Raw genomic sequence first — 144,179 nt, 5'->3', positions numbered from 1 at the left:
TATACCTTTATTTGCACTTTATGTTTTGGGGTTCCAAGCAACCATTAGGGTTTAATCTCTCCAGACCTCTGATGTGGTCTTTCCATCTGGCCACAAAGCCACTGACACTCCCTGGTGTATCAACAAACACACCCTGAAAGTGTGTTAGATACCAATACAAGTTGTTGGCTTGATAGGTATACACATTCTTAATGATCATCTTTCTTAGCTCAGTACATATCCCTATATTGGGGTTGATTTGTGTGTTTACCAGATAACATGGTATATTTGCTAAGTGTTCTGGTGGACCCCCTGACCACGTAGTTTCATGGACTTAAAATGTCAGTGACCCAGTACTGCCCATGCTAACAACATATTTTCCTTGGTGAGTAAGAACACCAGGACCTGACCTCTGCCCTGGATCCTTCTCAATCAAGCCTGTCTGTCATATAGTCTTATCTGTTTGTCCTTACTGACTTGTCCTGAAGATGTTGGCACACCAGACTCTACTCAAATTACATCCACTCTTGGGTAACCTAAGAGAACTGAGCATTGTTCTTCCTCTTTTCTTCTTGGTTCTCCCAAGTATATCCATAGCGCTCCTGGGATCAAGGACATTTAAATGTTCCAACAGGGGAAACCCCAGTGAAGGCTTGAGGTGTTCAGTGGACTGCAAACAGTGTGCAAGGAAGAAGGATCTCCCACTATTTGGTGGCTTCATCGACTAACTTCTGAAGGTAGATGTGTGTATGGGATAACCAGGATAAGACGCGCTGTGGCTTAGACGGTTGTTTGAGCAATTCATTAATTTGAGACTGTTGCAATTGTTATGAAACGTTAGCTTATCCCAACCTAAAGTCAACAATTTAAAGTATTGCCTTTAAAAACTGCACTGCACTTTGACAGTGCAGGTCGGTAGTTGGAAGAGAGATAAAAAGTGGGGTTGCGATACAGGTATGACAATTCAACAGCAGAAGCCTTTAAGGAAGATATTGAAACACACTTCAAATAGGATTTGCTGTCAATGTTTCCAGTGAATGGCTACATATGTTAATGTTGTTAATATTAAAGGATATTTGTACCTGGCACTATCACCACCGGAGTGGTCCCCTGGCGGTTCTGAAAAAGGGAGAGGGGGGATGATTTAGTGGGAATAAGCTGGAAAAGTGCAAGAGACCAGTGATGTGCTGTTGGCAGCCTCAGCCCAGTGGGTCAGTTGGCTGGGCTTGGGGTGTTTTACAGTTGGTAGTCATTGTGTGCTGTTGTGCAAATCTATGTGTGATTTGTTTTGTTGTTGCAGTCTAGTGAGGTTTGTGCGGATTGCTGTGTTTTAGGTTTGTGGTTGTGTTTGGTTAGAGTTTGAGAGGTGTAGGCAGAGGCATGAAATTGTTAGTGGATTGATTAGTTGGTATTGCTGTCCTTGCAATTGTGTCTAGGTGTGATGCTTGCTGTCATTCACTGTTCCATCTGAGTGTGGCACTTGCTAATCTTCAACATTCTGTTTAGATGTGAGGCAGGCCAGTGATCACGATTCTATCAAAGTGTGGCACTTGTCATCATCCACAGTTTCATCTAAGCGTGGCGCACGCTAACATTCACAATCCTATCTAGATGTGACAGAGGCTAGAGTTAAGAATTCCATCCAAGTGTGGCGCATGCTAACATTCACAATCCTGTCTAGGTGCGATGCCAGCTAAAATGAATAGTAAATGTGTACAGATTTTGCAGTGATCTGTTCTGTTGACTTGCAACAAAATTAATTTAGTAAGGCGAAACAGCACTGTTTTAAAGTTCTAAGCTATATATAAAGTGGTTGAAAATCTGCTGTTTATTATAATGGTAGTACACTGTTATCTGACCCCTCTCTAATGTGTTTTATTTGGCAAGTAAGCATTTATATCTAAAGCACAAAAACCAGTGGTTTTGCTGCAACAGATGTCCAAAAAAAACATAAGCTGCTGGCGAGGTCAAGATTTCCGTACTCCACGTTTAGAGCATCTGGCTTCTTCAATGGTATTTTGCAAAGTCTTAAAAAGAGGCCATGCACTAGCAGGGAGTGCATGATAGACAGCAGGCCTGGAATTCCCTTTTCCCAGGTGTGGGTGGGGACAAGGAGAAAGGTCATTGTCTTTTTTTCCATGTACATATTCAGTCCAAAGTCCAAACGCCCATGTTGTTTTCCACAGTGGGATCCAGTAGAAATGATTCCCAGGCTGCTACTGTATAGATTGTGGCCCGTGCCCATCGACTTCTAACCTCGTCTCCCTGCTATCTACCCTTCAGTCTTGTATGGAGCAGGATAATGGGTGGCACCGTAAGGTCGGGTGAAGCCCCCTGATCTCGCTTGCCAATTTCCAGGGAATAGATGAGATAAATTTGCAATCTAACTGCAACATTTTTACTCTGAGTCCTGTACCATGTGCGAAAAACCAGGGGGTGTTTCACAACCTAGTCCACTGGGATCCTGTACTCAGGTGGCCAGGGAAAGGCCATCACTGTTGGATCCCGACCTGGGGTTGGACAAGAGAGAGAGAGGCTCACCTGGGTTAGTGGTCCTCTGGGAGGGAAGGGGAAGCACCCAATGGTGAGACATGCTATCCCCTATTTCCACAACCCGTTTAACCCCTATCCCTGCTTATTTTATGGGAAACTACAGCTCCCATAATTCCTCCCCACTTTGTCATGATAAAAGGACTGCACTGAGAAAGATGACCAATGAGGTTAGAAGGATTACCTCCTCCAACTTGCATTGGCCCTGTCCCTGTAATGAGGCCATGCAGAGTCAGGCACGTAGCTCTAACAATGTACACCTGCCATTTATTAACACTCCCTGTGAAGATAAAAGGTGGCACGCACAGGCACACTTTGAGCGAGGCAGGGAACGAGAAGGAACAGCTCTTCTGAGGCTGATGTGAACCAGGCTGTGGAAGACAAGCAGGCTGATCGACAGTTGAGAGGATCAAGAGAAAGTGAGGCAAGATTTCCATGCTGTCGGGAGGCCGATTAAATTCGAAGAGCATAGCCAAGTGAGCGTGGGAAAGAATGCTTGAAGTTGCCAGAAAGCAGCCCGTTACCCTCCTGAGTGAACGGCAGAGTTGGGGAGGAGAAGAAGAGGCGCTGGTAACGGCCTTGACCTGCAGGAAAACGTTATTGAGGGACACAAAAGTCTGGTTGATGTTAAAGGGGTAGTGACTGTAATCTGAAATTTGAAAGCTGCACGTGTGCTGATAAAACGCAAATCTTGAAAGACAAGGATACAAAGTAGCAAAGTGGTCCTGCTAGATGAAATCGCACATTCAAAAGTCTCTGTGAAATGTTAGGAATTTTTTAAAGATATTACAAGCGGAGATCAAAGGAAACTGTGATAAAGAAAGAAAGTTGAATAAGATGAAAGGGAAATTTGTGATCTGTGAAATATGCCAAGAGGGCAAAAGTAACATATAAGAACTTTCAAAAAAGGCCAAGAAGGCAAGTGAAAGAGAAAAAGAACTACAAGTACCAAGAGGCAATTGCTGTTGAACATGAACTTTGAAAAAGAATAAAGAGAATACGAGCTACAAATACCAAGAGGTGTTGGTATTACACATGAACTTTTGAAAAGGCCAAGAGGGCAGACTAAAGTGGGTGAGAATCATAAAGAACAAGACGTATTGATGCTACAAGATGTCATTGATTGTGAATTGAAGGATTGTTCAAAGAGAGGTCGATGTGGTCATGCAGAAGTCTATGTAAATTCCTTGCAGTCTCTAAAATCTTTGACACTGAAAAGATATATGAGATAAAACGTGGGGAAGGGAACCCTCAAGAAGGAGAGACAGGCTTGAGCTCGGCAGAGGGAAGCTTGTGCAGAACTGTGAGAAACTGAAAATGTTTGAAATGAGCATTGATTGAAAGGCAGGCCAAGCCTAAGGAAGTGATTAACTACCAGAAGTTGAAAGGCTAAAATTCAACTGTTGAATTGTACCAGTAAGCCATAGTGTGCAAGATTGACTGAACTGTGCTATCCACCCATCCTTTGTTTTTTGAGAGACTCTCTAGACCCTGTGTGGTTGAACCTGGGGAATGGAATTGGTGCTGAAGCCATTCTGACATTACCTTTTGAGACACTATTTTTATTTTGTATTCCCTTAACACATTTTATTATTCAAAGGAGTGCAAGATTAGGTTTTCTTAGCACAAGCCTTTTTATTTTGACCAGACTGACATGGACGGATTTGTTATTGTTTAATGGTCGTGATTACTCCCATTTTAATGTTAGGGCTAATTAGGAATTCTACCATCCCAATTAAAAGTGTAAATAAAGGTTTTTGAAACTTGTATCTATTGTGTCTGTATCTAATGCTCAGTCCCTCCCATGTCATCACCTTGATTGTTTCTAGCCTCTTCCTCCACCTTTCTGCGTGTTAATAAGGCGATTCTGCTTTGCTGCCTTCCCCTGCATTGCCATCCTTCATGGCTGAGTACTGGCCACCTTTAAAGTATGAGGACCTTGTTCCTGATGTTTCTAGATATTTAACTGGACCGCCTCCCTCCGGCTTTCCCTCCAACCACCTGCATACCCCATTCAGATGACAGGACAGACCCAGTGTGGTGCCAGTTGTGACTGCCATCGCCTATCCCTACACAAGGTAGTTATTTTGGCTACGGTGCTATCTTGAATGTATTCACAGTAAGTTACTCATGGTGAATTTGCTGTCCTGCCACATGTCATATCGCTAAAGCGGAAAGTACTGGGCCTAAAATAAAATGGAAGTTGTGCAAAAGGGAATTGCTATGCTGCCTGCATCACTCACCTTTTGCCATATCCTACTTTGCCCTAGCTATATCTGGCTTCATCCTGTTGACATTAAACTTTTGCCCTCTCTCAAAAACTCTAGCCCAGGCTGTTTGTTCTCTAGCTTCCCCCGACCCACCCCCATCAGACTAGCCATTTCTACCTGGCATCCCGGCATGTTCCCAAAGTCAAGATAATACCCAGAAGGGTATAGTATGAGAAATCAAGTAAAGGCCGAAGCCAACAGAGTTCAAGGACCTGCATGTTCTGAGGAAGCATTGGCAAGAGCCAGGAGAAGCCAAGAAAGCGGACTTAGTCCGTGACCTGTAATGGGTGGACCGGGTGATCCAACAACTGTGCCTAGACCGAGTGGCTCCTGCATGGAAGTAGTATTTATGAAAAGCAGCCAAGAAAGGGGTATCGGTTGCGTAACCTGTAATGGGTGGACTGTGTGGTATGACAACTGCGCCTAGACCGAGGACCCTGTATGGAGATGCCACTGAAAGTATCCATGAAGAAGTTTGTTTTGACATAACCTTTTATGTGACTTTGAAATGAAGATATTGAACTGCCTATGTGAACTACTGAAAAGAACCAATAGCAAAAGAGCTAGGAAGAGTCCCTTAGGAATTGTATTGTTTTGAGAAAGATGAAAGATTTGTACTCTTGGGCAAGACCCCAGTATTTGAACTTGAGGAAGGGGAAACTGATTACAAGCCAAGATCTGGAAGAAACTCTGAACTTTATTTTTGAACACTACTCATTTTGATGTTGGCGTCCGCACACATGTGTATACATTTAGTTGTCAGGGCAAGATACAGAAAGGCTTTTGATTTGGACTTTCTGACACAAACTATCCTTCGTTTTTGTTAGGTAGGGAAATCGCACCTTAGCATAGGGCAAGTTAGGCCTTACTCCATCCTGATTTTTAAGTTATTAAAGCCTTTGGTGAACCAAACTTGAACCACTTGTATGTGTCTACTTTTGATGCCTTCACACAAGCCAGACAATTCCTTGAGATGCTGTATAGATTTCAGAAAGGCGAATGATGTGTCCTAATTGATAGCTATCCTATGCCCAGAATAGTTGATTTTATTGATGAATTAGGTGATAGCAAGTACATGTCTACTATTGATTTAACTAAAGGCTTCTGGCAAGTACCTGTTAATATAACTGATAAACCCAAGGCTGCTTTTTCTACTCCTCTTGGATTATTTCAATTTAAGGTATTGCGTTTTGGATTTCATGGGGCCCCTGCCACTTTCCAGAGATTAAAGGGTCAAGTTCTAAGACTGTTGCCATCTTATTGTGGGGCTCATATTGATAAAATCATTATATACAGCAAAGCATGGCCTAAACATATGTTCCATTTATCCCAAGTCATCAGAGCCTTGAGGAAAGCTGGATTAACATCCAACCCAAATACATGCCGCTTAGCAAGATCAGTGATCAAACACTTGGGGTTCTTTGTAGGGAATGGACTAATGTAACCACAATAAGATAAGGTGGAGGTGGTAATGAAAACTGCCTCTCCCACCCCCCGCCCCCTAGAGCAAAGAAAGAGGTACAAGCTTTTTCGGGGCCTGTTGGCAATTATAGAAGGTTTATTCCAAATGTTTCCTCCATCTCTGATCCACTTACTGACAAACTTAAGAATGTTGTCCCCAGAAATGACAGTGGCAACCAGAAGATCAAAATGGTTTTGATAAGTTGAAACATATATGATGTAGTGAACCTGTTTTGAAAGTGGCAGATTTTAATCAACCCTTTATTTTGCAAAACAATGCTTCTCATATTGGATTTGGAGCAATTTTATCTCAGCTCCATGATGGTGTACAACATCCAGTCCTCCATATAAGCGAGAAGTCATTTGATCGGGAGAAGAACTATGCCACTCTAGAGTTGGAAGGCCTTGCAATTAAGTGGGAAATAAAATACTTGAAATAATATTTAACAGGAAGAAAGTTCAGGCTAATTACCGATCATGCCCCTCTTAAATGGTTAAGCTTGAGAAAAGATACCAACAGTAGAGTCATGCGCTGGTTTTAAGATTTAAAGCCGTATTGCATCTCAATGGAACATTGGAAAGGTAAACAACAAGGGAATGTTTATTTCCTTTCACGATTTCCCTTAGAGGCTGACAAAACCAGTGACATTAGGGGAAGGTTATATGTGATGAATCAGTGATGATTCCTCCCAGAAACCTGGTCAGGACCCCCCTCATGTGGCCAGTAAAAGGCAGGCGCTTCCTGATCCAGACCCTGGGGGTGGTCTACTGTTGGAGGATCACTTGGGGGTGGGGGGAAGACCAGGAATACTGGGAATCCCCACTGTTTAATGTTCCCCATAATTCCACACTTTTGATGGCTGTTTGCCAAACTACAGAAGTTGAAATAACTAACTTTGCTGAAGGGGACTTCATTTCCCATAATCCCATGAGTATTGGGACAAGGAAGAGGGCTGAAGAGGCATGCAGTTGCAGCGATCAGGCAATTAAGCCTAACAGCTATTGCAGCAGTCAGGCAATTCAGCCTAACAGCCCACACCTGAAGGAACCTGAGAGGCATAAAAGACCCCCCAGGTTCAGGCAATTGCAAGGTGAGGAGGGAGCTGGAACTGTGACTGGAATGCAAGCCGTAGCAGAAAGGAGGCATGAAGCTGGCAAACCAAGCAAAGGTCGGAGAACAAAAGGACCGCCGGAATGTGGAAACAGCAGATTTCACCTCCATGTTCTGAGAGGGTCCTGTTCCCCCAAACTCTGAAGCGCAGAGGCTGCACAATGGAAGGTGTGCAGGAAAGCTGTCTTTCCCCATGTGAGCCTGGTTGCTCTGGTGAGGAGCAATTACCAAGCCGTAGGTCTCAGGAGCGAGAGGAGCTCCAGTTCCCCGTTCACTCGCATATAAGTAAACTGAGTGGACATTGATTATTGAACTTGAATTACTTGAATAATGGGAAGTGTAGCTGAAGGACTGGTCGTGTGTCACCAATTAAGAAAGGTGAACATTCCGAAGATCATTACCAAATACCTAATCTTATTAAACCCATTGTTGAAACCTCTAACTTGTGAATATAACACCAAGAGGTGGTCTTGTGTGCCCAATTGTGATTTCTGAAGGCAGACTGCATTCTATTCTATACTCTAACAAGGCATACCTTTCATGAATAAGAAGTTAAAGTGTATATATTACTGAAGCAGGGAGCAAGCATTGTCCAAGCCAAGAGCCTCCCCATGTTAACATCAATACCAGCCTTTCTTGAAGATGAAGAGACATCTGTCTGTACTGTCAAGTTAATAACAGTTAATTGACCTAAGCTACAAGTGTGCAAGCATTACCTGAAGCTAAGAGAGTGGCACCAAGGTTTCCCAGTAATTACTTGGGCTGATAGCTGGCAGAAAGGTACAGGTAATGCTGGGGAAGGCAAACAGACTGCTTGTAAAGACTATTTTGAAGTAGACACAACCTGTAGTGCCAAAGACTGTGGAAGACAGAGAGAAGTGAGTCTTAAAGGCAAACCCAGGTTGTTATTGTGGTAGACAGACAAAATAGTCAAAGAGGCTGCCCCTTTTGAAAGGAGGTATACAGAGGAAGCTTGCCTTGCCTACCATAGTGTGTTGAAGTACTTTAAAGTATATCTTGTTGAAGCCTGTCTAGAAGTCCAAATTACTGAAGCTGTGGTAGTAGTCCAAAGTACTGAAGTATTGGTGGTATATCTAGTTGTCAGTGGATGCAACATTGCAGTAGTCTAAACAAGGTGGAGTACTGTGAGACAAAGGTTACTGTTCTCGTGGTAAATCAAATAGAAGTGCGGTTGTTGAAGTGGAAGCAGAAGCAGCATTGAGATATCATCCTGACAAATATACCATTGTGAATGCTAAAAACTGTAACTAAAGAATTCCTAACTGTTGAACAAGAATGATATATTACTAACAATGTGGATATTGCATTTTCTTTTGAACTGTGGCAAATCTTCTTGAAGTGGTGACAAAGAATTGTGTCCAGGATTACGATTGATGCAATTTTTCTGGAAGTGGGAAGTGGATCTTTCACACAGGAGAAGAGATGTGTTGTCATTGGAACTTTGGTTAATTAACCTTTACTCTGACTTTTCAAGAAATGATTCAAGATATTTCTTTCCTTGGTTGAACATTTGCAGAAGTTACTTTGAATCCTGTGTAAGGGAAATTACCCAGGACATTAGAAGGTAATTTAGAAACTGTGAATGTTGTGCATGTCATGTGGTATTGCCATGTGTTTTCTTTGCGTATTTGTTGTGAGGGCCAGTTATCCTGTGTTAGTGTGTTCTCATAGCTTTAGTTAGGCAGGGAATTCCTCAGCACAGTAGGGGTATTGAGATATTTTGAAATTTTATTTTAAGAATAAAATGACATACTTTGAAAAAAAATCAAACAGTTGTTCCCCTCGGGATCCATTTTAAACACTGCCTACCATGCAGGCAGCATGTACAAATACAATCAAATGCTACCCAACTTTCTTGCATGTCGAACAGTGTTTATTTGTAAATTTGAACACTGCTTATCATTGTGAGCACTGTTTTTATGCAGGCAGCGTTTAATTGTAATTTTGAGCACTGCTTGCCATTGTTAGTATGGAAAGCAGTGCTCACAATTAAAAGTAAAAGCTGCCTGACGTGCGAGTATGCCTATGTGAGAAACCTGAAGGTGTCTTACCCGCTAGACCCTGGGGATCTGTCATCTAGATGGCTGGGACACAGCCATCGCTTTTTGATCTAGTTTCTGGCGGTGGACCAGTGTGGGAGGATCACCTGTGTGAAGGGACTTCGGGGAGTGGAAGTGGGACACCGGATAGCGAGACCCGGGATCCCCTTCCCTGTAACACCTTTACCCCATCCTCCCAAGTAGGGTACTTAGGAAATCAACCAACCGCCCCTTTTCCAACAAGAACACTCTCACAGATAGCCCACTATAAGAGAAAACTGACTAAAATCCAAGCTGTATACTTGACATGTCCCAATACAATGGTCAGGCAATTACTGACCATTACACACACCGGACTTCCATTACACCTCCCCACACAGATAAAAGATGGAGCACAAAAGCACACTCTGAGCAAGGCAAAGCACATGAAGAAGCAGCAGTTCCAAGATGGCAGTTTAATACAAGGCGAAAGGCGATAAAGCTGAAGGGGATCGCAAGGAGGGAAGTGCCCTTGACCTCTTCGATGAGGAACCGCTACTTTCAGAAACCTTTGAGAATAGAAAACGTAATACCAGGAAATAAGGCTGAAGAATCCTGCATTGTTTGTCGGAGGTACCCGAGGCCCTCCCGTGCTGATAGTCAAGGTGGGGAGAATCGCTTGCCGCCGTTGAACTGTCCTTGGCTCCTACAAAAAAGCAGCGCCAGCAAAGTCAGCACAGCCAGTGAGCTGGGGAGACTGATACCAGACCGGTCTGTGTTGAGGACAAGGATACAAGCTGCAACATTTTATAGTGAACGCTTAAGAGAACAGTATGAAGCATTTTTGATAATCAACGTGAGTAAACTTGAAGAACGAATGAGTGATTGAACTTTGAAATCAAGATGCAATACCTTAGACAGAGTGGTTCAGCACCATGTGGGTGCTCATTCTAAAGTCTCTGTAAGTTATCCAAATGAAAGGTGGCAAAAGCAAAAGAGTAACAAAGAATTGTGAATCAAAGTGGTCCCGCAACGGGCCAAGTAAAATCCTCTGCACAATCGAAAGTTTTCGATGCTAATAACGTAAAGAAATTTGATGACAATGAAGTTGGTCCGAGCCCGGCAGTGGGTGATCAGCTAGCAGCTTTTTGGTTAAAGCAAGTTTTTGTTAAAAGGTTAACTTGAAGTTGGTCCGAGCCCAACTGAGGGAGATCAGCTGAGAGCTTTTGGTTAAAGCAAGTTTTTGATAAAAAGATAACTTGAAATTGGCCCGAGTCCGGCAGAGGGAGACTAATTGAACAATGTGTTAAGAGGATCTGAGCCCGGATGAGGGGGATCCGGGGTAAACTGTGAATCAAACGAGAAATTGGATGTACTAATAATCTATGAACATTGTGTTAAGAGGATCTGAGCCCAGCTGAGGGGGTCCGAGGTGAATAGTGAATCACTTGAGAAATTAAGTACTTGTGAAATCTAAAAGAGGAAAATAACTTATTGTTTGTTTGTCACATCAGGCCTTCTGAAAGAAGAGACTTTGAAAGGCAAGATACCTGAGCACGGAGGGCCCTGATGCTAATGATTGAACTGTATCCTCGTGCTAGAAAAGCCAGAGACTGTGTTAAGCTCCAGTGCAACGCCTTGTCCCATGCTGAAAACTTGGGCAAGGGAGGCCAACTGACTGAACATCCTGACATGTCATTTTGTGAACACTTCTTTCTTTTTTGTAACACTGTTACCCACACTATTTGTACTTCGAGGTAAGGATTGGCAATAGGTTTATTAGCATATGCCCTTTTATTTTGACAAGACACCACTAGGACTGCGTTATTATTATTTGATGGTCGTAGCTTGCTCCCATCTGTAGATTTAGGATTAGATAGGGTTTATTAAACCCTTTTTGAAGTTCAATAAACACCCTTGAACTGTGGTCACTTGTGTCTGTCTTACTGTTGATACAATGCCTTCCATACATTTGGTGTCAGAAGTTGGATGTGACTCAATTGAAACAAATTGGGGAACCCTTAAATGCCAAAGGCTTACTTATAGAGCCTCAGACCCCTCTACTGCCACAAAAGAATCAATAGGCTTTGATATCTGTAGCAGCAGAGAAGCTACTATCCCTCCAGGGAAAAGAGGAATAATTCCCACAGACTTCGTTTTGATACCCTCTCCTGGTTGTTATGTGAGATTGGCCCCAAAATCTGGCCTCGTTGGAAGTTCGGTGTAGATGTTCTAGCAGGCATCATAGATCCTGACTTCCGGGGAGACATAAAACCATGGTGAAATCCCATTTGAAGTACATCGTGGAGACGAAGTTGCATAAGGAATTCTTGAAAGGGCTCTATTTCCTCATTTTAGAGACAGTGAATTGGAAGATACTGAGAGGGGTGCCTTAGGCTTTGGGGAAGCTGATGACCACCTACCACTTAAGTAAAAAGGGAAGAAGAACCTAGCATACTTCCCGACCTAGCCTTTGCCCAGCAAAATGATCCAACACTCGCTGAAGCTTTCTTACAAGCAATTCCTGAATGGGAGGGACTAGAGAAGGGAAATCCTCTTTTCTTCCTAAAACAGGATTATTGTACAGAAAGGAAACATCCACACAAGGTCTAAGTAAAACTCAGTTTGTAATCCCCGAAACCCATCGGAAGATCGTACTAGAGATTGCACATTCTCATTTGACAGGGGAACACTTAGGACAATCTATGACCCAAGTGCACATCATTGGGAAGTATTACTGGCCAGGTATCCATCCTGATATTAAAAACTTCATTCAGACGAGTGAAATATGTCAGAAAACCAGTACTCACATTCCCTTGCCTGCCCCTCTGAATGCTTTACCAATAATAAAAGTCCCTTTCTCAAGGATTGGATGAATATCATTGGACCATTGGAAACCTCTAGACTGGGTAACAAATATGTCCTCGTAATTGTTGATTATGCTACCAGATACCCCAAGGCATTCCATATGCAGAACAATACCACCCAGCAGATTTGAAAACACCTATTAACATATTTTTCCATGGTTGGTTTTCCTAAGGAAAACCTGACAGATCAAGGGTTCTATTTCATGAGCAAACACATGGGCAAAGTAAAGGAGCTGCTCCATATCGCCACCTTAAGAATTTCAGTGTGCCATCCCCAAACGGATGGACTTGTCAAAAGATTCAATAAAATCCTCAAAATGATTCCACGAAAACTGGTAGATCTGGACGGCAAGGACTAGGACAGCATTATCTGCTGGACACTATTTCCAGTCAGAAAAACTCCCCAGGCGTCCACTGGATTCTCTCCTTTTGAACTACTGTATAGTAGAGAACGTAGATATGTGCTGTAAATGCTCTGGGAGACCTGGGAAGAAAGAGAAGAGGCACCCATTCCCCTTTCACAAACAGCTAACAGATTGCGAGAGCATATGAAACTTGTTCGAAAATCTAGTCTATACTCATATGGAAATAGCCCAAACACAACAAAAGTCCACCTATGACAAAAAGGTACACCTAAGGTTATTTTCAATAGGACAAAAGGTATTAGTCCTCTTACCTACCTTGGAAAACAAACTTCTCAAAGTGGCATGGCCGTATGAAATATTGTAACAAACAGGAACTTGTACCTATAAGGTAGCCCAACCTGATAGGAACAAAAGACCCAGCTCTACTAAGTAAATCTCTTAAGAGTGGAAGTAAAATCCTTCCGCTACCAATACCATGATACAATTATGTTTGGTACCAGCAGAAATAGCTAATTTTGAATTAATTCCACAAGAGCAATCTACCCAACAACAAGAATGTTGAAAAGATGTAGTTACCACATTCCTGATGTATCCTCGGAGAAACCAGGAAGAGTGCAGGGCACCTATCACTATATTATATATATATATATATAGACTGCTGGAAGCCTGTAAACAGATAGTGGTTGAAGAAGTGATTAAAATGCTAAGGGTGAATATCATCAAACCCTCTTCAAGCCCATGGTCCTCCCCTATAGTATTGGTCACAAAGCCTGACCATTCCTGGAGGTTTTGCATAGACTTCCGCCAAGTTAATGCCATCTCCATCTTCGATGCTCATCCCATGCCACACATCGATGAATTGATTGATAAACTCTGAAGCACCACCTTTTTTTTTAATCAACCCTAGACTTAACCAAGGATACTGGCAGGTCTCAGTGCATGGACCTGATAAGGAAAAAACAGCTTTCTCAATGTCCCTCGGACTGTTCCAGTTGAAAGTCCTCCCTTTTGGCTTACACTGGGCCCCCGCCACTTTCCAATGACTTATAGACAGAATATTACAGCCCTATTCTGATTTCTGTGGAGCTTATGTAGATGATATAGTAATTTCTAGTAAACCATGGGAAGACCTTCTTTTCCATCGCTTTACTATTATGAGAGCCCTCAGAAAAGGCGGCTGAACTGCCCATCCATCCAAATGCAAGCTGGCTCAATGAGCCGTGAAATACCTTGGCATCTTTGTAGGAAATGGCAGCATCCAACCTCAACTTGAGAAAGTGACAGCCATCCTAGATACCCCTATGCCTAAAAGAGACCTCAGAGCATTCTTGGGGTTAATCGGGTATTACTGTAGATTTCTCCCTAACTTCTTGGACAAGACAGCTAGGCTGACAGACAAATTAAAGAACGGCGAACCCCAGAAAATTAATTGGACTGACAAGGACGATGTACGTTACAACAACCTAAAACAGACCCTTTTCCAGAACCCAATCCTAAAGTCCTTAGATTTCTCGAAGGCATTTGTGTTACAAGCAGACGCCTCCCTTACAGGGCTAGGAGCAGTCTTGCCACAAATTTGCAACGGATTGGAACATTCTATCTTATTTACTAGTCACAAACTCTTCTCACCTGAAAAGAATTGCTCTGTGCTGTAATTAGAGGCCCTTGCCATCAAGTGAGCCATCACCCACCTTAGATATTACCTTCTAGGAAGGAAGTTCACACTTATCACAAATCATTCTCCATTTGTTTGGATTAGTCAGCGGAAAGATTCTAACCCTCGAGTCATACAATGGTTCTTGAACCTGCAACCCTACTGTTTCACTGTGGAGCACCAAAAAGGCAAAGACCAAGGAAACATGGATTTCCTTTCTCGGTTGTCTTGTGGAACAGATACAGCTACATCGATTAGGGTAAGGGCATGTGAGAAACCTGAAGGTGTATCACCCGCTAGTACCCGGGGATCTGTCATCCAGGTGTCTGGGACATGGCTATCGCTTTTGGATCCAGTTCCTGGGGTGGACCAGTGCGGGATGATCACCTGGGTGAGGGGTCTTCTGGGAATGGAAGTGAGACACCGGATGGTGAGACGCGGTATCCCCTTCCCTGTAACACCTTTACCCCATTGTACCAAGTAGGATACTTAGGAAATCAACCCCCCCCCCTTTTTCCAGAACACTTTCTCACGGACAGCCCCCTATAAGAGAAACCGGACCAACACCCAAGCCGTATACCTGACATGTCCCAATACAATGGTCAGGCAGGGTCAGGCAATTACTGACTATTACACACACCTGACTTCCATTACACTTCCCCACATGGACAAAAGGCAGAACACGAGAGCACACTCTGAGCAAGACAAAGCACACGAGGAAGCAACAGTTCCAAGATAGCAGTTTAATACAAGGCAAAAGACGGTAAAGCTGAAGGGGATCGCAAGGAGGGAAGTGCCCTTGACCATTACTTTCAGAAACCTCGAGAATAGAAAATGTAACACCATGAAACAAGGCTGAAGAATCCTGCATCATGTGTCGGAGGTACCCGGGGCTCTCCCGCGCTGATAGTCAAGGAGGGGAGAATCGCTTGCCGCCGTGGTACTGTTCTTGGCTCTTAAAACGTAGCAGTGCCAGCAAAATCAGCACAGCCGGTGCATTGGGGAGACTGATACCAGAACAGTTTGTGTTGAGGCCAAGGTTGCAAACAGCAACATTGTATAGTGAATACTGAAGAGAACAGTATTAAGCAGTTTTCCTAATCAACGTGAGTAAAATTGTAGAACAGATGACTGATTGAACTTTAAAGCCAAGATACAATACCTTAGACAGAGTGGTCTGGCACCGCATGGGTGCTCATTCAAATGTCTCTGCAAGGTATCCAACCGAAAGGTGGCAAAAGCGAAAGAGTAACAAAGAATTGTGAATCGAAGTGATCCTGCAACAGGTCAAGTAAAATCATGTGCACGATCGAAAGTCTTCTATGTTAATAACGTAAAGAATGTTGATGACACTGAAGTTGGTCCAAGCCCGGCAGAGGGAGATCAGCGAAGAGCTTTTTGGTTAAAGCAAGTTTGTGATAAAAGATAACTTGAAATTTGTCTGAGCCCGGCAGAGGGAAATTAATTGAACAATATGTTAAGAGGATCTGAGCCCGGCTAAGGGGAATTTGGGGTGAACCGTGAATCATCCGAGAAATTGGATGTATGACTAATCTACGAACATTGTGTTAAGAGGATCTGAGCCTGGCTGAGGGGGATCCGAGGTGAATAGTGAATCACCTGAGAAATTGAGTACTTGTGAAATCTAAAAGAGCAAAAGAATGTATTGTTTGTTTGTTGCATCAGTCCCTCTGAAAGAAGAGACTTTGAAAGGCAAAGATACTTTGGCACGGGAGGCCCTGATGCTAATGATTGAACTGTACCATAGTGCTAGAGAAGCCAGAGACTGTGCTAAGCTCGAGTGTACTGCCTTGTCCCGTGCTGAAAACGTCAGGAAGGGAGGCCAACGGCCTGAACATCCTGACATATAATTTTGTGAACACTTCTTTCTTTTTTGTAACACTGTTACCCACACTATTTGTATTTAGAGGTAATGATTGTCAATAGGTTTATTAGTGTTGGCCCTTTTATTTTGACAAGACACCACTACGACTGAGTTATTATTATTTGAGGGTCGTAGCTTGCTCCCATCTGTAGATTTAGGATTGGATAGGTTTTTTTCAAACCCATATTGAAGTTCAATAAACACCCTTGAACTGTGGTCACTTGTGTCTGTCTTACTGTTGATACCATGCCTTCTTTACACCACACATCGTTTATTCACTTTGCACATTGGAGTGCAAATGATGATCATCTGACTGTGGGGAGTTGCCTACGTGTATGTAAACACATAATGGCTCCCCACTGCCAAATTACTAATTTGTTTAAAATCTGCTGCTACGTTTTTTATTATTTATATCTTTTTAAGTCCTATGGGCTGTACCTGGGTCATGGGAGCACTGTACAATCAAATCTGAGGTGGAGCAAAAATGCTTAAAAGCACTGCAAGGGATGAGACATTATTTGCCCAGATGTGGGATTCTTCATTCTGCATTTCCAGTTCACTATGTACAGGAACTCCCAAATAGACACCACCGGGGAACAGTAATTGCAATTGATTATTTATAACGTGCCTAATACCCAGAGGTTTCTAAGCGCAGAGCTGGGGATCAAACCTGTGTTGCTCTGCAACGTCTTGCTTCCAAGGGGAGCACGTTACCCCCGAGCTATCCTCCCTAGATAAAATAGTGCAACCCTTTTTTTACATTGCAGATCTAATCACAAAAGTTTCACAATTGTCAAAGGACTCAAGGGAAAGTATGCTGTTCAGGGATGGGACCCAGAGTAACAGTCCAAGATTGTGACAGGGTGGGGTATAGGCTGACCACCTATACGCACACCATTTATGACATCATCTGAACATATAGTATGCAGAAATTCAGATGTAGAGTGGGAATCTACACTGTCCACTAGACAAGATACATGTTTACCACTAGCAGGTCATTCTACATAGGGAGCAAATGGATCAAGCTGAGTTAGCGGTGCAATGATGTATGCTTTGGCAGTCCAATTGGGAATTAAAAGAAACAGGGAGAGGAGCAAGGAAAAGATTGGGCAAAGGAATGAGGACAATTTCGGGCTGTCTGCTGAGCTGGCCAGCCTGATTTCCAATGGCCAAACACCTTTCAGTAATTAAACTGGTGATTGTATGGTTGGGAGACAGAGTGTTGTCTATTGACGGCTCCCCCAGGATCGGTGCTGATAAACGTATCCCTACCCCTCGCATTCCTCATGCCCCTATCCATTTTCTGGGTGTGGGTACACCTTGCAGTGGTGGTTAGAGCTGGCTAGAGTCTCGCGATGGTCCAATTTGCTCTGAAGTTTTTTAATTCCTTCAGATGACTTCGTAGTTTTTGTGCATCTTTCAGTGTGCTAGTTTGGAATTCAGCACATGTTTGATAGCTTTGATATACCAATCAAGAAAATTGTCCCACTGTTTTAGATGGAATGTTGCACCACATGACTCCTCCCCGTTATTGGACCATTTTGTCTAGATTGTGTGTACCTCAGGGAATTGTTTTGTGGCATCACTTCTCCTAAATAAGGCTCCCAGTTTTATGATATTTATTTCCCATAATTTCTGTCTCTATTATCCATATTTATGTTTTGGCCATTTTTTCTGTAGTTATAAGCATTTATCATTTATTATATAAAAACATAATTTGCGACCAGTATTTTTCTGCATTTATTCAAATGAAAAAAAGGTGAATCAAACACACATTCGACCATACGGGACATAAATAGAACGGTTTCTTTTCACACCAATGTGAGCTCCATTTTTTATTTAAGAACAAATGATGATTCTTATGATTGCTGCTGACCTCAGATATATGTTCTCAGCAATTTAAAGACCTATAATGAAAATGTTCATACAACTTGTACACTCTCTGTGCGTGCAGCCTCTCTGCAATGTGATTGGCCTGCAATGTAGGCCAGGCAGCATAGTTCTACAGGTAGAAAGACCGGTATTTCTGTATTTTTCAATTTAAGAAAAATAAATACAGGCAGAAAACAGATTACCATCTGTATATATGTGTAAAAATCATTAAAAACGAAACACAGGGAGCTTTAATTATACTATAGTGCCATTGATTTAAACACTTTTATATGTTTTTGGGCGTGTAATTTATATGCATAACATATGCTGACTCCATTTAAGAGTGAGTTGCATTTGCTTTGAGTGACCATTTCTTATTCTCACAGGGTAAGACAAGGAATGAATTACACACGAATCTGTGACACTTCTCCACAGTGACCCCAGACTATTTTGCTGTAGAGGCTATTTGAACAAATGTAATTATTATGATTATTATTAAAATAATGTTAATTGGTTATTTACAATTTAAACATTTAACATTCCTACAATTGAGATCACATTTAAAAAAAAGAAGGGATTTTATCATGTCCTCAAATGATTGTCAGATGAGAATTGATCTTCTTTCCATAATTCATCCATTACTCGGTCCATCAATTAGTTAGTCCTTTTCTTTCAGCACATGTTCCACAAACTTCCTCGCTGCCAGAACCAGACTGACCATATCACCCATCAAATCCCTCTCCCACCATTCTTCTGCCATCAGTGAGAACGTTTGCTTAACATGTGGCCCCAAGAAACTCGTGCTTGCCTCCGTTAGGGCCTTGCACGACGACGTCATTAGGTGGAAGAGAGTTTCCACCTTGCTGGATCTCCACAGTATCTACAGTACGAATTCATCTTTGATATTTTTTTTCCTGGCAAGTTGTACAACCTTAGTTGCCAGGATATTCACCCGGCATCTGATCAAAAGATCTCTGTAATGGGGCGATGGAAATATTTGAAGGTAGCGTGGAGGTTGATTTAACCCTTTCCGCCCCAAGTTCAAGGCAGGCCTCAATTTATCATTGCTCCTTCCTTCGAGAGTTTCTATCCAATCATGTGCTTGTAGCTTTTATTTCACTTTACTTGGATTTGCTATGAGTAGATCCACATGAATATCGCAGCTTTCAAGGTAAGACTTACATTTGTTCTTGCAACGTGCCAGACTCTTATCCTGTACACTGTCAGTAGCCTTTAAGATGGAAAAAGGAACAGGGCTGCTCTCGACTAGGCATTTCCTGTACAGAGAGATTGTTTTCCGCAGTATAATTGATGTTAAAGATTGTAGCCACAGTTCATATCTGATGGCATATCCTGGCAGCGAGTTTGGCAGTCTCAAAGTTTTCCACCAAAAGATCCCCTCTAATACTCCCTACCTTTTCCAAGACAGATTTAGAAGAGCTTCTGCTCCATATGTTAAAATCTGAACCACCTTTTGTTTATAGAAGGTCAGGAGTGGGAGGGTTGAGAAACTTCCATATCTTCTGTGCAGAGCTTTCCCCATGTTTGTTAACTTTCCCAGTTTTTCTCTTAACATTTGATATTGGCCTTTTTCATTCAGGTTTCTGTTCATCATTACGCCCAGATATACTATAGTATTAACTGTTTCCATGTTGGGACAAACTCACAGGTAGGTTTGAGGGCTACTAGGAGTTCACTGACTCATGACTCATGGAAAGCACTACACCTTCCCCCAAAAGGAACGCAGGCCCAGCCAGACAGCAGGAGGACCTACAGCTGCGGCTACTAGATTAACTATTTTCCCATTCAGGTATATCCTATTCCGATCGTAGTGGGGTAAGCTTTCTGTTTCACCTGGCCTTGACTCCTCTGTCAAACTCTTTGGTTCCTCCTCCAACCCGTTCTTCGAGGTCTTTCAGGGTTTGTTAGCCACGGATTGCCCAGGTTATTGCTTTCATTAGGAGGTTCGGCTTGCTTCGAGACTTGGAATCCCGAGCTCATCGTCCTTACTGAAGAATGTATGTGAGCCAAGAGCTCTGAATCTCCAATACTCTTTTCTGGTGCTGACATTACACAGTTCAGGGCAGTTAATCGATTATTTATTGACGACAGACTTTTCCTCTTTTGCAAGGACATTTTCGCTGTCGGATCAGATAGGTCTTTTGGGAGCCGAGCCGCCAAATCAGAGTTCTTTAGCTCTATAGTGTGTCGCTAGCTCCAGCTCTTGAGACGACCCCCTTGGATCTTTCAGTTGCTTATCAGAGAGCGCATTTTCCACTTCTAGGGTGCTCTCAATGGTCACATTGTGTTTACGCTTCTTTGGGGTCCCGTTTGGGTCCATTATTCTATTCAGCCTCAGCTCCTCTGAGCTCACGTTTTCCTCCATTTGCTTGTGGAACGACTCCTTTGAGAACCAATTCCCCGGGGTTGCTTGCCTCTGTCGGGAGCAGGAGCTCTTTGGTCCCTTCGGCAACTCCTGTGTCCGACTTCCTTGTTTCCTGCATTCGCTTGTTTTCTGTCTTTTCACAGTTTATGAAATGCTCCGCGTTCGGGATGCTGCGCTCTCCTGGCCTCTCCTCTCGAGATATTTTTTAGCATATACCCCTTTTCCGTTTCCTTCAGATCACACGGCGGCAACTCCACCTCTTTCGTTTTCTCTCTTGCTGATTCACTGGAGTCCCAGCCGTCAGCTATGTTTCCATACAGTTGGAAATAACTGGACTCCTCACACTTAGATTTAATTTGAGGGGGGAAGAGGTGTGGTGGGGCCTTGCTGCCTTACCTGTTGCAGCGTTCTCGCTCCACGTGGGCTTTGTGTGTTTTCTGCCAACTCAGTCAGCTTTTGCAGAATTGCAATGCAGTTACTGCGATCTGTCCTGTGTTTAGGGCTACCACCCGCTAACACCAGCCAACACCACTTGCCACCACTTTCGCTCCGTTCCGCGGAGTAGGAGGACTTTATGTCCTAATTCACACAGATCCCCAGCGCAGTACAGGACACTGGGAAATCCAATTAAAGGTACAGAGTGCACACCAGCCAACACCACTTGCCACCACTTTCGATGTAATGTGTTTACTTAAACAAGTGCATTTCGAACATCTTTATAGCAAAACAAAAGAGGTGATGACTGGAAGGTTTTGAATTACTCTTAACCTCTGGCATTGCTCTGGGCAACCCTCCAGACCGTCGTCCTTCGCCTGCCAAGCCATTACAAAAGGGGAAAGACCATATGCAAATCAGACTTGGTGTCACCCCAAAAGCGGTAGTCCAGCACATACTGCTTGGTCTCATCCCTTTAGCACAAGAGCGCAAGTATCCCCAGACATGTTTCAGCATTGGTGTGCCTCATCAGCGAGGAGTAGCTTGGGTCTCTAGGCCCAGCAGGCATGGGACCCACATCTGGGCATACCCGTCCCACTCGGGGTGACAAAGCAAAACAAAAGAGGTGATGGCTGGAAGGTTTTTAATTAATCTTAACTTCTGGCATTGCTCTGTGCAACCCTCCAGACCATCGTCTTTGCCTGCCAAGCCATTACAAAAGGCGAAAGGCCATATGCAAATCAGGCTTGGTCCCACCCCAGAAGGGGTAGTCCAACCCAAACTGCTTGGTCACACCACTAAAGAACATATTGCCCGATGCAGAGGGAGGTTCTGTTTGTCCAGCCCTTGTTGATGGGTGATTCCATGTGTTAAAATCGCAGCAAAAATGGTTGTGGTTACAAAATATTGCAGCAAAAAGGCTGTGGATTTGCCAACAGAATCCATGTAAAGGATGCAGGGGACACCCCCGCAAACCCCCAGACCCATTATACCATTTATGGGGAGTGGGGGATACCCCCACAACCCCCGCTCCCCTTAAAAGGTATAATGGGGTACACCTTTACCGGGTCAAACCACAGCATTTCTGCCTCGATTTTTTTTACAGGCGACATTTTTGCAGCGTTTTTATCATTGCATACCGATGGGTCGGGCAACAAGGTATCCCTGCCTTCTTATCTGAGGGTCACTTTACTGCCCTTTGTGCATGCACATTCCATGGGAGATCATACCCAGCACATTAAGGAAAAGGTAAACTGATTCTTGCAAATGCTCTACCGCCATCCTTGGAAGCCTTTGCATCAACACTCACCTGCTCACCCCACCCCTGCCTTTAGCCAAACAAGCAACTCCCACACCTACCTTGAGCCAATCTATGATTTATTCTGCAAGACCCACCACATGGAAACCCTCTGGATCAATGAGTGCTCACTTCAGGATATGTGTTTACTGTAAATATTTATAAATGAATCAATATATGTATCTTTATGAAATAATTTCTGCAAATTAATATTTTTTTAAAGGTTTATTTCTGTTCATGGCGATAAACTGACCTGTAGGGAGGAGAAAAAAGGGCCATGTTACATGATATTATTAAACATTATTAAACACTTTGCTAAAACTGAATGCTGACGTACTTTAAGTATACCAAAGCCGGGGAAGCAGGGTTAAATGATACCACATGAGGGTCGCGAGATGTTTGAGCTACAACCACCATCAGCTCTCCCAATTGAATTTCCTAGGTAGCGCTGATGGAAGTGCTAGTCCAAATATTTGCCAAGGAATTGCAAACAATAATGGCATTAATTGTCTCCATGTGGCTCGGAGAGCAGGTGGGAAATAAAAAAAAGTCAAATGTTGGCATTATTTAACCTTATAATTATTTGTTTCAACATCAGAAAACATATCACATTATTTTTGATAGCACATAGCAGAAGGGGGGCAGCACATTGAACCTTACTAATGCAGCATTACCGAGCCTTGAAAGAGTGTGGATTTCTATATACGATTACCAGCATTAAACAAGTTTATAAGGCGGACCTGCACTTGCATGCAGTGCAATATCACTGCTGTAAGGTGGCTTTGGGATGGAGTGGGAACAACATCATGGACACAGTTATCAAGCTTTATATGGAAGCTGCCCAACATAATAAAAGTTTGTCCTAACAAATTGCTATACACTGCAACGCTACTCTAGGCGACACACTGTCTCAAACCTGCCTTGTATACTGGGTAGAGATCAGTCACCAACCGAAAAAGTGAAAATCTCAGCTTTGCTAAAAAAAAAAGAGACAAAGGTCAAGAGGGGATTATATCCTTGAAGGAGGCTACTGTTTATGGTCCCCGCACCGGGTTTCACTTCAGCTAAGTATTCAAATTATTTTGTCAAAACCAAAACAGCTTCATATGACCAGTAGCTAAAACATGGGCACTTTGATACATGTAGGGACTCTATCACTAATTCTCAAGGGAGTGCATGCACTGTAGCCCTTTGGCCACCAAGCCTTGAGGATAATTGCTGTTCCAATCATGCATACGCTTGGGCGTAATACTACATTGTGTATGACACCTTTAGAATATTAAGAAGTATAATGTGTTAAGTGGTCAGAGTTGCCCTGACTCAAACAATGGCCTACAAAGAATTCAGCGCACATTTTAACACACTGTGTGTTTATATTTTTTATTTTGAAGTTCTGTAATTATAAAGTGCAACTGTTTGCTGAGAGGGAAGGTAAAACAACATTGTCTGACTGTCAATGGGTTCCAAACCTGTGTACTTTAATCTATAGAGGTACTATGTCCACTTATCAGGTGCTGTTGCATGTGTTGTGGTATAGCCCCTCCACCGCCAAGCTGGTAGGCTGATTCCTGCCTATAGCGTATGTCATTTTCAACCAGAGATTGTCAACAGAATTAATATTTGTATTCCATTTGTCAAAAAATCTGAAAAGGGCAGGGAAACTGTAGCCTCTGGACCAGAGTATTACAATTGCATAGAACAACAGAAAAAGATTGTCCAGAGAAACAAATCAATTTGAAAAAATGTGTATCAAAATTTATTGAAAGTGATACCAACAATTTAAACAATGGTGAGTCAATCACAAATAATTAAACACTGATCACTTTAATACAGCAAAACAGCAGCAACCGTATGCCTAAAGTCGGCTAAAACATTGTCCCACATACTTGCCATTCATAGTGCACTCATTCAAACCCAACTCAACATACCGTGACATACATCCAAAAGCTTAAAAGACAAAAGAATCATGCTAAAAACCTGTGGGGAGAAGGAATTCATGACTGGTCCCCATCAAACAGACATCATTTTTATATTCATAATCAATAGAATTAATTGATAAATAATCTATTGATCTGTGATCTTTTGCACTTTTCCTTCCGATCCACCCTGACAATAGATTATTTTTTAATTAATTCTATTGATTATGAATATAAAAATTATGTCTGTTTGATGGGGACCAGTCATGAATTCCTTCTCCCCACAGGTTTTTAGCATAATTCTTTTGTCTTTTAAGCTTTTGGATGTATGTCACGGTATGTTGAGTTGGGTTTGAATGAGTGCACTATGAATGGCAAGTATGTGTGACAATGTTTTAGCCGTACGGTTCCATGTATTCCATTTGTCAACAGTGTGATGATCCTCTAGATGGTGTCACTTCTCCCCAGAGGGGGAGCCCTTTTCCATGAAGCTAGGGAGGTGTGGGCACTAACCAATAGTCCCCCTAGAGGTGGTAACATGTGGGATGACCTTCAAGGAGAGGGACACCCCTCCTGGAGATAAGGACGTGAGTTCTGGACACAGCCCCTTTAACTCCTGAACCCACAGGATAAAAATAACACCCAAACCATCTCTACCTATGATACAGTCTGAAACCATGTGTTATTGTAAACTGTCAAGACAATTTCGCTTTAATGAGTACAGGGACGAAGAAGATCCAGATCACGTTACAAATGTAAAGGCGGGGGCGCTCCAAACTCTGTTCCAAAAGCAGGAAAAAATGTATCCACAAGAAAAAGTGTGCACCACATGCTGTAAAGACAACAAAATATGTGTACATTGTGGCCCGGAAGAGGAACAAAATAGGCCAACTGGGTGGCAGAGTTGTGGGGGCAAAGGGGCAATTCCCCCCTCCCCTAGAACCCACTTGCTACCCTGTGCACCCCATGCCTTCTGCTGGGCTGTGGCTCACCCTGAGCTGCCATCATTTATTTAATATCAATGTGAGCTTTAGCCAGAAATCTGTGGGGGAGAGAGTGCTCAAAAGCAAACAATTGTTGATGTTGTTAACCAAATAAACGTGTATGTTTATTTCGCGCCGGCAATGAGTGGCTCTCAAGCTGACTGACTGTGTGTTGTACTGTCTACGAATCCAGAGATTGATCTCAGTCTGTCAGTCTCTGTCTCTAGACTCTCATCTTCAGCCTACCTGCCTGCCCGGCCCGGCAGCAGGGACTTCACTTATTAACTTACTTTTGCAGAAATAATTTGAAAGAAAACAAAGACAGTATAAACTTCACACAGTTCACAAACACACACACACACAGGAAGGAAAGGACCGCCGGGCATGCCCGGGCAGGGACGGCAAGTGGCAGCCCGTGCCCCTGCATCTTCTATTGAACGTTGAAGTTCATGTAATTGTTCGATTGCTCCACTGGGCCCGGTGGGCCGGGGTGGGGCTCACCACCACCTTGCCATGCCCGCCTGAGTCGAGGCAAGGGAGCGAGCCCGCCGGAAAGGCAGCCACCAGCCAGGCCCCATGGCCAACTTGGAAATGATCCTCTTCTGTTCTCACTTCCGTTCCGTTCGCAAAAGGGTCAGAATGAATGGATCGGATACCTGGATTAGATACTTGGCATTCAGGCGCTACCAGCAACCAAGCAAGGATGTTCGAATCAAATTAGTGGTGGGGGATGAGGTAGCTGAGCTGGTGCATTATGCACACAGGTGACAGCCAACTGCCAGTTCGACAGTGCCACATTGCTTGAATGCTGCACTGCATCGAGCCAGCCCCCTCATTGACACATTGCTTTGCTGCTCTGATGCAACGGATTGAAATCGCTGCGCATTGGCATTATGGTGCGAACTGTTGTGCGATCATAAAATGACACACTGATGCCATACCACTGTGTGCTGCTCAGCCGGCCATGCTCAGCTCATTTTGCATTGCTTTGCCTGCAGGCTCTGGCTCTGCTGTCCCGCTTAGTCTCGTGCAAAAGTCGCACTATGATGAGATAATTATAACACACTCTCTGTACTTTTCGTTTCCCCCAGGCAGGCAGGAGCCGGGCCAGAATATCCAATGCACTGGGCTGGCAGGCCGAGCACATTTGATATAAATGCTTGGGACCCTGGACCAACTGTCAACAGACTCAGAGCAGACTCAGAGTTCAGTTCAGTCAGAACAAAGTATTCCAGTGTCCAGGATGATGTCACATGTACGTACAGCATGTACTGAGAATGAGTGACTGAGGGTTGCCTTCCAGCTTGAGACAGCCTTGCCTGCCAGCCCAGTGCCTCTGCTCACCTCGCTCAGATCGAGCCTTGAGCCTTCCGCCTGCCCCAGCCCTGCTGCACTCGGTAGCCAGCCTGCCACAAGAGTGCTCAGTGCTGCTAGCTGCTGCACCCAGGTCCTCTGGTCAGCTCGGCTAGGTCCTTCTTCTTGCTGGACAGTGTGAGTTGTTGCCCTGCCCATGCCCACATTTGCGCTACACGTCCCGGGCCACCCTGACCTCGGTCCACACCACCAGACCCCAGCTTGCCTGCATCGGATAACAGACTGACCTAGAAGTAAATAAGGTAATCTATGTGTTAATTAACTTGTGTGTTGTGCACACTGCATGATGTATGCCACGTGTGTGGCCATGTGGCATGCTGCACACTTACAACTGAGCTGCCATAGTCAGTCAATGTGGTGGTGTGGCACCACCACCCCCACTGACTGAGTGCTCGGCTGTCTGGCTGCCTCCCCACTTTGCAGACACTGTGAGTGACAGTGAGTGCTGCACAGTTGTGCGTGTGCGTGTCAGTGTGTGGTGGCCAGTGGCCACCCATGGTGGCTGGTTGTAACAGAGCATTGAATGCTCCTTTAGGTGTCTCCTTTTTTTTCATAAGGCAATTGAATAATCTTGCCCAAAATCCATGTTGAGTTTCATTGTTGCTTGTAGCTCTTTGTGAGGGCTGTTCTGCCAAGACACTGCTCCAAGGTCCAAACCAGGTGTCCTCTCCAACTCCACCAAAACAACAAGGAGGAGAGGGGGAATTAAACTGTTTGACCAAACTGACCCCCTAATTTAGGTACACCTAAACATCATAAACTAAAGACTTGGTCAACAGTATATCGTCACAGGGTGAGGTGTCCAACCTCACTTACGGAGAACCTGGGTAGGAAGAAAAATGAATGTCCAGTACCTCTAAAAGGTTAGCAGCCACCAAAGGGGCAAAACAGCAAAAGGTAGACGTAGAGTGATGCACATTGAACAAATTATACACATATACATTTTATTTAAACATTGTGCAATAATTAAGAATCGCAATTAAAATGCCAAAGAGGCATAACCCATGTCCCACTTAATAAAAATCTTCGGCACAGTCCATAAGAAATTGCACAAAAGGAAAAAAAACAAACAAAAACACAATTACAACAACATATAGAGATCAGGAGTGTGCATAAACCATAACGAATTGCACGGTTTAAAAATGTACAAACAGTGAAACAAAAATATGTGTCTAAATCAACTACCTCTTATCAGTCCAACCTAAAATAAGTTGTCTAATATCAAAAAAATGAAAAAACTAAATTCACCACTTTGTGTCACACTCCTTCACTCCCATTCAACCCAACATGTTCCATTCCTCACTCAATCAAAACACACACAGTCAGGGGAAATTCATCAGAGGCATGTACTTAAAAACAATGTGTGCAAAGGTTGTCAATAAGATTGGCGATGGTATTGTAAACGCCAAAAGACCTAATAGATTAAGATCGGGGAGTGTAATACTCCCAAATGTGCTCAATCACGCCACGCACTAATATTGTCACATGGGGGTTAACTGCTCGGAAGCACCAACAAAACAGCTAATTCCTGCTAAAATGATCAACTTCAAATTTACTCCGGTGGAGGGTGGACATCAAAAACCTGTGAACAAACAAAGAGATAGAGAGACCTATAAGTAAAATCGCTATCTCGACAAAGGGGCATCCTAACATGGAAGAGTACATTTCTATTGCAAACATAATGGCAAAGGAAAGTCTAGGGATGAAACCCTGTTGCTCATCCTCTCTGGTTATCGAACACTTGTTCATCTAGCCTCTACCAGGAACGGAATGAACCCATTCGGGCGGGTCTCAACTGACCCATATCGGCCACAAGAAAAAACCAGAGACAACAACCAGTCTAGTTCTAACATCAAATTCTGCGTGCTTACCAAAACGAAGAGCTTCAATCTCGCACCCTGAAAAAATGCGGGTCACGACCCTATCGTAGCTGGTCCCTATCGGCAGGAACTCACAGTCAGTCCAGGTTCAGTCAGGGAGTCATTCTTCAATTAAGATGAAACAACCTGTAAATAATGCAAATTACGTAATGTTACTCGTGCAACCCCACAAGGGCTAACCTTCACTGCCTCTATCTCTGCTCTGACCATCTTGATTGGTCCTGTGGCGGAAATGAAACAAATGCTGTAGTTTCTTTGGTCACAAAACGGACATGAAATCACTGTATGCACTCTGAGGTACTACGACTTTAACCGTGCCCTTTGCCCCCAAACCGCCAATTCCTTTGGTAGTTTCCTATTTATACAGCATTTCAAGGAAACAAGAAGAGTGCTTTTCCTGGCTAATACACACTAAATAAGCATGCTTTTATGCAAAGATATTACCTTCAGTGCAGACACAGTATCCTTGCTAGAGCTGCACTTGCACACAAAAACATTGGGGGAGAGAATAAACTCCCCCTACCGAAAGCCCAACTAGTGTGCATGCTTTGTTTCTTTCTGCACTGTTAAAAGAAGACACACTGTGAAAAGAAGACAATGGAGGAGCAAACATGCACACCTTGAAGGAAAAGTTGGCACTCAAGTGTGAGCAGCACACATGAAAATACATAAGGTGGAATTCTCAGTCAATTGGTGTGTTCTATGTGACTGTGGCAGCGACCTTCATTTTTTTGAAAACATGTATCCTAATATAACTTGTTCTTATAGTGCTAGCGCACTGTGGGCTCCATTGACACACTGAACAGCACTTCTCCAAAACCAAGCTGTGCTTCAACAGAAACAGCAAAATGGTGGCGCTGGTTCCAGTGAGCACCATAGCCTCAAAACTGCATTGTGCAGCAACAAAAAGATGCCTGCACCATCTTGCAAGCACATATTGGGCAGGATGGAACAAGGGGGCACACTAAGGAAGCTTGCAGTGTGTTCTTACATATACAAAAATGAAAAAGTGTTGCCTTGCTGCAAGCCCAAAATTCCGCATTAAAAAGGAATCTTTTTCACCTTTAAAATAATGCTGCTGACACTATTTCCATCTGTTCTTCCTTAAACCACTGTGATTAATAAGGCCCCAACCATGCCCATTCACATTCCCATTGTGCTTCAGCAAAACCAAGCATGACCCCTGAATGACAGGCTCTGTTAAGCAAAATCTGAAAAAAAGGCCCAAGAAACTTCACTTTCTGCTGTGCACGGGAAACACTTTATTTTGTGCTACAAAGTGTCAAAGGAATGAACCCTGCAAAAGAAATCATAGCTCTGTGCACTTGTCAATTTCAATGTTTCTGTGCTTCAAACAAAACACTTGCCTACTGGAGAAACTAACTATGGCTGTAAAACAATGTGGGAATCTAGATAGAAAAAGCGGATTTGCAAGAAAAATGCAACTTTCAGTCACCACATGGGAAATGTACTTTTGCAAAATAAAGGAAAATATTTATATTAAGAGGGCATGTTGGATAAGAGCCTGCCCTTATCTAGCAAAGTGAAGGGGATTGTGCTGTGAAAATACAATGAAGAAAATGGTTCTATTTAGCAGATTTTCTTACAATTCAGAGCCAAAATAAATACAATTATTTCTAACTTCAGTGGCTGCTGGGGAAATGTCAGCTAAAAAAAAATAGGTTTCTGTTGAGAGGATGACAGAAACAAAAGGGCCTCTCGGTAGATACTAACACCTCTGTGATAATTACTAGGTTGGCCAGAATCTAGTCTGGGATGAACCCACTGACAATGGAATTTCCAGGACAAGGATATGTGAAAAGAAAGTCACACGTCTTTGTGATTTCTACAGGAGGTTTCAGAGGAGATCTCCATGATGGCCCTGCCCTTCAGGGGGTAGCTTGGAAACTATTCCCAAATATGGGGACAAAGGACTGACATTTGTTTCCAAAGACTATTTATTAATATAAATGTAAAGACTTTTATCTCTGCATCAGGACTTTGTAAAAATGTAAAAATGATGCAGTTTAAAAGTGATGGTATGGGCTTTCATTTAAGACATGGGACCACATGGGAATATAAATGGCAAAGAATCAGGGATTACAAGGAAAGTACCCATGATGCCATTGCAAATTTTCATATTTACATCCCTTATGATGATCCACACATATGTATAAAGTTATGGAATTTTAGGCCGAACATTTCACACTGAAAAGCATGAAAAACTGGTAAAGGGCGAAACAATGTCTCACAAACTGGAGGATTGGACTGCTATTTGCTGCATAAAATATGTAACCTGTTTATGTAATTTGTTTTGATGTTTCCACTGTATAGGTATGTCATGTAGGGCCAAACTGGATTTAAGTTAAAGTAATTGTGGGAGGTATTGGACAATGTAAAACTCACATCATAAATCTGACATCATTCTCTTGAAATCCAACCAGCTTAGAGTGAGGCGGGAACTAGCACCTCTGCTGAGAGGTGTGCCTAGCTAAACCTGCCCAGCCATATACTCTGATGATGTTACTATGCATTATAAATAAGATTCCCTGACAAGACTCCACACACACACTCTTCCTGAAGTTCCTGCGTTGTGTTCCTGATCTGCTCCATCCAGATTCCAGACCCCCCTACAAGGCCAAAGCATTGCTGACCTTACTCCAGAGCCCACTGCAAACCCCAAGCATTGCTGATCCTATTCCCCGCAAGGCCTCAATTCTGCAAACCCACTAATCTCCCTTTAAAAAGGGGAAAGCTGTGGTATTCTTTCGGGAAGCATCCTTAATCAAACTGGCTTGCTGCCCACTAACTGCTGCCCACTGACTTCATCCAGCAGTACCTGTGCCATCCAGTGACCAGAATTACCATCAGGTGACCAGAACAGCCCAGCTGTTTTCTTTTGCCAGGCATGCAGCCGTGGGGTGACCAGAACCTGTTGATGGTCCAAAAGTCCCAAAACTAAAAGTGGGCTGCGAGTATAATCCCTACCCCATAGAAACCCATAACCTATCTTGTCTTGCCTTTGTCCTTATCCCACTCTCTAAGCCATCCTATCCTTATCCTGATAACTTGTTAAAACTGTTAGAATTATCTGTGCACCCTGCCTATGACTTCCTAAAGTGATACCGCCATCTCTTTTCAATTTTGTCTTGTGTAATGCCAAGCCATTAGTCCTATTTTGAGTGATCGGACTGGTTTCCGCCAGGGTTGGGCGCTGGGGTGAGAGGGTTGAAATTGCGAATCACCCTTGGACCTTACTGTGTCCATCTTTGGTGGTCTAGTCTAGTTAGAGTAAAACTGTTATTGTCACAACTGATTTCCTTTCCTATTTCACGGCTTCATTTTACTCAAAGCGCACCTTTTTATATATTGCATAACTCATCCAGTTTCATAGCTAGAGACCTATTTTCAACTCTAGAGTGTCCCTGTGATATATATCTATCCTCCAACCCAACTGCACTCCAAATCAGAATATTTCACCTGTTTTTATTAAAAACCGTTTGAGTAAATTTACGCCGAAATAGATAGGAAATGCAACTTTTACACGTGTCATTTGGCTGCAACATGTTTTAAACTTTCCATTCATTTTCAAATGATATGCTCTTGGTAATCCAGTGCTTGTGATTGTTAGTGTCTATGCATTGTTGCTTTAGTGAGAAATTGTATTTACCTTAAAGTTTTAACTGCACATTAATTATTTATTTGTCCATTTCCGAGTGTCATTTCATAACATTGCAAGGGGTTTAAAGTAGTTTTCCACTCTTATTTGGTTAGGGAAGGTTGGATTCTGATTCTGTTTTCTGCCTTTTATTCCTGATTACCTGCTGTGTCTTTCTATCCATCCAGGATTCAATTATTTGTGGGTTGAGGGAATATTGCAGGGGGAAATCCTAACTTGGGTGCTATCTCTCCTAAATCAAAAAGTGCTCCTAGTCCCTGGTGTTTTGTATATGTTCCACTAGAAGGTTAAACAAAGTGTATTGCTTATATCCTCATTGTAATTATCACCCCAATGGTGATTGCTGCCCCATATTAAAAATGGTATGATTCCTTTTGAATCTTAAAATAAATAAATATTGCATTTTACCAACCAGCCTGGTTCATGGTCCATTGTGACCCAGGGTATTTGAAAGGGGAGTGTGATACGAGTTGTGTACCATCTTAAATTGAATCTGCATAAAATAAGGAGAAAAGCATCTCAGTTGTGCGCTACATACTAGTCCGAGACTAAAGTGTGTATCGCCTGATTGAAATCCTTAACAAATTTGGGGGCTCATTGCCGGGATTTGAGTTTGGTTACCACGCATGCAGTCTGGCACAGCAGACTAACCTGCAGGGTAGTGATACTTTGTGTGGTTGGAATACTGTGTTACAGTGTAGAAGCGCCTCCCAAAAACAAATACTCTAAGTACCATGGCTGTTTCTAAAAGTAAAATTAAAATAAACCCCAAAATAGACAGAAAAGCAACAGAATACAGGTTACCCTTACGTAAATAAATACATTAATAAAGAAAGAACCTATCCAAAATTACTGTAGTAGAAATCGATATGGCTAGGGAGCACCTTCTGCACAAGCTCTTTGTCAGAGGTGAGTGGCCAGAACAGGATGAAAAAGTCTGGCTACAAGAAATAACACAACAGGTCACCGCCATGAACCCATACAGGTGGCGGGACGGTGGCCTATTACACCAAGCTTTGAATGAGCTATGTATGACCCCAAAAATTAAAGAGGAGCAAATCAAAATTGTTAGAATCGCGGCCTACATGTATCTCCACATGGGAGTGATGAGAGAAATACATGAGGAAAACACAACTCTTGCGCAGAATCAAGTTGAACTATTAAATAAAATCCAGACTGATCTAAATTTAGCAGAACAGAAATTACAGAAGAGCCAAGAGTTGGAGGTACAATCTGGAAATTATGTCATAAAATTAAAAGAGGATTTGCTCTCCAACAGCAGAATAGTGCAGATCAAGAGACTCAATTAGAGGCATTGAAAGAGGAAAATAATTAATTAATTATGAGAGACCTCCACTCTCAAGCAGAATTCGATCAAAAGCGCCAGAAATCCAATGCCAAGAAACAAAGGGATGACCTGGTGGAACAGAGGGGCACCCTAAGTAAGGAGAAAGTCGCCCTAGTCCAGGAAATATGCAAGTTAAAAACAGAGTTACAGGGAAGTGAGTTAGCCCTCCAGAGACTAAATGAACTCAAAACAGAGTATGAGAATCTACTGGAGCACGTCAGATGGTAGAAGGTGCTCTAGAAGAGAGCACCCAAACCAAAGATGCAAAAACTCAGGAGGTGAGTCTCCTGCAACAGAAATTGTCTCATTATTCCCAAACCATACAGGAAGCGCAGAGAGACAATGAGGCCCTCTGTGAAAAGAATGATGGGCTCCACAAACAAGTGGCAGCGCAAGAGCGGGTCATAGGGGCCAGTAAAGCCTTGATAACGGAGCAAAAGGCTCAGATCTCTGCTTATCATCAAGAGGTAGGGGCTGAGAAGAAGAAACTAGCAAGGTTGGAGAAAGAGGGTATTAGATTTAATCCTAACTAGAGGGACCTTGAACAGGTAGAGAGGGACCGGGGAACCTCTGTTCATAGTATAAGGATCTCTGTACTTAGGGACTCAAACCCATTTACCACTTTGTGCACTGCAGACTTCATGGCTACCGGTTCACATGAGCCGGAAATGGGGCCATCAGAATTTAATAGGCCAAGCATGATGGAACTGACAGGTCAGCGCCCCCCAGAAATTGATGGACGGGCGTCCCTGTATAGATACCCAAACATTAAGGCTGATGTCTCTGACAAGGAAGTCTCCTATGAGGGTAGAGTCGTGGAATTAGGTCCACAGAAATACTACCTTCCAAGGGACCAGTTGGTTCAATTTGATGAAAAACTGAATGAAATGAGGCCCAAAAATAGCGTCCTGAAGACCTCTACGCAATTAGGGCAGTGGGGGGGATAGTCTGTCAACCCTGGGAGCAGGGAAGAGTCAGAAGACTACTCTCCTGAGCACCACAGGAGTAGAGAAACTAGGCCCCACCATTTTGCAAGCCCCTCGCAAGCTCACAGAATCAGGGAGTGCCTAGATGATCATGAGGGGACCTCAGGTAGTAGCGCCTCTGAGTCTGAGGGCAAGTGAACTCGGGTGACTAATCCAAAGAAGGCAAATAAACTCAAGAGAGTTATGACAAAAGACCCCATTAGGCAGATTAAGGCCACTAGGAGTTTCATAACCCCATACCATAAAAACGCCAAATATTTTTTCGGAACACTTGGAACTCTATGAGAAGATGATGGATACTTTTCACCTTAAAGACAACTATAACTGCATAGACTATGTTAAATGGACATTATCCCCTGAGTGCTCCAGCTTTAGTTTGCTGGACTAGAGGACCAGAACCATTCGAGATGGTTCACCTACAGGGCGGCCATCTTGAAACACTTCTCCGCCCACAGAAACCCCAAAGAGGCTTGCAAAGCAGCCTACAATCTGCAGTGCGGGGAAGATCAGGCCCCACGAGAATTGGTGCAGGAGCTCAAACTTGCCTTTGCACAAACCACTAGGAGGGTGCACACGGATAGCAGGGAGTTTATCACCACCTTCTTTCATGCACTCCCCAAGTATATCATGACCCAGCTGGTGAGGGATTTCCATGACAAAAGATCTCTGGACTTGGTCATAGAGCAGGCGACCCGCATTTATGAAGTCCAAAAACCTGCAGAAAATAAAAATCTGGCCAAAAACCCCAAACCAGCCAATACCCCTGCTGCAGCTAAGGTGGCGGAGGTGAAGGCTGCCCCCAGATGTAGAGATGGGGGGGACTAAAAATGTACCCACACAAAATCAGCAAAATCAGAGACCTAGAAGACCTTCAGGCCAATCACAAACAGGGGGCAGTCAGGGAGGTAATCCCACTAATGTGAACCCAAACTCCCGTGATTATATCAGTCCCTGATACAAGGGCAACCGCCCTATCTTGGGGTATGTATGGACTCCTCCAGCCCAAGGGGGGGGGTCCCGCCAGGTAAGTACTAACCCAGGAAACTTCCCCCAGGAGGGCAGTAATTCCCCAAATGCTGGGTTAAGTTTCTTTCCCCGGTATGCACAAAACCCCAACCTGCAGGACAACCCCCCTTTCTTTTTCCCGCTTTCAGGAAACCAGAGAACCCAATCCGGGAGAGGGGAGGCCAAGGGTGGAGGGTTACCAAAATTCACAATATCCAGGGTACTATGGGAGAAGGGATAGTTACCCTTCCCGTGATCCACCTAGATTGGAACAGAGACCCCCGGACCAGCTGGTACGGTTGTCCCAACTGGAGCACCAGGTCCAGAGCCTAACACAGGATCTGGGTCGCATTTTGAGGGCTCAACAGAACCCTCAGATAAACATGGCAGCTCAGAACCCCACAAACCAAGGGTCTGGTACCCCAGAACAATGATAGGGAGAGAACCCTGACAACTCACCGGTTCCAGAGGAGGAGGCACAGGGGAATAGGCGTGTAAAGCCCTAGAGGAAGCTTCCTTCCTCACTCATGAAAAGCCCCTGGACAGCCAGGAACCGGAACCAAAATCTCCTGCCCCCGCAAATTTGCAACCCAAGGAACAGAGGGTGTGTAGGAGCAATAAAGAACTCAAAAAGGCCCATTTTGTGGAGGAAGTTAGTGTCCTCCAATTTGAAGGGGAAGAATCCTCAGAGGATTCTGGGGAAAACATCTTCTCCTTCAGGGATGGGGAGACTGCTCCCAAAGAAAAATGGGTCCCAAGAGATCTAAATGAAGACTGGGTGGGTGTGGGGACTGATTCAGTATCGCCCATCCTTGATCCCCAGAATGAGCATCCAGGGAATCAAGCATTAAAAGAGGATTCCCAAACTTCCCGAATCAATTATGGTGACTGCCTCCAAAATAAAGGGGGAGGGGGCAGCCCAGAATCAGAAAAAGGGTAGCCCAAAACTCCCCAAATATCCGAATGTCAAATTTTTCTTTCAAATCCCCAAACTCCCACACAGAATTATGCCCAAACTACCCCTGTGTCGCAGTCAGAAATAAGGAAATTGACCACCCAGTTGGCCCAAAATGCACATTATCTTTTCCCACTTGAGGAGAAGGAGGGTAGATTGTATGCCCCGGTCCAAGTGCAAGGGCAATGTGCATTTGTAGCGCTGGTGGACACTGGATCTCAGGCCACTCTGCTGTCAAAAAGGGCCTTTGATCAGCTAAATTCAGGAAGGGGGAGAGATATCGGATCCCTCTCACCCCTATTCCTGGACAACTCCAAAGCTTCGACGGGAATGAAATTTCTGTTGAGGGGAGAGCAGATTTGGAAATAAAAATTGTGCGACACAAAGTGAAACACCCAGTCATAGTCGTGACTCCAGAGGGCACACCCTGTCTACTAGGGAATGACATCCTGCGCAGGCTGTCCCCCCCCTAATATACTATCTGAACAAGGTCCTCTGGACTCAGACTTACAGGCCAATAAAATTGAAACAGAGTGTCAACCATGTTAGTTTAAATGGCACATGCCACATGGTTGAACAAAAACCTGATCATATTGAGTTTCATTTCCAGAACAATCGAATACCTGATGTGACAGTAATTGCTGTAGGACAACAAACGGGTGATGGGAACTCCTCTCCATTCCTGAAAATCAACCTTCCTTCCAGTTTCAAGTGGCATTCCACACTGGAAGGAAATACTTTGAAATTGTATACCAATTCACAAGCTGAAAATTCCAATGCTATAGCTAGAAGTGATGAGAAAACAGCTCAAAGTTTAGCTGATATTCAGAAAATTAGAGAACAGTTATTCATCCCTATTCAGTTAAATGAGGGGAAGGAATCTGTTCTCGCCCAAGAGTGTGTGAACAATGGTAAGAGCTTCATCAGTGAAGCCACGTTCAGGCAGCTCCCAAAAGATCCAACCATTCCCACATTTAAATTAATCAACAAGTGGGAAATGGGCCTGGAAACTCCCAATTCCAAATATCTTCTGCCTAGCAGGTGTATGCTTAAAATGTCTATAGGTAACAAAAGCATAGAACACAATTGTTGGGTTGTGCAAGATGTCCCTGCTGCATTTTATTTAGGCAGTGACATTCTCAATCGTTTTGCCATTAATTTGGACCTGATATATTACAAAGCCTGGTCCCGACTAGGGGGAAATCCCATGGACTTTGATGATTCAGAAAAAGCATTTAGGTCAGCCTAATTGCTGCCGTATGCAGTTGAAGTTTAAATTGGAAAGGAGGTCACCATCCCAGGATGGACATGACTATTCCACTTGAATTAAAAATTAAAAGAGGACAGAAACTGCAAAATCCTGACGCATATGTACACCTCAATGCCCATCTCCAACAGCAGGGGTTGGGGTTGAACCCAACACCACTAGTCAATGTAGAACACAACACCATTCCAATATTGATGGATAACAGCGACCCTAGGAGTATCACTCTGGGCGCGGGCACCATTATTGGAATGGCGGTTGATGACTGACAATTTTCCATGGATCTAGGTAATTAACTGGTAGGACCAATCCCCAATAACTGCTTTGACAGTGATAGTGACAATGACTTACCACCAGACAGGATCTTTACCCGGCAAGGGGGGAATTTCCTGGTGTACTCTTCCTGCCCTTACAGTGAGGAAAAGGTGACCTGTGACATTAGGCCGGATGAGGTGATCTTCCAGATCCACAATGACAGCCTCTCCTACCTGAAACCCTCTATCCAGGTCAATAATCTAACCAGGGACCTCACCACCCTGCTGGAGGAGGCCGCTGAGATAGCAAAACCGGAAGTCTTTCCAGGCTTCGGGAAAATGGTTGAAGAGTGAGTCAACCTAGCTGATGCCTGTGAGACTCCGGAGCAAAAGCAAAAGTTGAAACAGGTGTTCTTAGATTTTCAAGATCTCTTTGCGGTGGACTCGTATGGCTGTGGTCACACCGAAATCCATACAACAACCATTCCCACAGACCCTGGAATGACTCCACTGTTTGTGAAGCAATACCACTTGCATCTCGCATCCATAGAGTCCCTGACGGAAATCATCAAAAACCTTGAGTCCCGTGGGATAATTCGTCCAGTCCACAGCACCTTTAATAATCCAGTACCGGGAATTTTAAAACCAATCGGCCAGTGGAGACTCTGTGCTGACCTGATGGAGCTGAATAAACTGATCCATATGTCCCGATGGCCTCTCCCATATCCATGGCCCAGATCCAGGGGTCAAAAGTATACACTGCCATTGACCTGACCAATGGGTACAGGACCGTGCCTGTCAGTAGGGAGAACCAATACAAGCTGGCCTTTACCTTCGGGGGGCAGCAGTACACGTGGACCCGGACTCGCTTCGGATACATCAACTCCGGCAACAAATTCAACATCTTCCTACACAAGGCCATGCCTGACTTGGGTGAAAGGGGTAACCTGGCCTATGTGGATGATGTCCTGATAAAAAGCTCAACTGTGGAGGAACACATAGTGGAAATCTGTTATGTTCTGACACAGCTGAGGGTTGCCGGAGCAAAACTATCCTTCCAAAAGGCGCAGTGGTACAGAACCCGCGTCAACTTCTTGGGACAGAAAATAACTCCTGAGCGTCTCTGTCCCCAGGAGAAGAAAGTGGAAGTACTCCTAAACCTACTGAAAGACCCCACAACTCTGCGTGAGCTAAGAAACCTCCTTGGACTGACTATTTACAGTAGGAAGTTCATTGAGGATTACGCAGAGATCACAAGATCCCTGATCCATCTGTTGAAAGGTGGGGTCAAGTGGGAGTGGGGTCCAGAACAAGCCGAGGCAGTAAATCAACTCAAAAGAAGCCTCTCACAAGCGCCTTGTCCAGCTTACCCTGTCAAAAACAACAAGTTCTTCTTGGAGACAGGGTTCTCGAATACATGCTTGACAGCAGTATTATATCAAAAGCATGGCACGGTCAATAAAGTCATCTCCTATGCAAGCAAGACTTTATCCTCTCTGAAAAATTCAACGATTGTGAGAAGGAACTCCTGGCAACGGTGTGGGCATTGAAAAATTACTGCCTGTTCATCTAGGGGGAAAACATCATAGTGGAGACTCCACACCAGCCTTTGCAATACCTCCAAAGTGACAGAATCTGGGCCGGAAATGTGAGTAATTCCAGAATTACTTCCTGGATTCTGTCAACGCAAGGCTTTCCTGTGGAGGTCAGATATGGCCAAAACAAGAAGAGTACCCTCGCCCAAAGTTCTGGCTGACTTGCATGATTTTGCCAGAGAAAACTGTCTCGAGGACGAAAGTCTTAAAAGCCAGGACAACATGGAGGCTTACCTGAATTCCCTGCACAAAGTCTATGAAGAGGACAAGTGCGAGGAAATGCCCACAATTTATGTGGACGGGTGCTCCTACCATGTTGATAACGGGGAAAAGGAACTGGTGACCGGCGTTGGAAATGCCTGGGTAAATGATGCCCCACAACCCTCTGCTGGATACAAAATCGGTCTCCGCAGTAGTCAGGTGGCGGAGTTGATGGCAGTTCATCAGGCCATCCTCGCCGCCGTCCAACACCAACTTCACAAACTGGTCATAATCACCGACTCAGATTATATTCGGAACGGGTTTGTGGAGCATCTGGTTAATTGGAAAACCAGAGGCATGCTATGTGCTAACAACAAACTGCTTAAACATGGCAAGCTAATCCAAAATATAGATGATCTGGTCACCTCTAGTGGTATGACCATCTATTGGAAGAAGATCAAGGGTCATTCCAGGATAGAGGGGCCAGACAAAACTGGAAATTACCTAGCTGATCAGCTGGCCAAAACCAGAGCCATCCAGGGGGATCTCCTTGAGATCAAGTCCCTGCTGGGGGAAATCCAGGTCACTGCTATCACTATGTCACAGACAAATGTTCACAATGGACTCTCAACTGCCCAGTGGAGTAAGGAGACCCCAGATGCTGATTTAATCATGGCAGAAAAAGGGGATCCGATTATTGGTCAATTTTATGAACACATTGAGGACCCTGAGAAATTTCTTCTGACGGATACCGATTACATTGGGAAAGAGGACCTCAGGGTGTTGATGAAATGTCCAACAATGTTCGAATCCAAGACGGTTTGTTGGTGAGGAGATCCATTTCTGGCTGTGACCAGTGGGTGGTCCCTACCTCATTCCGAAGCCTGATGCTAAGTCACACCCATGATGTGGCCACAGCCAGTCATCAGGGGTTTCACATTGCTTTAGAAATCCTGCGAGAGGTTGCATACTGGCCACACATGGGGCAGGACTTTGACCAATACTTGAAGGGGTGTCTTGTGTGTGCACAATTTCAGCCAACATCGCTCACACACCGAGCTCCCCTCCAGAAGAGGGGGATGACACTGCCTTAGAAAGTAGATTTCATCCGGCCCGTTATTGGCTCCTCTAAGGGTAACAAGTACATGTTAACTGTAACATGTTTGTTTACCAAATGGGTGGAATGTTTCCCGGCCCCAAATTGTAAGGCAGAAACAGCAGCTGCCCTGATGATCAACCACATCTTCTCGCATTTTGGCCTACCCCAAAGGTTTGAGTCAGACCGAGGTAGTCACTTCACCAGCAAAGTAATGACAAAGATGTGGGAGCTACTTAGGGTAAAAAGGAAACTACACATTGCATATTGCTGTCCTCTAGTGGTGGATTTAAGAGGTACAATAAAACCATTGTGAGCATTCTAAAAAAGTGTGTGGCAGACTCTGGGCCAAGTTGGGACATCCGATTATGGCTTGTCCTGATGGCCATAAGATCTACACCTTCTTCTGCAACTAAGATGTCTCTATTTGAGCTGATGACTGGATGAAGGATGGTGCTTCCTCAGCATCTGCTCTATAGAACATAAGTGCAGACACTGATAAACACCTCCACAACTCATGAGGATGTTGAGAATCTAAGAAAGCACCTTCAACATGCTTTTGCGTACGCCCAGCGGAATCTGGAAAGAACTCCAGAGGGTATGAAGATTCAATATGATCTAAAAACAACCAAAAAGGAATTCCAAGTAGGAGGCAGGGTCTTATTGTACAATTTCCAAAGGAACCAAACCAAAGAGCATAAATTGTTACCATCAAAGGAGAACTGACAGAAGAGAAATGGGTCCATATTAATCAGCTAACGAGTAGTCATCCTAGGCACACTTTGCAGAAAATTGAGGAGCCAAGAGAGAAACAAATAGAGGAGACATCTGAAGTACGAGAAGAAAAAAAAGAATAATCCGAAGGGAACGATGGATTTGTAAGTATAATTAGGTAACAGGGAGTATTTTTCTTCACTATCAATGGTCATTATTGAATGTATGCGTTACCCACTGCTGTCAACCCTATTGGAAGGCAGTTAGTGGGAAAATGAAGTAACCAGTTCTTATTTATTTAAAAGATTTGTGCTGGTTGCGCCCATTCAAAGACCAAGGAGGACCTCCCCGGGGACCGGGAAAGGAAAGATCCAAGAGACAGCTGTGGGTGTCGTTCCAGGCTCCAATGAGAGACCGCGAGAGGATCGGGACGTTCCGCTCTCTGATGGAAGAAGGACTCCTAACCGATTAAGCCCACCTTGCCCTACTCTCCCTCAACAAGGATCTCAGAAGAGTCTGGGGGGTGGGGGGGATTTTTGGGCTACATTGACCCACTGAACAGAGGTTCTCCAAAACAAAGCTGCGCTTCAACAGAAACAGCGGAATGGTTGCGCTGGTTCCAGTGAGCACCATGGCCTCAAAATGCGTGTGCAGCAACAAAAAGATGCCTGCACCTTCTTGCCATGCACATATTGGGCAGGATGGAACAAGGGGGCACACTAAGGAAGCTTGCCAGTGTGTTCTTACATATACAAATGGGATAAAGTGAAAAAGCAGCGTTGCCTTGCTGCAAGCCCAAAATCCCCATTAAAAAGGAAACTTTTTCACCTTTAAAATAATGCTGCTGACACTATTTCCATCTGTTCTTCCTTAAACCACTGTTATTAATAAGGCCCCGACCATGCCCATTAATATCCCCATTGTGCTTCAGCAAAACCAAGAATGACCCCTGAATGACAGGCTCTGTTAAGCCAAATCCAAAAAAAAGGGCCAAGAAACTTCACTTTCTGCCGTGCACGGGAAACGCTTTATTTTCTGCTACAAAGTGTCAAAGGAATGAACCCTGCAAAAGAAATGATTGCTCTATGCACATGTCAATTTCAGTGCTTCTGTGCTTCAAACAAAACTATTGCCTACAGGAGAAAGTAACTATGGCTGTAAACAATGTGGGAATCTAGATAGAAAAACTGGATTTGCAAGAAAAATGCAACTTTCAGTCACCAGATGGGAAATGTACTTTTGCAAAATAAAGGAAAATATCTTTTTGAAAAGGGCATGTTGGATAAAGTCCTGCTCTAATCTAGGAATGTGAAGGGGATTGTGATGTGAAAATACAATTAAGAAAATGGTTCTATTTAGCAGATTTTCTTACAATTCAGAGCCAACATAAATACAATTAATTCAAACTTCAGTGGCTGCTGGGGGGATGTCAGTTAAAAAAGTAGGTTTCTGCTGCGAGGATTACAGAAACAAAAGGGCCTCTCAGTAGATACTAACACCTCTGTGATAATTACCAGGTTGGACAGAATCTAGTCTAGGCTGAACCCTCTGACAATGGAATTTCCAGGACAAGGATATGTGAAAAGAAAGTCACACGTCTTTGTGATTTCTACAGGAGGCTTCAGAGGAGATCTCCATAACGGACCTGCCCTTCATGGGGGTAGCTTGGAAGCTATTCCCATATATGGGGGACAAAGGACTGCCATTTGTTTCCAAAGACTATTTATGAATAAAAATGTAAAGACTTTTATCTCTGCAGCAGGACCTTTTAAAAATGTAAAAATGTTGCAGTTTAAAAGTGATGTTATGGGCTTTTCATTTAAGACATGGTAGAATACAGTGACCCCTTGGGAATAGAAATGGCAAAGAATCAGGGATTAAAAAGAAAGTATCCATGATGCCATTGCAAATGTTCATATTTACATCCCTTATGATGATCCACACATATGTATAAAGTTATGGAATTTTAGGTCGAACATTTAAAACTGGTAGAAGGGCGAAACAATGTCTCACAAACTGGAGGATTGGACTGCTAAGTGCTGCATACAATATGTAACCTGTTTATGTAATTTGTGTAGATGTTTCCACTGTATAAGTGTGCCATGTAGGGCAAAACTGGATTTTAGTTGAAGTAATTGTGGGAGGTTTTGGACATTGTAAAACACACATAATAAATCTGACATAATTCTCTTCAAATCCAACCAGCTTAGAGTGAGGCGGGGAATAGCACCCCTGACCAATCCAGTAGTTTAGAGGCGTGCTTAGCTAAACCTGCCCAGCCATATACTTTGACGATGTCACTATGCACTATAAATAAGAGTCCCTGACAAGACTCCACACACACACTCTTCCTGAAGTTCCTGCGCTGTGTTCCTGATCTGATCCATCCAGATTTCAGACCCTACTACAAGGCCAAAGCATTGCTGACCCTACTCCAGAGCCCACTGCAAAACCCAAGCATTGCTGATCCTATTCCCTGCAAGGCCTCAATTCTGAAACCCCACTAATCTCCCATTAAAAAGGGGAAAGCTGTGGTATTCTTTTGGGAAGCATCCTGAATCAGACTGGCTTGCTGCCCACTGACTGCATCCAGCGGTACCTGTGCCATCCAGTAACCAGAATTACCATCCAGTGACCTTAATGGCCCAGCTGTTTTCTTTTACCAGGCGCACAGCCGTGGAGTGACCAGAACCTGTTGACGGTCCAAAAATCCCAAAACTATAAGTGGACTGTGAGTATAATCCCTACCCCATAGAAACCCATAACCTATCTTGTCTTGCCTTTGTCCTTATCCAACTCTCTAAGCCATCTTATCCTCATCCTGATAACTTGTTAAAACTGTTAGAATTATCTGTGCACCCTGCCCGTGAATTCCTAAAGTGCTAGCACCATCTCTTTTCAATTGTGTCTTGTGTAATCCTAAAACATTAGTCCTATTTCGAGTGATCGGACTGGTTTCCGCCAGGGTTGGGCGCTGGGGTGACAGGGTTGAAAACGCGAATCAAGTTTGGATATTACTGTGTCCATCTTTGGTGGTCTAGTCTGAATACTCTAGTTTAGAGTAAAACTGTTCTTGTCACAACTGATTTCCTTTCCTATTTCACGGCTTCATTTTACTCAAAGCGCACCTTTCTATATCTTGCATAACTCATCCAGTTTCATAGCTAGAGACCTATTTTTAACTCTAGATTGTCCCTGTGATATATATATATATCTCCCTGACCCAACCGCACTCCAAATCAGAGTATTTCACCCGTTTATATTAAAAACCGTTAGTTAATTTACATGGAAATAGAAAGGAAATGCAACTTTTACATGTGTCATTTGGCTGCAACATGTTTTATACTTTCCATTCATTTTCGAATTATATGCTCTTGGTAATCCATTGCTTGTGATTGTTAGTGTCTATGCGTTGTTGCTTTTGTGAGAAATTGTATTTACCTTAAAGTTTTAACCGCACATTAATTATTTATTTGTCCATTTCCGAGTGTCATTTCATAACATTGCAAGGGGTTTAAAATCTGTTTTCCACTCTTATTTGGTGAGGGAAGGTCAGATTTTGATTCTGTTTTCTTCCTTTTATTCCTGATTACCTGCTGTGTCTTTCTATCCATTCAGAATTCAATTATTTGTGGGTTGAGGGAACATTGCAGGGGGAAATCCTAACTTGGGTGTATCTGTCAGTGTATTGCTTACATCCTCATTGTAATTATCACCCCATTGGTGATTGCTACCCCATATTAAAAATTGTATGATTTCTTTTAAATGTTCAAATAAATAAATATTGCATTTTACCAACCAGCCTGGTTCATGGTCCATTGTGACCCGGAGTATTTGAAAAGGGGGTGTAATATGAGTTGTGTACCATCTCAAATTGAATCTGCACAAAATAAGGAGAAAAGCATCTCAGTTATGCGCTACATACTAGGCCGAGACCAAAGTGTGTATCGCATGATTGAAATCCTTAACAGCACACCGTCTATGGTATTTTTGGGGACTGCAAATAGCAGAATTTACCATTACCCATTTTAATGGAATTCAATGTAACAACCTCAGTTGAATGAAAGTCGACCCCACTGGAATATGAATCTGCAACCTACACAGGTTGAATGCAGTCTCAGCAACATATATGCAAAGAGCTATCAAACAGACTACCTCTCTGGCCACAGCCGGCTGCCACGCCTGGGCCAGGCCTGGCCTGCGCGTTTAGCATCATACAGTTACTTAGGACAGAGATAATTTGAAAGAATATTGTGCATCGCGTGTTAGAGGCTGTGGCAGATGCCTGTCCACTCAGCCGATTTTCAATCTCAGGCCTGCAGTTTTATCAGCGTAGATGTCATGCCTTTACGACCCTGGTCTTTGTGGTCTGCTTGAAAGTTCCATTCCTGTTTCGCTGGTGCCATTTTCCGACCTAACAGGGCGTCCGCATTTCCTCCTGGAAGCGAATGGTGAAGTCTAGTTGCTGAGGCTTCTTCTTAGCCCGCGAGTACTAATTCAGATGCCGCCGGGGCTCTATGTGTCGCAGGGCTTGGTGTCCAGGTACTGTGCTCAGCGCTTATGTTTTCCTATTTTCTCTCCTGTTCTGTTCCTCCTGCTGTTGCCGTTCCTATCACCTCCTTGCGGTTCGCTTCTTTTTGGCGAATCAGGTCCTCGTTCGAAGGATTGGCTCCTGCCTACTCACCTCACTTTTGGTCTGTGGTTCTTCCACTGCTAAGGAATCATCATTCACAGGTTTTTTCCGTTCAAGGTGTTTTTCCTGCATTCTTGGCAGTCTTCCAGGGGTCCACTTGCCTGAGCATGCTACCATCGGGCAGGGTGGCGTCTGGGGAGGCTTGCACATTTATACACGAGACTTGCACCAAACAAAAACCTCACAAAGACATGGACCGCAGCAAACCTGCAAGAAAGAAAACAGAGGTGAGCCATACCAAAGAAACTGTCATTCCTGTCAAACGGCCCTACATAGTACACTGTATCTCCCCCAGACTTTTCTTTGTGCATCACTCTGCAATGACTGCCCGCCCACCCGCTGCCTGTATCTGGTTCTGGCTGTGACGTGTGAGTCACATTGCGCGCATGCGTGAGCCTCGTTCGGGCTACGCGCATGCGCAGTTAAATAAAGTGCACCCGTGCCGGCAGTTACGGCCAGGACGCGAAACGGCCAACACCGTGTCCCGCGTGTTCCTGTGTGAATGTGCGCAGGAGTGCATGCAGGCCTGCCCGAGGCACGGGCGGCCACACAACATCGTGGCGACGAGGCGGGAAGCCAGCGGGGCGCAGAGTGAATGATTTCATTTTCACAACGCTGCACTGCGGTATGTTACGAACCCGGCGCGAACACTACGGAGGTGTTTTCACGCTTCGTAGACAGCAGTAGCGGCCTGAAAAGGTGCTTGTGCGCTGCTGTGTACCTGAAAAGCCTATCACAACCGAATGTTTGGAAACCCTGCAGTCTTCACCAAACAGGAGGACTGTACCTCAACTAGCCGCCACCACCCAGGGACTGCTGGTGCAACATTCAGGCAAATCGGAGGTTCAAGGACCGCGCAGTGTTTCAAGATACGTCCAATAGTCATCCAAGGCAGCCTCGAATCCACCACAAGGTGCCTGTGCGACCTGTGAACATGGCAGAGAGCGACGGCGAACAAGAGGCAGCGAGAGTGGTGGTAAGGAGGCAACAAGGGGCGTTACTTCCCATGCAAGAGTTCGATACGACGGGCCCCCCTTCCAAACTAGGCCCGAGGTGGCTGTTGTGGATCAAGAAATTAGACATGTACTTTACTGCCACGGGGGAAACCGATGACGACGCAAAGAGAGCCACCCTGTTGTACTCGGCGGGCATGGACGTATTACGCATCTAGTCCCTGAATCTACAGGTAACAACCTATGACGCCGTCAAAGCTGCTCTTGAGAACTACTTTATCCCGTTATCCAATGTGGACTACGAGAGATTCCTGTTCTGCGGCAAAAAGCAGCGGGAAGAGGAGTCACTTGACCAGTTTTGCGCTCGCCTGCGTCAAATGGCTACAACCTGTCGGTGGGACAATCAATGAGGAATCCATGGTTCGAAATCAGGTCCTCCAAGGCTGTGGCTCTGGCAAGTTACGCAGGCAGGTTTTGAGGGAGCCGGGTTGGACTCTACAACAAATCTTGGACAGCGGCAGGACGCATGAGCTGGCGGAGTCAAGGGCTGCCAAAATGGATGCCACAGTGCGCCCGGGTAAAGTGGAGGAGGCTTTTGCAATTGGCAAACAGGGGGCGTCAAAGGCTAAGTGGGTCCAGAGGCGCCAGGACACGGGGTCGGTGCAAGGGGCATCATCTGTGTGCGAGTACTGTGGATATAACCTTCCACACTCCGAAGAGTGTCCGGCCATGTCGAGAACATGGGGCAGATGCAACAGTCCTGGTCATTATGCACGGATGTGTCGTGCTCCTGCCCCGGTGACCGTGCAGAGGGGCCCTGCCAGGGTGTTCGCCGGAAGTGCAAGGAGACAGAGGAGCATTGCCGCACTAGAGCAGAAAATGCAGAGGCTCAACTTGGCAGAGGAAGAGGAAGAGGAGGTGTTCTTCATTTCAAGTTTGGCCACGGGGCGAGGAAGAAGAGGCAACCGAAGTGTGTTGTGGACATTCAAGGGGTGCCGACACAAATACTGGTAGACACGGGAGCCTCGGTGTGTGTACTGGCGTCCGACCACTACCAGGCCATACCGGGCCCACCGGCGCTGTACGTTTCAACGGCGAAAATATTAATGTTCGGAGGAGATACACCCCCATCAAGGGCGTCTTCGTGGCACCGGTGTCCAGAGGAGGCAAGACCATCAAAGCTTGTTTCTTTGTCACAGACGTGAGCCCTCACTCTCTACTCAGTTGTGCAGCTTCTGAGGCCCTCGACCTGGTGCATTTCGCATGGGAGGTTTATCAAGTCGACATAGAGCAGTTACTGGGCAAGTTCCCAGGCATTTTCGAAGACGTGGGGAAACTGAAGGCTCCTCCGGTACGGCTGCACATAGATGAAACCGTCAGGCCTACGGCGCTCAAGCATCGTAGAATCCCGTTCCACCTCAGGGAAAAGGTCGAAGAGGAGCTTCGGTCGCTGGTGCAGATGGACATCATTGAGAGGGTGGAAGGCCCTACGCCCTGGGTCTCACCCATTGTGGTAGCCCCCAAGCCGAAGCAGCCTGGAGCGGTGCGGATATGTGTAGATATGCGGCTCCCCAACGCCGCCATCAAGAGGGAGAGACACATCACACCCACTCTGGATGACATTATAGGCGAACTGCAAGGCGCAAGAGTATTCTCAAAGCTAGACTTGCGAGCGGGCTACCATCAGCTTGAACTCCACCCAGACTCCAGATTCATTACGACGTTCACGACGCATGAAGGCCTGTACCAGTTTAAGCGCCTGAGCTTCGGCATTTCCTCAGCTGCCGAAGTCTTCCAGAACACCATCAGGGGGGCGCTGGCGGGCCTAAAAGGTGTTTTGAAAATGAGTGATGACATTCTAGTGTTCGCAGAATCTGAATCGGAACACATGAAGAGGCTGGAGTGCACACTAAAGAGGTTGGATGATTTGGGACTCACCTTGCATCACGAAAAATGCAAATTTTTCAAGGACAGGATCGGGTTCTTCGGATTCATCTTCCATGCCAGCGGGGTGTCTCTCGGATCCGGCAAAGATTAAGGACTTTCGTGAGGCTGACGCGCCCCCATCCCCTACCGAGGTAAGGAGTTTCTTGGGGATGGTCAATTACTGTGGGCGCTTCATCAGAGGGTTGGCCTCCCTGTCGGAACCTCGCAGGGCGTTGACCCGGAATGATGCCGTGTGGACTTGGGAGAGGAAGGAGCAAGAGGCCTTTCAGCGCCTCAAGAATGCCCTGTCGGATGATGACACCATGGCATATTTCAACCCATCAGTTGAATCAGAAATGGTTGTAGATGCGAGTCCTGTGGGTGTTGGTGCAGTGCTACTACAGCCAGACAAAAGAGGGGAAATGAGACCCATCGCGTATGCGAGCAAGGCGCTCTGACACTGAAAGGCGCTACTCGCAAATTGAAAGAGAGGCTCTAGCCATTCTGTGGGGCTGTCGCCACTTTCAGCTATACATTCTGGGCAAGCCCGTGGTGGTCGTGACTGACCATAAGCCGTTACTGCCCATCCTGGCGGGAGTATCGTCTAAGCCACCTCCCAGAATCGAGCGGTGGATGCTGGCCCTGATGGAGTATGGGGTGAGGCTCGTGTACAGGCCAGGCACCAACAACCCGGCGGACTATCTGTCACGCCATCCCAACAAGGGGAGTGGGGACCTGAACGAGGAAGTGTCGGAATGCCAAGGACTACTCTGCCACGTCGTGGAAGGGGCATTGCCAGTGGCGCTATCGAGACTCACCATCGCAACTGAGTCATCCAAGGATGAGGTGTTCCACATCATCAAGGCGGCGGTGAGGAGTGGTGACTGGAAAGCTGTGCTAAGGGACAACTCCAGGCGGCAGCTAGAAGCCCAGAAGGACCTTCAGGCACTCTGGAAGGTGAGGGATGAGTTGTCCATTTCGGATGATGGGCTGCTACGGAGAGGATGACAGATTGTGATTCCGCAAGCCTTGAGGAATCGCGTCCTGGAGTTAGCACACATCGTGCACCAAGGGGTCGTCAAGACCAAGGCGAGGCTCCGTCCGAAGGTGTGGTTCCCCGACCTTGAGGGCATGGTAGAGCGCTTTGTGGGAAGGTGTCTGCCGTGTCAAACCGCGGCTCCCGGGGACAAGGCCCCACCAATTAGGTCGATGGAATGAAGCGAGAAGCCCTGGGGAACGGTACACGTGGATTTCGGATCGACTGGTCGGGGCATGTACTTTTTAGTGGCCGTGGACCAATGGTCGCGATAACCGGAGGTGGAGGTGTTGGAACACACCGCGACTGAATACACCACTAGGGCCCTGGACAAAATGTTTGCGACCCATGGGTTCCCGGAAATATTATGCTCGGACAATTGGCCCCCGTTCACAGGCAGTATTTTCGCCCAATACCTCAAAGACAGAGGCATTCACCACCGGAGGGTATCCCCTCTGTGGCCTCACGCCAATGGGGAGGCCGAAAGGTTAATGCGCACTTTGAACAAAGTGCTAAGAATTTCCGCTCATGGAGGGGAGGACCTTCCCAAGAAGCTAGTGGAATTCTTAAGAGATTACAGAACCACCCCACACCAGTCCACGGGGGTAGCCCCCGCTGAAGCGCTGTTCGGACGCTGACCCAGAGGCATGATACCGGAGATCGAGGGCCGCGGGCCAGGCGTCATTGACAACGAGAAGGTCAGAGAGGATCGCATGGCACGGAAACAGCGAGAAAGTGACAGAAGGGGTCTACAAGACAAAGAGGTACGCGTGGGAGATGCGGTGCTGGTCCGTAACCGCCACCCCGAGGGCAAGTTATCATTGCCCTACGAACCCCACCCGTGGAGAGTCACACATGTAAAAGGGACCATTGTGACGGCAGCCTGTGCCAGTGGCACAGTCACTCGCAACAAGTCCTTCTTTAAGCGAGTCGACACGTCAGCAGCTACGAGTGAGCCGAGCGAGAGAAGGGTTTCAGAGGAAACCCCGGAGGGTCGAATGGAGGACATCCCGAGGGAGCCTGGCCCAGCCGAGGATGGCCTCCATGGAGCCGCGCCAGAGATGTCCAGGTACCCAATGAGAAGGGGTCGCCGACCGTCCTCATACCTCAAGGACTATGTCCTGGACTCGGGAGACTGAGCCGGGGTGTGTGAAGTCGTTTCTTTGGGGGTAACAAAATGTGGGGGGGGTGTTCCAAGTTTGGACTGTTATTTCCACATATGTTGGGTTTGTGTTTTCGTTAAAGAAAAAAAGGGATGTGACGTGCGAGTCACGTTGCGCGCATGCGCGAGCCTCGTTCGGGCTACGCGCATGCGCAGTTAAATAAAGTGCGCCCGTGCCGGCAGTTACGGCCGGGACGCGAAACGGCCAACACCGTGTCCCGCGTGTTCCTGTGTGAATGTGCGCAGGAGTGCATGCAGGCCTACCCGAGGCACGGGCGGCCACATACCACAAGCCTATTTATTTCTTATGTTGATTAACCTCCATCCACGTCGGACGTGCCTGCATTTTCTGTGGTCACTGTGCCGTGCCAGGTCAGCTGGTGTCACACTGTCTGGTTTTATGCCTTTTCTTTTGGGGGTTTATTTTCTTGAAGCTCAACTCGAACTTCTAGCAACCGGGGGCACACTGACTGCACACTGACTGCACACAGTGTTTGAATTGAGTGTTTCACGTGGGGCCAATAAAATCGAACCCCACTTGCACTTTCTGGTTCGTCTCTCTGGTATTTCTACATGGTGGCTGGGGCTTGCGTGCTTGCCTTGTGCGCGCGGCACTGCATTCATGTATGGAAGTTCAGTGTTCCCAAATCCCAATCCCTCAGTCAGTCCGTCTGTCAGTGTACACAGACCGGCTTCTGTGTGACACTCACTCAGGACAGCATGGAGGGGGGGAAGGAGGGAGCAGGCAGATTGAACTGTCTGTGAGGCCTGAGGTGTGTCCAGTTTGCCGTCGTGGGTGAGGTGATGCATGTTTGTAGGGTCTACGTCGATGTTGTTCATGAAAGAGTGTACTTTTTAGCACAGTGTGTGATTATAGCATGCATGTACCAGTGATACTTCAAGTTCAATGTCGTGATGTTTTGTCTCTTTGCTTGAGTATTTTGTTGTACATGTGTTGGGTAGTAGTAGTAGTTATGGGTTGCCTCTTGCCTGCGATTATGTGAGGTGTCCCTGACTCGCTCATATGTGACTTTGCCTACTGCACAAATTGATGCACATGCATCACCTTATCATAAGGTTGCTGTGTGGCAACATATTTGCAACGCAAATGGCAATTCATTCCTTTGGTGAAAGACTGTTGGAGTAGTACTCAAGGGGGATGTTTTTTTTAATGAGAGGTGATGCAAATTGTGCAGTTTAAAGAATATTTATTCAGTAATACTGGTCAGAACTGCTAGCCGCATGGTGAAGTAACTTATCAAACTGGTCCACAAGTAGGTGTCCCACTTTCAACCCAAAAATTGGCCCACACTGGCAGTCGTGTACTGCGATCCAGCCTATTTATCTGGGAGGTCTTGAGGTAAGTAAGCATTTTGTAGGTCTTCAAATGTTAACTAAGTGAACAGGGCTGACGCCCTAAAAAAAGTAATTGGTATATGCATAGGCCCCATGGGAATATGGGGCAGAGCCTCGGGGTGTAGGTGCACCTGCCTCCTTGCCATGCTCAGCCAAATCACTGTGGTTGTGGCAGGGTGTCTTTATCCTCTCCTGCTTGGTTCAGGCTTCTTTAGTGACGTGTTATTAAATGCATCCAGCAACATTAGCCACTGCTGCTCATTTAAAAACTGGAAGGAACGTTATTAATGGACCACTGGCCTTTGTTTGGAGGGGTGGGCAACTGGGCACTGGCAGGACAAATCTGCTTTGCAGGTGCGGGAGTAGCAGGGGATGATGAGCTTCTCTCTCTCATAATACCTAGGGTCAATAGACATGTAAGCCCTAAAATCCAGCAGCGCCAACCACATGTGCTGGTTATCTAGCAGCACTGCGAGTGACGTGCTTTCAAAACATGAAGTTACTGGAGTCTGTTCAAAGCGTCCTGATTGAATCAGTTTAACTGTCCTGCATTAGGCATGGATGGCATAGGAAAGTTTAGGAAAGCAGTGAGTGTGTGGGCCCACCCCACAGCAAACGAGCATTGCCTAGAGCCTGTTGGCTTTTCTTATTTACCATGTGAATTGATCTGTACTAATGCATTAGCATGAAACATGAAAACATTGTCTGTCTGTGACAGATGTTCCATTTTCCCACCCCACAGGCAATGGCTCAATAATTAATTTAATATTCTGTTCAGCTGATCACTTTATTAGAGAGCGACTTGTTGTTGCAGCTCAACTTGAATCATTGGTAAGTTCGCTGTGTAAACTTAATTAAAACATGCACTAATCTCTGTTGCTTTCCTTCCCCTTCATCATCAGCTACTAAACCAAAAATGTCTAGTGTGTGAGAAAGGCATGGTATTACAAGTAGACACAGAGACAAGAGATATACGTTTTCAAAATCTTTATTGAATAGAAATGGTGTTGGAGACTGCTTAACTTGCCCTATCTCTATAATGGGAGTAGTCTCGACCATCAAATGAATGTCAAAGGTAGTCCAAAGTTTGTCAGTCAAATTAATAAAGCTGTCTGTGTCAAACCTATGCTTGCCCTCACTTTCTCTAATACAATAATGTGTATGGGAGTGGATCAAAGTCAAGGTGTAAGTCAAAGTAATATCAGGATGCCACTGGAGCTGTACCCTAGCTCCCTTCCCCTAGCTTGAGTTACTCAGAATTTCACAATGTTCCATAGACTTAAACAGATCACCAACAGGATCTCGAAAAAACAATGGTGCCGTCCCCCAGCTTCCTTCTTCAGGTTCCAGCCACTTGTGTCAATCACAGTTCCATATACTGGGACAGTTCGTATTCAAGTTTATCAAACAGGTCTCTATTCATCAAAGTCTTTTCTGGACTTCTAAATTTCACATTACATCACAGTTTTCAATTGGTTTCTTTCTCCATGAATGTCACAACAGAATTCACTTATCTTGATTTCACAGGAGATTTTCTTCCCCAACAGTTTAACAATGTTTCAACAGATCCTCATCTCAAGGTTTAAAGTTCCTTTCACAAAGTTCAAATCCTTTAGGTAAGAAGAGGCTTTCTTTCTCCACAGACTCAGTAGCCCTTCTTGTTAGCTTTCTTCTGGAAGTTTCAAGATCACACTCTTCAGTTCCTTTCACTTAGTTATCACTTGTTGAACAATGGGGTTCCCTTCCCCAACCTTTCAATCACTTTTAACAAATCTTCATATCAGAGACTTTAGACAAACACACAATATTCCTAAGCCGTGTGTGACCACCTGGCTTACATTTCACTTGAGTCATGCCCCTGGCGCTCTGGGTCGACTCCTGGCACTCTGTAGTTCCACTATGGGTCCCAGACCCCTGGATTCTCAGACGTGGGTCCCAGAACCACTTGTGCTTTTCATATGGGTCCCAGACCCTTAGGTTCACTTTCTTAGCTTTCACAAATATTAATCACAATTAATTTCCAGAGATAGACTCACTTGGGATTTTCAGCTCGCTTTTCCTTTCTTGTCCCGCTCCCCTTTTTAGGCTTTCTCTTCACTTCTATTTCAAACTTCACACAGCTCCCCTTCACTTTAGAAAGCTGCTTTACATTTTTACAAAGTCTTTTTCTTGTCCAAGGGCCACATGCACCCTCTTTAAACTATAGTTCTCATAATGCCTCTGTCCCTTAGGCTATGAAACTTTCCATTCAAGGCTTTTGCATGGCTTCCTTTCCATTCACTTGGAACGAAAGGCTTTCTCTACAGCTTTCTTTCACCCGTGCACTGGGTTTCACAAAACTCAATGGTTGCAGCGTTATCGTCTGCTGGTTTCCGCTGCTCTCAGCGTTGGGTTGGGGTGTTCCTCACTGCCCCCATGACATCTGGGTTTCGATTCACACGCCCAGGGGAAATGAGCACTCAAATGGGCACAGCCAGCAGGCTTCAGTCTGTCTTCTCCGGCTATTTGGAGACACAGCTCCCTAGCCAAGCTGCAGGTCCTCCCAGACACCAGGCCAGTGCTTCCTCCGGACTCTCCGGGCAGCTTCCTCTGCCCCCCCTACTTCTTGGCTCTCCAGGTCCTCTCTGCATCCCCACCTCGCTCAGAGTGTGCCTGTGTGTTCCACCTTTTATACTTATGGGAAAGTCAATTGGACTCAGGTGGGAGTAGTTACCTAGCCCTGCCTGACTATGCCTGACCTTATTAAAGGAACAAAATGTAGAATTCCCATAGGAATCCATTGCCCATGGATCCCTATGGGTAATCCTTCTGACTCTCAACATGTTCTTCTTCATCCCAGTCGTTTGGCAGATAAGTGGGGGAATGGAATTATGGGAGTTGTAGTGTCACACTAAAAGGGAAGGAAAGTTGGGTAGATTTACTGTCAGGAAACGGGGATACCATGTCTCACCTTTAGTCAATCCCTCCTCAATCCCCGAGGACCCTCCACCCAGGTAGTCCTCACTCGTTAGTTTGCCCTCAGGGTCGGGGTTAGGAGATTCCCAGAGAGTAAGGTGGGAAAAACCCTTAGGTTTTTCACAGGTGCCACAAGACAAAAACAGGTCAGCACAGAAACTTGCTGAAGCAGCAAAATCCTCTCAAGATTTTTGGTCTGCTTTCAAGATCCAGCCCAAAGGTTCCACTGACAAGCAGGAGCAAAGGTAGCAGGTTATTGCCCATTCAAGTAATGCCAATGTTTCTAACCGCTGAATGATGTTATTGTAGTTACAAGATTCTTTGAATACCTGCTTTCATAACTCAGCAGGAACACCCCCTCCACTTTGTCCCCTGTCACTCATGCTTTTGGTGATGAACATCTGTCCACTGCTTCTCCTCCTATCACAACAATAAATTCCACAGATCTCCCATCATGCACTGACATTCCAAAGTGTCCACAATGCTCTACTGAATCTACAGAGGGTCCTGATCACTCAACAGACACTGTTACCCAGTCCTAGCCTGAAGTTGCATTTGGTTGCACAACTGCCGACTGCACTGAAACTGTTGAAGTCCCACAAAACATGGATACTGAGTAATTTGGGGAATGCAGTGGGGAGGTACAAATGCAAGTCGCACTTCACATGCAGCAAGAATACCCAACAGATCCTTACCACTTTCAGGGCAGGGCAAAGTCTACACCTTTAGTTCAAGCACTTCTTGCAGCTGGTTCGTGTCAGCCTGTATTAAAAGATGGCTATGAAAAATGTCCATACGACTTCAATGATTGAAGATTTAGCCCAGATTGGTTAAAGAAAAAGGTTGTAGGTGGATTCTCTATAGTAAGGCAGTGATTAGTGTACTCTCGTAGAAGTAACTGTCTTTTTTGCTTTGCATGTTGCTATTTGCCGATAGAAAAAATTAGCACTTTTCAAAGGTTTGGTCTTATCCTATCTGTGGTTTTTCCAATTTTAAAAAAAGGAACAGAAAAGATTGTAATGCATGAACATTCCAAGATACACTGTGAAGCTGAAAAACAGCTACAAATAGCCAAATTTAGAATTAGCCAAGATAGAACTATTCTTTCTGAGCCAATAAAAGCTAAAAGGGAACAGATAGAGAAAAACCGTGGCATTCTCAGGCGACTTCTTGATGCTATGGTGCTGATTCATGGAATTACGCTCAGAAATCATGCAAGGGCTGAGCGCCAAAAAGGCCACTGCGCGATTAAGAAAATCTGCGCACAATGTGTATTCATGGAATTTTTTGCGCAAAGTGACCGTATTCGCAAGTCACGGCTGGAACGCCCCTGACACACCTAGACGCAAAGCAGGAAACTGCCAGATCAGTTATCTTTGCCCGCTCCCCTGGGTACGATTACACGCACTCTTCAAACAGTGCATGGGGTCCCCCGTAAGCAGGCATGTGACTAAGGGAGACAGCGCGTTGTCCCCGTAACTGCTAGCGGCACCCCGACCACATACATATGAAAAATCGTAACTAGCCAATAACTCGGGAAATGTGCGTGTGGACTCAAATGTAATGTTCCTGCACCCTGCTACACAGTTTACGCGTACCCCTATGTTGCATCGCAACCCTGATTGAGTACATGCACCCCCAAATCCAACATGCAATCCCACCTGCATGCTGGAAAATCCTACGCGCAAGTGCACTTACGACAGCCGAGACGTTGCGCGATCGATTACATGAGTAGTACCTGCAGGCTGTCCCTTGGAGTGCCCACTTGTTCGCAAGTTATTCCCCATTTCAGGTGTTCCACCCCCTTCCTATCCCTCTGCACAGGCCACGCCACCCTCTGCTCAGTCTCGCGCAAGGCTCTCGATGGCTCACAAAGATGTGCCAAGCCAGCGTGAAATCCACACAAGTCCAGGAAAAGTGCAGCGTATTCAATTCCATGTATCGACAAACAGAGTTACGTGCGCAGATTGGGTGCAAGTAGCCTATTTTTGGTGCAATAAATTCCATGAATCGGCCCCTATATTGTATCTTGCTAAGCAAGGGATGCCTCTCTGTGGGCACAGAGAAAAAGCAGGATTGGGAAGTACGTCCAATGAAGGACATTTTTTCTGGAGTTACTCAAGATGATGTCCAAGTATGACAATGTTTTAGCACAGCATATTGCTCATGGTAAGCAGAATGAAACCTACTTGGCACATGCCATTCAGAAGGATTTCATTAGTGCACTATTGAAAGAGACAACGCGCGTTATCCTTGAAGAAGTTAAAATGGCCAAATTCTATAGTGTGATTGTTGATTCTACAATAGATAGGAGCAGAGTTGATCCATTTTCTTTATCGCTTAGATATGTTACATCATCTAATCATATAGCTTAACATTTTGTAACATTTGCTGAACTTCATGGAGCAGGATCGAAAGACTTTTAAAAACTATTGACATCGACTTTAGAGTCCCTGGAACTTGATTTTTCCTTAAGCCGTGGGAAGGGGTAAGATCAGGGCTGGACTGGGAACTAAAAAAGGCCCTGGAAATAAGTACTGGGGACCAAATGAGGCCCTGGAAATAAAGTTCAAAGTGGCCCCATATGACACATTTTCAGCAAGCCCAGTGCTTTTCCTATGAGAAAATTTGAAAATACCACAGAAATTAGGCCCAGGGTGCAGAGGCCCACCGGGAAATCTCCAGAGTTCCCTATAGGCCAGTCCGCCCCTGGGTAAGATGGTGCAAGCACTATGTCCGGATGAATTGCTGGACTGCAAGCACTTGCGAAAGAAGTCTCTCTCAGAGCTATATATGTTCACTGTTGTACGCACAATTTAAACCTTGCACTGATTGATGCCGCACACTCATGTCTACAAGGAAAGTCATTTTTGGGACACTTGAGGCACTCTACACTTTCTTTACAAGCAGTCGGCCTCGCTTAAAGTTCTGCAGGAAGAGCAACAGGAGCATAACCTACAGGAAATAGCTAGTTGTAAAAGGGCAGTAGATTCTGTGAAACACAACGCAGCAACAATTAGCACAGCATTCTGCTGAATATCCACTGGATGCATCCCAAATGCAAATGGAAAAGCACTTTGGAATGCACATGGGTTCTGGAACACAATGAAACCATAGAGTTTAAATTTGTAATATGTTGTTGGCACAAAGTACTGCAAACTGTTCATACATTGTCAACATATTTGTAAATTAGTACAGTTACTGCAGAACACATGGTTGAGACATGCTGTAAGGAACCAGAGAAGCGTTCGTCAGATTATATATTTGATCGGTTTAAAGCAGATATTAGAAACATGGCTGAAGAGTGTGGGACAGCAACACACTTCCAAGAAAAAATGAAGAGGGCTAAGAAAAGCTTTCATGATGAAGAAACAGAGACAGGCATTCAAAGTAGAAACCTTCTATGTTCTTGTTGATACCTCTGTCGCTTAGATGACAGTGAGGTTTGAAGATTTTCGAAATACTGTGCATAAATTCTCATAACTGGATCCTAAACATTTTACTACCTCAGATAATTCTTATGTATTGAAAAAGTTAGCTACATTTTATGTAGGTGATGTCTCTGTGCCCAATGCTGTAGAAGAGTATTCTTTGTTTTGTGCACTGTATGAGGAGAAATATTCTCTGACAACAAGCAGTTTATAATAATCAATGTGCTACCTTTCTTGATAGCCAATGATATCCAGGGTGTTTGCCCAAACCATTCTAATTTGTACAAAATATTTCTCTCTTTGCCTGTAAGTAATGCCGCTGCAGAGCAAAATTTTAGCAGGCTGAAGTTGATCAAAAGTTAGTCAAAAATGGATGAAGATAACTCTTCTTCAAACTTCCCTCAGAACTTCTCCTTACTTCCTCCATCATTTCTGACTGCCTATCTTCCATCCAGTCCTGGTGTGCCTCCAATGATAGGTAAGAACAACTTGGAGTCGATGGGTGATCGCCTCCTGTCTATACCTTAGTCTTTGTAACACATTGTGGACAGAAGGGTAGTTATTAGAAAGTTATTCCTACAGCCAGGTCCCTAGCAATACTTGTTTGGCCCTATGTGTGACAAACCTTCTACAAAGTCAAACCAGACCTAGTGTGCGCTGGTGTGCCGCCTAGAAATGGGGTGTAGAGGTCCTGACCCTTTCCTATCCCACTACTTTCCTAAATTCTAAAAAGTAAGTGCGCACTTACTGGTGGTCAGTGTTGGTCTTTAATAGTACCACCTCCACATTGTGTGTCTTTTTGTGTCTTATCAACATTGATTCTGTGGCCAGTGAGGTCAAAGAATAGTTAAAAGTCTATTTTTCTATTCAACAAGCAGTTGGTTAGATATAAATAGCTATGATAGATTCTTTATACGAGCCCTTTTATCAATGTATGTAGGGTATCGGAGTATGAGTTATCAATCCAATACTACTTCATTAAAAGTCAGCCGATTTCAGCGGAACTGGTTAGTGGCCGCTTTCTTCAGGATGAATACTTGTTAATACTGTATTCTGCGTGCAATTTTTTAATTCCTTTCTTCAATTTCCAATTTATGGATGTTGAGAGGATGTCTTCAGGTGTCTGATGGGCTTGGTCCCTGAATCCTATGGGGTTAAAAGAGAGAAAAAGAAAGACAGATTGAGCTATCATCAGTCTTTGAGTGCTTTATAAGGTAAGTATCTACTATCCTTATGTGGAATTATTTACCCACATTGTGTGGGAAAAGTTGCTTCTTAACCTGTGTTTGTTTAAGACTCCCTATGTGTTCCTGTTACAAGAATGTCTCTGGGAGATCTGTTCTTAGACTCAGCCAAATTCCTGTGATGTTTTCCTTTCTGGATTCTGGGAATAAATGGGTGTAATTAGCTAGTGTCCCTTTTTGTGTTATATTGGGTCTTTTACACAATGATCGTACAACTCAGCCCAATATGGCCGAGGAGAATGAAAAGAAAGAAGGTCATCCTCTTTACCTGTCTTCTCTGTGTGATCTTGTTTTCGTTCACGGTAGAGGCACAGGATTTGTTCTTTTGTTTTGAATGTTCATCCTACAACAAACAGAGCCCCATTAGGATAGAGCTTGTGTTTCCTTATAGTTACCCACACTTCTGTTCTATACACGAGGCCCACTTTTTCATTGTATTGTTAATAAGGGTATTAAACCCTGCCTCAGAAGCTAAAGACCAAGTAGCAATACTAGGTCACACAGCCGCTCTCTTTGGGGCCCAATCTGGGTACGTAGTTATTCAAAGTTCAAAGCTCAAAGTGATATAAATAGGTATCCAAAATGTATAATGCTTAGTCAAAAAATAGATGAGTCTGTTTCATGGTTGAGTATCCAAAGTGATTATTTATCCAAAAGAAATTCAAAACAAGAACAAAAAATGTCACTAATGAATTCTTAGTGAGGGAGCAATTGCCACAATCCATAAATGATTCATACTGAAATATGCCAATGCATTTCGGAAATCATTTCCTTCTTCAGGGCAAGTCTAGTCATCAGAGTGGACATGTACAAACACATTAACATCATAATAAGCACATTTGTTGTAAAAAATAAAAAGAAAATGTAACATACCGATCAGAAGTATTTTCAATGGATGGTGAATAGAAAAGACCAAATAAGAATACCCTATAAGTGATATGAAATGTCAATCAATAGCAACAAAAGGCAATGTAGTTTGGTTTTACCTTATTGGTGTGGCAAATGGTGTAGAACAAAGCGTGTGTGCCCACAGAGATGGGCCAACAGCAATGTCGTAGATAGCAGAGGTAAATATAAAATGCAATTATGTTCGTAACAAATCTTTAAGCACGTCAAGCGTGCAGATCCTCCTGTGTGTGGCTTCACTGCAGTAACACAGGCTGCAGTGTTAAGCCGTTGCCGGGACAACGGTACTTTTGTAGCACACGTAGCAATTCGAATCTAGTAGTCAAAAAAAGAGAGGATCAAATCAGATACCTCATTCTTTACTGGCATACGAGTGAATGCAATAGGATAGGAGTGGTGTGTTGAGCATGAATCAAATACTTTAAGCACACGGAGAGTGCAAATCCTCATGCGTGTGGCTTCACTGCAGTAACTCAGACTGCCGCGTTAAGCCGTTGCTAAGGTACAGGTTCTTTTGTAGCACATGTGACAGCTTCGCATCTACGAGTGGTCACGAAATTAGTTATGTAGCAGGTCTAGCCTGCGGAGATGAAGACATAAAATATTTATGAGGTATGTCCTATGTATGTCCACAATTGTGATAACAAAAAATAGGAAAGAACAAAAGTAATGAAGGTAATGAAAATGGAAGAAATACTCCACGTTTGAAGCGCAAGTAAAGGCAGCAAAAAGGGGAAATTTCTAAACTCCATGAGAGCACAAATGCATATCATATGAGCAAGTACATAAATACAAATATAAACAAATATAAACAAGAACTGAAATCAACCTCATATGCTAAAGATGATCAAGGTCCAGCCTCGTAGCGGAAGGTGACACCCTTGGGTGGCACCTTGGGTTCCATGACTGCATCCGGGACATGCGGCAAGGATGATTTAGGTGACACAAAGCGAAGTTTCAAACTGGAAATAGTATGAATTCTCGAAACATGTAGTCAAATACACAATAGGAAGTACACTGGAGGCACAAACAGTAATGTATCTCAAATGTAACAGTGATAGTTAATTTCTTCATTCAAACCATTCGGAACCAGACTGCAGAGTTTGTCGATACAAAATGTCTCCCTGCGGTTAAGGCGCAGGCCCAAATCCTCATGGGGATTGTTCTTGGACAGAACTTCAAGGATCAAAAACTTGATTTGTGAGAGGTTAGGATTGTTCGAAGCCCAATGGTGGGCCACTGCTGAATTAGGGTTGGAGTTGCGGATGCAAGACCGGTGTTCGTTCCACCATGTCTTCGCCGCTCTGGTTCAGTGACCCACGTAGTATTTCCCACATGGGCATTTGATGCCGTATATGATGTTCGTACTGTCACATATACCAAATGTCTTAAGAAGAATCTTCTTACCTGTTCGTGGATGAAAAATAACATTGCCTTTGATAACTGAGTTGCAATTGATGCAGTGTAAACAGGGAAAGTACTGGTACGCTGTGTGATCAATTTCTTCAAGGGTGATCTTGTATGTACCAGTTCATCCCTGAGGTTCCTACTTCTTTGATAGGCGAAAACAGGTGGCTCATTGAATAGATTTTGTACTCTCGTATCATTTTTAAAAATGCTCCAATGTTTCTTGATGGTTTTCTTGATTTTATTATTCTGAATGGAGAATTTAGATACATTTACTGGTGACTTGAGATCCCTTGTTGGTTTCTTCGGAGCAGATAGTAGAGCTTTGCGTTCAAGGGAACTAACCCTTTCAACCGCAGAATCTAATTCTTCTTGGTGGTATCCTCGTCTCGAAAACTTCTCCTTCATGGCCAATTGTTGTGAGATACAGTCATCAGGATCACTAACGATTGTTTTCACTCGAAGGAGTTGGCTAAATGGAAGGTTCCTCAATAAGCTTGGCTGATGAAAACTAAGGCGGTGTAGCAAATTGTTTCGATCAGTTGGCTTCCGGAAGAGAGTAGTACTGTAACAATTGTCATTCCTTATTATCTGTACATCAAGAAAAGTGATCTTGTCACGTAATATCTACCTGGTAAATTGAACACGTTGGTCAATGTTATTGAGGTTATCGAAGAATGCATCAAATGCTGTCTCTGTGCCTGTCCAAACACCAAAAATATCATCTATATATTGAGTCCACAGATGAATATCTTTCTTCCATTCTTGTTTGCTCAAGATGTGATCCAGCTCGAATTTATACATGAAACAATTGGCGTACGTCGGCGCTATGGTGGCGCCCATTGAGGTACCTGAGATTTGTAAGAAAAACTGGTTTCCATATTGGAAATAAGAATTTTCAGCAACAAATTGCAGTAGAGCTAGTATGAATTCCTTTTGCGCTCAAACATCTGGTGATTGGAGTAACAGCCATTCCATGGCTTCAATTCCAAGATCATGTGGCATGGAAGTCTATAGACTCTTTACGTCTATAGTGAACATCAGCTGATTTTGTTGGAAAGTAGAAGAATTCAGTTTTTGTAGAAAGTGAGTTGTGTCTCGGGAATAAGTCGGAGTTTTTTGTATTAGTGGTTGCAGAAAGAAATCAATATAGATACCAAGTGGCTGATTAATGCTGTCCATCCCTGCGACTATTGGTCTACCAGGGGGTTTGGTGGGATCCTTGTGAATTTTTGGAAGGGTGTAGAAGTTTGGAATCCTGGGATGGTCATTGAGCAGGAACTTATGCGTATGCTCATTCATCCAATCCAATTCTAATGCCTTATCCAGCAAAAATTTTAAGTTGTGTTTAATGGAGATAGTTGGATCGTGGTCCAGTGTAGCATAAGTAGTTTGGTCTTGCAGTTGTCTCAAACATTCAGAGTCATAATCCGTGGTATTCAGGATGACCAGGGCACCTCCTTTATCTGCTGGGCGAATTGTTATTTTGGTATCACTGTATAAATCCCTGAAAAGTCTCATTTCATGGGGTTTAAGGTTCTTATGGGGTGGACTTCTGTAATTGATCCGTTCGAGATCCCGAGTGACCAATTTCTGGAAGATGTCAATCGAAGGTACAGTAATAGGTGGTACAAATCCACTCTTGGCCCTAAATTCTTGGAAATCAGGCTTATTGGTGGGTTTCTCGTAAGTTTCCAATTCCTCAAAGAATACTTTCAGTTTGAGCTTCCTTACGAATGTATACAATTCGATCTTACTGTTGAACAATGTTGTGCCGTAGGTAGGGAAAAAACTCAATCCTTTTTGCAGTGCATCTTCCTCCTGTTTGCTGTGTATTCCATCTGATATGTTCATGACTAAGTTTTCTTTAATTACAGACGTGTTTGAGGTTTGGCTCTTGGGTGCCCTCCTCCCCCTGCAGGTTCTTTTGGGCGTGCGCCTAAAAAAGCTGAGGTGAAGGGTGCTTGTGCTGAAGGGCTCACTGCCTGGTTAGAGTTGTCAATTGTTTGTTCAGTGGGTATAGCTGACTCCCTCGGTGCCTCTGAATCTGAGCTACAAGTGTTGTCAGATGGATGTTTGTCAGATGGATATTTAAAGAGCTTTCTTGGTGCTGCCGGGCCATATTTCTCCATCCACGTATATACTTCATCATTAATGTAATCATATGTGTCACGCTTAAATTTCTTAACTTTCTTTTGTTCAAGTTCAGTTTTGTATCCTTCCAATTTTGTGTTTATATCTAACAGAATTGAGTTGTATTCCTCTATACCCAATGAATCTACTAGTTCCCTTTCAATCTCCTGGATTTCTGTGCTCAAACTTACCAAATTTTTAGAAAGTTCCTGGATGGTGAGTAGGATCAGGTCTAGGGAGCATTTGTTTAAGATGGCATCCCATCTACGAACAAACTCCTTGCTCTCTTTACAAAGGGTTGGACGCAATTGTATACGAAGCCCCCTTGGGATTCGTTGGTTCTTGAAGTACCGTCCCAAAGTGATTGCATGTAGCTTCCTGTTTATTTCCTTTCGTAACAAATATTCTAATTGTCTGATCTGCTTCGCTGGGTCATTTGGTGTGGTACCATGTGCACCTATTGATGTTTCACTGATGAGTTCAAGGATTGCGGTTGCTTCCTCTGTGGAGAACCCTAGGGTTTCAGCGCATTTCGATGAAAGTCCTTCAATATCTTCAAACAACATATTAGTGTGATGAATCTTAAATGGACAAGTTTATCTAAGTAAATAGTTGTGTGCCTCCACTGCTTTGTGTCTCACAAAGGGAAAAGAAAAACAGCAAACGGAGAGATGAGTGGGCACCACAAAATTAAAAAATGACTCTAAACATTAAAGTCAGTATACAAAGAGGAAAAGTTGGATGTTCAAAGTAGTAGTTCTAAAGGAGCTGGTCTGGTTGTGATAAGTCTGGAGATACCCTGACTTAAAAAATACAACAGAAGCTAAAGACCAAGTAGCAATACTAGGTCACACAGCCGCTCTTTTTGGGGCCCAATCTGGGTATGTAGTTATTCAAAGTTCAAAGCTCAAAGTGATATAAATAGGTATCCAAAATGTATAATGCTTAGTCAAAGAATAGATGAGTCTGTTTCATGGTTGAGTATCCAAAGTGATTATTTATCCAAAAGAAATTCAAAACAAGAACAAAAAATGTCACTAATGAATTCTTAGTGAGGGAGCAATTGCCACAATCCATACATGATTCAGACTGAAATATGCCAATGCATTTCGGAAATCATTTCCTTCTTCAGGGCAAGTCTAGTCATCAGAGTGCACATGTACAAACACATTAACATCATAATAAGCACATTTGTTGTAAAAAAATAAAAAGAAAATGTAACATACCGATCAGAAGTATTTTCAATGGATGGTGAATAGAAAAGACAAAATAAGAATACCCTATAAGTGATATGAAATGTCAATCAATAGCAACAAAAGGCATTGTAGTTTGGTTTTACCTTATTGGTGTGGCAAATGGTGTAGAACAAAGCGTGTGTGCCCACAGAGATGGGCCAACAGCAATGTCGTAGATAGCAGAGGTAAATATAAAATCCAATTATGTTCGTAACAAATCTTTAAGCACGTCAAGCATGCAGATCCTCCTGTGTGTGGCTTCACTGCAGTAAGACAGACTGCCATGTTAAGCCGTTGCCGGGACAACGGTACTTTTGTAGCACACGTAGCAATTCGAATCTAGTAGTCAAAAAACGAGAGGATCAAATCAGATACCTCATTCTTTACTGGCATACGAGTGAATGCAATAGGATAGGAGTGGTGTGCTGAGCATGAATCAAATACCTTTAAGCACACGGAGAGTGTGAATCCTCCTGTGTGTGGCTTCACTGCAGTAACTCAGACTGCCGCGTTAAGCCGTTGCTAAGATACAGGTTCTTTTGTAGCACACGTGACTGCTTCGCATCTACGAGTGGTCACAAAATGAGTTATGGTGCAGGTCTAGCCTGCAGAGATGACGACATAAAATATTTATGAGGTATGTCCTATCTATGTCCACAATTGTGATAACAAAAAATAGGAAAGAACAAAAGTAATGAAAGTAATGAAAATGGAAGAAATACTCCATGTTTGAAGCGCAAGTAAAGGCAGCAAAAAGGGGAAATTTCTAAACTCCATGAGAGCACAAATGCATATCATATGAGCAAGCACATAAATACAAATATAAACATAAACATAAACAAATATAATTGCGTCCAACCCTTTGTAAAGAGAGAAAGGAGTTTGTTCGTAGATGGGAGGCTATCTTAAACAAATGCTCCCTAGACCTGATCCTACTCACCATCCAGGTAAAGAGAGCAAGGAGTTTGTTCGTAGATGGGAGGCTATCTTAAACAAATGCTCCCTAGACCTGATCCTACTCACCATCCAGGAACTTTCTAAAAATTTGGTAAGTTTGAGCACAGAAATCCAGGAGATCGAAAGGGAACGAGTAGATTCATTGGGTATAGAGGAATACGACTCAATTCTGTTAGATATAAACACAAAATTGGAAGGATACAAAACTGAACTTGAACAAAAGAAAGTTAAGAAATTTAAGCGTGACACATATGATTACATTAATGACGAAGTATATACGTGGATGGAGAAATATGGCCCGGTAGCAGCAAGAAAGCTCTTTAAATATCCATCTGACAAACATCCATCTGACAACACTTCTAGCTCAGATTCAGAGGCACCGAGGGAGTCGGCTACACCCACTGAACAAACAATTGACCACTCTAAGCAGGCAGTGAGCCCTTCAGCACAAGCACCCTCCACCTCAGCTTTTTTAGGCGCACGCCCAAAGAACCCGCAGGGGGAGGAGGGCACCCAAGAGCCAAACCTCAAACACATCTGCAATTAAAGAAAACTTAGTCATGAACATTTCAGACAGAATACTCAGCAAACAGGAGGAAGATACACTGCAAAAAGGATTGAGTTTTGTCCCTACCTACGGTACAACATTGTTCAACAGTAAGATTGAATTGTATACATTCGTAAGGAAGCTCAAACTGAAAGTATTCTTTGAGGAATTGGAAATTTACGAGAAACCCACCAATAAGCCTGATTTCCAAGAATTTAGGGTCAAGAGTGGATTTGTACCACCTATTAATGTACCTTCGATTGACATCTTCCAGAAATTGGTCACTCGGGATCTCGAATGGATCAATTACAGAAGTCCACCCCATAAGAACGTACACCCCATGAAATGAGACTTACCAGGATTTATACAGTGATACCAAAATAACAATTTAGCCCAGCGGATAAAGGAGGTGCCCTGGTCATCCTGAATACCATGGATTATGACTCTGAATGTTTGAGACAACTGCAAGACAAAACTACTTATGCTACACTGGACCACGATCCAACTATCTCCATTAAACACAACTTAAACATTTTGCTGGATAAGGCATTAGAATTGGATTGGATAAATGAACATACGCATAAGTTCCTGCTCAATGACCATCCAGGATTCCAAACTTCTACACCCTTCCAAAAATTCACAAGGATCCCACCAAACCCCCTGGTAGACCAATAGTCGCAGGGATGGACAGCATTAATCAGCCACTTGGTATCTATATTGATTTCTTTCTGCAACCACTAATACAAAAAACTCCCACTTATACCCGAGACACAACTCACTTTCTACAAAAACTGAATTCTTCCACTTTCCAACAAAATCAGCTGATGTTCACTATAGACGTAAAGAGTCTATACACTTCCATACCACATGATCTTGGAATTGAAGCCGTGGAATGGCTGTTACTCCAATCACCAGATGTTCGAGCACAAAAGGAATTCATACTAGCTCTACTGCAATTTATTGCTGAAAATTCTTATTTTCAATATGGAAACCAGTTTTTCTTACAAATCTCAGGTACCTCAATGGGCGCCACCATGGCGCCGACGTACGCCAATTGTTTCATGTATAAATTCGAGCTGGATCACATCTTGAGCAAACAAGAATGGAAGAAAGACATTCATCTGTGGACTCGATATATAGATGATATTTTTGGTGTTTGGACAGGCACAGAGACAGCATTTGATGCCTTCTTCGAGCACCTCAATAACATTGACCAACGTGTTCAATTTACCAGGGAGATATCACGAGACAAGATCACTTTTCTTGATGTACAGATAATAAGGAATGACAGTTGTTACAGTACTACTCTCTTCCGGAAGCCAACTGATCGAAACAATTTGCTATACCGCCTTAGTTTTCATCAGCCAAGCTTATTGAGGAACCTTCCATTTAGCCAACTCCTGCGAGTGAAAAAAATCGTTAGTGATCCTGATGACTGTATCTCACAACAATTGGCTATGAAGGAGAAGTTTTCGAAACGAGGATACCACCAAGAAGAATTAAATTCTGTGGTTGAAAGGGTTAGTTCCCTTGAACGCAAAGCTCTACTATCTGCTCCGAAGAAACCAACAAGGGAGCTCAAGTCACCAGTATATGTATCTAAATTCTCCATTCAGAGTAATAAAATCAAGAAAACCATCAAGAAACATTGGAACATTTTTAAAAATGATACGAGAGTACAAAATCTATTCAATGAGCCACCTGTTTTCACCTATCAAAGAAGTAGGAACCTCAGGGATAAACTGGTACATACAAGACCACCCTTGAAGAAATTGATCACACAGCGTACCGGTACTTTTCCCTGTTTACACTGCATCAATTGCAACTCAGTTGTCAAAGGCAATGTTATTGTTCATCCACGTACAGGTAAGAAGATTCTTCTGAAAACATTCGGTACATATGAAAGTACGAACATCATATACGGCATCAAATGCCCATGTGGGAAATACTACGTGGGTCAGTCAATCAGAGCGGCGAAGACACGGTGGAACGAACACCGGTTTTGCATCTGCAACTCCAACCCTAATTCAGCTGTGGCCCACCATTGGGCCTCGAACAATCATAACCTCTCACAAATCAAGTTTTTGATCCTTGAAGTTCTGTCCAAGAAAAATCCCCATTAGGATTTGGGCCTGCGCCTTAACCGCAGGGAGACATTTTGGATCGACGAACTCTGCAGTCTGGTTCCGAATGGTTTGAATCAAGAAATTAACTATCACTGTTGCATTTGAGATACATTACTGTTTGTGCCTCCAGTGTGCTTCCTATTGTGTATTTGACTACATGTTTCGAGAATTCGTACTATTTCCAGTTTGAAACTTCGCTTTGTGTCACCTAAATCATCCTTGCCGCATGTCCCGGATGCAGTCATGGAACCCAAGGTGCCACCCAAGGGTGTCACCTTCCGCTACGAGGCTGGACCTTGATCATCTTTAGCATATGAGGTTGATTTCAGTACTTGTTTATATTTGTTTATATTTGTATTTATGTACTTGCTCATATGATATGCATTTGTTCTTTCATGGAGTTTAGAAATTTCCCCTTTTTGCTGCCTTTACTTGTGCTTCAAACAAGGAGTATTTCTTCCATTTTCATTACTTTCATTACTTTTGTTCTTTCCTATTTTTTGTTATCACAATTGTGGACATAGATAGGACATACCTCATAAATATTTTATGTCTTCATTCCGCAGGCTAGACCTGCTACATAACTCATTTCGTGACCACTCGTAGATGCGAAGCGGTCACGTGTGCTACAAAAGAACCTGTATCTTAGCAACGGCTTAACGCGGCAGTCTGAGTTACTGCAGTGAAGCCACACGCAGGAGGATTTGCACTCTCTGTGTGCTTAAAGGTATTTGATTCATGCCCAACACACCACTCCTATCCTATTGCATTCACTTGTATACCAGTAAAGAATGAGGTATCTGATTTGATCCTCTCTTTTTTTTACTACTAGATTCTAATTGCTACGTGTGCTACAAAAGTACCGTTTTCCCGGCAACGGCTTAACACGGCAGTCTGTGATACTGCAGTGAAGCCACACACAGGAGTATCTGCACGCATGACGTGCTTAAAGATTTGTTACAAACATAATTGGATTTTTTATTTACCTCTGCTATCTACGACATTGCTGTTGGCCCATCTCTGTGGGCACACACGCTTTGTTCTACACCATTTGCCACACCAATAAGGTAAAACCAAACTACATTGCCTTTTGTTGCTATTGATTGACATTTCATATCACTTATAGGGTATTCTTATTTTGTCTTTTCTATTCACCATCCATTGAAAATACTTCTGATTGGTATGTTACATTTTCTTTGTATTTTTTACAAGAAATGTGCTTATTATGATGTTAATGTGTTTGTACATGTCCACTCTGATGACTAGACTTACCCTGAAGAAGGAAATGATTTCCGAAATGCATTGGCATATTTCAGTCTTAATCATGTATGGATTGTGGCAATTGCTCCCTCACTAAGAATTCATTAGTGACATTTTTTGTTCTTGTTTTGAATTTCTTTTGGATAAATAATCACTTTGGATAGTCAACCATGAAACAGACTCATCTATTCTTTGACTAAGCATTATACATTTTGGATACCTATTTATATCACTTTGAGCTTTGAACTTTGAATAACTACGTACCCAGATTGGGCCCCAAAGAGAGCGGCTGTGTGACCTAGTATTGCTACTTGGTCTTTAGCTTCTGTTGTATTTTTTAAGTCAGGGTGTGTCCAGACTTACTACAGCCAGCTCCTTTAGAACTACTACTTTGAACATCCAACTTTTCCTCTTTTTACACTGACTCTAATGTTTAGAGTAATTTTTGAATTTTGTGGTGCCCACTCATCTCTCCGTTTGCTATTAAACCCTGCCTCGCCTTTGTTAAGTTGCGGGTGCCCGTACTCCTGAGGCACTTGTGTGTCAAGCAGTACACTGACATATTCCTAGCGGCATGGTATTACTGCTTCTAATTTTCCTAAGACTAACTGAATGGAAAAAAGGTTCTTTGTCCGTGTGTAAGGCGGCCCGTTATTGCTGAGTCTAAATGCCCCTGAAACAAGTCCATTGATATATCTAAACCCATATGTTTCGTCACGCTTACCTAAAACGTTGTCTCTCTGACTTCGCCGCGTCTCGTATGGTGGTTGTTACTACGAGCGCCATCTTGGAGGACCCCTTGATTTTAAATGGGGCGATGTGGTCACATGATCGCATTTCCTACGTGGTCAGGGCTTTGGCAAGAATAATCTCAAATACGAGATTTTTGCTTCCTCACGGTTGTCTGGATACTCGCATGTATGTGTATCGTCAACAAAGTTAGCTGGATCAAATGTCCCCGCGTTAGTGATTTAGTAAAGACTACAAAAGGGTCCCCATAGTAGATGGGGTTTGCAGTCCTGTAGTTGTATCTGTACTTCGAATCTGAGCAGAAGATTTTTGCTTCCGGATGTGGTCATTCACATGGTGTTACAGTTTACTCCCAGGGGTTCTTGGGGGTTGTGGTCTTGATCGTGCATGTATTTTAATATGCCATATCCAAAGGTTAGGCTTCTGGACGGGATACACTTTCTTATGATGCTTCTCCAGTTAGCAGGCTACGTTGTGACTGGTTCCCTTGTTGGTCCTAGGGTCCAAAGAACGTTTATTTTTTATTTGATTGTTATTTTATAATCACAGGGGAAGAATAACAACTATTCCACGAATCTGTATGTGAATAGCCAACCCCCCTCAGATTGTCCTCAGGGCTCATATTTTTGCCGTTAGTGAGTTAGTCTGTGTTAGCCACATGTTGAACACCCCAGAGTTGGAGCATGAATGTTATTTCTCAATATTAGGATGGATGCCCTAGGGGTTCCTGCCCCGGTATATCTTCTATGGGAATGCCCATTTATTGAACAGCCAGTGATTGCCAGCAAATTTCCTCATTCAGGCCAATTATATGGCTCTGGAGTCTGAAAATCCATTGTTGTTCTCTCCTTAGTAGGAGTGCCGCTATGTTGCCACCTCTTTTGGGTATTTTGACCTTTTCCAGTATTGTCCAGGTGAGTTCATTTTCTGTGTGTTTCATTTCGATGTTGTGTTCTACAAGATGGGCCGTTCCTTTTTTGGTCCTGATGTTGGACCTGTGTTCTCCGATGCATTTTAATATGGCCCTCGTGGTCATTCCAATGTATTTTTTGTTGCTGGGGCACTGGATCAAGTAAACCACATTTGTGGTATTACAGTTCGTGAGGTTCCTCTGTTCCCAGGGGTATTTCCACCCTATGTCAATGGACAATGTTTGTTTGGTGAATTTACATACTGTGAAATTCCCGCAAGGTGTGTGCCCGAATGGCCTACTTCTGTTCCAGAGTGTTGCTGTATCTGTGGCGTGTGGGGACTCTTTGTATGTATGCACCAGACTGTCCCTTCAATTTTTCCTTCTTTTTATCGCAAAAAGGGGTTCTGGTAGATTGTTCTCTTCCACATTCAATATGTGCCAGGCTTTTTTTTTTTATTTTATTTTTTTTAAGCGGTTGGTGACTGCTGAATGGCTAAAGACTGCTGTAATTGTGTTGTCACCTCTGTCTTTTTTACCATGTTGTTTGAGGGTTATTTCTCTTGGTACATTCCTTGCCCTCTTTCTGGCTTGTTTAATTATTCTGTGGGGGTAGTTCCTGTCCTTCAGGTTGTTTGCAAGTCTTTCCGATTGTTTGTCATGCTCCATTCTAGTTGTGCAATTCCTTCTGCATCGGAGGAACTGTCTGAATGGTAGGTTTTCTTTCAGCGATCTTTGGTGGAAGCGGTGTAATCAAGGAGGGAATTTCTATCTGTCATTTTTTGAAAAACAATGGTCTCAAAGATATGTCCTGTCCTCATGATTCTTAGGTCTAGGAAGGTGGCTTCTGTTTTGCTCGCTTCATGTGCGAATTTGAGAAAGGGGTTTAGTCCATTTATCCATCCAATGAAGTTGTCCAATGTTGTGATACCTCCGTCAAACAACATCAGAATGTCGTTGATGTATCGACGCCAGCTCAATATGATCTTGGCAAAAGGATTGGTCCCTGGATATATATGTTTTTCCTCAAAGTCTGCAACATATAGGTTGGCTAGAGATGGTGCGAAGGTCACGCCCATGGCCATTCCGGTTATTTGTTCATAACAGCTTTCTTCGTTCAGAAAATAATTCTTCGTGAGTGCTATCTCTGCCAGTTGCATTATTAAAGAGATTGGCATGTCAAGAGATCTTGTTTGTAGTACCTTTTCAATTACTGTTAAGGTTTCTCTTTCAGGAATTTTAGAGTACAAGGACTCTATATCCATGGTCACAATAAAGATATCAGGGCTATCCAGGACTAGATTTTCCAAGTGTGCCAGGACTGCCGTGGTGCCTTTGGTGTACGAACGCATCTTACTGACTTGTTCTCTCAGAAAGAAGTCTGCAAATTGTGATAGTGCTTCTAATATGGATCCAATGCCCGACACTATGGGTCATCCAGGTGGTGGGGATACCCCTTTATTGATTTTGGGCAGAGCGTAGAAGGCGGGTCGCCTTGGATTTTGTGGGCTCAAGAAGGCTGCTTCTTTTGCACTTATATAACCTTCGGCTTCTGCTTCTTCTATGATAGGATTTATCATATTCCTAAGTTTTTCCGTGGGATCACTTCCTAGTTTTTGATATGTGGTGTGATCTTCGATGAGGGTATTCACCATCACATTGTAGTCCTGTTTATTCATGATGACAATGGCTCCCCCTTTGTCAGCAGGTTTTATGACCATTTCATCATTAGTGTGCAGTTCTTTCAGAGCTGTGTTTTCCATTCTGGTCATGTTGTGGAAGCAACCAGTCGCTTCTTCTGCTTCAATCTCCTCTAGTCTCTTTAGGATTATTTTTTCAAAAGTCTGAGATTCCACTGTCATTGCGTGTGGTGGCGGGTAATACGTGGATTTGCTATGCACTCCTGTGGCATCACGGGTTCCTTCCTAGATGCTCTTTGAGAAGTATTGTTTCAACCGTATTTTTCTCATCAATTGGGTTATTTCTATTCTGGTCTGAAAGGGATCATGTGGTGATGTAGGCACGAATGATAGACCTTTCTATAGTACTCTTAGATGTATTTGTGATGGAGTGAAGGCTGAAAGGTTAACTACCAGTGATTCTTTTCCAGTTTTCTCAGGGTACATTCTTATTCCTGTGGGACGTTCTGGTGGTACCATCCCCTCCCTCTGTTCCTGGTGACCCTGGGTGACTGCTCCTGCCACCACTTTCTGGATCTTCTTGGGGCCTGAAAACCCGAGTTTTTCCACCTCTATTTTGCTCTTGAGCCTCGAAACTAAGGTTTTTGTTGGTTCTGCCTGTGTCTTCGTCTGAGCTGCCACTGGAGAAATTCCTTATAAAGCACTCAAAGACTGTTGATAGCTCCATCTGCCTTTCTTTTCTCTCTTTTAACCCCATAGGATTCAGGGACCGAGCCCATCACACACCTGAAGACATCCTCTCAACATCCATAAATTGGAGATTGAAAAAAGGAATTAAAATATTGCATGCAGAATACAGTATTAACAAGTATTCGTCCTGAAGAAAGCGGCCACTAACCAGTTCCGCTGAAACCAATTGACTTTTACTGAAGCAGTATTGGATTGATAACCCATTCTCCGATACCTTACATACATTGATAAAAGGGCCCGTATAAGGAATCTATCATAGCTATTTATATCTAACCAACTCCTTGTTGAATAGAAAAATAGCCTTTTAACTATTCTTTGACCTCCCTGGCCACAGAATCAATGTTGATAAGACACACAACCTGGAGGCGGTACTATTAAAGACCAACACCGACCACCAGTAAGTGCGCACTTACTTTTTAGAATTTAGGAAAGTCGTGAGATAGGAAAGGGTCAGGACCTCTACACCCCATTTGTAGGCAGCACACCAGCGCACACTAGGGCTGGTTTGACTTTGTAGAAGGTTCCTCACACCTAGGGCCAAACAAGTATTGCTAGGGACCTAGCTGTAGGAATAACGTGCCTCCAATGATCTCTGCCTCAATGCCAGCAAGACTGAGATCCTTCCCATTGGCACTCTTGCCCCCTCATTCTTCCCCTCACTCTGGCCACTCTCTATGGGCTCTCCCCCTTCTCCTTCATCTGAAGCCAGAAATATCTGAGTCTATTTCTACCCCTCTCTTTCCTTCCTCCCTCACATTCAGGACTTTGTCAAGAAGGCCCACTTTCAACTCCACATCCTCAAAAGAATCCTTCATTTCCTCACCTTGCCCGAGAAGCTCAATGACTCTAGAGCCCTGGTTCTCTCTAGGCTAGACTACTGCAATAGCATCTTCCCTAATCTACTCTCTTCTTCTCTGCGACCCTTCCAGCTAATCCAGAACGGGCTGCAAGACTTATCCTTCGCCTGAAGCCCAGTAACTCCATCTCTACAGGCCTGAAATCTCTCCACTGGCTCCCGGTTGCTGCAAAGATCAAATTCAAATCCCTCTGCATCATCCATAAAACTGTCTGGGGCCTGGGATCTCGCTTTCTACAATTTTCTCTCACTAAATAGTCTCCCTCAAGATCCTTACGTTCCTCTGCCACCAATTCTCTGTGTGTCAAGCGCTTCGTTAAATAGCGAGCTGGTGGGCGATCTTTTTCCTTGGCTGGCTCCCTCCTATGCAACAACCTCGCCCTTCCTCTTCATATTGAGACGGATCTCCTCAAATTCCGGTAGCTCCTCAAGACCTTCCTCTTTGTTAGGCAAGAATTGATGTAGTAACCCTGTGGGAGACTACACAACCCTTGTCCTCTTGATATTAGGTAACCCACCTATTGGTATAGGTCTGTACTGCACAAGTTGGTAGTGTGACTGAGCAGACAGACTCATCTCAAGAGGGGTAAATGTGAGCTGTAAAGCTATAGCAATGACATCCACCAATACAAGTATCCAACACTCAAGGTTTCTAGTTAAAATAATGATTTATTTATTTAACTGTCTGTATTAAATAAGCATTCTTTCAAAATGGCATAATATGCAGCAATCACATAGACTTTAAAATACTTTCTCAGAATCAACACAAAGCAAGTAGATACTCTTTAGAGATGCTTCTACACACTTCCTACACCCTGAGGTGACTTCACGAACTATGACAGTAATGGCATTTATATATGACTTGTACACATTTTAAATTCCGAGGTTTGTAGAAAGGAAAGGTTAATTGGAGGAAAAAGGTTAAACAGGTTCTCAAAGCATGTGAACACTTTAAATCTTCTTGTTCAAAATCTAGTCTACACTCACATGGAAAAAGCTCAAGTCCATCAGAATTCCACCTATGACAAGAAGGTGAATTTAAGATCTTTTTCAGTAGGACAAAAAGGTATTAATCCTCTTACCTACCTATGAAATTAAACATGTCTCAAAAGTGGTATGGGCCATATGAGGTACTAGAGCAAACATGGACCTAGACCTATATAATAGCCTGACCTGATAGAAAGCAAAAGACCCACCTTTACAACGTAAATACCTTAAAGGAGTGGAAAGTAAATCCTTCCACTGCCATGCCACCGCTTCGATATTGTCTTGTCTGGTACCAGAGGAGATGGGCAATTCTGAGCTTATTCCCCAAGAACTATCTAGACAGAAGCAAGAAGATTTAAACAACCTGGTTATGGCCAGTTCAGGTACATTTCGTCCTACAATGAATGGCCTGCTAGAAAAAACTGGATCAATCGACTCCAGAGTACTGCTTCTGGACCATCATTTCTGCTAATTCCCCCATATAATTCAACTTATTTCATATTGAGGCTACCTGATAACCCTCACTGTGACCTTCGTAACATTATTCTCCTGCACTTGCGCAATGTCAATGTCACTTGGCCTAGTATGATCGTTGTCTCTGTCCTCCCTCTGTTCCCCCTTCTGTGCCTCGTTGTGCCTTGATACACTTGTGCATAGGCGCGTTACGAATGCCATATCATATCGTATCGTATCATATGTATTCTTTCTGCATCTGATGAGGCAACACTTTTTGTCTGAGATCAGGCATTCATTCATTTAGAAACGCTTCTCTTGCAATAAAGAGCTGTCACCTAGCTCTCGCCCTTCCCCACCTGCCCTTGAGCTCTCAGACTCTCTGCAGGGCAAGATGAAATTCAACCAAGTGTCCACAGTTAATAATTATGGCCTTCAATGCTACCATGGCAGGCCTAGAAAATGGCAAAGTTCTTGCAAAAAAATGCTTAGGCCCCTTACAAACACACGACACAATAATACAGTATTGTGTGTTACTACGCTGGTAGAAAATTAAAGCTATAGTGCAAATAACAAAAGCTTCAATTCACCAATTATCTGTATTATAAAACAAAATGTGCTACTATGTGCTAATGTTACCATGTGCCACCTTTCAGCTTTCAACCTAAAGATGTCAACGCTGCTGCTGTTCTCGTGACACGTGCCCCTCACATCACTGTCGTGGTTCTGATATGCGGTTAGAAGATCTTCCTGAACTGGAACTTCTGCTCACATGGTGGGAGGTGCCCCTGCATCTGGACACCCCCCTGAACACTATCAACTACGAAGAGTGGTCGACCAGCTGTTGTCAATAGAACTGATGTTACGCTGGGGCAGTCCCAGTTATTTAAACCAAACAGCAAAGAAGGACTTGCAGATGTTCAGAATTGAACAAGAGGATTAGAGGGTCCATAGAAGGAGACTGACGTGCAGGGTGTGCTTGGTCGGAACACACAAGCGGGTTGGTGATGTCAGAAGTAGCAGTGGTAGCAGCAGACAGCAGAAAGAACCTCTTGCAAGTTGGCAGGACATCTACAGTAGTAGTAGAAGTAGTAGAAGAAGAAGGTGAAAACCGTATGATGAGCGCGAAACCGAGGAAAGTTGAGACCGGACCAGTGCCCTACTAGCCCGGAAGAGAGAGTCCAGGCGATACGAAGGTGAACCTATCGAGAAAAGGTTAGATGAAGTGGAAAGGACTTTGTGTGAGATGCCCAGAGTTGACCAAGAGCCGGCATAATTGAAACCAAGAGAAATTGTGGTGGTGCCGTGGCCTGTAGTGTGTGGACCGTGTGGCCCGGGAGCAACACTGAAATCTCCAGCACTGGCCTATCGCAGAGGTGATTACTCGGTAAACATCCAGAAGTGTGAACAATACGCCTCTTTTATTGCCCCCTCCACCTCTGCTATTGACTCTCACTCCAACTCGGTTCTTGCTAACCTTCACCTCTCCATCTCAAACACCCTTGACATCCTTGCTCCTGCCATGAGGATCTGCATGAATCCTCCCTCCAAGTGCAACAATGGGTATGATTCTAACCTAGCCTCGCTGAAAAGCAAGTGCAGAGTTGCTGAACAGAAGTGGCTGGCCTCTCACACATCCTCTGACAAACTGGCCCGTCGCCTGCTTTAAGGGCATTACAGATTCTTCATCCGGTCCAAGAAGCAAGCCCACATCAAGGCTGCATCTCTGTGGCCACCAACAACATGGCTGAACTTTTTTAAATCCGCAAGGAACGTGCCAATCCTACTGCAGTCTCTACTTCTCCTCTTCCTTCCCAGGCCCTCTGCATGGCTTTGGTCTCCCACATCTCAACAACAACTCAGGACATCCTGTCCTCACTCTCCTTTACTCTCCTCCCTCCTCCACCTGCACCTATGCTGTCCTTGGCCACTCTCTCTCTATCCCTCCTACTCTCCAACTTCTCTCCCATTGCACTAGATGAGGTCACGAAGAGTGTTTGCTCTACGAAAGTCTCCTCCAAACATGTGCTTCCTTGTTCCTCTAGAACTATCAAGGACAGTATTACCACCCTCACTCCCTCTCTGGCTGAGTTCTGCAATCACTCTTTTGCCACTGGCTCCTTCCCATCATTGCTTAAGCACTCCCCTGTGCATCCCCTACAAAAAAAGTAATCTGCAGACCCTTCCTGCATGGCTATCTACTGCCCTATCTCCACTACCCCCTTCTTGGGAAAACTCTTGGAGCAGTTGGTCACCTCCCAACTAATCCACCACACTGAATCTGTTGGCTGTCTCCACGACCACCAGTCTGGCTTCAGAGCAGCCAGAGGCATGGAAACTGCTCTCCTGAACACTGGTGAAGACTCTCAAACCTCGACTCCAACTCTCGCTCTGTTCTCATCCTCCTTGATCTGTCCTCTGCCTTTGACAGTCAATCATGCCATCTTCCTTAACCAACTCCGTGATACTCAGGGCATTACAGACAGGGCACTGACTTGGCTGACTTCACGTTCCTTTCAAATCGGCCAGACCAAGTTCAAATGGGCCCCTTTCTCTCTGCTAACTCACTCTCTACTTACAACGTCGCTCAGGGCTCTATCCTCTCGCCATGGCTTTTCAACATTTACCTTGCCCCTCTTGCCCATCTGATTTCCACTTTCTCTCCTCACTTACAGTGTTACGTGAATGACACTCAGCTCTCATTTAAGCTTCCGTCTTCTACCTGCTCTCCCTCCTCTCTGATTTCCGATTGTCTGACTGCTATTCAGGCATGGTGTGCTACTAATGATCTTTGTCTTAATGCCAGCAAGACCGAGATCCTTCTCATTGGCAACCCCTGCCCCCTTCTCTCTGACCACCCTCCATGCACCCCCTTCCCTCCCTCTCTCGTGAGGCAAAAAATCTGGGGGTCATCTTCAACTCTTCTCTCTCCTTCTCTCCTCATATTGCTGACCTTGCCAAGAAGGCTCACTTTCAGCTTCATCTCTTTAGAGGCATTCTCCATTTCCTTACATTACCCCAGAATCTCAATGTCTCTAGAGCTCTAGTTCTCTCCAGGCTGGGCTACTATAACAGCCTTTTCCTCAATCTCCCTCTCTCCTCGTTTCGCCCTCTTCAACTAATCCAGAATAGGTCTGCAAAATTATCTTTGGCCTCAATCCCAGGAACTGCATCTCTCGAGCCCTAAAAGTACACCACTGGCTCCCAGTGATTGCAAGAATCAAATCAAGACCCTCTGTATCATCCATGTTAAAATGATGCTTGTGTAAAAAGTTATCTGGCAGTATGAAAATAGTTATCTGTGAAGTCCACTTATGATGTAATCAAGTTCTCAGTGGAATACTGCCAAAGGCAGTATGATGTAACATAGAATGTATATGTATGCAATGTAGAATGGTTAGGCTTGAAACGTGTTCTGTAACAGCTGATGTTGTCCCAGCCTGGAGGAAGGAAGTGCTGGGGGGCTGTATGTGTATGTGTTTTACTTACATTAAACACCCTTTTCACCTAACCTTTGGAGTGGTCATTCCTTCATTGGCGACAAGGATGGGATGTTAAAGGTGATCAGACCCCCGGCACACTGGAAGGACACATAGCCTTCACTACATTGGTAGAAGCTGCCCACGTGGGACAAAGAGAAGCCGCTCTGCCAGCTGGTGTCCATAGCAGAAAACGTGGGACTGAGAAAAGCTGTTTCCCCACCCGGCGTATGCAGCAATCAACGGGTGTTGATAGATTGCTTTCCGAGAGCGTTTTCTTTTGAAGGGTAACGCATTGTAGAAAACATTGCCAAGTCAACCCAGGAACATTGTGAGCGGCGCATGGACCCTGGTAGAAAGTGAGAGAAAACAAACTCACTGCAAGCAGCAGTGCATCCGAAGCAAGCACAGTGCCCAAACTCTTCGGAAGTGTGTAACGCTGCTAGAAAGTAAGAGAAAATAAACTTACTGTAAGCAGCGGAGTATCCGTTGCAAGATCAGTGCTCGAACACTTCCGGAGAGTATCCCTGCCTGCTGTGACAGACAGGTGGGGTCCACGCATGTGCATTATCATGCCTGACGTCTGCTGAGAGAAAACATGCACATATAATGGTAAAGCTACTGCACACATTTAAAGCTGCACAGGACATTAGAAAGTGTGCGATTCATTGATCAACCTTGTGAAGGGAGCAGAGGAGGCAAATTGGAAGCAAGAGGCTGCATTAGAAAGGCAATCTAAAAGAAAAAAGGGGGGGTTATCCCAACCCAGTCTAGTAAAGTATAACAGAGATTGGGATCAGAAATCTCTCCAAGGCCAAGGGACACAAGGGACAGTTCACCATTCTGAGCATCCACAAAGGGACATACATTTTCCAGGAACATGGCATTATAGGTCACCCAGGTCCATCACTATGCATGGCATTTCCAAGCCCTCTGAAGTTGAAAATGATGTTTCAATTATAGCTATGTCAAGAGAGAATTGCAGAAGTTGTTGGACATGGGTATGATTGAAAGAGCAGGGGTGTCGAATGGACGTCTCCATTGGTGATTGTGAAGAAACCATCTGGAAATGTGCACCTATGTGTTGACTTGAACAGTTGTGTACTTGTAGAATGACATCCATCGTCTAAAATGGGTGAGATGCTGTCCATGGTGCGTCAAGGAGTTTTTTCAAAACTTGATATGGCATCTGCCTATCATCAGGTAGAGCTTGAAAAGAACTGTAAAATACTTACGGCCTTTATTAGGCATGAAGGCGTTTTCCAATTTCAGAGAATGCCATTTGGCCTTGTATCTGCTTCCTCCATTTTCCAAAGGATAATGGATAAACTGTTCCACAATATCGAAGGTGTATTTTGTTTTCAAGATGACATTTTGGTGTCTGGGAATAGTTTAAGTGTACATGATGAAAGGTTGGACAAGGTGTTGGGAATTCTTGGAGCAAGAGGTATTACGTTAAGAGAGGAAAAGTGTGTTTTACAGGGTCAACAAGGTGGAGTATTTGGGCCATGAAATTTCATTCCAAGGGATAAGACCCGAAAGTGCCATGGTGAATGCAATCAAAGATGTGGTCAAACCAAAGTCAAAAGGGGAATTACGTTCCTTTTTAGGAATGTTGGTGTTTTATCAAAAATGTATAAAGAATTACTCCTAAAGAGTTATGGAAATGAGGAAGTTGCTTAGAAAGGGTGAAGAGTTTATCTGGAATGATAAGTTTAGGGAAGAATTTAAAAGGATTAAAGAAGAAATTGACATAGCTGCCCCATTAAAGAAATTTGATAGGAGGAAAAGAAGAATTATCACAGTGGATGCGGGTGAAGCAGGGCTAGGAGCTGTTTTTTCTCAGGTGAACCAAAAAGAAGAAGAGGAGATCACTGCGCATGCATCCAGGGCACTGAGAGGTGCAGAATTAAGATATTCCGTATTGGAAAAGGACGCTTTGGGTTGTTTCTGGGCAGTTGAGAAGTTTTCGAATTTCATGTGGGGAACTGATTTTGTAATCAAAACATATCACAGGCCTTTCAGGGCTATTTCTGAATGTAAAGGTTTAGATAAGATATCTAGAAGAGTTGCAGAATGGGTTACACGCCTCCAATGCCATAGATTTGAAATGTGTGTGGTAGCAGGAAAAAACAATATCTTAGCCAATTGATTGTCTAGATTGCCCCGAAGGGTGGAAGAAATCCAACGGAATGAGGATATGGAATTGGTTTATGATGGCATCATAGATAAGGAGGAGTGGGTGAGGGCTGTAGACAACAATGGTGTTTTATCTAAAGTCAAGTTGAACATTGAGAGTGGATGGCCCAAGAAATGTGAAATGGCTCAAGGGGAGAGGCCATTTTGGGAAGTTTGCAACAAACTAAGTTTGGAAAATGGAGTTGTGTTTCGGTGGGGACGAGCCGTTGTGCCCGATAGCTTTAGGTCTCGCATTATTGATATTGCTCTTAAAGGACATGTGGGTATTAGTAAAACCAAACCTGTTTTACAATGTGATTACTGGTGGCCGGGTTTTGACAGAGAGGTAGAAAGGAGGCTGCAGCATTGCACACAGTGCGTAACAAGTTGTAAAGGAATCATGGTGAAAGAGCAACCCATGATGATAAATGATGTCCTGTGGAAGGTGTGTGAAGAGGTGGCCATAGATCTTCTTCGACCAGTGTAAAGACTGGAGGGGGGGGGTCTGTACTTATGCTCTCTATATAGTAGAGGAGAGGCACAGAGGACCCTGCCAAGATTCTCTATTATGGAAGCAATGGACGAGCAATCAAGGCCTAGCTTCTCAGGAGGTGATGCAGGCTTGTTCTTAAGTACAGGGTAGTCCCCAAGCCCCCACAAAGGAATGTCCACACACTATATTCGTTAAAACACAGTCTTTATATAATTATGTTCAAGGTTATGTACACAATCACAATAACTCACTTTGTGCTCAGAAAATCCACAATGCCAAATATATACCATTCTAAGTGGTACCACAATTATTATCAGATTTCATTAAAGTGCATCAACTGTACTTTAGTTAACTGTCCCACAAATCACTTAATAAGGGTAACCAACAATAGACATAGGAGGAAAGCAGTTGGTTAGAACAATTGGCAGAATACTGGCCCCGTTATCTAGACACAGTTCTGTGTGGAGATCCCCCACCTGGGCAACCTGTAAAATAAAGATATAGCACAAGCCCAGTCCATATATTGTTCTATAAGTCTTATTTCCTTCTATAATGTTTCTACCACCCCAATGTACCTGGAATAGCAGAGTTCGACGTTGGGTCGTCGACGGATCCTTCTTGAGCGGCTCCCTTTAAAGCAGGAGCCACGGATCGTCGGCATCCCACAAGGAAAGTGAACTCGGCATCGAGGCAGCAGCTTCGGTCCCAGCGGTGCTCGTTGACAACGATTCGAAGACGTCCTGCAAGGAAGAGGTGTGCAGGGCACCTCCATGTCGATAGTTCAGGAACGCAAAGAGTTTGTGAAGAACTGTAGCTCAGCAAGGGCATCGAGTCGTCCTTCATCTCTACGGTCATTGGGTGGCGGGAAACCAGCCGGCGGATGCTCCTCTGCGCGTCAACGGCCTGGCCTTCTCCGGCGGGATAAGGCGGGCGGCTGTGCGGATGAGCGCGTTCATGAATCAAAAGTCTTAGGCAAAGGAGCGTTGCGGCTCCAGTCGTCAGTTGCGTGGCGTCAAGCGGTCCCCTCTTCTGGGCAACACGGCTTCAACGGGCCTCCAGCGGTTACAGCAAACTTGCAAACCCTGGTCGACGACGGTGGAAGGAATGCCCGGTGCTGATCTTCGTTCTCCTCGGCGGTCCCAGTCTACAGTCGGCAGCCTTTCGAGGGTGTGACTTCCAGGGCGCTTCGGCGAAGGTTAGCGGTGCTCGATGGTCCCTCAGATCACGGGAAGAGGGTGCCTAACCAGGTCCTCTCTTGGATCAGTCTCGATGGCTTTCGGCTTTCGGCGAAGGGAGACAGCAGTCAACCTTCTTCTTCAGGCTCGGCTTCGAGATTAAGCGTCAGTTTCAACTTCAGCTTCTGAACGATTTCTAGCAGTGAAAGGCCCCCAGATATACTAGTTGATCTCCCATTCATTCTGCTGGGTCACACTCAGGCAACCAATCACTCAGAAGGGCATTCAGCAGTCAGTCAGCCAATCAGGCATAAAGTGCATTCAGGCCATACTCCTCCCTCTCAGACACTCACAACAAGGAATGTGTATTGGGACAAGTACTCAGCCATTCAACACTACACACTGCATTCGTACCAGTTTCGGGCAGGGCTGTCTCAGTCATTGTGTCAAACACCAAAAAGCAGACATCCACAACAGGAAGCGCATATTGGTCACACACTCCATTCACCCATGTCCCACCCACAGGGTGTACCCACAACATACAGACATTGGAAGGCTCCAGCCAGTCTGGCTTGGACTTCACAACAACACTATATATGGAACGTCCACCCAACAGCCAGTCAGTCAGAAGGGACAGAGTCAGGGCTTCGCAGGACTTTGGGAAAACAAGGTAACAGGCAATAGAAGAGGCCACAAGGGCCATCTTATTTCCAATCGGGAACCAACTGATTCCAATGGCAGGGCCTGGGTATCCCAAAATGGAGGATACTCAGAGCACCTGTCAAATTCAGTATGGAGCAGCCACCAGCCCATACCCTGCTCTGTGGGCCACACACAGGTGCCCAAAAACATAGACTAGGGGCACAGGGTTGTACCCCCACCCGTGGGGGCCATAAGGGTATCCCATGCGTCCGTACACCAAACCAAAAGAGAGCTGCACCGCCAGGAGTCCCACATGAACTCCTGGGCAGAAAACAATACAGAACACAATTGAAAAAGGACTACAGGACAGGGACAGTGAGGCCCTGTCCCTCCAATGCATTTCCAGCATCACAGTCACCCCCCCCCAGACTGATGTTAGGGTGCCTAATCTCCCAGGAGATAGACACCCTCATCCAGACGGTCAACATACCTTCTGGAAAGGCCATCTGCATTATCGTGACTCTTCCCTGGTCTATGCTTTATGGTGAAGTCTAGCCCTCGCAGGCTAATGGACCACCTGAGCAGTTTCGGATTCTCACCCTTGATCTCCATAAGCCACTTCAGGGGATTATGATCTGTTTGGAGGTTGAAGGTAGACCCCGTAAGGTAGGGCCTAAAATGCCTAAGGCTCCAAACTATGCTAAACATTCCTTTTTAACAGTAGCCCACCTAAGTTCTCTACCCTTGAGTTGTCTACTGATGAATATGATAGGATGTTCCCTCCCTTTGTCATCTAACTGGGACAAGACAACTACAATTCTGGTGCCGCAGGCATCCATCTGGACGATAAAGGGTTTGCTGCAGTCAGGCGCACACAACACAGGTGCCCTACACAGACTTTATTTCAAGCCATTAAAGGCCCTCTAACAGTCTTCAATCAATTAACCTTCCTAGGTTGTTTGGGTGAAGTCAGAGCTGTCAGCGGTGCAGCTATGGTTCCATGAAATTGCGATAATACCCAGTGAGAGCCAAAAAGGCTCTCACCTGGGTTTGAGTAGTGGGAGTGTCCGAGTCATGTACATCCTGTACTTTACTGGTGAGGGGTTGGATTTGACCCCCTCCTACCTCATAACCAAGATACGTGACTTTCCCCTGAGCTATCTGGCACTTGGTGGCCTTAATAGTGAGGTTAGCCCTTTTCAAGGCCTGCAACACCTTATCCAGATGTGTCAAATGATCTTCCTAGACAGCAATGTCGTCTAAGTAGGCCACACAAAAGGCATTCTTCAACCTAAAAGGCATGACCCTAAACTGGTAGTGTCCCTCAGGTGTTGAGAACGCCGTCTTTTCCTTGGCATGGTCCGTCAGAGCTATTTGCCAATAGGCTGAGGTAAGGTCAAAAGGTGCTCACAAATTTGGCAGCACCGATGGTGTCCACAAGCTCATCAGCCCTGGGAAATGGGTGCGCGTCAGTTTTGGTGACGGCATTGACTCCTCGGTAGTCCACACAGAACCTCCAATCCTTGGTACCGGCCTGGGACCTTGCCTGGGGGACAAGGACCACTGGACTAGACCAGGGACTGGTTGAGGGTTCAATAACACCCAGATCCAACATCTTGGCGACCTCAGCCTGGATGTGGTTCTTAACAGTATCTGACATAAGGTAGCACCTGCTTTTGACAGGCACACTGTCACCTGTGTCAATCTCATGCCTACACCACGGTGTAAGGCCTGGTGTCAGTGAGAACAGAGAGGCGTACTGCCGGGTCAAAGTCCTACAGGCCTTCTGCTGCTCTGTCGTCAGATCGGGAGAGAGCTGTACTCCCTCCACTGAGCCATCCTGAGGGTTGCTATGCAGTAAATCAGGAAGGGGCTCACTCTCAACCTCTTCTTGCTCTGAAGCTAGCAAGAGACATGAGACTTCGGGCCGCCTGTGGAAAGGCTTGAGCCTATTAACATGGAATACCTGAGAGGCTCCCATGTCAACAAGATAATTGACCTCCACCATCTTGGAGATTATCCTGAAGATTCCAGTCCAATTATCTGCCAAAGCCCGAGACATGGTAGGCTCCATCACGCATACCTCCTGTCCTGGGGTCCAATCCACTTGCGATGCTTTAAGGTCATGCCAGTACTTGTTCAATTCCTGGCTGGCCTTGAGATTTGCTGTTGCCTGACCCATCATCTGTGTCATCCTCCGTCTGAGGCCTAACACATAGTCCCCCACTTGCTTGGCAGGACCTGGAGGGGTGGCTTCCAAACCTTCTCTGATTAAGCAAGGGGCCCCCTCACGGGATGTCCAAAGAGTAACTCAAAGGGGCTGAAACCAACACCCTCTTGAGGTACCTCTCTGTAAGCAAACAGCAGGCATGGCAGGAGAAGATCCCACTTCTTCCTTAGGGGCTCTTCCAAAGCGCCTAGCATGCCCTTGAGAGTTTTGTTAAATCTCTTAACCAGACCGTTGGTCTTGGGTGGTAAGAGGTGGAGAATTTATAGGTTACCCCGCACTCTTTCCACATGGTTTTCATGGAACTCGACATGAAGTTGGATCCTCTATCAGAGACAACCTCCTTAGGGAATCCAACACGGGTGAAAATGCCCAGGAGAGCCCTGGCAACCACCTTGGCAGTTACAGTCCGAAGGGGTATAGCCTCAGAGTACCTGGTGGCATGATCTACCAAGACCAGGAGGAACCGATGTCCACCTGACGAGGGAGGGTCAAGGGGACGACGATGTCGATGCCCACCCTCTCAAACGGTGTGCCCACCACTGGCAATGGTTGCAGTGGGGCAATGACACTGCCTCCAGTCCTGGCAGACAACTGACAAGTTGGGCAGGTCCTGCAGTGGGACTCCACTTCTACTCCCATTCGGGGCCAGTAGAAATGGGCAGAGAGCCTCTGCTTAGTCTTCTTGGTACCAAGATGACCAGCCAAGGGCACCTCGTGTGCCAACTGCAGCAGGAAGGGCCTGTAAACCTGGGGTACCACCAACCTCTTGAGGGCACCAGGTTCAGGCTTAGTGGGCTCACTAACAAGGAGCTCACCCTCCCAATAAATCCGGTATGTCCTAGGCACTTCTCCTTGTGCCTGGGACAGGGCCTGTTTCCTCAGACCCTCGAGAGAGTGGCACTCTCTCTGTCCCTTACAGAAGTCTGCCAGGGAGGGCCCCCCTTCAGCTAACAAGCATCGAAAGTCGGGATGATCCTCCGGGTTGAGAGCCTCTCCCACAGGAAAGTCTTCTGGCTCCTCTCCCACAGGAGTTGAGACAGGATTCACCACTGGACCCAGCCCGTCCGCAGCATGGATCTCAATGGGTGCTGTCGGAACAGCAGGAAGAGCAGGGGCTCCCTCCACAGAGGTGGCCTTCTTACTCTTCTGTTTCTTTCGTGCCTTGGGTTTCCCCATCAGCAAGGACACCGGGCACGCAGCTGGACCCTGTGTGACCCGTGATCGGGTGACCGCCACAGCAGCCATGGGTAGACCATCCTTCATCATCCCCGACTCGACCAAATCGTTTTCCAACAAAATGTTCACAGGCACGTTGCCCTGAACCAGGACCGGAAGCTTCGCTGTCTTGTCTCCAATCGTAATGTTGACTAAGGCTACAGGTGATAATTTGGGAGGCCCACCAGCTAACCTGGTGGTTCTCAGAGGAGCAGCTATATAGTCCTCTGGCTTGAGCAGGGTCCTGTCTACCACTGTCATGCTTGCCCCAGTGTCTCCCAAACCAGTAGAAGGCTGGCCATTCAAGAGGACAATTCTCAAAAGCCTACAAGTGTTCTGTGGGATAGTCGCCAGTACTTCTGCGTACTGGTCCCAGGCCACAAAGGACACTAAGGAAATCTCTACGGGAGCAACGAAGGTGATTCCAGTAGAGGAGGGGAGGACAGTGGCCTCCACCTCAGGTACAGAGTAGGGATAGGTCAGGCTGACAGCCTGGACTCCAAGTGCCTTACCCTTACACTTGGGGTCACCCCTTCGGTGGTCCAGAGCCCCACAATCCCAACATGTGCCGGGTTTGCGGGGTACAGTACTAGAACCACTGGGACCCTGCTTTGCAGCAGGCGGACCACTACTCTTACTCCCACCCACAACAGACCTATCCCCACTAGATTTTTGGGTCTTCGGAGAGGAAGGTTTTGGTTTACCCGACTGTGACTGCTTTTGGGACTCCTCAGCTTTCTGAGAGGCCCCCTTTTCTTTGTCCTTGTCCTTCCCACTGGAGTCCTTAGACCCACTTGGCAGCCAACCTAGCCAGCTTAAAGGGGTCCAAAATTGTTCTGGTCAGCAACATACTGACGCAGCTCCAGTGAACAGGCTTCCAAAAAATGCAAAAAAACAAGAGGTGGGACAATTCAACAAACGTTTTCACTTTGTAACCATCAATCCAGGGACGTTTTTGTGGGAGGGCAAAAGGGGCACTTGCCCAGGGCCCCCACCTTGGAGAGGGCCCCACAAGGCTAGTTGAGCTGAAGAAGTAAGATTCCATTTTTCACTAGTCTTAAATAGCACCCTTATGGATATGTTATGGGGTGCTGCTGAGGCTCTAAACCCATTGCCTTTCTGTTTTGGCAAGTGCATTCTGCCTTGATCAATTCACCATGTATTGCTTTCTGTGTTCACTGTGGTATACATGGTTTGTGTGTTCCTTATGGCACAACTCTGTAGCATTCTTTCCTTCCTGTGGGAATTATGTTGATCATGTTCAAATGCAGATTGATAAATTGCGTGCCACGATGGTTCAGAAGTTAGCTCAGTGCCTGAAGCACCCATTGCAGAGATATGTGTTCATAAGCAAAATTAGAATATAACATTCCAGCAAGACTGGCTGAGCCTTTTCTATATCTGAAGATTATAGACCAGCCTGCATATGCACTTGGTTTTGCAGAACAACATCTTCTATTATTAGCAATGTACCTGTACCAGATAGGGGGTGCTATAAAAATGAACATATCATCTGTATTTATGGTGAAGGTCTAGAAATTGGTTTGTTCAGATGGGGTGTTGTAAAACCATGGCAATCGCGTCCAACAATGGCATAAACTGTTAGTCCAAGAGGTGAATAAGTATCCAAATTCAAGACTATGGAACGACAGTGTTCATGTTTGTATCCTGGAGTTGCCAGCAGACGATACAGTGATCCTGGTCAAATCATCTAATATATCTTACATTACTGTGCTGTCTTCTGTGAAGTTTGCCTTCTTGCATGCTGCTAGTATTGTTTATCCCATTACTTGATCTTTCTTCTTATGTAGGCCATTTCGGTGGAAGGGGTAGTAGACAGAACAGAGTGGACCATATGTTGCAGGGCTCAGGCAAGCAGATTTTAAGGTCTGCTTGTTTGACACAAAAAAGGGTTTGCTTTTTGGTAAAAGTCAAAGGTTTATCTGCACGTTCATAAATGAAAATGTCACAAGCCATTGTTTTGGAAGTATTTAAAGCTTTAAATTGCAAAAGACAAACCTAGATTACATTTGTTAAATCACATCGATTGGTATGCTGGTTCTTATATACTTCCATTGATGATGGAGATAATGAAGCTAGAATCATTCCCATTTTGCATAACACCCTTCTATAATATTTTGTTTGAAAATGGTCAAGTTTGATAATGTGATTTGTGTACTTTCGAAGTCCGTTTTTTTTAAATAAACGGAGATTGTTTTAGTTCATGGTAAGAACTGGAAAAGAAAGTGTTCAAATGCAGAAATTGCAGAGTTGGCACAAATCCCAGCTTCACCCCTTCGCCCCTTAACCAATGTGTGATCCTGGGTATCTCCTTTAATCTTGTATTGCCTAACCTCTCAATTATTGAGTCTCGGGATGATAGCTCAGGGGCAAAGTGCTCGCCCTGGAAGAAAAACAACACGGAGCAACACAGGTTCCCCGGGTCCACGCTTAGAAACCTTTGGGAATGAAGCGTGTTATAAATATCCGATCATATCATTGCCAGTCCCTTAACCTATCTGAAATTGTCAGCCCTTCCGAGTGATTTCCTTCTCATGGTATGATCTTCATAAAAGCCTTATTCATGGTTTCACTGTGTTAATAGTGAACATATTTGCGTCGCACACCACAGGCATTTGTTCCTTTCATATCTAGTGGCAACACTATTTGAAAACCATATCCCACTTTAATCTCAGTCTGTCTGGATGAAGACACCTTCCTGGTAGCTTCTAATCTACTTTCTTTTTTTTTTTTGGTTTGTACTATTTTAACGTTTTGTGCAGATTTGTCGAATGGCTCCAAGGTTGTAAGCCATTTGTAGGGGCACAGACTCTGAAAGAAATAGCTGTTGTCCTGGCCACTCCAACCCCTAATTCTAACCCCATATCATCAGTGCCCACACCCACTACTTTCACTATCCATGCTACGATAAGTGTAGCGTTCTTCTTCCTTCAAATTGGTGGTCTCTATCCATGCATGAGCACTTTTGCATTCTGTGAGGCAGCTGATGTGAGTTCTCTATCTATTAAGGGTTACATTTAGCTTTTACATACCTTCTTGATGTTATTGATAAAAATCATCCTGTGTATACTAGAACAGTAATCCCTTTGTAGTCTGCTAATGTTGGCCTTCAAATGCGTTTTGTTTATCATCTGATTAGATTAGAGCAAGAATGAAGAGGGCAAAGGAACTTAAAGGGAGTAAATGTGCTTATTATGCTGCGAGACAGCATATCAACCTATTGGTTGGGAGCGCGACGAGTGGGGGGGCGGGGGCGCAACCAGTATTATTGATTCCTTTGGGCTGATGGAGGGGGGCCCCCAAAGATGCCCGTGCCCAGGGCCCCAAAAGTGCTTAAGATGGCCCTGCATCAATCCACCCCATCATATTCATGTGCGCAGTTGGTTAGGCGTTTTGCCAAACTTGGCAATTAAAGCAGACTTCATGCACTCATACTGACTCCTTTCTTCTACACTCAGTTTCAGAATAGTCATATCCAGTCTGAGGCACTCTGCTTAACAAATACGTAATCCAATCTCTCTTGTCAACATCATGAATTGCACAAGCCATTTCAAATGCTTCAATCCATTGGAGGATATCAGAACCCTCCGCATACACACTAACCAAATCTTTCATAAACTTGGTTGCTGGGGACCTGACACTCTCAACTGGTTTAGCTGAAGTCTCCACTCGAGCTTTCTCTAACTGGATTCGCTGACATTCAGTGTCCTTGTCTTTGAGTTCAAGATCCCTATTCTTGAGTTCCACTTGCTGTGCCAACTCCTCTTTCTTAAACTCAGCATCTATTTCCAACTTACGATATTCAAAGGCCAATTTCATCCTTAATAACTCAAGCTCCAGGGAAGTGCTGGGGTTTGAATAGAGGCAGCAGGAATGGCGGCATTCCCAGAAACAGATTCGGTGACAACTCCCAGGGTAGAGTCCTCATTGGTTGCAATCCCCCCTTCAAGAGCTTCACAATCAGTCTATTAGTCCACCAGGGCAGCTATCAGCTCAGCCCTAGACTTATCCACAAAGCCTAACTCCCTGGCTCTGGAGCACTCTGGAGAGCCTCTAAGCTCATCCTAGTCAATTTAGCATTCGCAATAGATTCCATTGCTTGTAATGCAGTTATCTTGTACACAACTAAACCTTAATTTAATAAAGTGCAGATATCCTACGTAAGTGGCACAGTTATACACTGATTCTTAAAACCATAAGCATCCCACTGCTGCCACCAGTGTAAAGACGCCAGAGGGGGGGTGTCTGTACTTCCACTCTCTATCTGGAAGAGGAGAGGCACAGAGGACCCCAACCAAGATTCTCTATTGTGGTAGCAATGGACGAGCAATCAAGGCCTAGCTTCCCAGGAGGTGATGCGGGCTGGTTCTTAAGTACAGTGTAGTTTCCACGCTCCCACAAAGGAATGTCCACACACTGTATCGGTCAAAACACAGTCTTTATATCATTAATATTCAAACGTGTATACAGTATCATGATAACTCACTTTGTGCTCATAAAATCAACAATAGTAAATATATACAGTTCTAAAGTGGTACCACAACGGTTATTAGATCTCATTAAAGTGCATCAACTATACGGTCAAAATGTCACACAGATCAATAAAGAGGAAACCAGCAGTAGAGAGAGGAAGGAAAGCAAGATGGTTGAACAATTGGCAGAATACTGGTCACTAGCGTTAAACACAGCTCTGTGTGGAGATCCCCCCACCTGGGCAAACCTGTAGGATAAAGATACAAGCCCAGTCCATATATTGTTCACACTAGACTTCCCAATAGTTCTGCAACCCCAAAGTACCTGTCGTTGTAGTGTTCCTCATCGGGGAATCAATGGCCCTTCTTGAGTGTCCTCCCTTTAAGGCAGAAGTCACGGGTCGTCGAATGTCTGATGGAGAACAGGTTGAGCTACGATGGTGAAGTGGCAGCTTTGTTCCTAGCTGTGCTCATTGACGGGGAAGGAAGAGGCGTGCGGGGCACCTCGATGTCGATAGTTCTGGACCGCAAAGAGTTTGAAGAACTGTGGCCCAGCAAGGGCGTTGAGTCATCGGCGTATCTGTGGTTTTTGGGTGGCAGGAAACCCACCGGCGGATGCTTCTCGGCGCATCGACGGTCAGGCCTTCTCCAGCAGGATACAGTGGTGACGATGCGGACGAGAGCGTCCTTGGATCAATGAAGTTCTTAGTTAAATGGGAGCACAGAGCCTCCAGTCGGCGACGGCGGTCATCGACAGTGGCGGGCAACAGTCCGGGCGCTTCTCCTTGTGATTCCACGGCCGTCCCCGTATCAGGTCGGCAGCCTGTTGAAGGTCTTTCTACCAGGGAGCTTTGGCAAAGATCTGCTGGTGCACGATGGTCCCTCATAGCTCTGGAAGAGGGCGCCTTACCAGGTCCTCTCTGGGTCAGTCCTTGGAGGCACCACAGCTTTCAGATTGTGAAGGAGAGCAACAGCAATTCTTCTCGTCCAGCAGGGTTTCAAGGTCAAGCTTCAGTTACTCCAGTTACTCCAGTTACTTGTCGTAGTGGACTTCAGCTTCTGAACACGATTCCTAGCAGTGAGAGGTCCCCAGATATACTGTTGATCTCCCATGCATTCGGCTGGATCACACTCAAGCATCCAATCACGACGAAGGGCATTCAGGCAGGCAGGCAGCCAATCCGGCACACAGTGCATTCAGTGCATTCACTTCTCTCCAGGCACTCGCAACAAGTTATGTGTATTGGGACAAGTAACCAGCCATTCAACACTCCATACTGCATTCATACCGGTTTTGGGCAGGGCTGTCTCAGTCATTGTGTCAACCACTAGATACTAGACACCCACAACACAGAATGCATATTCGTTAAACACTCCATTCACCCAGGTCCCACCCACAGGCGTACCCACAACATACCGTCTTTGAGAAGGCTCCACTCAGTCTGGTCAGCACTTCCCCACACTACCATATATGGAACTTACACCCAACAGCCAGTCAGGGGGAAGGGACAGAGTCATGGCTTCCCGGGACTTCAGGAAGATCAAGTTAACAGGGGATGGAAGGCAAGAGGCCATGGGGGCCATTTTGTCTCTATCAGGAATCTACCGATTCCAATGACAGGGCCTGGGCATCCCAAAATCGTGGACGCTCAGGGCACCAGTCAATTCAGCATGTAGCTGCCACCAGCCCGTACCCTGCTCTGTGGGTCACACACAGGTGCCCAAAAACATACACTAGGGGCACAGGGTTGCACCCCTACCCATGGGTGCCATAAGGGTATGCCCTGGGTCTGTTCACCAAACCAAGAGAGAGAGCTGCACTGTCAGGAGTCCCACATGAACTCCTGCGCGGAAAACACGACAGAACACACAATAAAAAGCTGTAAAGGACAAGGATACGGAGGCCCTGTCCCTCCGATGCATTTCCAGCATCACAGTACACCAAACCAAAAACAGGAAGAGCTGCACTGCAATAAGTCCCACATGGACTCCTGGGCAGAAAACAATAGAGAACACAAATGGAAAATGACTACAGGACAAGGACAGGGAGACACTGTCCCTCCAATGCATTTCCAGCACCACAACCAGTCGAGATGGGGTTCGGGCAAAGGCAGATTTGTGCTTGTTGCGGCGGACATGTTTTCCAGATGGTGTGAATGTAAGGTCATTAGAGAAATAAACTATGGAAGTATTGTCATATTTTTGCCGGAGATTTTTGCAAGGGAGGGTTTTCCTTGTTGCATGCTTACTGATAACACGTTACAATTCACGGGTGGACGTTTTAAAAGAATGTGCGAAGTTGTGGTGTGATCCATAAGAAATCAGCATTATACCATCCTGAAAGTAATGGATTAGTGGAAAGAATTAACAGATGCATACTGGAAGGGATCTGATTAGCTGGTGTATGTGGGTTGGATATAAAAACACCAGTTCAGGAAAGGTTGTGTGCATTGAGAATGGCTCCACATTCCATTACCAGTGTGTCACCATTTGAATTTATGAGGGGTCAGATAGGTTATTCAGAAGTAAGTCCGCCTTGGTTAGGGAGAGGAGGTGACTCAGATTGTGTGGTTGAAGAGATAAGGAAAAATGTACAAGGAAAGAAGGAAGAGGATGTCATGAGGGAGAATATGAGAAGAGGTAAAAAATAACTCAAAGTGGAATGTGGTGACTTTGTGAGGATCAGAAAAGCTGTGATAAAGAGGAAAGGTGATTTGTTATATTCCGATTCTGTGCGAGTAGTTGCGGTTATGAAAGGTGCTGTAAGAGTGAGTGTAGAACAAGTGTGAAATAAAATTGGAATTGCCACTGTGAGGACAGGTTGTGTATGATTAGTGAGGGAGATGTGTTATAATGATGCTTATGTGAATAGCTATCTGGCAGTATGTAAATAGTTATCTGTGCAGTCCAATTATGATGTAATCTAGTTCTCAGTGGAATACTTCCAAAGGTAGTATGATATAGCATAGAATGTATATGTATGCCATGTACAATGTTGAATCTTGAAACGTGTTCTGTAACAGTTGATGTTGTCCCAGCCTGGAGGAAGGAAGTGCTGGGGGTCTGTATGTGTTTTACTTAAATTAAACACCATTTTTACCTAACCTTTGGAGTGATCATTCCTTCCATCCACAAGGAGTTCTGGGCACTGGGACCACGCTACATCCAACCTTTTCTCTCTAAATACTGCCCTGCTAGAGTCCTTCGGTCCTCTAGATGTAACTCTCTGCAGGTCAGACGTTTCTCCAAGCAGAGAGTGGGGGTAGATTTCTTTCTTCAGCAGGAGCAACCCTCTGTAACGGCCCTCCTACCCCCTCAGACTTAAGCCAGATCTTCTTAAGTTCCAGAAGCTGCTCAAGACCTTCCTTTGCTCCTCCTCCTTTCCTCTCCCCCTTCGTTGCTAATGCCCCCTTGCTGATATGATTGTCTTCCTGGTCCCTTCTGAGTCATATAGGGGCCAGGTCTTCCCTTGACAAGTCTACCTCAGTACCCCCTCTACCAGCACTTGCCTTCAGGCACCTTTCCTTGATCAGACTACTGAGGGCGATTCACAACCAGACCTCGTACTACTTGACCCTTACCCCCTCCCCATTGCACTTGCCATCAGGCCCCACCCAGCGCTTGCCCTCCAGGCCCCCCTAACACTCACCCTGCCACTGGGGCCCCTTCACTCCTGCTTCCCCCTTCCCCTACTATCCCCCTGATCTGCCCTTCCTCCCCCTGCATTTCCTTGCTGCACTTGCACGATCCGAATGTCACAATGCATAGTAAGACAGTTTTATTGTTGTTTATCCTCCTCTGTTCTCCTTCCCCCTTAGTCCTGTGGCGCCTGGAAACACTTTATGCTGTATAGGAGCAATACAACTGTTCAATAAATTTAAAAATAAAATAAACCATCCTTCTTTGCGACTAGTAATTTATGCAAAAGAAAATGTACATTTGTACATGCAATCTCTTAAAATCAGATAGAAATAATATTAGAGCTCATTGTTCTGGCTTTGGCATATGGAGCTTTGTCGTAAAACAGTGGGCAAGGTCCTATGTGGGCATTGTTTCAGATTTTCTGCTAAGAGTATTTCACTGCTTATGTGTTATGTTAGCAGTATTTGAATGTTTTAGAGAGCAAAAGTGGCGTTTTCACTGCTTATCTGTCAAGTCTAACTGCTTATAGTATAGTAAGTGGATTATGAGTTTTGCATCATTCATATCTGCCTTTTCTAACTCCCAAATTATAAGGACCTCTATCAGGATAGCACAAAGCTTCATGTGAATTTTAGTGCCAAAGGACATTAGTCACAGTGGGTAATTATTAGTGCAATCTAGTGGCACAATATTTTCTATTGAAAATGCCAGTATATGCTCTAATGTATTATTTTATGGAAAAGAAAGTCGTTTCTGATGTAATAGCTGCACTCCCGAACAAGATGTCCTACTTGCATGATAAATGTGTTGCAAGAATATTCATGTTGTTTCAAAAGAACCATAGATCTGCCAGCACAAATAGCTCTGTCCATTTTATACTGTCCCTCTCTCCTAGCCACACCCTTAATTGCGAAGCACCTCAGGGTCACTACCTCCTATCCCACCTTCCAATTGTTGGATGCATGTCCAGTGTCAGGCCAACAAACATCAGCTTTGACTTCCAAAAGTACGCTGTTGGCATTCAGCTTGTAGAGTGATTAGGTGACCAGTAGAAAGAGGGCTGAGGTAGATCCCAATCACTCCTCCAGCAAACCCTGACTGACTGAAGGTGATCCGATGTTGGATAAACCATGACAAACGATCCCTCAATGGAAATACAAACAAAGCTCTCCTCCTTGGCATGCACAATCCACCCTACCTTACATTTCTGCAGCCTGAAGGGCTTGTTCCCCTCGAAAAGCCTTTTGTCAAATCTCTGTGCAATCTGGGTTTTCAGATGAGTCATAACCTATCAACATCCAACTATTCAATTGGGTGCATTGGTCAAAAGAATGCTTGCACTTCAATGTTTTTTGGAAGGATAGTCTTTTTCCATTTAATATTTATTCCAAGGATGTTTATTCGGCAACATTCCTATAGAGAGCAATATAACATGAAAAATCATTTTCTCTGGAGAGTTGAAAGTATATAAAAGCAGCAGTGCCTTCATTGACAATGTTGCAGTGTCCTAGACCGCTAGTATGGAAGGTGTGTTCTGCAAAGTGCTGGCCGCAAGAATGCCTTAGGTGTTTAACCATACGTAAGCAAATATTAACTATGACATCTGATAAACAGAGAGCACATGCGCAAGACCCTCATCACCAAATAATACACAATGCACCGCACATGCACTATATATTTAGAAAACAAAATCCGACAGGGACTTTCAGAAAAGGAAAATACAGCATTAAAATGTCCAGAGAAGAATGGGTTAACCTACAAATTATAAACGTTGCATTAAAAATTGAATAAAAAGGGCAACATTAAACTCTCTCAGATTAGTGCATGTGACTAAATGAGCATTAGAATTCATTTGTGATCAAACTTTAAAAGCTAAAGTACAACAAATCTAAAGATAAGGTAGAAGAAAAGGGATACATGCATATAAACAATTAAAAAATACATCAAAGTGTGTGAAAACAATATTTTACGCTGTCGGCATACTAAAAGGAAAGACACCTACTCAATATTTACAAATCCTTCCAGATGGTTGAAGTTTATGGTGCATGAAGTAACAACATACAAAAAGACGAAGACAAATATCTACCAGATGAATGATACAAACATAGTTATGAGTTGATATCTAATGGACTAAAGGCTTGCTTTATCACTAATAGGCAGACATATCACTTAAAAGTCATCGTCGTCAGTAGTTGCACATCAGATGTGCTTGCTGGGTTCACTAATAGTTTACAAGAGATTACATGTCATTAAATTCCTTCACGTTTAAGGTCAGACAGGAGATGTGTCCAACAACATAGAGATCCTATTGCCAGTCAGTTATCTCAGTTGAAATTGTCTTCAAATTATTGTAGGGGTGTAGAAGGAGACTGACACAAAGGTGGCATGGTTTGGGTTATAGATTTTTATTTCTTGGGCATAAAAACTCACTATCCCTATTTCTACAAAGGGTTTCCCTGGCTCGAACTAAAACTAAAGGACCTGTTAGACCATCCGTCAAATCAAAGTTCCACGGTAATGTGTCAAACCCTATTCTAACCCTCACACTATAAGTAAAGAATAAACAAACAAAAAGTTCTTCCTCTGGGAGAATGGCTCCCTTCTCCTGATTATTCTTCAACAGTGTCCAACAATTGTTCTTTCTCAATAGAAAATACCAGGGGGAATGACTCCCTTCCCCTAGCTCACGCGTTTCACCCAGTCTTTAATCCAAGGCCCAGGAGAATGACTCCCTTCTCCTGGGGTGCATGTTGTTAGTATCCAATAGGATCAGGGGGAATGGCTTGTTAGGTGGCTAAAGACAGGTGGGAGGGATGGCCAGATGAACCGCAAGCGGAACCAATACTTGCGCTAATGTACAACCTGAGCAACGGCTGACGCCCAGTCTCAAGGCTGTACAGCATGCTAATAGACGCACCCAACCCCAAAAGCACAACACTGAAAGAGCAATGGGAGACAGATCTGGGCACAGTAATGACGGAAAAGGAATGGGAAAGGATACTGGGTTACCCCAAAGCGGTATCGAGGAACCACTGCTTCAAACTGATACAACTAAATGTGCTATACCACACGTACATGACCCCGCACAGGGTAGCCACATTCAATAAGAGCGCTAGCTCAAGTTGCCCATGGTGTGGAGGCAAAGGAGCCGACATGATACACATGTTCTGGGGGTGTAGGCGCATGCAGGGATTTTGGGCACGTATAAAGCAGGCCTGCAGAGCGGCTGGCATAGTAAGGTTTCAATGGTCACCAAAAGAATGCCTGCTTGGAGCCTACCACAGGGTCAGAAAATACAAACATGTGCTTCGATTCATGGACCTGGCATGCGTCTTAGCCAAAATGATAATGATAATGATAATGATGTGTTATTTATATAGCGCCTTAATCCAAAGCGCTTTACAGAGCACATATTTACATACAATATCACCCAATCGAAATTGGTACTCATTTATCGACCTCGGAAGGATGAAAGGCTGAGTCGGCCTTGCCTGGATTCGAACCTGCGACCTGCAGATCACGCTGAGCTATCACCATGTCCTGGAAGAAAGTTGGGGGGCCACAATACGCAAAATGGCACGGGGAATTTGAGAGGTGGACAGAGGCAGAAACCAAGGTGTGGATGGAAGGGGCCAACAGATCGGAGCAGGATGGTAACAAAAAATGGACCGCATGGAAGGCACTGGTGTGGGACATGTTCCACCCGTCTGACGACAAGCCCCCCTGAGCGAGCTACGCACTGAGGCACGCGCCTACCCCATGTCTGTATAGTCACCCACCCGCACCCAACTAATACTGGCTGATGGTGACACCAGGAGAGGAGGGGTAAGAACTCTATCCCAGGCTCCAGGATCCTTAACCGGACGCGCTATGCAGCGCACCATAAGACCTACGTAGGAAACTGGTAGTTGTTTAAAAATTATTATTACATTTTGGCACAAATGTATGGCTTGAATTGAAAGTGGCACACTGAAATGCTTGGCTGTACCTAATCAAATGCAAATAAAACATTTTAAAATAAAAAATCCGGGTGAATGGCTCCCTTGCACTGGCTCACAGGTTTCACCCAGTCGTTCATCAAATGTCCAGGAGAATGACTCCTTTCTCCTGGGTTGCACTTTTGTAATTTCCAATAGGACCTGGGGAGATGACTCCTTTCCCATGGCTTCTCTTTAGGGCAAAAGACCCTTCTCTGATGGTCAGTGGTCTCGCCCTAAAAGGAGGAGGAAGATTGCCTCTTAAATGCACTTTGATGAACTTCACAGGGTCCCAGCCCCTTATATGCTTTATAACGGTTTCACTGAGCCGAGGAAGTCCATCTTGGATGCACTATGCAGTATTGATGGGGTCCCAGACCCTCCTTAGCCTCTCTCCAGGCCTGTGCGCAGAGTTCTCAGAAAGTCTTACACGGCCACAGACCCTCCTTGGCCCCTCCCTAGACATCGTGACTCTCACAGTGTGCACTGGCAACCGCCCCCCTTGACTCCATTTGTCCCAACCGGCCTGCTCGTAGCTCCCATTACCTTCTGGGACTCTGGCATACAGCAGTGGTTCTTCCTGGGACTGGAGTCAGCTGTCAGTGAGCTCTCCATGTTTGTTTGCTTCCTGCAGTTGCTGGTTTTTGGTTTGGCTTGATGCCGTATCAGCACAATTTGGGGACCGCAGGGTCCACCTCTGCCTGGAGCTTGTACCACTGCCTCACCTCAGGTTTGTCGGACCGACCAATGGCAGGTCCTGAAGAGCCACCTTCTGCTTCACACCAGTGGTTTCTACTCTTCCATCTTTGCCACTTCTCTACTCGCCACCTGACAGCGTCCTTCCCTACTGGTGCTCCAGGACTGGCTCGACAACGTGCTGAGTCCTTCTTTGGTTTTTAAACATTGTCAATGTCCATCCCTCGCGGATGGCTAGAAGGCTGTTCCCAGTTCCACGGATCCATCTTCATACCTCTGCGCATCCTCCTTGTGTCAGTACTTGAGAAAAAGGTATTCTTTGTGTTATTTATCATGTTCTTCTTTGCAGTACATTCAAAAGGATCTATCTTGAATGTATTAGTATAGCACATAGTTTTATGCACAATAATAGGTTGTGGAGTGGTGTGACCAGTGTGGTGATTTTGTTAATGGACACTGGGTTTGTCACTATAGGGAATGTACCCTAGGTGGTCATCCTTGTCCGCAGGAGGGGAGTTCCTCCTGATGCTGTCCTCTCGCATTATACCACCCCTAGGGTGACTATTGGGTAGCGGACTCACCTCCCTAACCTCATGAGAAGGGGCTCGCCCCTGGGGTGAAGTGACCTAGTGATTTGTCACATTATGCATTGCATTTATGATTTAAAGCAATAGACGAGAGAAATGAACCAAAAAAGTTTCCATTGGCTAAATACTTAAAAAAAAAATATATGGGCCTCATTAAAAGTTTACCGGTAATTGTGTAGTACTTAGCGCTACCACCACTCAATCATACATCTTTAGCACAGGTGAACGGTGGTGGTAACGCAGTGTGAGTCCCCAGTTTATAGGACTCCATGGGGAATTTGATGGATTTACTGCCAGTGGTAATTCCGCTACATTGAATCCACTGATTTGTGCCCTTAAACTGGAAGACTTACCTCCTACATTTTGCTGGAGGTACAATCCTTCACTTCCAGGTCAAAACCATGATTATGCTGTGCAGTAAAAGTGGCAACAATTCCCTTACTGCCTCAAAAAGGGAGAGCAATGTCATTACTGCCACCTTTTTACCATGCCACCCAACTTATAATAAGGCCCATATATGAATTCCTCTTCATAGAAAAAGTCATAAATGACTAATATAAGTAAGAATCATTTAGGAAATTAAGGTGTGCATTGAAACTAAATTCAATTCTCGGATGTTTACAACCGACCTTATGACAAGAATATGGCTTTATTGTGTACTATCATAGTTTGAGGGCATTCATTGACCATAAGCCGAACACTTACATTAGACAGTCATGTGTACTACTCCTAGGTTTGGGCAAGGAGCTTTGATAAATAAGCATGCGCATTAAGTCATTTAAAAATACGTATTCCTTTCACATCTTCATCTGCCCGCTTTTGGACAGCAACCTTTGGCCATGCTCACCTAATATGAAAACAGATGGGTTTTCAAAATAACTTTTCAGACTCGTATAAAAGGTTGACACATTCAAATCTATAACCTTATGGTTAGCACCTGCAGAACACTTATTTGGGTCCTTTCAAGTCACTTTTTGTCGCATCAAATGTGCACCCTATAGTTTTACAAAGGTAGCGGGCGCCCCTCTCTCGCAAGAACAGACATGATAACCTGTTCAGTGGTTATTAACCACTTGAGAGTTCGCAGCCACTGCTTTTACTCACTGTGCCTTTCACAGATGGGAAATATCCATTTGCATATCAGTCTTTGTCCTGCCCAGGGGCAGTCCAGCACCGAAATACAATGGCAATTCCAATCTGAACGAGAGTGCCACCAGCAACCCCATACACGTGTTTCACCCTTGTTGGGGATCATCAGTGAGGTGAAGCTGATGCCTCTCTAAGCACAGTGAGAGGGAGACCACGTCTGGTTGCCCCCAGGAGACCTAGGGTTACCAATCCCAGGTTCCTTAACAAATAGTTTTACAAAGGTAGCGGGCGCCCCTCTCTCGCAAGAACAGACATGATAACCTCTTCAGTGGTTATTAACCACTTGAGAGTTCGCAGCCAGTGCTTTTACTCACTGTGCCTTTCACAGATGGGAAATATTCATTTGCATATCAGTCTTTGTCCTGCCCAGGGGCAGTCCAGCACCGAAATACAATGGCAATTCCAATCTGAACGAGAGTACCACCAGCAACCCCATACACGTGTTTCACCCTTGTTGGGGATCATCAGTGAGGTGAAGCTGATGCCTCTCTAAGCACAGTGAGAGGGAGACCACGTCTGGTTGCCCCCAGGAGACCTAGGGTTACCAATCCCAGGTTCCTTAACAAATAGTTTTACAAAGGTAGCGGGCGCCCCTCTCTCGCAAGAACAGACATGATAACCTGTTCAGTGGTTATTAACCACTTGAGAGTTCGCAGCCACTGCTTTTACTCACTGTGCCTTTCACAGATGGGAAATATCCATTTGCATATCAGTCTTTGTCCTGCCCAGGGGCAGTCCAGCACCGAAATACAATGGCAATTCCAATCTGAACGAGAGTACCACCAGCAACCCCATACACCTGTTTCACCCTTGTTGGGGATCATCAGTGAGGTGAAGCTGATGCCTCTCTAAGCACAGTGAGAGGGAGACCACGTCTGGTTGCCCCCAGGAGACCTAGGGTTACCAATCCCAGGTTCCTTAACAAATAGTTTTACAAAGGTAGCGGGCGCCCCTCTCTCGCAAGAACAGACATGATAACCTGTTCAGTGGTTATTAACCACTTGAGAGTTCGCAGCCACTGCTTTTACTCACTGTGCCTTTCACAGATGGGCGGGACAAAGACTGATATGCAAATGGATATTTCCCATCTGTGAAGGTACAGTGAGCAAAAAGCAATGGCTGCGAACTCTCAATGTGGTTAATAACCACTGAACAGGTTATCATGCCTTGTTCTTTCGAGAGAGGGGCGCCTGCTACCTTTTTTGTATTGTTGAAAGGAACTTGGGGTTGGTCACCCTAGGTTACCTGGGGGCAACCAGACGTGGACTCCCTGCTCACTGTGCTTAGAGAGGCTCAGCTTCACCTCACTGATGATGCCCAACAAGGCTGAAACACGTGTATGGGGTTGCTGATGGTACTCTTGTTCAGAGAGGAATTGCCATAGCATTTCGGTGCTGGACTGCCCTTGTGGGCGGGACAAAGACTGATATGCAAATGGATATTTCCCATCTGTGAAGGTACAGTGAGCAAAAAGCAATGGCTGCGAACTCTCAATGTGGTTAATAACCACTGAACAGGTTATCATGCCTTGTTCTTTCGAGAGAGGGGCGCCTGCTACCTTTTTTGTATTGTTGAAAGGAACTTGGGGTTGGTCACCCTAGGTTACCTGGGGGCAACCAGACGTGGACTCCCTGCTCACTGTGCTTAGAGAGGCTCAGCTTCACCTCACTGATGATGCCCAACAAGGCTGAAACACGTGTATGGGGTTGCTGATGGTACTCTTGTTAAGAGAGGAATTGCCATAGCATTTCGGTGCTGGACTGCCCTTGTGGGCGGGACAAAGACTGATATGCAAATGGATATTTCCCATCTGTGAAGGTACAGTGAGCAAAAAGCAATGGCTGCGAACTCTCAATGTGGTTAATAACCACTGAACAGGTTATCATGCCTTGTTCTTTCGAGAGAGGGGCGCCTGCTACCTTTTTTGTATTGTTGAAAGGAACTTGGGGTTGGTCACCCTAGGTTACCTGGGGGCAACCAGACGTGGACTCCCTGCTCACTGTGCTTAGAGAGGCTCAGCTTCACCTCACTGATGATGCCCAACAAGGCTGAAACACGTGTATGGGGTTGCTGATGGTACTCTTGTTCAGAGAGGAATTGCCATAGCATTTTGGTGCTGGACTGCCCTTGTGGGCGGGACAAAGACTGATATGCAAATGGATATTTCCCATCTGTGAAAGTACAGTGAGCAAAAAGCAATGGCTGCGAACTCTCAATGTGTTTAATAACCACTGAACAGGTTATCATGCCTTGTTCTTTCGAGAGAGGGGCGCCTGCTACCTTTTTTGTATTGTTCAAATGTGCACCCTACATGTTAACGGGGGTCTTGGTCAGTATTCCAGTGGGCACACCCAAGAGAATCGGTTCTGGCCACTGCAAGCAGAAAGACACATGGGGTCATGTTCGATGGAGTGATGCATTAAATGGAGGCATAATGCTTTTACGCTTCCATGTAATGCTCTGCCCCATTTCCCAGCTCGTCTAAGGCGTAGGAGGGGAGCAAAGCAGAGTTTGCTCCCCCATTTTTCTTTCCTCCTCTGTTTGGACTTGCACCCGGTTTTACACCTGCATGAACTTTTCATGCAGGCGTAAAACCAAAGCATTCTTTTGGAATACTCCTCATATTTACACTTGGGAAATAGCAGACAGATTCCATAGGAACCATAGGAATCCATTATTGAATGCCACATGCAAAGTGCATGTTTCAGGCGATTTACTCTTCACATTTCCACTCTGATTTTTGCATGCAGGGGACCCACATCACCACAACATCACCTAAGTGCAATTGTTAGCGGTCCGCTGCATGCAATTTCCATTTTTATTTTTTTACAAAATGATCTCAGAGAGTCCATACTGCTTGGATGACCCTGAACCCCTGCCTCATCATCTGATACCAGTACATAAATAACGGATACTTCTAGCACCCCCTTGTGCTTTGTGCAGCCTATGTATGATTATCTGATTATGATGTCGCCACCAGCAGATTTCCCATGCAACATCAGCTTTTCACTGGAGCACAAAGTGCATTCTGATGGTGTACTTACCCGAGTGCCTATGGTAGGGATCAAGTCCTAAACATTAAAGTGGGGGGACTCATCAACAAACGAATGAGATGTGACAAAATTATCATATTAAGGTGAAATATGCACATTTCATTAAATTGGCTTTGCATTACCACCCACATTGCACAGGACGAATGCCATTTGCCTTTCATAAAATTAATGCCAACAAAACCAAGAGAGGATATTTTCTTCTAATAGTGTTTTTGAAAACGTTAAAAAGGTGTGTATGTTTTAAACTCCAACCAATAAAAAAAATTCCCAGGGACTTTCAGTACCGAAATGGGACATTTCACCTTTAGTTCTTTGTTATTCTTCATGAGGTTATATAGTGCAGTGGTGAAGTGTCCGGCCTACAATCCAGACGACTCGTTCTGATCCCCTGGGTCGGCTTCAATTCATGAATTCAAAGAGGACATTCAATGTTTCTAATTTTTGCTGGGGTGGGGGACTGAGTCCACCCTGTGAATAAAGTGGGGGGACTGCGTCCCCCTGAGTGTACCCTCGACTTGAGCCCTGTCCGAGGGAGATCACCAGAAACGCAGCACGCATACTGTAGTTTAAAAAGCAATATTCCTGTGAAGCGGGCTGACAAATGACATATTTCACACAAGGCACCATATGCATCCTTGGAAACATGATACTTCTTTATTTACTACGTTAAGAATATTATACAAGACAATATGTGCACTTATGATTGAATGATTGCAATATGCACGACAAAAGAATCATAAACTCATCACATCAATCAACGCAACGCAAGACACACAGAAATAATAATATTCATTTCAGCCTAAAAGGCCAGAGTTACTAAATGCATTATTGGCAAATGCAAAAGTAACGAGCCTGTTTCTCAGTTACGTGGGCTGTGCGTGGCTAAAGAAACGTTTCAGTGGGGGGCCATGGTGGCTAATTGAGTTTCAACAGCACATGGACCCTACATTATTGCACCAATGCAGTGGCATGGACTCTCTGGGTGTACAGTGCCCTGCCATGCTTTCTAACTGAATGTGTCCATCACATGGGGTAATATTACTCCAAACGAACTGGTCTATAACATGCTTACAGTAATCGGTCATTTAACTCACCTGATATCTGCAGACACGCAGCCCCTACTCTACAAAGACTCTTGGCTCTGTGCATGAGTATGCATCACTCTTTTATATATTATTGGGGTCCCTTCCCAACATGTATCACACCATGCAGTGCTTCTTCAGAACATGTAGGACTGTAACGAAACATACAGAAAAACAAAGTTCGCATGCTGTCATCATGTAGGTGTGTCTCAAAAAGTGAAGAATAGAGAAACTGCACATTTCACAAAACCTTTGTGCTGTCTTTTTTGCATTGTGATCTTAGAACATTGCACAGGATCACAAGTCGTAAGTGATTTAATTGCTTGTGTGGAAACATGGCAAATTATGTTTCATATTCCTCACTATTCCTAGGCCTCCCGAGTCATTGGGCGAACACTGAATCTTTCAAAGTCATAAATAGTGGCCTTTGGTAGTTATGTCCCAAAAATACATGGTTAGTTAATAATGTTATTATTGAGGTTGTGGAGAACAATTGCTATTTGGGGACGCTGTTCGCAAGTAGTTGTTCCTGGACTCTGCATTTTAAAATGGTGGAGAAGAGGTTACAGACATGTTTCAGGGGCCTAGTTAAGTTTTATTATAAGTTTGTTGGCCGTTGTTGACAAGTGCTCTCAGGTGATAGAAACTAAAGTCTTTTATGCAGCCCTGTACAGTTGTGAATTATGGCGACATATGAATTTTACTCCCCTTGACTGTGTTTGGAACACTGGATTGAGGAAATGATTGGGCCTCAGGCCTAGCTGCTCAAGGGGAGGTTCTCAGAATGGAAGTGGGGATACCAGGTGTTAGGATACTTGTAGAACAACGATTTTCGCAAAGTATTGATCAAGACCGCTGAACACCCCAACGTTAGGCATGCTATAGTGGAAAGGGAGTCCAACTTCCTGCAAGTAGTTTACCCATGGTACAAGAAATGCGCCGCCCGGTGTAAGTGCGGGGAGACCATTTTATGCAGTTAAGAATGGGTGCTCTAGATGAGCTAGATTTAAAAGAGGTCCACAGTACTTGAATTTGATTGGGCTATGACATGTCAGGTGTCTTGACCCACGTTTGAACTATTATGCTACAACATTTGGTGCTGTGGGCTTAGAAAATCCAAGATGGCTGAAAAGCCCACATTTGCCCCAGGATCCAGGAAAACTGCACAGTTTTGCGCACACCACAATGGTCGCCTGACCTGCCACCCACCAGTGCGAGCGTGATGGGCCAGAAGCGCCATGAGCGAAATCAGTGCAAAGGAATATGGTGCTGTTAAAAATCTGTTTTAATTGATGTCAAAAATTGCTAAAATCATGGCCACAAAATTACTCTGCTGCAGAATCTATAGCAATACACTGTTAGTAAATGCTTTCAAGTAAAATCCCTTTTCTTGAAATGTATTAATTCAAGGCATCTCCCAAAAATGGGTGCAGTACCGGCGCTCGACACTAACCGGCGCTAGCGGTCTAAACTCTGACAGCAGGCCTGTCTTTCAGGAGCTGACAAGGAACCTGAGTTAGCTGGAAACTTCAAAGCCTTGGTGGTTAATGAGAATTCTTAACACCTACTGTTCACAGGCCTGGCTGCATTCTGCTGCCCCCACCAAAAGGAGATCACACCTCTCTGATTGAATCAGGGGAGTGGACTGCAGGAAAACAGAACAATGAACTTTCCTTGGCTCAGGAAAATGCTAAATCAGGGGTCGTAAATGGCTTCCTCTTGGAAGGAAATGGGAGGGGAGCCACCTGAGCTGGAGGCGGGGACAGACAGAAATTCCCCCATGTCCTTTGGAACCTAAACCACACCCATCTGGGCCAGAGCATAATTTTAAAAAGATGGATAATTCATAGTACATAACTGTCAAAATTATGTAAATATCATAATTCCTTTGATTTTTCTGTGCACATTTTAAGAGGTCTTAGGACTCTAGGGTATGTTCTGGGGAGTAGTAGCGGAAAATAGGGTGTTACTCCGAATGTCTGTATGTTAAAAATCTGACGCTTCATCATCTGATGCCCATATTCCTTGCGCACATTTCTGTAAATTCTAGAAAAGTTTAGAGGTTGTGTTCTGGATGAAAAGGGCAGAATTCTGTCAGAAGTGGACACAACATCTTACAAAGACAGGGATCGGATGGTTTGGTGCTACAGAAAATATGTTAACTGGACATATAATATTAGAAAAATTGTACATAGATAAATATGCATTTGGATCAAAAATAGATTTGTGTGCAAAGTGACAAGGGGATGATCTTCTGACCCATAAACTTACCTCATCACGATGACACTCCATTTCCTTCCCCCAATCAAGGGAGAGAGGAGAACTTGGCCAATGATAAGTTGTGAGGGGCAGGCTTAGTTATGCCCACGCACACACCCATTTTCTAAAGACATAAAAGGAGTCATTGAGACCGAGGTAGGGACACTCACTTCCCACTTCAAACTGATTTCTTGTGAAGCACTTTGACGGACGACTCCAGATCCAGAACCAAGCTAGAACTTGAAGCAAAGAGGCCTAGTCCACTAGCTGAATCCTTCAGAGACCTCAGAATCCAGCAACCTAACCAAACTATTCAACAGCCGGGCGAGCTGTTTGATTCTGGCCTAGAACCCTGTGCCAGAAACACCCAGAAAGCAGAGCTGTATCTAGAACTGAGACCAGACCAGACCGCTGTGCAGTGCTGAGACCGGAACCGAAGATCCAGAACCCGGACCAGACTGCTGTGAGCAGAGCCGGTACCAGAGACCGTCCGTGGCGAGGGAACCACAGCCAACCTGACCAGATCTTGACGGCTTATTTCAAATTTATAGTGTGAGTACCCTGCCAGAACTGTGCATAGTCATCTATTAGTTTAAAATAAGCTTATCCCATCCAATTCAACCTGCCTAGAACTGCCTTAGAAATCGTGTGTTCATTCTGTGACTTTAAAGCTGTGAAAGTGTCATTTGCCATTCTGAATCATTATTTCATTTCTGAAAATCTACCTCCACAAAATCGTCCGTATCTTTTGAACCGCGTGTGCTAGGAACGAGATTTAACTTTCATTTGAAAGGTAGGATCCTCAGCTAATCAGTAATCGCGCTCGACACACTCGGGAAAAAGTGCCGCGAATTGCAACTAGCTAATTTCACCACTTGTAAAAAAATAGCTGCTTTTGCTTTGCATTGCTGAAATCCGTTTTCAACTTGATAATCCCTCATGAATCACTGATAGTGTTGACCTGAACCAATCTAAAGTAGCTTTCACCTACCCTGAGTCTCCTATAGGGAATTAAAATCATTTTTAGCATGTTTTCACTTCTTTGCAAATCACATTTAAAGTATTTTTGCCTGTGTTTTAAAATCATCCCTGTTGCTCTAAGCTTGCTAGGGGGGAACTGAATTGGTATTGCATTTGATTGTATTCCTGAAAATTGTGTGCTCTCCTTCCATCTCCTTATATTGCATAGGGGGGGGGGGTGAATTGTCAAAAGAAAAAGTGATCATATTATCTCTTGTGGAAACCATCTCAGTTATTTCTCTGCTGCATTATTTTCTATCATTGCATTTCCTTGAACCCATAAAAGCATTCTCAGCTACTTTATCCTCTCCATACCAACTCTTAAGTAAAATTAAAAAGGGTGTGCCAGTGTAATACTATCCATTGTTGATCACTGTCATATTCATAAGTGTGCTATCAAATATTAATTTATTTATAAAAGTGTGATATATATCTTGTTTAATTTTTCATTAAATCTTTTAATTTGCAAAACAAACCTACTTCTTGGCTCAGTGAGGTCAGGGGGATTCAAAGAGAGGGGCGTTATACAAGGGTTTATCATCCAGATCTAGGAACTTGTCATAAAAATCTATAATTAAGGGCTTCCCTTGGGCATCCCAGACTCGGCATTGACTTAGTTGGAGTGCTGAATTGAAGTCACTTAACAGAGATGCATCATGAAGTTTAAGTTCTCCGAAATATTTAGCTACTGCCCGTAGCTTAGTACCAGCTGGAAGCACAGTAAGTAAATTAAGATGTCCCGAACAGAGGCGAATCATCTTAATTGTGAGACTTAATACTTCACCTCTAAGGGGATGCATGTCCTGGCTGTTTAAAAATGGGAACTGTTCTTGCGGCACAGCGCTACAGAGGATCTACCTCATTTCATGCCGATTTGTGATTTGTTCATTAATCTGACAAGACGGTGGCTACTCACGCATGTATCTGAGGCTATGCTGTTATTTTATGTCGCATGGACAGTGGTTATATTGTAGATCTCTGTGAACAAGTGAAAGCTGCTTTTTTACGATTGGAGAGACCATTTCAACTCAATGATAGATAGGAATATTTCACAATTGTATTTTATTATCATGTTTTGTATTGATTGCTGTAAATAACACAAGCCAAATAAAGGAATTGATTCTGAGTCGTCACAGTCCTTACAAGTGGAGAATTCCCTGCCTCTGGACAGGCAATCCCTAGCACAGCTATACAAAATATACAATCCGTTAGGTCCCTGGGGCGCAGCTTGACCAATCTACTTCCTGTAAAATTCCCAGCCAGAGACTGAGTAGGGAGAAGTGGGTGGGACGAAAGGACTGGGATTACTCTGTCATGTTACTTGGCATTTATATAGCGCCTTATATATCATTGGTGTGACCTAAAAGCGCGGGTAGGTTGAACGCCCTCAGGAACCGCAGTTCAAGTCAGTAGAGAGAGAGAGAGTGTCGTATGGTGCGTGGGTGCACCGGATATGTGTGCAGCTGGTGTGATTGTTGCATGATAGCTGCTTCTTAGCGGTAGGTGTGGTGATGAGGAAATCAGTTGGATGTGTTCAGTCTGGAGGGTGGACACCCAGACTGGGTTCTGGCTGCGTTAGGCCTGAAGAGACGCCTAAGCTAGCTGGAATGTGCTCAGCTAGCTGTGTTTTATTAGGACGATGACGTGTTTGTGGGGTCATGTTAGTATGAGAACAGCTAGACCGAATTTATCATGGTATAGCTGTGTTCTAGTTGAATAATGGTGTAAAGAAGAGAGTAAGCGTAGTAGTGTGATATGGTGGTCATCAGTAAAGCGCCTGCGACCAGGTACGAGAGGAGGACAGGGGAGTGTACATAGCGGCATACGTATATAAAGCGACAGGATGGATAGGGGAAAACATGTGATACAGATAACATGAGGATACAGGTATATAGCATATATAAAACATTAACACAGCGACGCTATTAGGCACACTTTCTAAGTTCAATCTTTAACACAGTGATGCTATTAGGCACACTCGATGTTGTTGGGAACACTTTCTAAATTCAAATTGTAACACAATCTTGATGTAAGATTCAACACAGTGAGGCTTTTAGGGCACACTCAATGATACTTGGGCACACTATCTAGATGAGAAACCCACCACAGTGAAACAGTTTGGGCACACTCAATGATCTTGGGCGCACTTTCTAAATTCATATTGTAACACAATCTAGATGCAGGATTCGATACAGTGACGCTATGAGGGCACACTTTCTAAATTCAACTTTAACACAATGACGCTATTAGGCACACTCAATGATTATGGGCGCACTTTCCAAGCTCAAACATTAACACAGTGATGCCATTAGGCACACTCGATGTTGTTGTGAACACCTTCTAAATTAAAACTTTAACACAATGACGCTATTAGTCACACTTTCTAAGTTCAAACTATTGCACAGTGACGCTACTAGGCACACTCAACGATATTGGGCGCACTCTGTAAATTCAAGGACGACTTCTCCCCTTGAGTTGGTGGAACCAATGAACTCCAAAGTGAACTCATCTGGACATCCTCTCGGAGCTGGCTGTACTTCCTCGCTGCTGCAGGAACCGAAGTGCCAGGGAGAGGAAAACCAGATTGGAGTGCTTCACTCAAGACAAACCCGAACTGCCAGAAGATCCCCCAGAATCCCAGTAAGCAGGACTGACCATGCCTGAGCCACCTGAACAGAGTGCTGGACCCCAGATGCGACGAAAGTCCAGAGTGGTATCCGTGAGACCGCAGCGGTTCTATTGACGAGAAGAAGTGACGAGCTGAAACCACGAAGTGCCGCTGAATAGACGTTTGTCCTTTTCTGTTGCCGACCATCCCGCTGTGCTGCAGGAGTCCCCAGAAGTCCTCCCTCTTGACTGAGGCATAGGAACAAAAGGATCTGCAGAGGCACACAGGAACAGAAGCCAACTGGAACCATTTCTTCTAAACAAAGGTACTGTACAGTCTAAGAACTTAGCTCTTGTCGTTGTAGCCTTACTTGATCTCAGTTGAGATTTGTCTTGGTTGCTCTGTAGAGTTTCTTACATCTTCTTTACCTCACAAGCTTCCCAGCTTGTGGCCCTACATTGATTCTACTTTTTCTACAAAGACTTCTAAAACATTGTGCAAGACTTTTATTCACCTACAAGAGGTGCTTCAGCTCACCAAGACTTTTGCCCAATTGACATTGGCTGGCCTGGCTCCCTGAATAACTTCTTTCCTCTGACATTGTGTTTTACCTTTCCTTCCAGGAAGGAGTAAACATACTTTGCATTGGGGGTTTCAAAAGTACTTACCTGAATCAGAATAATGGTGTGATATCTTGTTCATCCTATAACCCTATTCTTAGATATCCTTTTCAGTATTGCTCTGACTTAGAGAAACTAAGTGTGTATTTTGGCGTGTATTTGTGTCTATTATATTGCCCCTTCTGAAGAAGGCTTATTCAAACGGACTGTTAAATAAATTAATAATTGTTTAATCAAGAAACCTTGAGTATAAGTGTTTATTTGGATACTTGTCACTTTGAATCTCTGTAACTCCTCTTGTGCTCACATTGACCCCTCTTGCGATAAGCCTGGCTGCTCAGCCACACTACCAACCTGTGTAGTTCAGACTTATACCAAAGGTTGGGTCCCTGTTGCCAGGAGGACGAGGTTGTTGTAGTGCACCCAAAGGGTACTGCTCCAAATTTAGCCTAACACGCCTCGACCACTGTCTTCCTCATGGGATCATCTTCTGCTAGAATGCCGCTTTCCATTGTCCTTGAACCACCCTAAGCTGCTTGACAAGGTTCTTCAGGAGCCACCTACAAAGTTCCTTTCTCTGCTAGCTGGTGGGTTCACTGTAAGGAAGGGGGTGGGGGGGCTGTAGTTTTTGGGCACTGGTGTCGGCCGTTTGGGTTCAAGCACATGAGGGATTGGATCGCTTGCAAAAGAGCTGTACTCACCAGGTGCATTCAACCCCTCCTAGCACCTACTTTACGGGAACAACATCCTTGAATACTTATGACTGGGCTCTGGGTTTGCAGGTTATACTTAACCTCTGGGGTCCCTGTGGTCTGCGGCCCAATATCTCTGCAGGTATTCTTCAACCGCACATTCCCATTTGTTTGCATTGGGCTTGCATCTCTTCCTGGGTCTGCTGGAACTCAAGCATGGCCATGGATCTCTTCAAGGGTGTCCCAGGTGGTTAGTTGACACACAAACTCTGCACCTGCGGGCTAAAAGTGGGACTAACCATTTATACATATGTGGGGGGGCTATTGCAACTTATTTGACAACTCCTCTGGAATGACTTTTACAGGTACTTACTTGGACACTGACATTTTGCCTCAGTACAGCCTCGGTCCGTGGGGAAAGAACTTACTTTGAAACAGAAGGAGTGGGTGCCCAAGAGCTGTGTCAAGGAGCAGGCATTGCCATTTGTAATTTAGTAGACTGACATGCCAGGTAACTCAGTCATGCCACTAGCCAAGATACTGATTCCCCCGCACCCTCTTGCTGGCCTCAGGAGGAGGCCTCACTGTTCTAGGATTGCCCTATGTGAATAGATCACTTGCTCTGGTGGGCACGGCGCGGCCATCGTCTTGGGATCCAGCCCCTGGGGGTGGACAAGTGTGGGAGTCCTCGGGGAGTGGGGGAGAGAAACCCAATGGTGAGACTCTTTTCAACACTGTTGCATCTTATTTTTTAGGATATTTTTTGGGATATTTTTTAGGACATTCCAATTTTCCAACTCCTCCTCACCCCCCTCTTTCCTGCACCAACACTGAGCCGAGGAAGAGGAGGTCTGAGCGAAGAAAGACTAACACTCAAAACATTACACTGGACAGAATTTTTTATATATGTTTACTTACTTGTGTAAATATTTCTCATTTATGAAGCCAATAAGCGGCTATATTCATGTTTTCTCCTCTAAATAAATTAATATATATTTTTTCTACCTATTTTCTGAATTTTGTATTATATGTGCTACCAACAATAGGCACAACTGAGGTTTATATGACTGGTGATCTAAGTACATATGTCAAACTGAATGATTTGTTTTAGTTTTAGCTATCAGTTGAGTATGCACTGACAGCTCCCTAAATCACTTTATAACTTAAGTCATACGGGAACATCTTTTGTTATATGTCCGTTAGTACAGTCAGGCAGTGTCAGGGAATTGACCACAATTGCATACACCCGATACCTATTCACCTTCCACACACAGATAAAAAGGTGGAGCACTGGGACACACTCTGACTAAGTTACGAGAAGTAGCATCATGGAGTGGAGAGACCATGGGAGACCCGGCAAACGATTGTTACCGCCAAAGACTCTTGATAGCTGCACAAGTCACCCTGACAAAAGAGAACCGTGAATCCAGCATTGTGTGCAAAATATACCAGCCAGCAGCCCTCCCAGGTGAGCGACCGAGTTGGGGAGGTGAAGCAGCAGCTGTGGTATCAACCTGGGCTCCTAGATCAAAGACGCGAGCACAGAAACCAGCAGAGTCCATGAGTTAAAGGAAATAACAAAAAAGGGGTTTGCCCCTGGTGATGTAGCTATGGTGGGGGTCTAGAATATACATACGTAAAGTAAGTTTGCTATCATTGATATCCAAATTGATTAACCATCTATAGTTAAAATACAGTCAGTAGAAAAACGAGAAGAGAGAAAAAGGGAATTAGAACTTATTACTTTTTTTGATTTATTCTATTTAACAAAAATACAAAAAGGTGCAAATAATTTGCAGTAAAATGATGGTGAGGACCTGAGAGATTTCAAGAGAATACAGTCAATGAATAAGTGGCAAAGAAGAATTAACAGAAAGTCAAGCACTCTTGAAATTCAAAAAATAGACATACCAATAATGAAAATGAAAATAAAATAAATGAAAAATATTTTTTTTAAATAAACAATGAATGAATAAACACAGTTTGAAAACAATTTTGTGAAAAGAACCTATGCAGGGGAAAACATCACAAGCTTTAACAAAAATAAAAAACAGTTTGTAGTATCGCTTGAGCACACATTTCATGAGTTAAAGGAAGCCATGAAAGGCCGATCTGTGTTGAAGATAACATTTACAAGCGCCAACAGTGCATCACGAGAATGACGGTTGCGGGTATACTGAGAAGACGAGAGTGAAAGTAAAATGTGATTAAGCCACCAACCTATAGCTGAACTGTGAATCAAACAAGTGAGACATGATATGAGATAACAGAGTGGTCCAGCATAGCCAAAGTGCCCAATCGAGGGTCTCTGTTTAAATGTGCATGGTGGTGCAAACGGAAAAGGGAAAAGCTGAGAAATCCATGGATGACAAATGTATCTGACATCAGTGGGAAAATGAATACCAAAAGTTAACTATAATCGAAGTGGTCATGCTGAGGTATTCGTAAAATCCCTTGCACAAGTCTACAATGAGAAAAGCAAACTGTGAGCAAGCCCGACAGAGGGAGACCTGTAGCGAACTGTGAGAAAGTGTGATCGGAAGTCCTAACCCAACAGAGAGAGACCTATGTGAACTATAAAGCCTACGGTTTGTGAACTATGACACCTGGAGGAGATTAATTTCTCTTTTGTTGAATGAACCCAGGGCATCCTGTGAATAAAACTTTGTGCAAACAAAAGACTTTCATGGAAGGCCCTGGTCCACGTGCTGAACTGCACCCTTGTGTCTAAAACCGAAGTGTGTTCTAAGATCTGAGTGTGCCACCTTATGCCATGCATAAAACGTGGGGAAGGGAGTTTTGCTCAGTTACCTTGACATTGTTTTGGGCACTGCTTTTTCCTTTACATATATATCTTTTACTATACACATTTATTGTGGTAGAGTAAGAATAAGGAAAGGCAATCTTTGTTTTTCTAAAGGCCATTTTGTTTTGACTGACAAATGACAACTGTTTTTTTTTTACTTTGATGGTTGACAGTACTCCCACCTTTAATTTTAGGGCAAGCAGGAGTTTTTCAAACCCCCCTTTAAAGTTACAATAAAGGTTTTTGAACTTGCAAACCTTGTGTCTGTGTCTACTTGCGATAACATGCCTCCCTTACGGGACGCATGGTCAGAATGACAAATCAGGGTCAGGAAAGGAGGCAGTTATGATTAGAAGAGTTGCAACAGGTGGAATGGGCAGAGAGCATATTTAGGGAGTGGCATAGACACGCAGATTTGCTCTTGCAATATCATATAGTAAACATGGATTACTGTAGCATTTTGAAACAGTGCAGTCTCCTTTAGATCTGGGTGTAAATGAGATACGATTTGGTGATCCAGACTGGTGAAAGCTTGAAAGAAGAAAAAAAGGGTGGTGGGACACAGCTCGTGGTTCTGCCATTGCCAGCGCAGATCCAGAACAGGGTTAGGTTGGCCTGGTCGAACTGCAGTCCACACTTACACAGACAGAAATATCCATGGTGGTGACAAGAGCTATTCAGGATGTAATTACATTCAGCACAATCAGGTCCTCGTTGGAGAAAGTCATCCAAGATGTACTGGGGAAAGAGGTACGACCAGGTGCCAACAAAACAGCAGATGTAAAATGTGGCCCATTTTGGAGAGGACATGTTTAAGTAACTATACATACACGCTTTAGTAAGACAGAGGGTGGTTGCAGCAATGAGTAGAAAGATTGCAGAGTTATGAACCACTGGTTCAAGGATTTGTTTTTACCTTCAAGTATACTCTACGAATTTACAGAAAAGCAAGATTGGTGTGGCTCGGCAATGCCTCCATGTCCTCCTTCAATGGAACTGTATATGGAAGCTTGTCTACTCCCAACCCCACACTGCTCATTTTGTCTGGCCAGCATTTAGTTTAAAAAGGTCTACTACGTCACATAATTACAGGAATTATGGTAATGTCTTGCTCGTTCATCTGGCAAGGCAGCATTCGAAAGGCATCCGTCTCGTAGACAATTGTTTTTTTTTTAAATCAATAAAACCATCTCAGTGACCATCAAACAATAACATTCCTAACATGAACTAGTATAAAAGGCCTGGGGCACCAAATCAATACAAGTCAAAGGTGTCCCGTGTTCTGAGAATCTAGAACTTTGACATTAACCAATACTGAAAGGTTGCAAATTGCTATTCAAAATGACATGTTTGAAAACCTTGTGCTTTCAAGTTCAAAAACCCTTTCCCAAATGACTTGCATGGTTAGACGGGGTTTCATATACAATTTGGTGAACAAGCAAAAATGTACCTTATACTCCATCCGATTGACAGCTTCTGAAGCCATAATAATTAAGACATGCATTGTTGTAGCTATGCGCCTTTAACTTACCATAGTGGTACAGGTTGGCCCCATGGTCAAGTAAGGCAGTTTCTGATCTTGTGCTGCCATAGTAGTCATTCTTTGAGCTGATAGTCTTATTCTTTGGTTCAGCCACGTTTGCCTTAAAACTCCTATCGCAACTCTGGAGGTCTAGGGTTATTAGAATTGTCATATATAACCGGCCATTACCTCCCATCCCCCCTGCTCATCACAGTCCTTACTGAATGTAAATATGCCAAGTAGAGCCATAGATTGGTCGTGGAGAATAATTTCCATCCAAACAGGATCCTGGAAATGGACTCTATAGATGCGAGACCATGAGGAAAAAGGAGGTAGGCTGAATATAATTCAACCAGAAGAAGTCTACGCCATGAACAAAAGAAATAAAGGAAAAACCAGACACATTCTAACAGGGCCGGCCGCCTGTATTTCAAAAAACTGAAAAAGGTATTAGATAGGGTAAGGTAGGGTGTTATGCCCCAGGGAGCTAAGGGATTGTGGAAACATTCTGGAAAATATGAATAGCTAGAGATTGAGTGGCTCTGAGACATGGAAGCCCTCGTTTGGTAAGGACTGTGGGGATGGGGGAGGGGTGGAATCAGGAGGTATTAGGTAGATGCTTCCTGTCAGCAGCTGATTTTTTGCAGTCTCTCGCCAACTAGTGAACGTCCCCTTTAACACTGCAGGCTACGCTTTGAGACACGCTGTTACATTCGACTAGAGACTCCGGCTTGGTTTTGCTGCAGTGTCGGATGACTAGCCCGAAGAAGCCGACATAAGTGTAATACAATGTTTGTAATGCCAGCAGAGTCTTGAGACCCCGTTTGGACTACTGCCTTGGGGGACGGGACACCTTCGGGAATCACGATTGACTCATCCTCCGTGCCACTATTCTGACATCATCATGTGATCTGGCGCGGATTCCAGCCTCGTTGTGCTTTTGTTGCAGAAGCCTCTGATACTCCGAACAGCAGCCTCCTCTTGCTATCTATAAGAGTGTATAGTTGTCTCCTGACGACGACATTGCTAAATGATGTAAATATGTCAAAACCGATCGAGAAATTGGGGATGAGGTTGTGTTGACATCTACTTGACCCACCCTAGGAGTAGATCACTTTCTCAACTATAGTGGTCATGTACATTGATTGCACCTTAAAAATCAGAATTGTTAGCCATGATTTTTAACAGGTTTTACCATATATGTATTGCTTTTTGGTATGTGTGTATGGATGTATGACGGCTGTTTGTGGACGAATGAGTAAATGATTTATTGTCATTTGGATGAATTGTATTGAATTGTATATTCTTAACTTTCCTCCAATGTAAGTAATATTTAAAGTGCGGATTAAATCACGATTAACTCGTATGTCCAAATAATGTATCAGGCACAATACATCCTTTTTGATACTTTGTTTATAAACCGAATCCTCTGGACTCTTTCTTCCGAGCTAATTACGCTTCAAAGTTCATCAGGCATTCGTTGTCTTTTTATTTTTGAAACCTTGTATATGTGAAAAACTAAAAATGCATGGCCAAATGTGTAACATACATGAAACTGCAGTGAAGTGGTGGTAGAAAACAGAAGTGGGGGGCCCGTCTCTATGGATGGCAAGGTCTCGTGTCTCAGTACCAGCCAATGCAAACAAAATATGTAACCGATGTCATGATAGTCTACCTGGCGAAGGAGACCCAAAGGAAGGATGAGGTGCCGCATAAAATGTGGTCTTACCTCCAAACAGTGGCACAACGAGAAGGGGCAGTGCCATATCTGGGATCAGATTTGCACATATGATATATTGAGGGTCAAATTAGTGTGGAAGGTATATAGAAGTGGCAATGTGTGCAGTTATTGGCATGTAATAGAGAACCATGTGTCACTTAATTGCAGCTGCATTCTTTTCATTTGGACGGCCAATCAGGAATGCCATCGACACAATTCCGCTAGCCTCCTTTTCGTGTACACAGATTGCACACATATCTGTAGACACACTGGCTTAAATAATCCTCCATCCATAAAGTCAGGGGAGGGAAGAATAGCATCAGGAAAGGTGGGGGATAAATACACGCACTGTTAACAGCAAATGTAGAATCCATCCAAAAGGAAGAAAAAGCAAGCGTGTCCCGCCACCTGGGGCTGACTATAGAAGCGATGCAGGCATGTTCTGACAAGGGACCGAACTCCAGCTGTGTCGCTGCTTTAGATGCACGAGACCTTATCATGTTTTTTACTCTGCAATAATCTTCAAGAGGAGTATTTCTTTTTTAGGTGGTTTCTGTACCCTAGGAATCAAGGTAGGGTGGGCGTTGGGGGGTGGGGGGGGCGGGGAGGGGGGGTCTGACTGCATCTAATAGTAATGCGGTGTCTATCTTTTGAAGTTTTCCACTCATTAACCTGTGCTTTGTCCAGCATTTTTAAGCAATTAGGTTGCGCAATCCATGGCCTTACTTTATTCCACAAAATAATTTATCACAGAAAAGAAAACTGTACAAAAAATACTAACAGAAATGAAAATACATACAAATCCAGGAATTCATATCATAAAAGCCTATCTAAAATAATTACCCTTTGGTGGATCCCTCTAGTGGCTACCACTATGCCCTATTGTATATAAAGGATAAGAAACTGGGTTTTATTCTTCCTGGCTTGCACACCCATGTAAAAAGTAATTTTAGAAGAACTTCTAACGAAACGCCCCCAACACGCCAAAATCAAAATGCTACAAAACGATTGGATCAAAACCATCGAAAAGAAAAACACATACAAACGAACTTTGCAGTGCAATAAGGACAACAGAAAACTACATGAACCACAACCATACATCTTATCATTCCCTGATCCAACTATCAGATCAACCTTCTTAAAAATCCGGCTGAACACCTTACCAACTAATGACTACTTGGCATCAACAAGACAGATCCCAAAAAACCAGAACCACTGTCGATTTTGCGAAATCATCACAGCACCAGAAACCATATTCCATCTGGTCATGGAATGTCCCTCTCTCGCCAACCAGCGCAAGCAGTTTGGGGCCTACTTTGACCTTGCCTCGCAGCAAATGACAACAGATGAAAGATGGGCTGCGATTCTCAGTGGACAAAATAACAAATACATATTCACAGCTGTCCTTTACCTTCACAGCATTCTCGAGATCAACGGAGGAAAAATGCTTTCCTAGCACCGCAGACTACACCTTTTTTTCTTCTTTTAACCACGTATTTCGCACAAATCACAATGATGAAAAAGTTTGAGACAAAACTAAAACATCAAAAAAAAAAAAAGTAATTACAAAGACTTACTCATGTCTTCCTGGGCTGACAGCTGAATTGACCAATCGAATATAACTTTCACGCCGCTCTGCTGGGGCAAACATGTTGTTTAACAGCCCGCCATACCGTCAGGAGATGTGCTCAGTGCGAGCACATCTGCCGTCGGAAAAAAAAGTTTTAAAAAATGCCCGCCATAAACATAGAAAAGGGACTCGAAAAATGTTTCAATAATGTCTGCCGTCATCCGAAAAGGGACCTAATCCCTTTCCTATTTTTATGGCAGTGGCCATTTTTGTTTACATTTTTTTTTTCTACCGCAGGGGGCAGTGAATGCAGAATCGTGCCTGGAAATGCAGATTCTGATTGGTCAGACCATCTCTGCGGGATGTGAATACATTTTACAGCTTCAGTATGGAATGGTTACTGGCAGTGCTAACCTGAAGGGCCGGAGAGCTCCTGTGACCCAGATGATGGTGACTGGCATGGACTTCCATGGGGAGGGCACAGCAGGAACCAGAAATCACCCACAATCAAGGGTGTTGGAACAAGAGTTTCTCCTTGTCCTTCCACTGGGAACAGGGAAATGAACTGACAAAAGGCTGGTCCATTCCCTGATCATGATGGCACTACCTCCCTCTTACACTTATTTGCATGGGGCAAGACAGCACATAAATAAGTTAGGCCTCAGGTAGTCCACTGGCAATGGGTGTAGGTCAGTTTTCTCCCCTCAGTCTCGTTCAATGTCCTATGTTTGTTTGTTTGTTTGTTTGTTTGTTTATTTATTTATAGCGCGCGCCAGACCGGGGGGTATCCGGGCGCGTGTTCAAGAATACCTTAAGCTTACATGTTACAGTTACACATTTCAGGAAGGTTACATGGTGCATTGACAGTAAATGATGACAATATACATGGTTACGTACACAGGTGATTGTACACAGGGGTGTGTACACAGTATACATTGACTGTCGAGGAGCAAGGTAGGTTAAGCGGGGGGATGAACGAGGTATGCGTTCAGCTGCAGATTAAAAGGTGGGTCAGATGTGAGTAGTCCTAGTCTAGTCAGTTATAGGTCGTTTTCTTTGAGCCATTTAATGCAGTTAAGTCTGAAGTGTGGATAAGATTGGTCAGACCTTAGGGATGATGGGAGGGAGTTCCATAGCTGGGCCGCTTTGACAGGGAAGCTGGTGCCTCCGGCTGTGCTCAACTTAAATGGGGCACAGCTAGTTGGTTGGTGTATGCTTCTCTGGTAGGTCTGTTAGAAGTTCTTCTTTTGAATCTTTCTGTTAGGTATTTGGGGCTAGGTCATTAATACTTTTGAAAGTCAATGATGCTGTTTTGAGTTTAATTTTGTCAGCTGTGGATAGCCAGTTAGATTGTCTTCTGACGTCTGAAATATGCTCTCTTCTTGGGATTCCTAGGGCGGCTCGAAGGGCGTTGTTCTGCAGGGTTTGGATTTTTTGCAGTGTGTGTTTATTGGACCCTATGTATAGTGCATTGCAATAGTCCAATTTGGATAATGCCAGGGCTCTTGATAGGGTGAGGCAGCTGGCGGTGGATAGATATGGTTTAGCTGCTCTAATCAGCTTACAGGTGTAAGCGGTGCTAGAGGCCATCGCATTCACCTGCTTTGTTAGAGAGAGGCAAGAGTCGAGGTAAAAACCTAGTGTTTTTACTTCTTTCGCTACTTTAATGGTGTTGCCCTCTATTAGAAGTCATTGTTCAGTCTTTTGATATTTTGTGTGTTCCCCAGTATGAGTTCCGTTTTGTCATCATTCAGGCATAGACCATGTCGGGCCATCCATGCCTGGATGATGAGGTATATTCTGTTCACCAAGGCCAAATCCTGTTCATAATCCCCCGAAAGTGGGATGAGAATGTGAGTGTCATCTGCATAGTTTGTGTAGGTGACACCCAGAAGGTCCAGATCATCAAACAGGGGCTTCGTGAAGATGTTATACATAGTCGGAGAGACACAGGATCCCTGGGGGACGCCACATGTGATAGGTACTGAGTCAGCCGCTGCGGAGGTGGAGAAAACTCTCATGGTTCTGCCGCTTAGGAATGACCTGATCCATGCAATGGCATGTGTGGAGAAGTGGGCCGCGGTTTCCAAGTGGGTACAGAGCACATCATGATCCACCAAGTCAAATGCCGCTGAGAGGTCCAGCAGGAGGAGTAGGGCAGTTTTTCCAAGATCTCTCAGCTCATCGACTTGGGTTTTGAGATCGATAAGCGCAGTTTCGGTACCATGTTGAGGCCTGAAGCCTGACTGTCTGGTACCTAATAGTTGGTGCATCTCCAGATATTTTTGCATCTGTAGGTAGGCCACTCTGTCTAGGATTTTTAGCAGAAATGGTACCGTAGTGATTGGCCTGTAGTTAGTCGGGATGGCGGGGTCCAGGGTTTGCTTTTTAAGGAGGGGGGGACCCATGATTGTTTAAGATTGTCTGGTATAGTGCCTGATGCAAAGGAAGCATTAATGAGTTTGGAGTTTGGAGATAAATGGGGATAGGTCTCTGGCCGCGTCTTTTATCAGTTGGGCTGGGCATATGTCGCCTCGACAGTTGGTTGGTTTGAGTGAGAGTATTATTTTTTCAATCTCTAGGGTGGTTACTTTGGTGAAGTTGAATTTGTGTTCTGGCTTGGCAGAGGTGGGTGGTTTACCACTTTGATTGGTTGAAGTGGGTATATTTTGTTTCTTTTTCTCAATTTTCGTTTGGAGTGTGGCAATTTTGTTGTTTAGAGCTTTTTGGATGTTAGAACACCACGTTTTATTTTTGTCGCAGTTGTCTGGAGCAGGGATAGGGTTTTCCAGTTCCTTTAGTATAAGAAATAGCTCTTTGGTTTCAGATTTAGCCTGTAGTATTCTGTTGTTAAAGTTTTCTTTTTTGGCCCTCCTTATTTAATTTTTGTAGATCTTAGAGGCACTGATGAGAGCTACTTTGTTATTCTCTGTTGGAGTTAGTCGCCAGGCGGATTCGCATTTGCGTTTTTCAATTCTTAGGGATTTGAGGTGAGGGGTGAACCAAGTGTTTAAGTGTGCTCTGGGCTTGCTTTTTCTCATTTTCAGCGGGACGATAGTGTCCAAGACTGTGGCCATGGTTGAGTTGAATTCGTTCACTAGGGCTGTTGGGTTTAGTGATTCAGATAAGGAATTTAGAGTTGGGAGGATAAGTGGTAGCAGTTTGTCTGCAGTTATGTTTTTTTTTATTTCTGGTTGGTAGGGGGGGCAATACAATTTCCTTGGGTTGGGTGGTGTTTTCATTTATGAGGAAGGTTATTAGTGCATGATCTGTCCAGATTTGTGGGCAGACATCGGTAATTGTTACATTACAATTGTGATTGGCTACCCAGTCGAGTGTTCGACCTTTGTCGTGGGTAGGTTGTCAGATTCTTTGGGTAAATCCCTGTTCTGTGATGACATTGGCGATGTTAGTCGCTTGCAAGTCTTTGTGGTCGTTGAAACCTAAGTTCATGTCTCCCAGGAGGATGGCTTGCGATGAGTTTTTTAGATTGTTTGAGAGGATCATAGAGATGTGTTCCTCAAAGGTTCCAATGGGACCTGGAGGCCTATAGATGAGGTGTATGTTGATAGATTGAGAGGGTGATGTTGAGAGTTTGGCAGTTAAGGATTCACAAGATTTGGTGATTGAGGGCATTTCTATTGTTATGGTGAGGTTGTTTTTAGCGATGATGGCTAGGCCGCCGCCTCAAGAGTTGGTTCTGTCCTCTCTGAGAATGTTGTAGTTAGGGGGCAAGGCGAGCATCAAAGCGGGTCCTGCTGCTTGGTGAAGCCAGGTTTCCGTTATGGCTAGAAGGTCATAATCGCCTATTTGGATGAGATCAGCAATTTCGGTGGCATGTGCTATTAATGATCTAGCATTAATGAGGGCACCCTTCAGCAGTATGTTTGGTTTGGGTGTCGCAGGGGTGACATGGCTTTTCTTTTTGGTGGGTCTGTTGCTTGATTTGCGGTGGTTGTTAATGGGACTGTTAGCGTGGGAATCTCTTTTGGTGGGGGAGGTATCTAGTTTGGGGGCATTGCGTTGGTGGTCTGTTGTATTGCTAGGTTTGGTGGCTAGTCTGGCTGGGGGTTCATAGATTTTGGGTAGTCTTGATCGTAGTTTTGCATTTCTACTTAAGGTATCGCATGGGATATTTGTTATGGGGTGGTGGGTGATAGGTATCTTTATCTTTATAGTTTGTGGGTTAGTGTCTGGGTTAGTGTCTGGGGTGCTGGTCGGTCGGGGCTCGTCATCAGAGTTTGATGTTGCAGAAGGCATAGACTGCAGTGGGTGGTTTGCTGTTGTCATTGTGGAGCAAAGGGTGACCAGGAGGATGAAGATGGGGATCATTCTATAGAGCATACAATGGCTGTCAGCACAGTGGCTAGGTATGGGCAGCACACTGGCTAGGTGTGGGCAACACGGTGGATACACAATGGCAGGGTAATGGCAACACAACGGCTGCACAATGGCTAGGGCAACACAATGGCTACACAATGGCTGGATTTGGGCATCACAATGGCTACGCATTGGCTAGGGCATCACAATGTACGCATGTTGGGTGACAATAGCAAGGTGGCACCTAGATTTGACAATCTTTTTCAAGACTAGAATGCATACGTGCTACAGCAGGGCACCTATATTTGACAATCCTATTCAGGACTAAAATGCATATGTGCTACAGCAGGGCACCTATATTTGACATCCTATGTGCTTTGGAAGACTCTTCCCAGATATTCTTCTCTTCCACTGACAGTTGATAATGACTTTCAGTGATATTTAGAAAGGTGTGGACAATCTTGAAGTTGCTCAACTCTTTTATTTAAGTTGGAAGGTTCTGCTGGAGCTCCATGTGACTTGTTTACAATTGCCTCCCAACAAATAGATCCAAGAAGTGTGGTAATCAGGGCAGCCTTTGTCCTATGGACCTGTGTGGGTTTCTGAAGGATAAATACAGGCTATAACTTTCACAAACATATTGCAGCTCATTTTTAATGAGCAGGTAACATAAATGAAAGGCGTAAAAACATGCCCAAGGCAACGCCTTTCATTCACATCACGGTTCATTTCCATGTTTTTGTATGGTGAGGAGTAAGGGTGGATCCTAACTTACGATTCAGCCGCTCTCTTTCTCGCCACCGTACAAATACACCAGCGTTTACGCCAGCATGTATTCTCATGCTGCTGTAAACGCAGAGGATTGCTATGGAGTCCTCTGGCTATTTACACCAGAAGAAAATCAGACAGACTCCATAGGAATTAATTGTAAATGCTGCCTGCCATAGCTACATGCAAAAGGGAAGTGTACAAGCATGTACGCTGCCTTTTCCACTCCACTTTACACCCGGTTGTACAAATGAGGAGCATTTAGCAGCGGGGAAAAAGTGCAAACGTAACAGATCCCCCTCCACAGAAACACAGAAGACTCAAAAATTAGCTCCATTGAGTCTGCAATCAATTAATGGAATTCCAAATGATGCAGAGACTCTTGCAGTTAACGTCTTTTATACTTAGTAAACCTGTTGTTTTTTTTTTATAATCCCCACTAAATGACTTCATATTTAAGGACCATAATCGTATAAATCGCGCAATTTGCACTAATTCTACTTTTTGCTCAAATGTAACCTTTTGACATCCCACACAGGATCCCAGACCGATGGCAACAAAATATATTTTGCCCACGGCTGAATATATTCGAGCGTGGGAGGGGATACCAGTGGAGGAGCGCACTTGTCGATTGTACTTATACATTTGGATGTTAGCCACCATCTATTAACTGCCTGCCCGGCCTTAAGGCCTTTGTACTGGAAGAGCTACAATGCATTTGTAAACTCTGATGTCTACCTCGAATCGGAGCAATTGTTGAGTTCCTTGATTGACTGCTGCAGCCTACCACATATGGAGGGAGGCAATGAGACAAACTGAGGAGAAATTAACCCTTGAGTAAGGGTGAGCTGTAAATGTGCATCTCATGCTAACCTAATTGTATTCCTTTTTTATCCAGTTTTATGTTGTGAATGTAATATTTTAAATGAAATGATGCTGTAATAAATGTGCTTACGGTTTGTATTGAAAACCAAAAGCACAATAAAGAATACAATTATTTTAAAACAAAACATAATTACTTACATTTGAAATTAGGACTTAAATATGTATGTATATGTCCATGTTCTAAATGGGATAATTTATTGGGAGGCATATAACTTGCTACAGGTAGACAAAGGGTTAAAGGTGATTGTAGTATTAAGCAGTAAACTGCCTACAAAGGTATCACTTCATTCCTCTGCTCGAAAAAGGGACATACCTTAGGCAATGGAGAAAACATGTACGTGAAAAAGCCTAATATGAGCATGTCCTTCAGCTCTAAACATCTGTGCCAGGAAACTGCACAGGGCCTCTGTAATGCGTCCTCTCTTTGCAACAGAAGAGGGGTCTGCAACCTTTGACTCTCCAGATGTTTCGGACAACAACTCCCATGATATCTGGCTATTGACTATACAGCTGGTCAGGGATGATGGGAGTTGTAGTCCAAAACATCTGGAGAGCCATCTGTTGCAGACCCTCCCCCACCATACACACACCTCCCTCGCCCCTCCCCTGCTATACATGCTGCACAGAAATTGGAATTACAGTCTGTGCTGGATGATGAATTCCTGAAAATTAGGTAATTTGAATGCTCTTTTGCATAGTACAAAGATATCAACAGAGAACATGTAATTGAATGTGTATAATCAATTACAACTGTCACTCATTGAAAATACGCGTTTATTAAATGTCTAGAGCATAGCCCGAAACATTATAAGTATTGTTGTGCACACTATGTGACATCATGTTGCTGATTTGCTTGTCATTGCTAATGCTTCTTCATTGCAGAGCCTAAATTATCCATCACCATTATAAACCCGAGAAACTATGGATGTGTACAGAGATTGCGCAAGGACAAATAAACACACTGTTCATTGTAGGGATGCAAGTGTCACTTCTCGCATTAAAAAAGTATGTCTCATCAAAATCAGAAGTCTTTAGTTTATATGTCTTAAGCGAGTTAATAGGAACACAAATTAGCCTCTGTTAGCTGGTAGCCAATTTGGTAGCCCATCTTGAAATGGATAGTACATTCGGCATAAGTGTTTGTCTGCAACGAAACAATACATTCATGCAGAAAGATATCATTGTGAAAGGGGACAGACCTGAACAAACCAGTTGGATAATCACCTGTTACTACTAACTCGTGTGGGGGTAATCAGCAAAAGTACTCATGCATGGTGCTTGTATCACAGATGTGCATGCACAGCAGAACCTGTGGCCACTTTGCAGGAAGTACTACACACGTTAAACATCCATTTTCAGATATGGCATTAAAGAGAAATAAAATACAAAACTCTATCAGTGACTCTGTTTATTCTATCGATGGGTTGGCAAAGAATTGTTCTTTTTCCTAATGTGTAGGAACAGTGTTAAAAAAAAAACCTACGCAGTAAAATGGGTTTCATAAGTTATGGGGAATACATGAAACCACAATTCATGCACAGCAGGTGTTTAACTCCTAATATGTTTGCAGGGGCATAATGTTGGCACCATAAAAGCATTCATTAGAACTTCATGGCCGCTCAAAACTTTGATTATAATAGACGTATACAGATGGCTAGAAAAAGAGAAGAGAAACGTATAATTGTTTAGAAAGGTGCATTCAAACCGAATACAAAAACCGCCATTTGCAGCTTACAATGTTTCACTATTATGCCTCCCTTTAAGAAAAACATTTCCGCTTTTGCTTTGCGGCCCATTTTTCATTATAGCGCATTCATTATTTTATCAAGACTAAAGTGTCTTTGAATGGTAAGCTGAGTTCTCTTTCCCACATCAAGGCTCGTGTAATGTAACCTACATCTACCTTAAAAAGGGTAATAAAGTACTGTTAATAGAGAGCTTACAAAATCAGTACACCATGAAAGTAACTTGTTTTAAGTGCAAGCGTTTCCAAAATGGGTTTCCGTAGCAGTTTTGCATTTTTCCAACAAGCTAATATGGAAATAAATTCATCCTAACCTTTGAGACCCATTCATTAATATGAATGTTTTGCAATTGTAAATTGATAGTAATCATTTCACCGCGCAAAATGAACAACGTCTCAGACAGTACATTGACAAGCTTTGATCATGACTGCAGAAACACCTGTAGGGAAAACATGCACTGTTCACCGAGTGTTTATTTTAAGAAGTGGATTGAAAAATGCGTGCAATATTTAATTAAGGTTTAATTAATGCACTCTTTGTTTATAGTCCTATATGACTATTACAGACAACGTTTTGAATGATATTCAGTGACTGCTTGTGGTGACACAAATTATAAATGATTGCAGGCTGACAGAAAAGACACAAGAAAAGAAATGCTGAAGACATTTGCTTTGTTTTGAATAACATCAGAATGTAAAATAACAGATATACAGGAAAATATCTGATTACTGCCGGGTTGGGCTACTCTGTACGAATACATTTTCATCACGAATAGAAGAAAATAATCAACAATCAAAAAACAGAAATGATGGTACATTACAGATGCAGAAAGAAAAAAAAGAAACTCATGATAATGTAGGCTTTTCTCCCTTGTTTTTTTTTAAATACTTACATATTTCTCCCCACTGTCCACAATTTTACAAGTAAAATCCGTGCAAATCACAAGGAAGAAAACCTTGACCTCCTCATTGTTACAAGCAACATTTATTTTTTCTTGAGTAGACTGTGAACTCTGTAGCCTGCAGCCTCCCGCCTATTCTCCTCCTGCTGCTCTGTCTGTGGTCTCAGCAGCTATGCTGTTCATGAATATGGAGATGCCTCATGCATAAACCGCAGCAAATTAGGGTGGCACTCCATGGAAAATGGTGTAACAAAAAACATATTCAGCTCATCTGGGAAAAGTAATGATATCATTCAGGCACAGTTTTAAAAGGAGATGAAGGTATGGGACGACAACTCCTAAATACTGGAAGGGGCACAATGCATAGTTAATGTGATGCGTGTTTATAATGCAGCATAGCAAACTCTTTGGGTTTCTGTTTTAGAACTAAGGGCATTGTCTTGGATCCTTATCAATTTTACACTGAAGGGCGAGACGCTGTGTGCCATGACAATTGCGTTCGCAAAAGAAAGAAATATCGGTAGCTGAATTTTTACAAAATGAAAAAACAAATGAAATCTACTGTTTTGGCAGATGAAATTGAGCCCCTTCATCATTTGAATTAGCCGGAGTTCTCATGCATGTCGTTAGGAGGTGCATATGACGACGCGTGACAGCAGTTAGTAACACTGCGGCTTGGATGCAGTAAACAGCCTGATGCAATAGAGGGCGTTGCTGTTGACAGTGAGATTTTTATAAAAAATCAAAAAAAGGTGTATGCATATTCCATTGCTCGGTAAATGAACCTGAACTGCTGTCAGGGTGTAGCAGGACCCTATGGCCAGTGCACCTATTATGTCACTGCTGCAGAAAGCAGCATGCTGATTGGCCACTCTCAACAGTACATAATGCCAGCTGGTATTGAAGGACCTGTCTGGGGAAAGCCTGTAGGTGTTCCATTGTCTGGTAAAGTTGATATGACTGCATGCTTTTTGTAGAGGATTAGGCAGCTGAGCTGCATACACTGCACAGAAGTGTCTCTCTCTCTCTTCATAGGGGACTATTTTCAAGCCCCATCTCCTCATCCCAGTCAAAAAGATTGCTTATCATGATCTGGTCTATTAACTATACATTCATTTGTTGGTCATAACTTGATTGGCGGGAGCAGTTCAGATGCTCATCTTGCGGTGAGAAACCATTTCTGGGGGTAGAGAACCCAAATGATGATCTTAAAACTCAAGGTAAACAAGGATTATTTCCTGTTTTTATCATCGATTGATGTCTCTTTGCAAATCATAAATTGCTGTGTTCAATGAAGACTGGTGTTTTGAAAAATGTGAAAAGATAATCATTGTGCGCCTAACTGCATCATTACTCTAATTAGAATGCGCGTCCGCGAATGAGCCACTTCTTTGCAAATTGATATTCTCTCTCTTTTCTTCTTTTCTAGACGAATCTAAGAGCGAAATCTGGGCTGGTTGCCAAAGGCTGGCATTTCACAGCAGCGACCGCCTTACAGCCAAGGGCTGTGGGAAGCAGGAGGGAGACTCTCCTAGGGTGCCAATGCTATGGAGACACAGCTGGGCTGAACATGATTCACTTCAGACGACAACAAGAGAGAGACAGAAAAGTGTCTGGCTCCACCACTGCCCCGGCATGCAGTAACCAAGAGAACCACCAGCCAATCCAGCCATGCTGAGGACCAGCGTTGCATCGCAGCCAATCGGTGACATCATTGGTGAGGAACTCATTAACATCATGTAGTAATGAACGCTGTTTAACATTTTTTTCTGGAGATTAGATCCTGCCATTATTTATTCTGCTTGCATAATTTGCCGCGCTGTGTCCAAAAGGCATCTGCATTTTCAGCGATTGCAGTGGCGCGTAACTTATTCTATCTATCAAAGTAGTAACGCTACCAGCACGTTTGTTACTATTTCATATACCTAAAAAATCATGTAGTTAATATGCATTATCCGCATCAATTATTAGGCAGTGGCGCAGTCGCCATCAGCCCTGTCGCAGTTGTATTGCTAGATCTCTGACTACCGAAAGGGGCTCCTGAGAATACACACTCTATATAAGAGCGCGCATCCAAATAGTCATTTTTCTGAATTCAATCTATTGCGGTCATTTCATATGCTAAATTTCCACTAGAAGCTCCTGCGCGTCTATCAAAACCAATTGAGGTATGGCCAAGTGATCATACACTCTTTCCATCTTTCCCACTTTCCTGCAAGATGTCATTTGATTGATAAATAGGGCCAAGTTACCCTCTGAATAAATACCCCCAGCCCACATACTGGTTCACATTTTGCACAATGCACTTCATTTGTATCCATTAGCCAGAAGGAGTAAGTAGCAGTTTGCACAGGACCTTGACAAGCTGTGTACTGTTCCTGGGGACGCAGTCGGGAACTGTGAGTGTTTTACAAAGGTAGCGGGCGCCCCTCTCTCGCAAGAACAGACATGATAACCTGTTCAGTGGTTATTAACCACTTGAGAGTTCGCAGCCACTGCTTTTACTCACTGTGCCTTTCACAGATGGGAAATATCCATTTGCATATCAGTCTTTGTCCTGCCCAGGGGCAGTCCAGCACCGAAATACAATGGCAATTCCAATCTGAACGAGAGTACCACCAGCAACCCCATACACGTGTTTCACCCTTGTTGGGGATCATCAGTGAGGTGAAGCTGATGCCTCTCTAAGCACAGTGAGAGGGAGACCACGTCTGGTTGCCCCCAGGAGACCTAGGGTTACCAATCCCAGGTTCCTTAACAAATAGTTTTACAAAGGTAGCGGGCGCCCCTCTCTCGCAAGAACAGACATGATAACCTGTTCAGTGGTTATTAACCACTTGAGAGTTCGCAGCCACTGCTTTTACTCACTGTGCCTTTCACAGATGGGAAATATCCATTTGCATATCAGTCTTTGTCCTGCCCAGGGGCAGTCCAGCACCGAAATACAATGGCAATTCCAATCTGAACTGTGAGTGATTTGCCATTGTGAGAATCTAAAGAGCATTGTGTATGAATGTCTCGTTTTTTGTTGTTCTAGGGAAAATATTCCAAACACAGTAACCCCTATTGTACAAAGGACCTTTTTTAATCTCTTAAGAAATGGTGCCCTGATATTCTTGTAATGGGACTGCAAAGCAAACGGCTGCAATGCATCAAATTAAAGTTTTTCCTTTGTTACATTTGTTGAAAAAATGGTGAATTTAGAGAGTGGGAGAAATTGGAAGCCCTGCCAACAGATCCGAGCTAAAGCAGAATTTCCTGAGGAAAATCTTGCTAAACCTAATCAAATGTATACAAATGTAAATCCGGTGATAGCGTTAACTTACTTTTTTTATTTTGTTTTTTTTTTAAAGCTGCATTTGCTCAAGAATAAACACCAAGCTATAAACAGACTGGAATCGTATTCCAAATGTTGTTCAGCATAGTCCTCCTTTTGCTTTGTCCCAAAGTTCAGTTGCATAACCGGCCAGGCAGTCCTTTTGGAAAGGACACCAAGGTTTCTAATGTAAAACCGTACATGGCTCTTTCAGTGCCCCGTGAATTCCATCATCGCATCATCAGTATTCCGCGTGCGGCTGCTCGGCTTCAGCCACTGGCTCTCCTGCCGCAGATCCTGTAATTTGAATCAGGCGTAATAATATATTACCCTAATGGGGACCTTCTTTCAGGAGAAGAGTGCTTTCATACGTTTGGCTGCATGGAAAAGCTTGGCTTCTGGCCAATTCATAGCCATTATTCAAGCAAGCAATCAAGATAGCCTTCTTTAAGGAAAAACATCTGCACCGATGCGGGTGCCAAAAAACTGCACTCCACTGCAAGTCCTAAATGAGTGTTTCTTGGAACTGAGCGCTCTTAGAAAATGCAGTTCAGGGAGGAAAAAACGAATGTCTTTGGGACTGCATATACAGTATGCGTCTTCACATTCTATTGGGCGTACAATGAAAGACAAGAAACGGACAAATTCACTCTTCATCTCTGCGACAGAAAAGAAGCGAATACTGTTGTTACGCTTTGGTTTCAGACTTTGCCAAGTGACTTGGCATATTGTTATGCAGTTCTTTTTATGTTCACTGATGTTCAGTGTTCAACTCCTGATCTTTCTAAGATGTCTCTTGCCAGCAGAACCGCGAGACCAGCCGGCCGCCATTTTGTTCTTCAGCTTCAGTAAGTGCTACACTTTATTAGCCAGCAGGGGGTGCCATTGCAGTGGTGAGGACCAGACTCTAGCCTCCTGAATAAACTATCGTCTCTATCTGCCCACAGTAGAATAATAAAGAATGAATAGTGAATATGGTAGCTCTTCCTCCACATATAAAACTTCTCTAGTGTTGCACATAAGAGATTAGCGAAATAATTACCTGCAATGCACATGTTTAACGCTGTTAATTTAGCCTAACAAAATGACACCAGATTTACCAGTGTGGTTTGGATGTCTTCTTGAAAGAAGGCGCACACATTTTAATATGCATTTCTTCTTTATACTCTTTACAAAGAATGAACAGCAGCCATTAGTAGTATACAAATAATGGAGGGCTTATGAATTTGAACTTAATTCTGTAAGTATTCCACAATCTTACATCTTAAGTGCTGTGTGTTTTCAGTGTGGCATTTGAGAACCGGGGGCATAGTGCAAAAATCGATGCACCTGTTATTGCACGCCTAAGGGATACTGCTTCTACAAAGCGTAAGGCACTACCACCACCCATCTGGACATCTGTTCATGCAGGGTAGACCTTGTAGTGATTGGTACAATGCTGGGGTGCCCAATCCAGATGTGAAGGCTGAATTTCTACAATGAACAGGTTTGGGACATATTTAGATACAATGCATAAGGCTGGTGGTATTTGAATGCTATTTACTGGTTACGCTGCAAACTTCACTTGGTGAAAGCCCATAAATACGATCACTGAGTACTAGATAATGCTCTTGTACTGTATCATAGAATGGAAGGGCTTCCACCCACGGGTATCTGACTGCTCCGAGTAGACCAAGAAGGAAAATGCGGCACTAACAGTAGCAGGTCATTTAAACAGAGGGGTTTTCACCGGATTCGTAAAAGCAAGTGGATTGCTAATATTCTGTACATTTTAAAGGAGGTTGTTCCAAAGATTAGCTGTAACAAACAATCTTACAGGACCGGCCATAGGCCCTGGAGTGTTTGAAGCCATTGATGGGCAGAGAAGAGCAAGTGGTGGGTCTCTGTGTGAAGAGATGAGCTTCGTACAATGCACTTTCATGTAAAGGGAGCAAGACCAAACGGCGCTTTGTGAGCTAAGTTAAGAGGTTTAAATGTGATCCTACCCTTTGAAGATAAAACTTGCTGTTTCCTTAATACAGGGGAAATATGAACATGTCTAGATGTGTTGGTGACAATCCGAGCTGCCATGTTCTGAAGAACCTGGCACTGGTGAATGATGGTATCTGGAACTACGGCCCAGAGCGAGTTTCAATAATCCATTGTAGCATTAATTATAGTCTTAACTATGGATGCCTAATGTTTTCCCCAAGAGAAGAGGCCTGATTAGACGAAGCGGTATGAAGTAGAAATTGGTGTTTTTTTGTTACTTGATTCATCCGAGGAGTCATTGAGAGAGATGAATATACGATCACACCTCATGGTTTTACTTTAGTTTCAACTTTAAAAGTATGTCCTTTGTTCTGAAAATCCAGATAAGTGTGTAAATCTTTTGCGATCTTGTGTGGGGAAGCTACGTGAAGGATCGGAGTTTTCTTCTAGTTAAGCCCCAGCCAGTTTTCAGCCATCCATTTTTCGTTACGATTAAAAAGGGTGTGAATGCGTGTTAGATTGGTATGACAATCCCAATCCAGGTAGCCAATTATTTCAATATCATCCGCACAATTTTGGAAAAATGCACATAATCTTTTTAAGAGGTCATGCAGTGGCTTAATGTACATATTAAAGCAATTGGAGGAATGCAAGAGCCTTGAGGAACCCGACAGTTAACAAATTCTGATGAAGATATATTTTCCAAGATTTTTACCCGTGAGGTTCTGTTCCTAAGGAAAGAGTTGACCCAGCTGGTTGCACTTTCTGAGATTACCGTTATGTCTCTAAAGCGCAAGAGCAGTATAGCATGGTATCAAATGCAGCCAAGAGATCTGGTCACATTAGGAGGCCGACTTGGCCCTGAGCTATCATTTTTAGAAAGTAATTCTTTCATGTCAATTAGTTTGCATTTTTTGCACATTATCAGATCCTTTGTCCACTGTGACCAGATAACTGTTGCATTAAAGTTCCTATAACATGTGACCAATATTAAAGCCCGCAAAATCTGGTGTTACATCATCCAAGATAGGCTAAGCCTGTTTCCACTTGGAGACAGGTGTAAGAGCTGGGCTGTGTGTGTGTGGCTATGGAATTGGAGTGGAGGGGTGATGATATGATAGGATTTTTATAATGCGCTTAATACTCATAGGTTTCTAAGTGCAGACCTGAGGATCGAACCTGCATTGGTCTGTGCCGTCTTGCTTCCAAGGTGAGCGCGTTGCCCCTGAGCTATCCTCCCAAGACTGAGAAGCACTTACTTCTCTCTTTACATTATACTCATGATACAAGGATGTTTCTCTCATGCCTTCCCACTTTGCATAAAGAGAACAATCCAGGAGAGAAGAAATGCGTTTTTTGATTGTTTACCGGAAATGTAGAAGCTGCATACTTGGTCATTCGATTTATCTTGTCTGCTCTTGTGACCCAGAACAAATGCACAGTAAATTAAGGAATAAGGAATGGTGTTAAAAAATCTATATAGCTTGGGTATATTGTAGACGTGTTACTGATTCATAACTAGGCAAATCGGCAAAGCCCATAAATGAGTTTATGCCTTAGATTTTTTAAAACATTTTTTATTGTATTTATTGATATTTTTCCATATACAACAATGCAACAAAATCCAACAACAGCCCTTTACCCCTCCGCCCACTCCGCTCCATCTTGAGAACTGAACAAGAGATTGAGCATCCGGTAATCAATTTTGGAACCATACACATTGGGCATAGAATATTTACAATATATCCAAGATTATGAGATTCTGTGGCCATAATGGATACTGATATTCACTACGTAGGTAAGACAACACCAAGCCCCAATCTTGTCTGAACTTCACATATTCCCCCTGGAAATTATATGTCACCCATTCCATTGCTAGAATGTTCCATAATAAGTCATCCATGAATATTAATGTGAAGCGTGTAAGGGTGGAGAAGGAAGGCTCGGACACAGTGGTGACATTCTTTGGGCTATAAGCCTTTATTAAATGATAAAAGGCCGGAAAACAGCCTCTCTGGCCTCAGCTCTAAGAGGGGGGGTCCTGCCTCAAAACGATCTAGTGAATATGTCAGGATGTGAACTGAAACGTCAGTCACGGTCGTGCACAAAAACCTATCTCTGACCCTAACACTAATAATGGAAAACTACATTGCAAGGATACTCTTCTCTTAAAGTCGTGGTTAAAGTTCTTCACCTTTATATCACACTCGAATTCGAGTCACATTCATTCTATTATTGCTTCTCTTTTGGGGTTAGTCCGTGGTTAATAGATTCCTGAGTTTTGCCTTCAGGGTTCCACACAATTTGAGGTTTATTTTCTGCGTTTTTTTCCAAATAAACAGTTAAAGTTTTATTTGTGTTTTTTGGAATTTGCAACTAGTTAAAAATGTGTGTTGAACCTCGACCATAACTAGTCAGGGATGGCTAGTCATCAAAGGTAACTCCTATTTTTTGGGGGGGAAATTTTGGAGGTCTGTTTTTGTACATAAGCTCCGTTTCCCAGTTATTTAAAAAATGACGCTCCCCTCTCAGTGTCGGGGTCGGAAAAGCTGTCTGATGTAAGGATCTTCCTGATCCGTATTTAGCTACTCAGGTCGCAGAGGAAGCCGACCGGTTTCAGTGGTATAGCGATGAATGTCACCACTTTCTTCAGGGCTAAAGACTTGCACTTGATTTGTGTGTGGTCTGATTTCTTCTGGTTGATTGGGCTGAATCTTGAGTATTCAGTAATAGGAGGTCGCCCCAATAGAGCTGTTGCAAATCCCATCAATTAGGGTCTTAGAGTCGAGGAGGTTTTTTCAGTTCCGTCCCGAATCTTGACAAATTCCTTGTGCACCTCCCAAACGTTGGTGATCCGCAATAGTGATTCTGTGGCCCGCGTACAAACCGTGGACAGAAACAGATCACCAACAGAAAGTTCCAGATAATCCTGGTTATAATAATGGAGTTCCTATGAATCTCTTTCTCTGGTTGACAACCGATGGATAGGTCTGGTTTACTCTCCTGCCAAACACTATCCAGGAAACTATTTCTAACATTCTTTTGATATTTCTTCCTTTTATCTTGGTGGGACCCAGACGCAGTGTGTTTTAAAATATAGTTTCTATAGCTTTCATATAGGTGTGAGTCCCAGGCTTGCAATGCAATGAGTTGGTGGCTTGGTTTTCTAAGAGAAATTCTGACTTTCTCTGTCCTTTCTCTTCAGCTCCTAGGGTCCCAGATCCTCTTATTCTTTTAAATTTGCTCGGGTGTGGGTACACGACCCGCACAATGGTTTCACCACAGCTTGGTTCACTTCCATGCCAAGCTTGTGTCTCTTTTCTATTAGCTTCTGTAATTCTCGGGGTCCCAGACCCACTTATTCTCTGACTTCTACTTGGGTGCGAGTCCCAGACTTGCACGTTGATCTCAGGGTAGTTTGGTTTACTCTCCTGCAAGCAACCATTTCCCTTTCTTCTGTTTTGTTCACTCTCAGGGACCCATACCTTTTCAGTCTCTTATTGGTGTAATAGTGCGTTTTCCAGTCTTGCACCATGTTAACAGGGTCCCCGACCCTTCTATTTTGTCCTCTGTATTTGTTCTCAAGCTTTCCTAGACCTCCAGCCCCTTTCGGTCTGCCTGCATACAATGTTTCTTTGTGAGCGGGTTCCGAGCAGCGGACTGCTTCTGCGAGGCACCGGCAGCATTCTCAGACTTGATGTTGTTCTTTTCCCCGCCGACTTCGCCAACCTTCCAAGAGCACCTATCTGTCACGACCCTCGCCCAAAACCCCCTCTGGCAAACCCATTGGCCAGGTGGAGTTAGGACTCGGGCCTCTAGAGCCTGGCATCCTCTTCAAAAGCCCTCATGGGGCCATCCTGGCACCTACGGCGCCAGGCTCATACACCATGAAAAACAATGTGCTTGGGAACTACTTTGTTGTATTGTCAGCCAATATGGAGGCATCCACATAGCTTGGAGGCATTCCTAAGAACCAAGCTATGTGGTGTAATGTTATGGGTGTGGTAGCCTAGGGACTACTTTACCTGGACTATTTTGTTGGGGCTATTTAAACCACACCCGAGCAAGACAACACCCTTCGCGTTACTTTGCAGCTTGTAACGTGACGCTCACCGTGTCCAGCTATTCCCTCGAACCTCAGAGAAGCAGACCTGCAAGGAGACAAAAGGAACATCATTAGCAGCAGCATCTTACCTGCAGTCTTCATCTTTAAACACTTGCAGCTACTGAGAACAGCTTCCTCGAATCTGCACGCCTCCCAGACAGAATGACCTGAAAGAGGAAGATAGAGGCAACATTAAAGAAAGCAGTAGAGACATTTACAAATTACGAACTGCTCAAAAGGCTTACCTGGCTGGTCGGCTCTCGGCTGGCACCACTCCGGACATTCCACTCAAGCTGAAGGACACCGTGACCTACAAGGAAGCAAAACACACGTTAGCAAAGGCAAGACTTCGCAGCGCTGCGCATAGCCCTTACTTACCGTATCATAGCGCTCTTAATGCGCCATCGTTTACCAGCAGGGCTCAACCAAGCCAGTTTGCCGCGCTGAAGCTCTGCATACCTAAAGGAGAAAAAAGAGACATTTTAAACAAAGAAAGGCATGCAGGATAGCAACAAAACTAAAGAACAGCAATAAGACCTACCAGAACAATATCAAACGGGCCGGCGTCAGTGAAGTAACTGGACCGCACTCGCCCATGAAAGCCAACGCGCCCCTGCAAAGAAGGCAGGACGGAGAGCATGCCTAATTCTACCACAAGGTGAGGAGAGGGCGCCAGAGGGACTGAAATCATACGGGGGTGGAGGGAGGATACTTACCCCAGTCGGTCAGTCTTGAACACAGTCCTCCTGTATTTTCAGGCAGAACCTTCCCCGCAGACCACATCAGGGCAAAGCTGAGAAGCATACCAGCGAGTAACCCGGCTGGGTGGCGTCCCTGTGGATACCAGGTGAGCGTAACAGAACGCGAAGCCTACCATAACAAATCCACATGGGCACCATGGAGACATCAGAAATGGACCAATTGACCCAATTACTAGGAGAGCTTTGTGCTGAGGTTCATTCTGCCCGACAAGAGACTAACGCCCTCCGGAGAGACCTAATAGTGACCAAAGAACACACTGAAAAGATTAGCAGGCAATACTTGCAATCACAGGCAGGACAGACGCCTCTACCTGCAAGCAATCCAACGATGCAAAACCCTGCCAAACCACCCACTCCCGTACAGATCACGTTACCTGGAACAGTGCCCCTGGCACCACCAGAAAGGTTCTCAGGCGACCCACGGAAGTATGCGGCATTCATCAATCAGTGCCGCCTTCATTTTCTTTGTAGGCCTGGAGCATTTCCAAACGACCAAGCTCAGGTAGCTTTTGTCTTATCATACCTGAGTGGTAGTGCAGCAGAATGGTCGGTGCCGTTGGTAACCCATGACGATCCTCTATTACATGACTTTGGGGGGTTCCAGAGAGAAATGGAAAAAACTTTTTACTAGCCATACCCAGGAACAAGCAGTAGACAATGAACCCCTTTCCCTCCGACAGTGGAATCAGGACTTGTTAACGTACATTGCTTCCTTCAACAGACTGGTTGCCGAAGCTAGGCGGCCAAAAAACAAAAGAACCACGTTATTCCATCGAGGCTTACGAGGCGAATTAAAGGACGTCTTAGCCCAGGTGGTTGATCCACCCAGAGACTGTGCAGAATTCATAAATCTGGCCGTGCAGCTAGACCACCGGTTGCAGGACCGAAAGGCAGACCGGTCTAAGATGGACCCTCAGACCGTGTATGTTCGACCAAGGGAAAACGCACCCCATGTACCTGAAAATGCTGTAGAACCCATGCAGTTTGGAGGGATATGGCCTCCATTAACAAAACAAGAGCGGGACAAAAGAAGACAACAACAGCTTTGTTTGTATTGTGGGAAACCAGGACATTTCCTGAAGGACTGTCCAGTAAAACCCCCAAGAAGAACAGTCGGGGCCATAGAGAAGGGTGAAGCTAAGGAATCGGAAAACTACCAAGCTCGACAAACGTAGAGGTCAGTTTGTCGAGTGAGAAGAAAGAGTTGCTGACCTCGCACTTTGCAATACCAGTGATCTTAATTAACCACCAACAGTCGTCAAGAATGCATCCCGTTGAAGCATACATCGATAGCGGAGAAGTTGGAAATTATATTGATCAAGAACTGGCAGCAGAGATGGGGCTTCCTTTGTGTTCTAAGCCAACTATGGACAAGGTAACCACCGTGGATGGGACAGAAATCGCTTCCGGACCATTAACCCAGTGCACAGCCAGGGTAAACTTGCTGTGCCAGGACTGACATCGGGAGTCTATTTCATTCGATCTCATCAAGGCACCTCAGTTCAGGCTAATACCAGGGATGCCATGGTTGGTTGCTCACAACCCTTTGATAGACTGGCGGGCACGAAAATTAACCTTCCCCGGTGACTGCTCCCCTGCCTGCTATTACCAAGAGGAGAAACCTGACATCTGTATCGCCATGACTCCCGGAGCAACAGTATCAACCCTGGGAGCAACTAATACCTTGCCAAGTGAATACCATGATTTCCAGGATGTTTTCCGAAAGGACCAAGCCAATACATTGCCGTCCCTCAGGCCCTATGACTGTCAGATTGACCTTGTTCCTGGTGCACAAATCCCTTGCGGCAGGATCTACGCTCTCACAGAACCAGAAAACCTTAATTTGAAGTTCTATTTAGACCAGTACCTTGCAAACAGATTTATCCATCCTTCGAAGTCCCCCCAGCCAGTCCTTTGTTCTTCGTACCGAAAAAGGAAGGAGACTTGAGAACCTGTATTGACTACCGCTTATTGAACCAGATCACCGTGAAGAACCGCTAGCCCTTGCCACTTAACCCTGAAATGCTAGACCAAGTTAAAGATGCCCAGATTTATACCAAATTGGACCTTCGAGGAGCGTACCACCTGGTCCGAGTCAGAAAAGGAGATGAATGGAAAACCGCCTTCCGTACTAAGTACGGCTTGTTTGAATATCAAGTCATGCCCTTCGGGTTATGCAACGCTCCTGCAGGATTCCAGTATTTCATGAATGACGTCTTAAGGGAGTTAATTGATGTGTGCGCCTTAGTGTACATGTCAGGCACGTTCGTTCAGTCCTCACCAAGCTCCGTCAACATCGCTTGTTTGCAAAGCTTGAAAAATGCTTTTTTCACGTCACCAAAGTAGAATTTCTTGGTTTTATCCTTACTCCAGGAGGCATCAGAATGGACGTGCACAAGGTAGATGCCATTCTGAAATGGCCTTCACCAACGTCTCTGAAAGGGGTACAAAGCATGCTGGGCTTTGCGTACTTCTACCGCCGGTTCATCCCAGACTTCTCTCAGGTTGTGCACCCAATCACAGTACTATTACGAAAAAACAATAAAAAGTTTGCTTGGACCGAAGAAGCAGAAGAAGCCTTTCAGGAACTTAAACGAAGGTTTACCTCCACTTCAATCCTGCGACATCCTCGTCCAGACCTCCCTTATGTCGTTGAAACTGATGCGTCCAGTCTTGCAATGGGCGCTGTCCTTTCACAGAGAGACCCGGAAACCGGCCAGCTGCATCCTGTGGCCTTCTGGTCGAAAAAGTTCTCACCGCCAGAGATTAATTATGCTATCACGGACAAGGAACTCCTGGCTATCAAATCCGCCTTTAAAGCCTGGAGGCACTACCTTCTGGGGTCCAGACACCCCATTACAGTCATCACAGACCACTGAAACCTGCAATATCTCAAAACAGCCAAGGCCCAGTCCTCACACCAATTACGGTGGGCCCTTTTCTTTGCCGAATATGATTATGTAATCACATTTCAACCAGGAGTCAGAAACGGAAAGGCGGATGCCTTATCTCGCATGGGCATAGATGAAATAGTATATACAACTCCAGACCCAGTACCTATTATACCTGAAGACAAACTCTTGGGTATCACAAAAACCTTAACACAAGCAGAACTACGAAAAGAAATCCAACGGACAATGAATCCTGATGCCTACCTCGCATGGCAAACTCAAGGAGAACAATATACCATCAAGGAACATCTACCCTTTTTTAGGGATCGCCTATATGTACCCAAGAAGGAATTACAACAGCATATTATTTCAAACTATCACTATTCACTGATCGAAGGGCATCCTGGGATCGCCAAAACCCTAGCTAAGATGAAAGAGAACTTTTGGTGGCCTACCTGGCGTAAGGACATCATTCAGTATATTCAGTCCTGCAGTGTCTGCGCACAAAATAAAT

The 144,179-nt window shown here is 44.3% G+C and overlaps 1 long non-coding RNA gene across 3 annotated transcripts; it reads right to left on the bottom strand.

Moving 5' to 3' along the window:
• Positions 1 to 24,477: 24,477 nt before the first annotated feature.
• LOC138526073 (uncharacterized) lies at positions 24,478 to 131,251 on the bottom strand. Of its 3 annotated transcripts, XR_011283479.1 has the most exons (5): positions 130,613 to 131,251; positions 81,043 to 81,159; positions 60,446 to 60,520; positions 28,316 to 28,450; positions 24,478 to 28,026 (listed from the first exon to the last, which is right to left on the bottom strand). It is a non-coding gene; the product is annotated as an uncharacterized lncRNA (long non-coding RNA). The 3 variants fall into 3 exon arrangements; XR_011283478.1 differs by lacking the exon at positions 81,043 to 81,159 and having other exon boundaries at positions 130,613 to 131,242; XR_011283477.1 differs by lacking the exons at positions 60,446 to 60,520; positions 81,043 to 81,159 and having other exon boundaries at positions 130,613 to 131,209.
• Between the last annotated feature and the right edge of the window lie 12,928 nt (positions 131,252 to 144,179).

The sequence above is a fragment of the Ambystoma mexicanum genome, chromosome 7p (assembly GCF_040938575.1).
Source record: "Ambystoma mexicanum isolate Mex_15411 chromosome 7p, UKY_AmexF1_1, whole genome shotgun sequence".
NCBI classification, from domain to species: domain Eukaryota; kingdom Metazoa; phylum Chordata; class Amphibia; order Caudata; family Ambystomatidae; genus Ambystoma; species Ambystoma mexicanum.
The sequence above is the reverse complement of the archived record's forward strand: the minus strand, read 5'-3'. Positions and strand labels throughout refer to the sequence as shown.